At 34.3% G+C, this 144,179-nt stretch overlaps 5 protein-coding genes across 5 annotated transcripts; all 5 read right to left on the reverse strand.

The window, feature by feature from the left end:
- Positions 1 to 428: 428 nt before the first annotated feature.
- On the reverse strand, positions 429 to 9,396 carry LOC142977477 (putative inorganic phosphate cotransporter). The gene is made up of 11 exons (XM_076121375.1): positions 9,263 to 9,396; positions 8,547 to 8,821; positions 7,193 to 7,372; positions 5,862 to 6,000; positions 4,114 to 4,328; positions 3,455 to 3,604; positions 2,992 to 3,124; positions 2,091 to 2,209; positions 1,649 to 1,768; positions 1,216 to 1,336; positions 429 to 518 (listed from the first exon to the last, which is right to left on the reverse strand). Exons 1-11 carry the CDS (start codon positions 9,336 to 9,338, stop codon positions 466 to 468), a joined length of 1,581 nt encoding a protein of 526 aa, XP_075977490.1. The 5' UTR covers positions 9,339 to 9,396; the 3' UTR covers positions 429 to 465.
- A 2,939-nt stretch (positions 9,397 to 12,335) lies between these two features.
- LOC142977476 (putative inorganic phosphate cotransporter) lies at positions 12,336 to 27,340 on the reverse strand. Its single transcript, XM_076121374.1, has 11 exons — positions 27,215 to 27,340; positions 26,644 to 26,909; positions 24,958 to 25,137; positions 23,749 to 23,887; positions 20,706 to 20,929; positions 19,608 to 19,757; positions 17,434 to 17,566; positions 16,837 to 16,955; positions 15,717 to 15,836; positions 13,846 to 13,972; positions 12,336 to 12,770 (listed from the first exon to the last, which is right to left on the reverse strand). The coding sequence occupies exons 1-11, from the start codon at positions 27,267 to 27,269 to the stop codon at positions 12,673 to 12,675; spliced, it is 1,611 nt and encodes a 536-aa protein (XP_075977489.1). The 5' UTR covers positions 27,270 to 27,340; the 3' UTR covers positions 12,336 to 12,672.
- Positions 27,341 to 39,291: 11,951 nt separating this feature from the next.
- LOC142977478 (putative inorganic phosphate cotransporter) lies at positions 39,292 to 51,904 on the reverse strand. The gene is made up of 11 exons (XM_076121376.1): positions 51,772 to 51,904; positions 49,355 to 49,494; positions 47,834 to 48,013; positions 47,164 to 47,302; positions 44,339 to 44,553; positions 43,884 to 44,033; positions 42,223 to 42,367; positions 41,583 to 41,704; positions 40,997 to 41,119; positions 40,532 to 40,685; positions 39,292 to 39,402 (listed from the first exon to the last, which is right to left on the reverse strand). The coding sequence occupies exons 1-11, from the start codon at positions 51,833 to 51,835 to the stop codon at positions 39,323 to 39,325; spliced, it is 1,512 nt and encodes a 503-aa protein (XP_075977491.1). The 5' UTR covers positions 51,836 to 51,904; the 3' UTR covers positions 39,292 to 39,322.
- Positions 51,905 to 55,001: 3,097 nt separating this feature from the next.
- LOC142977480 (putative inorganic phosphate cotransporter) lies at positions 55,002 to 70,056 on the reverse strand. Its single transcript, XM_076121378.1, has 11 exons — positions 69,924 to 70,056; positions 62,385 to 62,524; positions 60,182 to 60,361; positions 59,673 to 59,811; positions 59,087 to 59,304; positions 58,054 to 58,206; positions 57,507 to 57,639; positions 56,611 to 56,735; positions 56,009 to 56,131; positions 55,450 to 55,594; positions 55,002 to 55,125 (listed from the first exon to the last, which is right to left on the reverse strand). Exons 1-11 carry the CDS (start codon positions 69,982 to 69,984, stop codon positions 55,049 to 55,051), a joined length of 1,494 nt encoding a protein of 497 aa, XP_075977493.1. The 5' UTR covers positions 69,985 to 70,056; the 3' UTR covers positions 55,002 to 55,048.
- Positions 70,057 to 74,617: 4,561 nt separating this feature from the next.
- LOC142978006 (O-acyltransferase like protein-like) lies at positions 74,618 to 91,371 on the reverse strand. The gene is made up of 13 exons (XM_076122213.1): positions 91,198 to 91,371; positions 87,000 to 87,333; positions 85,970 to 86,158; positions 85,054 to 85,133; positions 83,337 to 83,536; positions 82,445 to 82,559; positions 80,507 to 80,721; positions 79,979 to 80,169; positions 79,556 to 79,691; positions 79,143 to 79,329; positions 76,077 to 76,219; positions 75,573 to 75,678; positions 74,618 to 75,303 (listed from the first exon to the last, which is right to left on the reverse strand). Exons 1-13 carry the CDS (start codon positions 91,358 to 91,360, stop codon positions 75,212 to 75,214), a joined length of 2,151 nt encoding a protein of 716 aa, XP_075978328.1. The 5' UTR covers positions 91,361 to 91,371; the 3' UTR covers positions 74,618 to 75,211.
- Between the last annotated feature and the right edge of the window lie 52,808 nt (positions 91,372 to 144,179).

A 144,179-nucleotide genomic window follows, 5' to 3' on the forward strand; every position in this document is an offset into this window, starting at 1 on the left:
CGTGCATGCCAAGGCTCTAAGTAGACCACTAGGTCGGACTATACCCGGTCGTCTTTAAGAACTATTTTATTTCAATTATTTTTTCTACATTCAAAATATCCTACCATTTTTCCATAGGGTATATGTACAGACCAAAGAACGCGATTGTTACGATTCTTAAAAACTTCTCTTGCTTTATTCATCCATACATCTTGCCAAACACTGACCGCCGGTTACGAGTACTACGCACCTGACAATTTTTTAAGACATCGCTGATATGATCTGTTCATGACTTGCAGGGGCGTCCCCACTCGGCGTTTTTCATTTACGTCCACACAGTAAATTTTATGATTCTACATTCATTCGTTTTCTTTACATAACCTAACCATCTAAGCAAACCTAGCTCAATCCTGGTCATTACATCTTCTATCACGTTAAATAAAACACACTTGAAATATAAAATATTTTATTTTTACAAAAACATTATCACCGTTTTTCTTTTTCTTCCGCCCCACCCACTTGCTCCTCAATGCACGTTTCTGTAAAACATTAGATACACAAATTAGCACTCAGTAATAAATTGGGGCGTGGAACATAAAGTTGCGCGGTAAAGCTGCACAAAAACGCAGTAAAGTAGTTACGTTATCTCGACAACGTATTGCACTTGTTCGTTGAATTCCTACTATAATTATTACTGCATGTCTAGTGCAATGGTTAATCGTGCATGCAGATTCACGTTATGTGTCTGTCGTGGTACAAAGCGCACATTTGCAACTAAATATGCTCGTGAATTGCAAGATTAGCGCGTGTGTAGCGCGTTCTAATTGTGGGGATTTTGTTGGACAAAAATGTTTCATTCGATTTTGCGGATTATAAGCACGACTTTTTACACTCGGTATTACAAACACTAAAATTCACATTTAATGATAAGATTTTACACAAAAAATAATGACTACTACTTTATTTTCTAGACTCTGTAGCGCGATTCTCTGCCAATATCGACTATTGGCAAGCAGCTAGCCATCGAAAAATTTTGTAAAAAAATGTGATCAGTGCCTTTAGCGGGCGTCGTAGAAACTATTTTACAGTACACTATAAGTGTCAAACTCTTGTTACTCGTATATATGTACATATGTACATATCGTATCACTTTCCGAATATTTATTGTTGTAAAGACTTCAAAATTAATTCCTTAAAAATACGCTAGGGGCGCTGATTGATTTTTCAAATACTTACCATCATCCATGTCATTCCAGGGTTGTGTATCAGCTGACATCAGGAACACAAATATAAAGTTACAGAAAACACATGCTCCTGCCACTATGAAGAATATTATACGCCACTGTGTGATATTCGTCTGTAAAGAAAACAATAAATTTGAAGCATGTACACATGAGTCATTTAAGGTGATAAAACATGTATCAAGTGGTTCCTGGATCGTACATTCTTAAACCAGCTAAATAAAATTTAAAACGGTTTTTCAATTATGAAAATTATTATAAAACGGCCCTTTCCCCTAGGTTCATCTTAAGCAGTAGAAAGGTAAATAATTTTTGAGTTACGTGACTGCGCCACGTTAATACCGTGTGATACAAGTTAAGATTTTTTTTGATCTTAAGTTATTTATGACTTAAGTGATGCATGCTGTGGTGATAAATGATATACTCACCAAATCAGTGACAACGTTGGAGACCAGAACAGGTAATAAAACAGTGCAGCCGGTCAGCAAAGAGTTGCCTATTGCCATCAGAGTACCGCTGAAGTTTGGAGCTAAATCAATGTGATTTACCTGAAATAAAAGTAGATGAGAAATCAAATATATTATATACATAGTTATTTCTAATTCATGTTTATCGTTGTATAATTAAACTCTAACTACACAAATTTTAAACTGTAAATCAATCAATCTCTCGATACGTTTGTTGAGACAATGCTTTGTGGAGAAAGTTGAGCTACAGTTTAATATTTATTTTTAACGAAATTAACTTGTTTCAGTAACAAAATAGTCCAAGTTGACACAAAAAAAATACTTTTCAGACTAAAAATTCCCTCACAATTCTTTTCCACGAGAAAATAAACAAGCTCAGTGAATTTCAAAATTAAAAGCTTACCATCCACCCGGTATGAACTCCCATGTGACATGCCATAGTGACGACGAGGCAGGTGACTGCGGCCGCTGCGCTGTTCGCGTACGACGCACACACTAGTGATATAGCCAGCCCTAGTTGCGCTAGAAAATATTTTAAACTTTAATATAAAATTCGATGTAAAAAGTGATAAATGAGAAAATCGCTTTCCTTAGGGATTGTAACGTGTAGTAAAATATTACTTTCTTAATTTAAAGTGAGTAATGAGATAGTTTTGATGATAATTTTTTTTCGTCGAAGGTGAAGGTATATTAAAGTTCATTCGCTTTTTGACATTTATATTGATGATCCCATGTAGGCCCGACTCCCATGTAGTGAGAGGTTAGGATATTGTCAAACACCAGGCACTTAATTAAACCAACTACTTGCGCAAGTATACATTTAAGTTCTATAGAGTTTAGAAATCAGTTTTCTGATTTGAACACCAAACCAAAGGCCTATAATGTCCTCCTAGCCGATACGGCTACGGCGGTCAGTTTAATTGAAACTGGCCATCTGTTCAGGACTTTGTTTATAGTGTCCAAGTGTGTGCACAATACACAGGTACACTCTCTATTCCATCACTCTCATAGTCTGGTGGGACGGATAACCGACACAACCAGTGAGAGGTCAGGCGCAGGACCGACGGCTTTACGTGCTCTCCGAGGCACGGAGTCTTCGACCTCAACTTCCCAACTCCGGGCAATCTCTAAGAAATTCTTAACAGAAAATCTCAGAAAGGACTTTTTGGCCCGACCCAGGATTCGAACCCGAGACCTCTCGGCACGGCAGCCGCATATACTACCGACCGCGCCACAGAGGCAGTTTAAAAAAAGGCCTATATATCTATATTGGAACAATGTTTAAATATAAAAATAATACTAACCGATAGTATTAGATATTCTTCTAGCATTTTTTACAGTAACAATGTTATGATTTGTGCAATAATCTGATATCCATCCAAAACCAAGGCTTGTGAAGAAACTGGCCACATATGGCAGTGACGAAAGAACACCACTCTGAAAACACCAAAATGACATTACAAACTTATTGAAAACAACAAAGAAAATGATGCATCTGGTCCTTGTGAGATTATTTATAGGATTCCAGAAATAAATTTGATAATTCATAACATTAACAAGCTTATTTTCTTAAGTGTTTATCATTTTACGGTCCGTTGGTTGCGTAGGTATTATGTCTCTCTTTCGTTAGAATGCAATCCAAAGGTTGCTGACCTTTATATAATAATCAAAATAGTCAAAGTCACCATAGTTAAAAACTTTATTAACGTAAAATTTTAAACTCTGTTTAGTTGAATTATCATTATTTTATAAGGTTGTAATACTCACGTTCTTAACATTGATGCCAAGGATATAGTGAATGTAGGAAGGTACTTGATTGAAGAAGAACACGAAGGAGACACCGCTGGCGATGTGTGTGGCGTGAGCACCCCAGAGTGGTTTCGATGTAAAGATCGCTTTCCATGGCGTTTTTGGTTTCTGTAATAAATTGGGATAAAATGTTAATAGCAAACATAACGGGCAATGTAATGAAAAATAATTTATTTAAAAACGAAACTCTTTTTATTTTTGAGCTACATAGTAGTTATAGATTTTTATGGTATGCACATATAGGGATATATTCAATCGTCGCTGTCGGACAATATTTCATTATCTAATTGATATGTCCCAATGTTTGTTGGGATAATTTCAATAGTAGTTCAAAGTTTGGTTACGTATCCAGCGACAGAATTTTCCCATATAACATCAAATCAACATTGTAAATCTAATCAGTGCCTCGATTCTCTACTACTGTCGTCTACCGACAACCGAACTGTCATCGAGAAATTTTGAATGAAAATCTGATCAGCGCCTCTGACGGGTGTCGTAGGAAACGTTTTGGCAGTACATTCTAAATGTCAAAATTTCGATAGCTAGCCGGTCGTCGGTAGTCGATAGTGGTAGAGAATCGGGGTACAGGTATAACATAAATTATTTTATGTTCTTACCCGAACACTTTCTTTAGTGCCTCCTAAGATAAAGTTTTTCTCCTCTTCACTGATCGTCTTATGCTCCATCGGTGTGGCTGCTCCGAAAACAGTGAGTAAGGCACAAGCAACAAGCGATATTACTCCAACAGCATAGAACGCAGACGGCCAGCCCCAAGAACTGGCTCCAAGGAAACCACCTAGTTGGAAACCTATGACGGTTCCTAATGTTGTTCCTGTAAAGGTATAAAAAAATTTCTTTACTTATTCCCATAGGGGAAGACAGAGAACAGAGAACTCAGACCACTTGTTACAATCCTTAAAACTACCTTTACTTCATTCACATCCATACATCATAAAAGACCACCGGTTACAAGTGCTACTCTCATGACCTTTTAAGAGGTCATGCATGTCTTATTCTCTTCTAGAGAGTCACCTCCCAATGTTTTGACTTTTATACATAACTAGCTGCCCCGCGCAACTTCGCTTGTGTCACATAAGAGAGAATGGTTAAAATTTTCCCCGTTTTTGTAACATTTTTCGTTGCTACTCTGCTCCTAATGGCCGTAGCGTGAAGTTATATAGCCTATAGCCTTCCTCGATAAATGGGCTATCTAACAGTGAAATATTTTTTCAAATCGGACCAGTAGTTCCTGAGATTAGCGCGTTCAAACAAACAAACTCTTCAGCTTTATAATATTAGTATAGATAATTTATTTAAACACATATATTGTTTGGATTTTATTTATATTTCTCCTTTTTTGGTCACAATACTGCCCATAGGTATCTTTCCAAACTAAGAGGAAAGATACCTTTGCTTTTAATTTTTACGAAACGAGAATTGTCAATATTTGTAAACGGGCTTAAAACTCTCAAGCGCAAAGTATATCTAAAATTATTTGCGAGATCTTTATGGCAAGAATATATGATAATTCCAGCTCAAGTAAAAGAAACAAATACTTTAAGACATTAATATATTCGAACAGTTTTAGACTGTGTCAAAATTTAAATTTACAGACCTTTAAAACATTAATCAAAATTTTAAAAGCATTTTCTAGCTATTAACGTCATTTCAGTCAGTTGTACAAGCAGTTAATCTTGAAGAGGTGTGTCTATCTTATCTCACTATTAATATGTCAGAACTTGACGCAGAGCAATTACTTTACATTCAGGATTATTTTGTGCGTGTGGAGATGAAATATCGCGTATCTTATTTATTGTTTGATGAATAAATATAGGAGTGGGAGATAAGGAGCGTTATATAATTGTGTCATGTGTTATTACAGTAGCCAAAAGGCTTTAGTCTAGCTAATGAATGGTACATTGACCTCACGCGTATTGGCAAGAAATGATAATTGTTATTTGGATGGTAAGACAAATAAACAACGACATAGAATATCTAAATGTTTTTTTTTTATGAGAGCTATTTGAAATCTTATCATTACCCTAATCACATCAAGCTGTAAAAAAGAAACGGTTTATATGTAGAGCTAAATGAATGGCTAACCATGTATGAGTAAACGGCAAGACTTAAATAATCATTTAAAAAAGACATTAAAACCAATTAGATTTATTATTCATAAAAAAGACACCAAAAATACATAATTTACAAAGAACTAACAAACTTCTTACTGACTTGGGAAAGTTGATAGCTAGCTGCAGAAATAACTGAATATTTGCATCATTTTGATTCAAGATTTCTCCATGGTTGCAGCAAAAGCTTCTTTACAAAATTTACAATCATATCTGTCATGAAGATCATCACTTACCTATATACACATAACTGCTCATCATCGCTCGTTCACTGACTGCCACCCATTTTGCCACTAGACTCTGAATGCTTGGGTACGTTCCCGCTTGAGCTAGTCCTTGGAGGATGCGACAGCCACATGCTGCCTTCCATCCACCCTGGAAAAGTGTACATAATTTATTATTAACAATACAATTAACTTTACGGAATTCGCATTTGACTCGCGTTCTCAACTTGAGTTCGGACTCGTTGCTTAGCAGTGGAACAGTAAAGAGTTATATGCTTTTTTTATTTTATCTTTATCTTTTCTTTCTCCTTGGTCTTTGCTTAACCCTTTAGGAAAATGTGTGATTTAGACTATGTATATTTGCATTACCTATATAATTTTTCATTTAGTATCAATAATAATATGTTTACTTTAAAAGTGCCTTTCGCATTTATCATATTAGTTGGATATTGATTTCTATCTGTATGACACACCGATTTCGATAACGACCGCAACAAACGCAACGTTTGAATCGTTGTGACGCAGCGTGGCAGATGGTGCGTGTCGTTAGTGTCTTGCGATCTACAGTTGTGTGAGAAATTACTCTTTAATTGCTATTGGCTACGCATTTTTGTTGAAATTAATAAAGAAATATAACCAAACAATTCAGCGATGGCTGGTTTTAAATTTTTTTACAACTGAATTCGATTTTTAAGCTATAATAATATTATTTTATTGCAAAATGTGTACATAACATTTTATCTTTTACGCCGCACTAAGAAATAAAGAGAGCAGTGATAGCCGAGTGGTATAAGTTGACACCTCCCACGCAAGTGGTCGCAGGTTCGAACCCGAGGCAACACACCAATGACTTTTCGAAGTTATGTGTGTATTATAAATAATTATCACATGCTCCAACGGTGAAGGAAAACATCGTGAGGAAACCTTGCATGCCTAAAATTTGTTTAATACATTTATTGAAGGCATGCAAAGTCCCCAACCCGCACTTGGCCAGCGTGGTGGACTCAAGGCCTAATCCTTCCCTCATTACGGGAGGACACCCTTGCCCAGCAGTGGGACATTAATGGGTTAAATTTATTGTATTTATTTATTAAAAAATGCGTTTATGTCGCGGGGATTTTTACAAACATACAAGCAATGGACACAAAGAACAAACAATACCTTAATTGTCACAACACATTTAGATCAAATGACATCGGTCTTGGTTTTTTTACAAGATGTCAGAATTAAAGGAAATAAAAAACTTTTCAATTTACAAAAGATAAAATGTCTTTAAGGCTCTCTATTACAGGTCTAAAGTTAGAAATATTGTGACCCTGTCAATATCCCATTATCACACTTACCCAAGTAGTCAACCAAGGTGTCAATATAGAAGCGATCCCACTAAAGAACAAGCTGGCCTGCAGCGGCAGCTTCCCTCCCCAGCGCTGACAGATCATGCCGGTAGGGAACATCATGATGCAGTAGCCGACGAAGAAGGAACCTAGTACCATCTCTTGAGTTGACTTCGGCCAGTCGTATGTCTGAAATGAAGAGTTATTTATTGTGATTATTTTCTATCATATTGGGGTTCTTTTTAAGGGCCAGTTTCACAGCATGTTGACTATTTGGCGTATAAAGTACATCTTTATGAAACTAATTACAGAAGTGTGTAAGTATTAGATACCTGGTGGAAACTGACCAAAATATTGTTATAATTTGAATTATTCTAAGTAAATTTCATACATTTTACAGGCTTACCTGTAGGTAGAGGCTTCATAAAGAAGCAGCAGCAAAGGAAAATCTGAATAGTAATACTGGGATTGAAATAGTAATTTTTAAGAGCAGTTTTTTACTTGAATTGTGGCCTAAATATTTAACTGTATAATTTCAACTACAGTAATTCAGTAGCTTTGGTAGCTCTAAATAAAACTAAGCTACAAAACAGACTCACACTATTTCATCACTTGCACAACGAGATAGAAGGAACAACTCGATTGCAGAACTGTTATTCTTATGTTGAGTCAGAAAAGTCAACTTCAATCATAGAACAAATTTAGACCGAAAACTTAAAAGCAATTTCCTATTACCAGTTTGACTTCAGTTTCAAGTCGACATAGTCCAATATCTCTCAATCATAACTAAGGATATTGTATCACAATTCATGTAAACCACACCCACTAACTCTCCATTAGGGAACGTATTAATTTAGTATATTAGTCCAAGCCGTTATTAATACAAGTAGTGTTCCACTAATGAAGACGTAGCTGACTGCTAATGATAATATAACTTGTGTTGCGATATTGCACTGATATTGTGTGTTGGAGATTTGCATGTGTTAATGGTTTGATTTAGTTAGATTTGCTCAGATGGGGTTCAGATTGTACCAGATTTAAACAGCCTTGATATTCAAGTAGACCAGGATCTTGATACCCTTATTACACATAGGCATGGATGTTTGTAACATAAACTTCACAGAATTTCTGTACTGTGAGTGCAAACCATGCAGTATGGGGTTCGCTTTTATACTTTTTAAAAAGTATTTATTTCCGTAGTAGCATTACGACGTTAAACCCCCAACCCGCACTTTGCAAGCGTGGTGGACTCGAAGCCTAACCCCTCCCTCATTACGGGAGGAGACCCTTGCCCAGCGGTGGGACATTAATGGGTTTTAATTATTATTATTTATTAATGTAATTGTACTAGTTTCACACTCACCTCGTGACTTTTTTCTGACGTATGTAAAAAGGCTTCAAGAGTCTCATTTGTTATATTTCCTTTAACACCAATAGCTGCATCACCTTTATATCTTGTTAGGTAAATTGCAGTATTATTCAGTATTTCAGATTTGTCTACATGTGGACTCGTCATGGCTACTATGGTGACTCCTAGATGTCCTCTTGATATGAAGTTTACTGCAAGACTTAAGAAAAATAGGACTAGCTGGATGTGTCTGATGCCGTATCCATATTTTTTGGGGATTGTGGGTTTTTCTGAAATGATAAAGTAACAAGCATTATTTCCAGTTTCTCTCTATTTATTTTTACTGAAACCTGGATTTTAAAAACGTTTTGAGTCACAAAATGATTGATTGATTATTTATACAAGACATCAGATAAGAATACTTTAACTGCAAAAGTTGAATTGCTTATTAAAAGTCTCCGGTCTGAATGAGAGGAGTTTATAGTAAGATTTATCCTGCTTTTCACACTTCAAAGACATTTTGTTCAACCTTTTAAAAACTGCTTGAAAAACTCTTAGGGAAGCAAGCTTTTTTAGTCTCATTTTGACACTTTCGGTAGCATCCAATGCTAATATTTATTTTAATGCTAATCAGTCAGGAATTGAATCAAATCTTTAAAATCACTATTAACTAACAAACAATCGACCAAAACCTTTGTAAAACTATTTCCAGTACGTCAAAACTAACTTACCTTCAACATTTTCTTTGTAAGGAACTTCTTTATACTCATAATCAATTTTTTTCTCCCCATTTTGTATTGTCTTCATTTTGTTTCTAATTTGCCGTACAGTAGCTCATTGATATAAGTTTATTATGAACATGCTGTTATAAACGCTGTGTTTATGTAAGATTATGTGATTCAAAGAGTAATTATTTGATACAGATGTGCCGCTCCAGAGAAAGTAACTATAACATACACATACATTTTTACTTTTAAAAAAAAATTACTAATAAAAAAAATAGCGTTTATTTTTTTTTTTTTTGTGTCACGATTTGCAGGTGGGGTCTTTTAAAATAAACAAACAAAGGACTTCTGGTATTGTAGGCATCCAAAGGCTACATGCCTGTTTGCCACCTAGGTTAAAAAACCTATTTTCATATTTTACTATATTTTGTGTATACTAATGAAAAACAAGCCGGGTGTGTTATGTACCTACCACTATAACGTGCATAAGTAATACTGTTTTATTAAATGTTGAGGATGTCAACTAAAACAAACCAATAAATAAGCTTAGATACTTTAAAACATTATCCACTGTGAAATAAAAAGTTAAAAACAATAAAGTCAAAGTCAAAGTCAAAGTCAAATATTCTTTATTTCATAAACTTTAACAAGTATTTGAAATCGTCAAAATATTTTTTATCTACCACCGTTTCGGAAAAGCTGTTGCTCGTGAGAAGAAACGGCAAGAAACTCACGGCTTGCTCTTTTTAAATGTCAATATTTCCAAATTAATAACAATGTCATAATAATGAGATATAACAAATTAATAACAATGTCATAATAAATTAATAACAATGTCATAATATCAAATTGTAATACATTATTTTGAAATAGACTTGGTAGAAGCAGCACAGTCCCAAGCTTTGTTATCATCTAAATAATCTTTAATAGTATAATATCCCTTACGACATAAATTACTTTTAACTAATAACTTAAATTTATTGAGACTTAAATTTTGAATTTCACTCGGGATTTTATTGTAGAATCGCACACACTGACCTCTGAAGGATTTATTTATTATTATTATAATAAAAATAAAGAGTTAAAAATCTCCACGGAAAGGACTGTCATTCCCATTAAATTCTCGTTAAGCCAAACAGCTCGTTTAAGAGAATAAAATATGAAAATGCAAAGCAGGCAAGTTAGTATTTCACTAACTGACCGGCGCGGCTTCACTCGAACACTTTTTAACCTCAATAGTGTTCATTTTCTGTCTACAGCTTCATGCTAAATTTAATCGAAATCTTTTATGGATTTTCTCGGAGAAGTGTAACTGACAGACAGACAGACATTCACGTTTATAAATCTTGTTTCCGCTCGGGACTGCTACAGTATTGAAAGATTTCCTGGGGTAAAAAGTATAATCTATGAGTTAAACTAGATTACGATTGGTTTTGGCTAACGTACATCTAACCTCACAATTTTTTTATTTATAATATTTATTTTCTGTTAATTTCTTTAAAAAGTAACTCTCGCGCTTAGAATTGCTCTTGTGTCGTGGGGACTTTTAGAAACATTTAAACAATGGACACAAAGTACAACTAGACCTCCCGACGCAACGGTAGCAGTGTGGCGATTGCGCCACGGAGGCAGTTTTCACAATTTTGAAACTTTTGCGTTTTTATTATATAAAAATATAAAAATAATTAATTATTATTATATAATAATAATTAATTTTATATAATAATAATTAATTTTTATTAATACGGGAACTAACTCGAACACACATTTCATCTCGGAATACCTCTGACGTTTCGGCGCAGGTTACATTGGTCGTGGTCGCAGGCTGAACTTTACCTATAATATGCTTAAAGAAAACGATAGTTTTAGTTGTCGTTATTTATATATATAACTATATATTTAGAAGTATATAAGTTTGTTTATCAGTTGTATGGTTTCCATAGTACAAGCTCTGATAAGACATTAGGAATCACATGACAGTGTGTGAGTTTTCCAATGATATTTAAAAAAATAAGTTATAATATCCCATCTGTTTTGTCAGAATTTTTGATCTATATTCTTATCCTTATTTAAATATGTATTATGAATGCAAGTCAACGTTTATTTAATAATTTAGTAGTAGATAATAATTATTAAAATTAGTATGACTGTTTTAAATTTCATTACGGAAGTTTGGTATTTCATGATGGTTATTTTTGAAATTGATAAGAGCTACTTTTGTTACACAGAAAGTGCGTATATCAAAAAATCCTTGAAAAACTTGGGTTTCGGTAGTTATTGTTATTTTGTGCGGCAGATCAAACATTATACTGTTACTGCATGTAAATAAAACAAATTAATTTTAATGTGTTATGGTCCCGTTTAAATAGCATTGTCAAGGTTTTAACAATATAACATTCACCCAATACTAGCTGACCCGCGCAGCTCAGCCCTAGCGCCCCTCACGCTTTATTGTTTTTATTTAATACCGTGCATTTTCAAATTTATTCACTTTTAACACCTTTTCTGGACTTCCACAAATAATTCAAGACCAAAATTAGCAAAATCGGTCCAGCAGTTCACGAGTTTTAGCGAGAATAACGAACAGCAATTCATTTTTATATCATTTTATATTTGTACTAGCTGACCCGCGCAACTTCGCTTGCGTCACCTAAGAGAATGGGTCAAAATTTTCCCCAGTTTTGTTACATTTTTCGTTGCTACTCCGCTTCTAATTACCGTAGCGTGATGATATATAGCCTAAAGCCTTCCTCGATAAATAGACTATTGAACACTGAAAGAATTTTTCAAATCGGACTAGTAGTTCCTGAGATTAGCGCGTTCAAACAAACAAACAAACTCTTCAGCTTTATAATATTAGTATAGATAGTATAGATTCATTCTTGAAATCTATATAGATTTCAAGAATAATGGTTTGAACGCAATCAACTCTATATTATTATAGAATTTTATGACAATTTTTTAAGTTGATGACTAGCTTTGTGTGTGTTAACCATCAGAATAATGCATGATATTCTTTACATAAATAAGGAGCAAATCTGGATAGGGATGTCAGAACTAAATAAAGTTATTTTTGCTTAATACATTTATTTATTTACAATAAAAATATGTCACAATACTATTTACAATACTAAAATTTATAATAAATCTTTTGATGGTTCTAATGAAATAATATTTGTACATACGATCACTAAGACTAGATACATACATATTTATTATCCTAAACCTTTCCTTAGAAGTTCAATAGTAATAATTACTTCTCCAACCAAATATACAAGATACACTTGTCTAAACTGGAGTTATTAACTACACAACCTTTTTTGAACTCATTACTGTCCCACTTGTGGGTAAGGGTCTCCTCCCGAATAAAGGGAGGAATTAAGCCCTGGGTTTTTAATAATTATTTAAAAAAAAAATTATAGATTCTGTGTCTCTAGATTGTTTTCTTCTTTCTGCGACATTTCCTTCTCCTTAGCGACGTTCTTTTCTTCTATTAGAGCGAGTTCTTTTCCTTCTGAAAAAAAAGACGTAAGAAATCATATTATTATGAAAGCCCAATTTCACCACTTCAAATAACTATCAGATAAAATTTTGACAGTAAGTTGTTTTCAAACATTTGCTGCCATTTTATCTAGCAAATAAGTGATTGGACAATTATTCCTAAACTGTGAAATGAGTTGATTTTTTTTAATAATCTCAAAGCCGACAAAGTTTTTTTCACTAAGTAAATGGAAATGAGATCTGGAAATAGCAGGGTTCTTTACCACTATTGACTATTACAGCCTAGCTATCGATAAATTTTGAATGAAAATTGAACAGTGTCTCTAGCGAGCTCTATAAAAACTATTTCGGCTGTACATTTTAAATGTCAAACTCTCGATACCCAACAGTACCGACTATAGAGAATTGCGCATCAGCACCAACGACACAAAGTCAACTCTAAGTGTAGGAGTTGTATTGAAATAGACGAGGAATATAATTAGTTCATACCCGAAGCAACGTGAAAGTTCTTTAATTATTGTTGTTCCAGTAGCTAAAATATAATTGACCTATTTCATATTCGATTTGTTGCTTAATTCAGTACTCGATTTCAAATCAAATTACTAAAACGGCTGTATTGAAAATTTATGCAAAACGTTAATTATCCTGGTTCAATTATATACGGTATATGATTTGACACAATTATATTTCAATCTGCCCTTTCTGCAAAACAGTGAAAATACATTATACCTTATTCGAAAACTTGTAGTATCAAAAATTTACTGTAAAACAAAGAGTAACGTACAGAAAATTTACTTCGACCAAAAGGGCGATTTACTTATACCATCAAGAATGAACCAATTTTGTATGAACGACTGATCAACGCTTCTACGGGAAGCCGTAGAAACGGTTTTTGAGGTGTGTTTAAATGTCAATCTCGACACTTACAGACTGTACAATCGCGCTACAATTCTCTAGAGGATCTTTCTCACGGATTATTGCAAGCATAGTAGTATTACCTATAGAATTAGGTAGGAACAAGAAGTTATTTTATTTTATTTTCCTATGTATCACTATTATAGAGAAATTATAGTAGGTTGCTGGTATACCTTCCTCCTCGCCATAGAAGTTCCAGGGCTGAACCTCTCCCTTGGCAAAGATGACGAAGATCGCGTTAGTGAGGACCTGTAGCGCCACGAATATGCAAAACACAATCTGCCATTGACGGTGGTTTTTCTGAAAACATTAGACATTACTTTATTATAGGTAAAAATGTTACTGGGTACGATTAACCCTAGAAAGATAACCTACGCCTCAGAGGCGCCCGCGTCCGTTTGACATTGCTGTCTCTTTCTAATGAGCGCGCGTATCTACCTGTCCTTTTTAGTTAGCTTTTTAGTTAGTTGTAGTTAAGTTAGTTCATTAAAAAAAAAATATTAATATATCGTACGCCTCTAAAGCGCATGGTTATCTTTTGTGGCAGTCAAAATATAGTTATCTTTCTAGGGTTAAGGGACTAGTGATTTCCAAATTAATTATAAGAATTGAGGTTTTCATAGCCCGCTTCGCTCACCAGTCGGTGAACAATCAGTGGGTGAAGCAAACTTAGCGCGTACATGATTTGGATCGCATGCTTCAGAGGACTCGTAAAAACATTGATTCGGTTGTTGTCGTTTAATACAACAGTGCCACTAGTTCGACAACTAACAATGAATGAATCAATTAATTAATTCACCTTAGAACAAATGTTTTTTTTTTTCAAAGTACAAAAACTTTCAACAAATGTGATCAAACTTTCGACTTCCTTACGTTTAATTTGACCAACTTAACATTTTCACACATTTTCTTGAAAATTAGTTAGTTTTCATCATTCTACCGTAGAACAAATACACTTTACAATTTACTCCAAAGTCTAACAATATAATTATTATCACGTCAAGCTTATGTTATCTACTTGTACTTCAAGTTTTAAAGCTAACACAAGGCTCTCATTAGAAGTTGCGCTACAATACAATAGTGGGTTAAGCAACCTTAACGCGAGCAGTTAACAGATGGGTGGCCGCATAGTAGTAGCAAGTGGCGCGATTGGTAGCTTATGCGACTGATTTGCAGAAGTCTTGGGTTCGAATCCTGAGTCGGGACAATTTATTTTTTTCTGTTTTTTCCTGTTACGTGTTACATCACCTTGATAACACTATTGTGCGATAAAGTAAAATAAAATTTTAAAATTAGTTAATTTTCATTACTCTACCTTAGAACAAACACGCTTTATAATTTACACCAAACTTTAACAACATTATTATCACGTCAAGCTTATGTTATCTACTTGTACTTTAAGTTTATTAGCTAACTACCCGTAAGTTTGGCTTCATTAAAACTTGTTCGTTGATTCTAGGTGTTGTGAATACTAAAAGGAATAATTGCTAGTTAATATTTCCCTGAAGTGGAAGTAAGTGAGTAATTTTATTAAGTTATGTTATAAGTCATGTTGACAGAGGCAGTGTGTTTTGATTTCCAATTTAACTAAAATAGCAAGCATTCGTCACAATTTTTTTGTGGTTAGTGATTTGTGTCAAACTTGTTCAAGGTTTTCTAGGTGTGTGACATGGCTTAACAAAAGTTGTATTATTTTAGAATAGCCAAGACCGATTTTTAACAATATTTCATAGGGCAAGATATAAGGCTGATGATTACATCAGCATCAACACTATTTAACGAAGCCAAAGATGGTTTTACCTATAACCGTTAACCACTTTTATTGCAATTCGCTATTTATTTACTTTCGAGTTGCTTGTGAAATATTTATTAAAATTGTTATTAGGCACTTTTAAATTGATTTCTTCCTGTGTATATGCCTAATCTGTATGAAAAACTTGTGTCTAACTAACTAACACCAGTTTTCTAAGAGATTTCCCTCCCGTATCTTCCAAGATCACAACAACACAAGTACAATGTCTTATCTAAGTAATTTGGCACTCACAACATCGGTAACAATGCTGGACACCACCACGGGAACGAGGAGTCCCGTTAAATTGCCCATCATGTTCCCCAGGGCCATTATCGGCCCGGCGAAGTTCGGAGCCAAGTCTATTTGGTTTATCTGAAACAAAAGGAAAGTTGTACAGCGTTTTGAAGATTGTAGAAGAGAAAATTTCGTAATGCCAAACATTTTTGTAACCACCACGAGACATATTTTCTCTTTTTCATTTCACTAAGAAGTGAAAGAAATGAAACACTTTCAGGCAGCTCATTCATGTATCATATATCATGTATTGCACAGCTGCAGTGGTAAAAAAAAGTATTGAAGTAATGCAATGACTAACACAACTAGGTACATTGCGAAGTTTTTGTACATTAAAGACACTTAAAATATAGTTTTTTGTAAAAATATTCACGAAATCGGTTTGTTTAAGATTTTCTTTTAATTTTTTCAATAATTTTGTAAGATGACAGTTTTAGAATAATTTAGACCATTGTGTTTAACTCGATGCTTATAAACAGAAGATTATTTATTTTCTTAATAAATTTAGAAAATAATATTGTTGAATCAATTCTACAGCAGCTAAAGTCTACAACGTACAAAATACCATGTCTCATTTTTCGTTTTGAGCCAATCGCGTGCAATTCGATGTTACAGTTAAACTCCACCTGGCAGAGCTTGGCAATACCTCACAAGTGTACCAAGATACCAGTTTATGAGCAATTTACAGATTTATTGGTCAATTTAAGGCTTTACGGGCAATGATCTTGTATTTGACCATTTATATTTTTGTCGGTATACATCGTCGTTGAAGCTTTTTAAGGAAATAAAAAATGAATTTAAAGTCAAAGGATCTTGCCGGCTAATTAGAATCAATAGTATTAATACGCTCATCTTGACTGATACTAGATCACGGAAGCCCGTTGGCAAATAGAAATGTTATGCAATTTGAAACAGGGGTCGCCAAGTAAGTGGACAATGTTTCGGACCTATGTTTACTCGTTATAAAAGTAGTGTAACTGTTTGTTCTTTACCTTACCTATGTGCGAAAACCCCTTGTCTCATAAAGCAAAAAAAAAAACATTAAAACAATACATCAGCTCGAAATTAATGTACTTACAAGAAATCCAACATGAACTCCGGAGTGCATTCCTAGAGACAAAATAAGGAATGTTACAGCTAGAGCAGTGTTGTTCACCATACTGAATGCTAGTAAGAATCCTCCCGATACCACCATACCTGGAACGAAAAATCAACACAGTTATACTGTGGGTATACCAATCTTCAGAAACAAGAAAAATCAATATCTTCTTCATAATAATAGGAACAAATTGAAGCAGCAGCAGATGGGACGTTGAAAAACTATTGCTTTCTGTAGTTCTTTAAAGAATCCTCCGTAGCTAGAGACACGGTGTCTGATGCCGCTTTATTCAGCGGGCTTCTAGCTGGTACCTTTAAGATAACGCTTCAAAATGATTCGTATACCCTGAGAATTTAGATATGGACTGTCAATATATCATTACTAGCTAGTAGGGGAACAAATTTCGAAAACATAAAAGAGGCCTTAAGTTGGCAAAATCGCAATTAAAATGTAATAAGGTTCTGATTTCATAATCCGTGGTATCTTTCAAAAGACTAATGGAACTATTTTTGATGGCGAGTTATTAGTTGACTTCAGTATTAGTTTTATACTATTTATTTAAAGAAAGATAGTTACCAATAGTATTAGCAGTTCGTCTGATATTCACAAGCTTCATAAGTTTCCTGTTACTCGCGAAGTCTGCCAGGTAACCAAACGGCAACGCCATGAGGTACATCGCCAAGTATGGTAGCGAAGAATAAACACCATTCTGAAACATAATTTCATCACATTTGTTTTTTGAAAATTAAAGGTTAGGATACCTTGATTTGTTCACCCGACTTTCCGATCGAATTACATCGACCGTGGTCACTCGGTCAGATCGAAACGTCGGGTATATTATGTGTAGAAATCGCGAGAAAGAGAGCATTAAGATAGCTTGAGCAAATTTCTATTTAGCGGTTTTGTAGGTTCATGCCACTTGCAAGGTTTGGGCTCCGAGAGGGAAATAATTAGTGATTGGATTTAGTATTTCCGTCTTAAATACTTGCTACAATATGACTAGTCAGATGATAGACCTGACTCAAAAAATAATTAAGATTACACCCAGCATTTTCCTTTTTTTGGGTATTTCTAAACTGTTTAAATATTAATGAGAAACGCAAAGAATTCTAAAGAATGTTTGCATGACAGCTTTAATTTAACAGCAAATATTTATACTCTAGTATATTATGTAATACGCCGCAATGTATTACTATATAATATTTGGATTTCTTTATCTCCCAATCGTCTGGCGAGAGACCTGTTATTTTTACTACAAAACCACGTGTTTTTGGAATACGCTAGACGCTCATAGCTCACCTGTAGGGAAACGGTCAGTGGAGAAAGCAACCCTAAGAGCGGACACTTAATAGATGGGAAAACGTAACGAATTTGGGCTGAGCGTCTGTTTTGAAGGGCACGGAAAATTTCGATTCAAGTTCTTTTTTATTTTGATAACAGTCGTTAAGCCATGTCGAAAGTAAAAGTAGTTTCATATAAAATGTACCTAAATCCCGTTTAAGCTGCCTTAAAACCTTAAGACTTAGCGTAAAAATGATAGTCATAGTAAATAACTGTCACTTAGAAGTCGTTATTACGATTCATTTATATTTATTCTTTATCTAGACTTCAAGCGTATTTTCTTCTTTTGTATTCTTAGTGCTTATTAAATCTAGTTTATTAAAGTTATTTAAGCCTTTATTATAAAAGGTCTTTGGTAGATCAGAGACTAGTATTTTAATTAGCAATGAAATAGAGAATGATTTGAACGTAACCTCTAAAGCACGGAGGTACTACGTTACTATTTTGAACACCACGCAGCGGGCTCCCACCTTAATAATGTCCTCGCAAACAGTTGCTTAACCTTATGATAAACTAACTGACCGTGAAGTACGAGTGTTAGCTGCACTGCTAAAGACCGCTTGCCTTAATGTATCGCTAATTAAAAGCGACGTACCAATTAAAATATTCTTCATCAAAATAATAAACAGGATAATTCAATTCAAAGTAATTGAAGAATACGTGGACTGTCCTTCAAATAAGCGGAGTTTTAATGAAAATCCACCTAAATTGGGGGATGATTAATTATAATTTGTACTTTGATCCCTTCATCTTTGAGTGTGATGAGCATTATGAGATGACTGATTCCAAAAGTTGGAAAATCGTCAAAGGTGAAATTGTTTTGAAAGTTTCCATCAAGGGGGTGAAAGAGGGTGGAAGGGGGTGAAAATGGATGGAATGTTGACTGATTAACGATCGATTCGGCACACATTACTGTGAAGGAATTTCCCGTTGAGTGTGACTTTAATTAATGTTCTTCTAAAATGTTTTCGAAGGCGCAATTATGACAAAAACTGTGGGAGTAAATCGAAAATAGGTTACAAAATTAAATATTATTATGACACACAATCCAAAAACAAAAGAATTGTTGTTAACAATGATTTCTAAATGTTTATAACATAATAAACATAAAATGTATGTATGTTTATAACATAAAAAACGTTACTTAATTATAGCAATCGTTTTCAATCATCAGATTGAAAACGATTGCTATAATTAAGTAACGTTTCTAGTTATATTTGTTCTGAGCCTGGTTGTCAATTTATTAATATAAGTATGTATTTTGAAGTATACAATATATAAGTATGTTTGTCAATTATTTGGTTACCATAGTACAAGCTCTGCTTAGTTTGGAATCAAATGACCGTGTGCGAGTTGTCCAATAATATTAATATTAAGAATCTAGCATTGTTTTTAAATGAATGTCTTACCCTTTTAATATCGACGCCAAGCACTCCACTCATGTAGAGAGGTATTTCAGTGAGGACGAGAAGGTATCCAGCTGCACTGCCAGAATGTGACACGATCTGACCCCACACCGCTGGGCATTTGAGGATCTCACGCCACGGTGTCTTGTGTTTCTGGTGATTGAAGAAATAGGATTAAAATAGTGCTTGGAAATATAAAAAGAAGTTGTTGAAAGATATGAAATATGGTATTATGTGATTTTGGTTATTTGTATTCGTTTGAGTATTTTATCTCTTGTTTTTTTAAACCTTGTAAGTGGGTATTCAAGCGTCCAGAAAACTTATTTGAAGTAGCTTCAGGAACACAAGAAAATAATAAATAAGAAATTATATAACTAACTTTAAGACTATTTCCTTCGAGTATTCCCTAGATAAACTAAAAATCTTATGTAAGTATATGGAGCCTTGACCTAAAAATAAATATCCCAAATCCGTCTTTGCTTATTAACAAAGTACTAACTTAATTATTATAAATAACGACACTTCCACAACTTTCAAACTTAGCGAAAATCTGCTTTGACAGGTCATTAAGAGCGGAAGAAATACCAGGAATTCAGGAATTAATGAATATCTTTAATTATAACTATTAGCGACGGCGCGGCGCCCGGTTAAGAACTTGAAGAAATATAAAGTTGTTCAGACTTCTCAACAGTTTTTAAATAAATGTTTAATGGATTATTATTGCGTTAAGCTTTAGGTAAACTTGCTATATGCTGTTCTATGATATCGTGAAAGACACAAGTCGAAAATGGACTAAATTATAATGGATTAAAAATAATCTAAAAGCTGAAAAGAAAACGTTTAAGAAAAATAAAATAATTTGTTTAATTTGAAACTTAATTTCGTTTGTAACACACTCAATAAAAAAATTAAAGTGTATAATTTGTCGTCATTTCTATCAATGTGCTCCAAAAATTTAATTCCATTTTTTTCCAACAGTGTAAGATTTTTCTTTTATTTAACTACAATGAAAATCTAACAGATCCCTAAAAATTGACGCAGTTTTAAAAGTTTACACAGAAATAACACAGTAAATAAAGAGATAAGTTCCTTCATACATACCTTAGGAACAACATCAGCACTGCCACCTTCCAGAATATGCACCAGTTCCTCAGTGGTGATCCTCGGATGCTCATGAGGGGATGCAGCTCCTAGCCAGCCGAGGAGTGCACAGGCCAGAAGACTAATGGAACCGAACAGCCAGAATGACGCTGGCCAGCCTAAAGTCGGACTGCCGGCAAACAGACCAGAGACTTGAAAGGATATGATGGTGCCTAATTGGGAACCTGTCAAAAGAAAAAAAATCAGAGTGGCAGAAGAAGTAAAACACATTTGAGATGCCTCTTGGTAATGGCAGGTTAGAAAGATTGGTGATCATATGATTTAAAAAGTTTTTCAGTTCCATTACTTCTTTCACAATGGGTCCGATGGTTATCGTCAGTACACAAATAAAAAATGTAGCATAAAACATACTTTTTATGGGATTTTAATTATCTTTCATTTAATTTTCTTACCGAGGCCGTAATTATATTGTTTTATCGCACCCATACATTTTATGTTAGACCCTTCTTGACTCTTAAATTCACATTTGCCATACAAATAAACTCCCAAACAATTGGGCGTACCATTAAAAACAAACCATTAAAATTCAACAAAAGAATAAAACCACATAAAGAGCAGATACGAGCTTAAATTATACAACACCATTTATTTGACAATAAAAAAACAAAAAAGTTAAAAAAGCACCTGCAGCAACATTTAGTAAGGTTTATCTTGTAACTAACTGTATTACGCGGAACAACTTGTGTACCAGGTTTCACCCCTTTTTTCCTTTCCGGGATGAATATTAAAAAGAAAATAGTGCAGATTGCCCTAATCGTTCTTCTTCAATCTTCTTCTTCTTTTTATCGTCAGTGATCAAACTAGTGTCAAAGTTGTTCAAGCCGCCCGAAGGCGTTTGACGTGGCTTAACGACTGTTATCTAAATTGATAACAACTGAGATCGACTTTCTACGTGCCTTCCAAAGCACGGAAATGCCCAATTTCAATACCACTGCGGTCACTATGGAATCCTCTATGGAGTCCATCTATGGAATCACTGCCCAAAGGACCACAGATCGTTTTTATCGACTGGTGAGCACAATTAAATTGGCTATGGGCGCCACAAAAATAAAAAGAATAACAAACAAAATTGTCCATATATAGCGTGCAGATAAATCAAGATTTGGGTTTAACCAAATCTTGATTTATCTGCACGCTAAATATTACCAATATCAGTTGAGTAGTTAAGTCGTAAAAGCGTCATATACAAACAGACATTCGCATTTATAATAATAGTAAGTAAAGTGTGCGTATGCAAATAAGCTCAATAATATTTATGTAGAGAGAAATACCTGGTTGCTTGTATTTTCTTTGTACAAATTGCAGGCAATAAACATAGGTGTAAACGTGCTTCCCACTCGTAACTGCTAGCTGAAAACATTTTACTGCCCACTGCGTTCTACAACAGGGAATTCTTTTATTTGAATTTATTTTTAACCGACTTTACAAAAAGGATGTAGTTGTAGTTTTTATGCTGGTAACTTTTTGACTGACCAATTTTGGTTAATCTTTACATGTGAATTCATTTATTTTTAAATTTGATCCAGATTTGGCGAATAGTATTGGAGATAATCATTAATTCGTTGCTGTTACCTTTTTAGTAATTTAACAGGATTTCTTTGCGTATCATCGGTGAAACTTACGCCCTGTAAATTTTGAGTTATAATTATGGCTTGTATCGTGACAGGTGCTATTTTTGTATCTGATTGGCTAAATGCTACTGAAACTACTACTACTACTACTACAAAGGTCTTACATACAAAAATTATAAAAAATTTAAAGCAAGATAATAAATAAATTAATAAAGTAAAACACGTCAAAAACATTACATCCAAGGTGTTTGCACGTCATAAAAGTTATGAAATTCCCACACGTGAGCCGTGCTTAGTTCGGATGAGGGGTGCTAAAGTGGTTGAAACATATGGGAACATATTTTAGACGGCACCTGTGAAAGAGGCATTGTAAATGGCAGAATCTGAAACTTTGGGAGTGCTATTTTTTATGATGTCAACTATAAGTTTAGGCTATTATTTCTCAATTATGTTTAGGAACTGGGGATTGGGGAACTGGATATTAATATTTAAGAACCCATTTTGATATTTAAAGTTGTTTTAAAATTTGACGCCGAGGTGTTTATCGGAAAACAAAAGAAGGTAAAATAAACTTATTGATGCTGCAAGTAAGCCAGAGCAGCATATTCTGACAAATTCTATCAAGATTTTATTTTTTTGTTATTTTTTCCACTCTTTCCTTTCCTTTGCTATTTTTGTACATTACGTACATATACAAAAAGTAACTATGTATCTGTTTTCAATTGCCACTTTTTCTTTTCAAATCTTCTCTACAAAACAGTAGACTCGATGCATCGTAATACAACATTTTCATATTCAATTCAAACTTTGAAAATCAGGTGTGAACAACCAAGTTCTAGACCATTACAAGTTATGAATACGTTTCTGTAAGTACACAACAGTTCTATCAAATCTGTTCATAGTAAAGTAAAGTTGGTAACTTGTACATTGTTCAGAACATTGCTTCCTTAACGTCGTAATTCATAATGCTTTAGCACGTGTCGTGTGATTTATGAGTAAAAGTTATGAAGTTAGTGATGGTTTTGATTGATTTTTATGAAAAAGAAGTTCTAACAAATATTGGGCAGAAATTGAATGAATCAATTTAACGTTGCAGTGGTGATATCGAGTTTTTTCAGTTAGTCCGTGGTTTGTTTGTATATCTGCCTTATTAACACATTCCTTAAATACCAGCCCCGAGAACGCTCACGTGCCTAGTGCATAAGAAATTGTTGGCCACCCGTGATAATAGACCAACAATATTAAGAGGCAATAACCTACAATATTTAGCTAACAATTTTAAATACCTCTGACTGCTCCTTCATGTATAGCAGGAGTGATGTCACAAAAGAATAATAATTAAAATTTGTTATACTCGTAAGTCACGAACACCAACAAAATGTCTAAGCCTCATTGAAAAGTGATAAACTTACCCGTATAAGCGTAAGTGCTGAGTCGTCCTCGTTCACTCAACGGCGCCCACTTGGCCAATATTGTGTGCATACTCGGGTAATAAGCAGCCTGCGTCATGCCTTGTAACAAACGGCTTGCTGATACGCCTACCCAGCCACCCTGAATAACAAAGTAAAGTTAGACATACAAGCACTAAACAAGAGATATCCATTTCTGGGAAAAATAGAGGTCAAACAAATACTAAAATATTTTTAAATGTTTTAAAAAGTTTTAATATATTTTTCACTATTTCTCATACTTGTTTCTAGGTATGTTCGACAAAACAGGTGTCTTGTCCATGTGGAATATTCCTTAACATATTCCTTAACATAAATTAAGTTTACCGTTTTAATTAAGATTGGGATAACATTTTTGATTTCTCTTTATTGAATCCTTTAACCGAACTTTCTGATAACTTTTGCTTTTTAATATACATACATACTATCACACGCATTCCGCAAAAGTTTATTGTAGTTAATCTTAAAGCCTTTAAAACATCTTGTTGTATTCTCTATGAATTTAACGTTTTGATCAACAAAATAGTAAATTTACATCAAAACCAGTTGAAGTCGTGATAGTGTATTTTTCTCTCACCTTTGTTTGTCGCACTGCAGCCTATAAGTTATCATTTTTTGTGCTTTTGAGCTCATATCTCACTTTGACACCTTAAATTTATTAAGTGCTATTAATTTCTCGGAATAAATCGCTGCAGGCGAATATCATTCATTTTGTTTATGTCCATTTCATATTTTTGCTGCATTTTATGTTATTTTATTTGTATCTTTGGTATTCTGCTTGTAAAGTATTTTCCCGGTTAATTTCATGTGATTTTCAGAAATTCTGTTAATTTCTGAAGAACTTACTGTTAATCTCAATCTCTACCGCGATATATTTTTAAAAAATTTCAGACATGTTAAAAAATCTTTTTATTCGGTGTGATATAAGATAGACTTTGCTTAAAACAAGTGCCGTTCAAAAACTGTTACAAATAAGAATAAAAATCAAAAAGTTTTTTGTATATTTTCATATGTCCTATAAGCATTTGAAGGCCTTAGACTGTTCTATAACTATTCTATAACTTATTTACTAGGTAACGTGTCTCTCAATTTCACATCAATATGGAACTTGTTTCAGTAAACTATTAAATAATTTCGCCGTTTTCAAGATGCTATGTAAAAATATGTACTTACAATTAAAGCAGTCCAAGGTGTACAAATTGACAAGACCCCATTAACGCCAAGAGCGACCATAATTGGTAGCTTCCCTCCAAACTTCTGCGCAATCAGTCCCATTGGTAACTGCATACTTGTATAACCCACGAAGAATGCAAACGTTATAATTTCTTGCGTCGATTTGTTCCAGTCGTAAGTCTGAAATAAGTTCACTTTTTTATTTTTTTGTAGTTCTTCAAGGACCAGTTTTAGGACCCACAATTTGATAAAGCAGATTTAAAACGCAGTGAGAAGACGCCTTAGAAAGACAGATCATATTGACAGATACACAGATCATATCGGCAATGTCTTGAAAAAAGGTCAGGTGCGTACTCGTAACCGGCGGTACTGTATGACAAGATATGGATGTGAATATGGTAAGTGAAGTTTCGTAAAGGATCGGCAAGTATCGTACCAAGTGGCGTCCTTTGATCTCTGCTTATCCTTATAGGGAAAATACTACTATCTATAAACCACACTAAATAAATTAATGTAATTAGATATCAATAATACAGCCAGTAACACAGTAGCATACGGCAAATTAACATGAAATATGTCCGCTTAACCATCCAATCATAGAACAACAGCATCATGTATAATCTACTTAGCGATGATTATCAGTAAGTCAACATCAATACTGAATCCATTATGTGGCACGGAGAGGTAATCGCATTAGACGTTACGTTACATAGGTCACTAGCTATCTATTCACTTGCTAAGCCGACGCTCGCACTTAATTGAATTGGTAGGCTACTGTTATTCGATAGACGGTGCTTTGAATTTGATTCAATATGCAGTAAAAGTTAGGACAAGGCAAAGAGTGGTCTTAGAAGCTAATTTATTTTATAGTTTTAAAAAGCTGATTGGCATGATTTGTAGAAAACAAGAAAACCGACAGATGATGTGTGAATTGTCTGACCCTATGTGTGTGTAAAAGTTGTAAAAGTGTTTTTGTTAAACAATGTTAAATCCGCTAGTTAATAATATACGTACCTACATATTTATGTCATCAACCCAACTTCGTATAAAAGAAGGCTAAGGAAATGATGATATAGTTTCAACAACTGTTTTCATTTTAAAAGCTTTTTTGTATGTTAAGTGTGTAAGAGTGCAAAATGAATATTTTTTGTATCAATAAAGAGATTGAAGAACAGAATATTTTCGTAACAACATTTCATAACCTTGCGCAGATGTTCTATATTTTATCATCAATATTTGAGTATAATAATAACTGCATTCATATGACATACATTTGCACTTGCATCATTGTTTCACTGTCACATTATCTATTCATCATGACTATGTAAAACAAACGAAGTACACAGCATATGTTGTTTCAACAGCAATATGTGGGACTGCTGATCACGAGCTTTCGTGTTCGATACAATAATCAATATGTGTGTCTAGAGATTTATTTTATGCGTTCCACTGCTGGGCAAAAATCTCCCTCTTTCCTTCAAAATCTGTCTTTCCTGAGCTATAGCCCACCACGATGGATCCGCAAGTGTCGTTAAATCATTATACACCTGAGACGTGATCGGCCTCGTTAACAATTTCCTAGTAAATCATACATTTTGATGACCGACATGGGGGTATTTCCTACATTTCTGCTTAAATTTTAGGTTATAAATATAAATATTAATAATACAAAAATCAAGAACTTACTCTGTAAACGCTCCAACTGCTAATATTCTTGTCACTGTGACAACTTTCATCAATCGTTCCATTATTTTCAATACCTTCGTTTATCGTAGTATTAGTACTGTTTCCACCAATGCTGTTACAGGATTCAAGGTTGGCATTAGCCATGGCGACCATGAGGACGCTGAGCTGTGCCCTCATGGTGAACCCGAGGGTGAGGCTGATGAAGAGGAGGAAAGTTTGAAGATGCCGTACCCCGAACCCCTTGGGGGGTATATGGGGAGAAGGTTCTGGAAGAAAAAATATGTGGGAGGTTATAAATAAAAAATAAATTTAACCCATTAATGTCCCACTGCTGGGCAAGGGTCTCCTCCCGTAATTAGGGAGGAGTTAGGCCTTGAGTCCACCACGCTGGTCAAGTGCAGGTTGGGGACTTTGCATGCCTTCAATTAATGTATTAAACAACTTTTAGGCATGCAAGGTTTCCTCACGATGTTAAAACGTGGGAGGTTCCTGTTTCAAAATTGTAGTATTTAATGTTAAGTTAAAGTATAAGAGGAAAATCATTTCTGTCATAGTGTTTTTTATTTCTTACCTGTAACCTTCTCATTTTTCGGCACAGATTGGTACACGACCTTATCTCCCGCCATAGCGTCACCCAATGAACTATTATTTCATCTCCCGATCTCAGGTATCAACAGTTTACATATAAATTATTTACTTTAAAGATAATAATTAGTATAGTCGAGTGAAAAGTGTACATTAAATTAAAAATAGCACTTGATAATAGCGCCTCTTGGCTTTGTGAGATTTTAATGTTCTCTAAATATAAGATGCCAATGAAGTAAGATAAAACTTTAGATTTTCCCTTTTTTTATATTACACTTTTGACCGCCGCGACTTTGTCCGTGTGGACTTCTGTTTCTCGTTTTCACAACATTTTATATTGCTGCTCCCCTTCCCTTCAGTCATAGCGTTAAGTTTCGCATAAAGTCTTACTCAATTAAATAGACTATTCAACATTAAAAGACTTTTCAATTCGAACCAATATTTCCTGGGATTGTCGCTTTGAAACATACAGACAAACTCTTCAGCTTTATACTATTAAGATGGGTTTGAAAAGTTGATGCTCTCATGAATATGTAACAATGAACGAAAATTTTTCAGAAAACATTGTAGAACGGTGGTTTTATACGAGCGAAGGTAAAATTATTATTTGTCAAAGGATTTAGTTATTTATGCGTATTGTGACTTGGTTATTCCGAGAAGACCTGCTACTGAGAATTTTCTTTCAGAATGAACACATTATTTGTCTAATTCCAAGCAATCTTTGTAACCGACGTCATATGTCAAATTGAAACACAAAGATGGTGTTAAATGACTTTCTAATAAACAAATCATTATCAAAATTGGTCGCGGTGTTTAGGAGAAACAAACACATAAACATATATTATATCAGCTTAGCCTTTCCTCCAACTATGTTGAAATTTTTCCAGCCACACTGGATTTAGCTGAGTACCAGTATATTACATAGAGCGACTGTCTATCGGACCTCCACAACGCAGGTACTTGGATGATACGATACCCCTCGGCAAGACTGGTTGTCAGACATTCAACCTTCTGACTACTGGTAACAACTGTGAAAGATCTTTGAAAATAACACGGAACAAACAAACATACAGACAGATAAATAAACTACTGAATAAATTGATTATTGTCAAGAAGTCAAAGTAATACATAACAGCTACTGTGCAGTATATAAACAGAATCATATTATTTACTCTTAACTAGATATCTCTTATCAAAACCTAAGGTGGCACCTGTGGAAATATACACGTTGATAAGGATTCCTCGGCATGTACATATATTATAAGCATTGTCTTTTTATATAGACTTAGATGATGAACTGTTTTTGATTGAAACTTTGTTACTCACTGAAAATTATTGACTGCATCTGTGGCGCAGTTGCGTATGTGACTGCTTCGGAGAGGTCTCAGGTTCCAATCCCGATTCGATAATAAAACAGTTGGCTAATTTGTGTGAAACTGGCCGTCGTAGCCTAATATCTTTCTATTTCTATATTTTAAATGCAAATCTGGAATCCGTCTTTGGCGCTTTTACGACAATGCTATTCAACCAATTAACACTGTTTTTGCTCAAAATAATATTCTTAAAAATACGTAATTTAAGCAAAACAGTTGTAGTAATAAAAAAAATATAAAATGTGCGACGATGTCAAAACATTGAATGCAGTTATGTTTATTTTCAAAAATAAAATTATATTTCCATTAAGTAAATTAAGGCATCTTCAATATTCAAAGTAGTATCCCTCCGTGGCCCATTTTTTTTCCACTCTGTGTAATAAAGGTGACATTATTTTCAAAAATTACTCAACTGGGTAACATTATAATAAGAAAATTACCTACATACTTTATAAATGACGTAGATTTTATAGCTGTTTCAAAATGTATGGTTCTGTTTAAGTGTATTAGGTATGTTAAACTAGTTCAATCTAAGTGCTCTTTTAGTTGTAGGAGTCGAAAGCATCTGCCGTAGAAGCCATTTGCGAGCCACGTGACGAAACTGCGGAATGATACTGAAAATTTCTTGAAAGTAAAATATTCAATAGCACTTCAGAACTGCATTTGAGCCTGCACTAAAATTTTACATGTAAAATAGCATAAAACCTGACTTTTGTGTAAATTATAATCATGACTGTTTTTTTCTGGCAATTTACAAAATCGAAGTTATTTATATTAATAATAACAAGCGTAAATAATCTTCGGGATACTATTGAGGAATAATCTATAAATTTAAAAAGGCATGAATACTTTGCCCGATCCGAATATCGAAATGATTATGAGGCCTCGGGTTTACTAGTCGGATACACTACCGATTTTATTACCTTAGGGAGTCTAATTATTTTAAGATATAATAACGTATATTATTATGTTAGACCAAAAACTTAGTATAGACCCTTGTAGACAAAATTCTCGGACAGCAGAAATGTAGAGTGTCCCGCAGACTTTGCAGCTGATGTCCTTTTTGACACAGCAACTTCATTTCGAAAATGCACAGATTTGCTAACTATAATCTAAATAAATTGTGCATGCCAAGGCTCTCTACTAAGTAGCCGAACTATAAATCTTTACATTCTTTCTCCATTTTCCTTTTCTCTCCCAATGTTTAACTACCAAGGTAAACTCGCAGTATAAATCTTGCACCTATCACTGGTTGCAATTTCTACACCAATAACTCACCGACTAATTTTATTTCTGAAGTCCCATAAATTTCACAAAGCTTTAGTAACGCCTGTTGAATGAGTTCTATTATGCAGAACGGACATTTTATGTAGGAAATTCTTTTACCTGCAGTGCAAGTTTTCGTTTCATATTTTACTAACATTTTAGATTAACGATGTCTTCTAAATGTGTCCTGTCTGTCTTGTTGTTATAGTTTAGTAAGGCATTATGTATGTATGCCTAAGGAAAAAAGTGTTACTGACGATACCTGTTGCATTGGTGATACATATAGTCCATTGAAATGTTACAATTTGAGGGCCGAATATTACATTTCTTAGAGGACGCAATTTTATTTTTGGAACATGTAGGGGGGGTCAATAGAAGCTTAACTTGAAGTTTGTGGGGTCACCACCCTTGTCCCCCGGCCGCCATCTTGGAAAAGGGGGAGGAAACACTTTTTCCGCTATATCTCGGAAACTATGCGTCTTACAATAAAATTGGAAAAGCATAATTTGTAGCAAATTATTTTGCCTACAAATATGTGTAATAACATTTTGCCCTAAATTGACAATTAAAGAAGTTATAAGCAAAAAAGTGCAATTTTTTTTATAAACGTTTTCTTTATTGCTATATAACTTTTTTTAACGACAGCCTCGCGGATGGATATCTGAAGTTAAGCCACGCATGCCGAGGTTGTTCTGTGGATGGGTGACCATCTTACACATATCGAATTCCTCCGTGTTTCGAAAGGCACGTTAAATTGTGGGTGCCGGCTGTCATTTTCGAAGATCTTTGGCAGTCGTTAACAGTACTCAGAAGCTTGAAAGTCTGACAACCAGTCTTAACCAGGGGTATCGTTTTATATCCCAAGTAACTGGGTTGTGGAGGTCAGATAGACAGTCGCTCCATGTAAAACTCTGGTATTCAGCTGCATCTGGTGAGACTGGAAGCCGACTCCAACATAGTTTGGAAAAAAGGCTAAGCTGATATGTATTTATACAAAAAAATACCTCAGACCAATCTTGTAGAGTATTTTTCGAGGAAATTTTTTCCCTAATTTCTTTTTCAATATCATTAATTAGAAACTCAGTAACAGCGTTTCGAAGTAGACCGGTTTTGGAAAGAATTTTTTTGTTAAAAAAAAACACTTATTTGCTTATAACTTATTTAATTGTTAATTTAGGGCAAAACATTATTCTACATATTTGTAGGCAAAATAATTTGCTACGAATTATGCTTTTTCAATTTTATTGTAAGACGCATAGTTTCCGAGATATAGCTAAAAAAGTGTTACCACCCCCTTTTCCAAGATGGCGGCCGGGGGACAAGAGTGGCGACCCCACAAACTTCAAGTTAAGCTTCTATTGACCCCCCCTACATGTTCCAAAAATAAAATTGCGTCCTCTAGGAAATGTAAATCTCATGTAACATTTCAATGGACTAATATGTATATTCAAAACTGATGAAAACGACGTGACACAGCACAAGGGCTTCTTATATGGCCGACAAATGCAGTTACTGACAATACGCAACGTCTTTTTATATTTGATTTAATGGCGTCAAGTTGATACTTTTCCTGTTAGTGACGACGGCTTCTGAAACTAAAAATGAAACTCAACTCACGACGGATACAATCAAAACAAGCGATATCAATTATAAAATACTGTTATTCTACGTAGCTTTCAGCGACAAGACGCGACATTTTTTTCTATTTTGAATGTAACAAACACACGTCACGTCGCATTCGCTAAGGCTGCCTTTTTAACACACGATAATCGACGAGTAATCGCGTAGCTGACTACATTCATTGCCCATAAGTTGTTTTATACGAGAAATTACAATCTTCTTTCCACAGTAAGGTAATAAAACGTTATGTCCCATAAATCAAACTAATCACAACGCGGGTCCTTATTCCAGTGAAGGAAAATTCTTCCAAAAACAAAGTACGTGACGATAGCAAGTTGCCGCTACACAAATCATTAAGATCTTGACTTTATTGAGGATTAAATATAAATCCCGAGGGACATACTACAGGCCTCGTAAAATATTGACCTTAAGACTAACCACAAGGAGAAACCAACCTTATGAAAATAACTATAGGGTTCATATTTCGTTGTGTGTTCAGGAAATTAGTTTCTAGGATTACAATAAGCTTATTCTGTCGAATACGAACTAAGATACTGAAATTAGGGGTGAAAGTGATATATATTTTTGTGATAAGTATTCCTTTATTGGGAATTGAAGCTGAGACGAAATCTGTAATGTTCTGGTAAGCCTCTTATTACAATTATATAATAGTAGGATTTGATGCTGATAATGTGCCGAAAGGTATTATAAATGTATTGTTCTGTAATTACATATGAAGTGAAGGTACTCAAGTTTATTACCTCAATTTTATTAAACACAATAGTACCTATTTGCAATACTTTGTGTGATCCAGAAATAAGATTTTTCAAGACGTCTAGTTGCACTTTGTATCTGATACAGTGTGTCTGTAAAATTTGTCGTGAAACAAAAACTAATTCTTAAAGTGAATGGTTTTTTCTTCAAAAGAAAGTGAATCACTTCCCTAACTGTTAATATATGTTTCTTATACAATTTAATTAAAAAAGCCTATCAAAAAGAAGCACCTCTTATAGTCACCCTTAAATGATATTACCTTCCCTAAAAATAAACATCTCCCGAATCAATATCGATTACGAATCTAATTAAGATTGTCTCCATAAGAGGATTTACTTCTTCTCAATAAAAACAGTTCTTATAATTAAATGAGCCGGAGTAATCTTGTATTTTTGTTACCATACTACCGTCCCCCGATGGTTCTGCTCGCGTATTTTTGGCTATTAAAAGTTAAATTACTGGCAGTAAATTTACCTACTGCATATGTCTATCAAAAATGTTTGTAGTTGACCTAAAATTATTTGATTTACATTTTTTAGAATAATTCTAAAATATTTTCGGGTATTAATATTTTTAGGATAACCAGAAGTGGAAGCAAATAAAAGAAAATACTAAACACATAGAACAGTTTTACTATAAGTCACAATCTTTAGCAAATTAACAAGCTCTTTACACATACAAACTGAATCACTTCAAAAATCAATTACAGACAAATAAATAATGAGAAAAATACAGCGTGACCATTCAAACGGGCAGAGGTACCCCTTAGCTAGTGAATCCTATGGAAAAGAGAGCTCAGAATGAGCTCGCAGCCCTTTTATGGACTCGGTCACGTGACCAACGTCACATTTCTTTTACTTCCTCTAATACATATGGCATTTCTTTTTCTTCCTCTAACACGGCCTCTCCTGACAGGAGGACGTTCTCGGACTCCTCTTAGATTCCGCAGGGGCACCGCAGGGGCTCCGCAGGGGCACCGCAGGGGCTCCGCAGGGGCTTCGCAGCTACGGAGGTGCTAGGCATAGGCCTAGTCAATCTCTCGTACGTGGCAGCTAGCCCAGACGTTGATTTCAGATCACCTTGACATCATCTGAGAACATAACACCAGTTGTAAAACAATGAAGACAAAATCTATTTTGTTTTAGACATATAGTTATACACAATAAAGTCGTACACAAAGTCGTACACAAAGTCGTACACAAAGTCGTACACAAAGCCGTACACAAAGCCGTACACAAAGTCAAACACAAAGCCAAACACAAAGCCACACAAAGCCAAACACAAAGCCACACAAAGCCAAACACAAAGCCAAACACAAAGTCATATACAAAGTCATAAAGTCATAAAGTCATACATAATAAAGTCAATAAAGTCACACACAATAAAGTCTATAAAGTCAAAACAAACCACAGAGAGGAAGCACTGCGCTTCGCTATCTCCGGTGTGAGAAATAGAGGCCACTCGCATATTTCCCACCAACACCAACTACTGGTTACCACCTCAGGTCATCACACCGAGGGAAGACATAGACAGAAGCACAACGTTCGCTTCACACAACAGCAGACGTAGACAGCAGCCAAACGCCAACATGCCGTGTCATCCGGGAAACCGCTTCGGCCAGCCACTCGCAACCACCAATGCGAGGAAAGCACTTCTCATCAGGTCATCTAGAACGCCGCATCGGCCATCCACTCGCAACCACCATTGCGAGACAAACACGTTGTCACTCCAGTCATCACGAGGCGAGCCAGTTGCGCTCACCGGTCGGTAAACGATCTGTAGGTTAAACAAAACCTTGGCGCAGTCATTCTATATATGATGAAATCCTACTCGTAGCACAGTAGGTATCAAACTAAGCTGTAGCCATAATTATTTACCATCATTACCAGAATACCTCATACCTAACCATACCTTACATTACCTCCGTTACCAGAAAATAATACACAAGTAGGAAAATGGCATTGACTCTTTACCAGATAAAACATGACTTTTATCATCTGTGGTGTTGACCAAAAAGTATAGCGTCGATCAGTCGCTCAATCAGGCTAACATCGTGAACAGTGACGACACTCACACAACTTCCGAACGAAGACAGAGCCGCATAACCGCAATTAGCCACTTCACCTCGGTTTGCACTGACCGCCTGAGCCACACAGGCAGCACGGTCCAGAAGGCCTGCAAGGACCGCAGGGGGCGCACAGCCCACACGGTGCCGCAAGGACATCCGCCACACGGACACCCATCTTTCTTACGCTGGATTGCCACGGTACGTGGTTCTCTGGATCACTCACAGCCGACGACCACGGACGGCAACGCACACAGACAGGGCTCTTTCAACGGTACGCGTTGGTCTGTGTAAATCTTCATTCCAAAATGAAAGTACATATCGTCGCAGCAACTGCGGCTGTAATAACAATTAACAATTACTAAACTATTATGCGTTCCAACAAAAGTAAAACGAAACCTTGTTTGATCACAGTAGATAACATTCTCTGTTCTGTGATCCTTCCAGTGGGATCATGGAGAAAGGTTCGGAAAATCTTATCATAATATGAGACACACTCGGATCCCGTCGCACCACACCTTTGAAGTTACTGCCTCGCGACGGATACCGGCGCACAGCCACAGACGATCTGCACTACCACGGACAAGACCCTTCCCATGGAGTGTCGTGCGCGAGCTGGTCCGCGTCCGTCCGTGATGGATATGAACGCGATGGACTAGTTATCCTACTGAGTTCTTTTTTAAAAGACAACTCCCGCATTAAGAATTACTCTTGTATCACGGGGACTTTTGCAATCATTCAAACAACGGTCACAAAGTATAACTGGACTCAAAACCACTAATCGTGCAAAGCACAAATAATTGCTCTGTGTGGGGATTGAACTCACAATCTCTCGTCACAATGATAGCGGCGTGGCGACCATAGCCACATCTGACAAATCGCACAATCGCAAAAATGCTTGTTTACCAAGCTTGCGTCTTAAGCATACTCTTGTACGAAGCTGAGACGTGGACATCATATGCTAAGCAGAAACGAAAGCTCAATAACTTTCACATGCGCTGTCTTCGCAAAATCTTGGGCATTAAATGGGAGGATAAGTTTACAAACGGCGAGATACTTGCTATCGCTAAGCTACCTAGTGTCATGGCTTTACTAAAACAAAGACGCCTTCGTTGGCTAGGACACGTGCATCGGATGGACGTTTCTCGTTTGCCTAGAAAAATATCGCTCGGTGAAATAGCTGACGCTAAAAGAACTGTCGGCCGTCCCATATTAACCATATTACGTTTTAAGGACAGCGCCAAGCGCGACATGGCATCATTTGGCATTGATCACTTGACCTGGAAGAGCCAAGCTAAGGAACCTAATGCATGGAAAAGGACACTAGCTGACGGCGTCACTACTCACGACAGCACCTGGCTCAACAAGTTAGCACATAAACGGACACTATAACATTTATGTGCCTCCAACCCACCGTCGACCTCGGTTGTCACTCCCGCATAGATCTTTTAAGTCACGAACGAAGATGTTCCCTCATTACTAATTCATTCCTCTATCTGACGCCACCTGAATCATCTGCAAAAGATGCACACAGGCCAATGATGACACATACTGCCCTATTTTTTAAACACTAATAACTCAATCCATAGTCAACGTTCATCATGGACCGTGGACAGCTAGCTCAAGTCTTTTGTCAACAAAACCTCATAACGAACCGCGTTGATCTCCATCGCACAGAAGGCTCGTCCGCCCCTCGTCCCACGACAGGCCGGGTATGGAGCCCGTCGCGTCATGTGATATTGCTGTAGGGTTCCTTACTATCATCGCAGTAGCTAAGGATCAACATGTCTGCCCATTCATCTCGACGATAATTACAATGTTTACGATCACGTTCAGTAACGTTCAACGACAACGTTCTACCTGCCTGTTTGAATGATGCATCTCCGGTATAATGACATATGAATCGTTACCTAACTCTGATACAAATTTCGAAAACACTGAACTCTGAAACATTCTACCACAGTCTGTTACTATTAATTCTGGCGTACCGAATAAAGAAACAACATTCGTAAAGAGTCGCTTTAACTCATTACTGTCTAGTGACCAAGCACAGGACACAAAGAATAATATTTTTAAAGAACCGGCTATATACAAGTCGGAATCGCGCAAGAAGGGTTCCGTACCACCATCCTACTAATATTATAAACGCGAAAGTTTGTGAGAATGCATGTATGTATGCATGAATTATTCTTTCACACAAATACCACTGATCTAATTACGAGATACTGCCTGGAGACAAATAGACAGCGCGGGCTTTGCAATAGGGTCCCGCTTTACCCTTTGGGTATAGAACCCTAAAAAGCATCAATTACAATCAGAACATATCGATAACCATTTGATTGAGGTAGAGGACCTAATACATCTGCATGAACTATGTATGTCTAAGAGACATAAGGTTTATACCAAGAGTGTATTGTTGTGAAGCACTCGGTACCTTTCTATGTGTTTAACAAATAAGACAATGATTTGTGTATTTCTGCTCAAATGATCTTAAACAAGGGAATCAAAAATGATTTCTAACAATCTCTAAAGTCCATATTCATCGTGGGAGACTCTAAGAAAACTAAACATTAACTGGATTACGACTAAAATAGTCTGCGCGCGACATTCATGTCCTTTACCCTTACGGTACTCCAGGGTTAAGTTAAAATCATGTAAATACATCCACTATCCGGCAACACGTAGCAATAGATTTATTTTTCTGTTGCGTGAACTTAAGTGCATTACAGTCAGTAACCACTTTGAAAAGAATACAGCCTAAATAATGTCTGTAGTGCTGCAAGATCTTAACAGCTGCTAGAGTCTCGAGCTAACACGAATGGTATCAAGACACCGCTCCCTAAATTCGCTTACTAAAATAGCCAACCACTCGCTTGAGTCCGTTTTCATGAACCTGAAGAAGCACCGCACCACACCCAACCGTGCTTGTGTCATGCACGCGCGCTGCTGCAGCCGCGGTGATTGCAACGATGGAGTTGCATGTGACACATTGGCAGCCGTCGGCTCGCAAGGCGTACGCTGTTGTTCCCCAACCATCATAGACATCGACAAACGATCTAGAACATGTTAAATTTGTTGAATTAGTAGGTGGATTAGAGAAACATATGGTCTGCCATTGAATTATTACAGCCGCAACACGTATCGCGACTTCTAGAACAGAACTCGCCATTTCTAGAGCGTAAATCACGCCAATGACAACGCATCTCGGGTCTTCCAGGGCGGCTCCTGCTTTCACAACCGCTATTGGGCATATTTACAACATTTTTCTTTATAACCATGCAAGCAAAAGTTTAGGACATTTAGCTTCAATAGCGATGTTGTGCACAAGAATAAGTTTGGAACACTCACCAGATCTCACGGAGGTACACGACGATACTTACATGTAAATCAATAACTCACGTAATCCGTATTTATAACAATAAAATACGCTTTTGTAAAATCTCATAACCGAAAATGTCAAAAGAAATGTCAAACTGCCGTATTCAATGGTCAGAGCGGAATAGAAGGCGTATGGTGTATCCCACTTCTGATTTTAGGATAACCAGAAGTGGAAGCAAATAAAAGAAAATACTAAACACATAGAACAGTTCTACTATAAGTCACAATCTTTAGCAAATTAACAAGCTCTTTACACATACAAACTGAATCACTTCAAAAATCAATTACAGACAAATAAATAATGAGAAAAATACAGCGTGACCATTCAAACGGGCAGAGGTACCCCTTAGCTAGTGAATCCTATGGAAAAGAGAGCTCAGAATGAGCTCGCAGCCCTTTTATGGACTCGGTCACGTGACCAACGTCACATTTCTTTTACTTCCTCTAATACATATGGCATTTCTTTTTCTTCCTCTAACAATATTATTTGGGGATTGAATTAAATTAAAACGAGCTTACGTCTGATCCTAAGTACTTTATATGAGCCAAAGTGCATCATCATTTTTTTATTTTAATTTATAACGACTTTCGCTAATCACGTAATGCTATCGATGATATTTATTTGATCATGATTGGCTGATGTTTTAAAATACATTTTGCCATCTAATGTTATACTAGTGTACCTGTGTAAAAGAGTACAAACTTGCAACAGCATAACAGATATATCCGTGCTGCAATTAGGACTAGAAAAATGGGACATAAAACATTATATGAATAAATGATCATGCATTTATTTTTGTTTTTGAGACTATAATAGCCAGTGAAAGTAGAAGCAACATTTCAAGCAAACCAAGGTTAAATACATCATCCTTGCAAATTCCCGTTTAATCTTAGATATTTCCAACAGATATTGGAAAACCGAACAAGACCTTGAAGGAGACTGAATCTCATCACCTCATATTCGCTTGCACTTCACCTCGGTTCACAGATCTCGTACATATTTAATATGAGATGAGCTCATAACATCCGTTCTCTCAACGACACATGCAGCGGAGATTAAACGTTAGATATCTACTGTGAAATATTGTACGTTCAGTATGGTTTTTAGAGCTTGCATTAATTTGTTAAGAAAACACGTATAATACGTAATGTTGAAATTTTAAGTATGGTAGCATTTTCCTTAGAAATGTGGTTTCTAGTATGCAATATAATAATACGGACTCGAATCCATTGCTGTTTAAAAGCAACGCTATTGTCTTAACTTTTCTTTTATTTTGTCTTCTTTTAGAACAATATAATTGTAACAACTTTTATCCTGTTACAATTAGCGCCAAGCTTTTAATATTTCACGAAAAATAACACCTAAACTAAACATGATAAACATCATCACTAACGAGTTTCCCTACAATCAGTACAATCGAGTGTCGAGAGAATAACAGTTAAACCATACTACAAAAATAGTTCCTACGAAGCCTGTTAGAGGCGCTGATAAAATTTTCATGCAAGATTTCCCGATAGCTAACCGTTGTCGATTGTCGATAGTGGTAGAGAATCGCGGTACACTTGTCAAGGATAATAAAGACTTATCAGAGAGTATAAAAATCAGTTTATTATAATATCATAGCGCCGTGTCGATTTCTTCTTTGTGTGAGATATACGTCTTGTGTCCAGCCTCTTCTAATTGTACTTGATTTACATCTGCAAAGAAAAATAAAACATTTTCAGTTGCAGCGGAATACTTGATATTACGTGTAGTGTGAGTCTGCAAACTCAACGCTTGCGTAAAACTGTGTAAAATTAGGTCTTAGAGACACAGGTTTGGGCATGTAGGGTTAGAAACTTGGCTCAACATAAGATCTGATTACTTTTTAACAGTGCCAGCTATATGTAACGGTTTAGGTAACATTTTACATGTTTTTTTTTGTGGGATAACACTATTCTGAAAAACATTTGCGTGTTTTATTGAGTAGATTGTACTATCGTGAGTATCAGAGCCCAGAGGTACTTTATCTTTTTAATATATTTGCTGTCATTTTATCTAGAAGATAGGTTACCTGACACCTGCTCATAATCTGTGAAAATATTCCTTAACGTAGTTCAAAATAACTATTTTCACACAACAATCAGACGTGAAGCTAATTCTCAAATATAAAAATTGTGTCGAAATTAAAATTTTAACCAAAAAATTGTATTATTATTGCAAATACTGTTTATAAAAAAAGTATACAATTTGAAGCGAGGGATAGCTTAGACTTTGATATGATTACGGTCGGACCCATGTGTGACCTTTACGTTGGGAATTTGTGGTACTTACATTTTTTATAAAATATTTCACTAACGGTTAACCTGTCTATAAAATAATTGGGCAAAGACTTTGGGCAAGGATTGGCGTATGAACGTCAGTGTTTTAGTAAACGATGGAGGTAAAAAAAATATTTTGCGAAAAATATGACTTATTTATGAAAATGGTCAGTTTAGTTGCAATTAATATCTGACTTTAAAATGAAACTTTTACAACTTTGTCAAAACACTAAACCATTTATTACATTGTGTAAATAACGCAAACATTTGTGCTTCCAATTAAAACCAAAGTTGCAATTTGTCTATCTATCGATTTCTTGAATGACACTAATGGACATTTTGTAAGGGAATCGAATGCACAGTCTTGGGGGTGAAATGACCTTCTAGTGCACCAGGATCGATCATACTAAGTTGATCATTACGCTTCAGTCAAGCACGGTTAATTTCACTAGATTGACGTGCGCATTAGCTAACACAAAGTAAATATTGTAAGTCAAATTTTAAGGCTCTTGAGGTATATGCTTACCTATAGCTCCATTAAAATGTCCCATAGACTTCTTGTCGTTCACATGATCCCAATACTGTCTCTCGCTACTGCCAAGTATGGTGTAAATGACTGTACAGACCACGTACAAACTTGCCAGGGTTATGAAGACAGCACGCCATCGGAATGGATCCATCTGGAATGGCATAAGCGAATGAGCTACTACTACGACGCTAAAACTACAGTCAATCTGGGTAACTATGATTCATTTCGGTAACATTGACAGTGGAAACATGAACCAGTTTCGATAATTTTCGTATGAAACCAACTAAAAAATATTATTTTATCAATTGTGTTGTCAAGTATTCAAATACTTTATTTTTGGCGAATAGGTTGCCATGAATTTTAAATAATTTTGTAAGACTTAGCCTTACGCTGGAGTTGAATTTGAAAGCACCAGTGATTACTCAGTAATTGGAAACAAATAATATTTAGTAACACACTCACCATGTTATCACCAAGTATAACTCCGTATACAAAGATCATGGATCCACCGAAAACGCTGCTAAATGTAGCAGACAACATCATCATCGTGCCGGAGAAGTTCTCTGACATGTCGTTGTAAGTACTCTGGAAAAGAAAGAAAGTTTCATGATTTATGAAAAAGAACGTGGAAAATATATTTTTTCCAATAAAATTATCCTTAAGACTTGACCCGAATTGCGGAAATAGTGAGTATAACTCTGCTTTATATTAGGGATTTTATTTACCGCTTTAAATTACTTTTGCATTAACCATATGGTTTTCTTAAATTAATATTGCACTTTAGTTAATTACACGATTTTTACATATCAAACCCTTAACTACTGTCTAAAAACTACTAACTACTACCTAAAAAACGGTCTTATAAATACTTTTAGATAAAAAGCTATCATACAAATTTTAGTGTCTCACCATTTGTGTCATTTTTGTATATTTACAGAATATACTCATTATTGTAAAAGCTATAAAATACACGTATTCATAAACCATTTTTCGTTGCAATAAAAAAACAATAACACAGTAAAACCAATTAATTGAATACGAAAGTTACCAGAAAGCCGCACAATTGGAAACCAAGCAGTGCCAATATTGCCGCTAACAGGATCACCGGTGGACAGCTCCATTCACGCGCGTTCGCCACCAATGTTAATCCTATTACGATGCCGAGAGCACCTGCGGAATTTAATTCCTACAGATTATATTTATATGGGTACTCGCTGTGAAGAGAGTTTATTTTAATGTTAAGTGAAGAAATATAATACGGATACTTCGGTTTATTCTTGAACTTGATGTACAAGCTTATATGGTATTATTTCTTAAGCTCATGCCCTATAGTTTGAGACTTACATTGTTAATGGCGAAACGAGAGTGTGTTTTTTACACTTTAACAATTATTGATTAATTTTATTAATTCTGAGTTGTGAAAACTGTAATTATTACGTAGTATGTGTGTATGTAATAATTATAATTTGCACAACTCAGAATTCTATCTTGAATCTATTATATTACTCGACATAAACATGTACAGGCCATATAAACTAAACATAAAGTATTTTAAAGCTTAACAACATAAACAAAAATAAAATATGCATGAATAAAAAGGAACGCGTATTTCCTGCTTAATATTATTTTATAGAGAATAATCATGCAATATGCATTATATAATTACCATTATTCGTTAAAACACTCACCTAGACCGTTAATAAATTTCTTCATGAAACTGCTACTGAATATGTAATGGAAGTATTTAATTCTGTACACCCACTCGATGATGGGTCCAACAACGAAATATACTGCTGCCATTGCTATGAATGGGAACATGCAATACCAGGCACTCTGAAAGTAATAAATGCATACATTTGTTATAACACTAGTTCAAAATAAATTATAATGTTCTTGTGTAATAATAATAAATTATAATGAATTGCAAATGACTGCAATGGCATCACATCCAAGGAATTTAGTGGGTCGGAATCAAGGTTCGCTATCAACAAATATATTTTTTTAGGTCTGGTTGATTTCTGGTATATAAATTAAATACATCCATGAGAACAGGAGGAGCTAAGCCTCGAGGGCTTAGTTAACAACAGCCGCGCGGATCGATCTCTAAGCCACGCTTGCCGAGGTTGATTTGTGGATGGGTGACCATCTTATACATATCGAGTTCCTCCGTGTTTCGGAAGGCACGTTAAATTGTGGGTCCCGGCTGTCATTTTCGAAGATCTTTGACAGTCGTTAACAGTAGTCAGAAGCTTGAAAGTCTGACAACCAGTCTTACCGAAGGGTATCGTGTTATCCCAGGTAACTGGGTTGCGGAGGTCAGATAGGCAGTCGCTTCATGTAAAACACTGATATTCAGCTGCATCCGGTAAGACTGGAAGCCGACTCCAACATAGCTTGGAAGAAAGGCTAAGCTAATATAATAATACATCCATGAGTACAGTATTGCAATAATAATACAGGTTACTATTGCTATCTACCTACTACTTTTCCACAGCAATGAAAATAGAATATATCACTTCAAAATTACAGCTTTATGAAATATTTTTTTATTCTTAACCAAAAATATTCCGGGTATTATTTTTGTATGGACCTAAAATAATATTTTTCGGCCTAAGGATAACGTAGAGCGATGAGCCGAAAACGACATAAACTTTTTTGACTTTAATAAATTAACAATTCTAATGAAGAACCCGAGGGCCCCGTGGGACAAAAGTCAATGAAAATAATAATTATAACGGTTAAGTAGGAATTAACTTATCTCGAGTTCTTTTAAATGTTTCGTATTTTACTTAATGTCTTTTGGATGAGATTTTAAGAGTAATGTCAAAGGAATTCTTATCTTGATGCTTTTTTATGAGTTCAGAATCTGAAATTGTGTTTAAAATAAGAAATCTGAAATACCATCCGAAAGTCGAACGCTTATGATAGTTTTAAGTTTGGTTCTTATGTTGGGCAAAGTTTAATTAGGTCATGATGCGGGAAATTCTCAATGGCTGTCCGGTGAGTTGCTACAACCCTTCTTTAAACTAAACCCAATTATTCTTGTTTTAGTCGGTCTCACCGGTCGGTAAACGATCTGTGGGCTAAGTGGTAATTCCCTAGATGAGTGATCGAATAGTGATTTGAACTAAGCTTCTCCGTGTTTCGTAATCCATGATAACAGTCACTAAGCTATATCAAAGGCCTTTTGGGCAGCTTGAATAACTTACTGTGACACTAAGTTGACTACTAACCATAGATAAGATAAAATAAAATAAAAATCCAATGGGAATATTTTTTAACTAACTACGATCTTTTATTCAATAGATCCTAATTAACATAAGTAAAGTAATGTTCTATAAATACTTACATCTTGTAAAGAAATGCCAAACGTCGTGACATAAGCCGGTGCATACACTATACAGAAGAGGAACAGAGCGTTGCTGGCCGCGTGCACGCAAGTGACCGCCCAGAACTGAGGCGATGTTAATATCTCACGATACGGTTTCCGTAGGTCTTTCTGAAAATTAACAAAAACATTAAATTAAAAATGATGATTGTCTAAACATTATATCGTTTTTGGGCATATTTTGGTGGATAACAGTATCCATTTCATCTCACAGTAAAAATAAACTGACCGCATCTTTAACATTAGGAATGGACTTTCTGAGACTCCTAATTCCAATATATTGATTTCAGCATTAACTTAAGTATGTTTAAAATCAATAAAAAGTCTGTCATTATTTAAATCTTGATATAATAATATCTAAACTATGTGCTCCTCTACAACTTTACTCAAAAGTCAAATATTTTCATCAAAATTACCTTTCTATAATAAGTCAAAGACTCTTTAATAAACTCAATCTCGACATCGCCAACAGCTTGATGGTCTTCAGGCGAGCTCGCAGTGAGGGTCGCTGATATGACTCCCAGAGATAATGACATCATGGCCAGAGCGTAGTAGATCAGCTCCCAGCCTAACGGCAGAGCTGATAGTATACCTGACACGTTAAGGCCCACGATGATGCCGATTTGAACGCCTGGGAACAATTTTGTTACAAATTAAAAATATCGTTTTCTGTAAACGATTTTTTATTAATAGTGAAGAATGTTTGGTCTATAATTTCTTTATTTCGTAAAATTTAAACATGCTTTTAAGATTATGTTGATGTTTTAATACCGTTTCCATTCGAACATTATTACTTACTGTTGAATATGTTAGTTACTTTCAAATTTGAGATCGTTTGCAGTGGAAAGCTTTGAAAGAGACCTTTGCCCAGCAGTAGGACGATATAGGCTCATAATAAAAATTTAATAGAGTAGATGATAGATATTTCTAAATGGAGACAGAAAATAAAAGCTTGGAAAAATAATGGTCCACGGCATAAATAGGCTAAAAATAGAACAACGATTTCTTAAAAGGCGAACACTAAGTATTTCTCTAAAGTACCCATGTTTTAAAGATATTTATTTGGCTCAAAGAAAGATATTGCAGCTCGGAGCATTTCGTATCACGCAAACTGCAGCTGCAATGTGTTGGCACTCAAAATCGGGCACAATTTATAGTGCCCCTCTGACTCGAACAGAACTACAAACGTTATATCACACCTGTTTTACCCGAAGGTGTAGGCAGAGGTGTATGAAATAGACCCGCGGTTTGCCATTTATAATATTTTTAGTCTAATGTTATATGTGGTGAGTCTATTGCCATATCCTGGGCACATTACAAATCGAAATGCTATTGAGAATAATCTAATACATGGTCTTTTCTTTATACAAAAGACTAATACGTAGCTCTTTGTTCGACCTGGCGGATTATTAAGAATCTCAGGTGACAACTTTTTAAAAGTTACTATGCTGTTTATTATTTTCTAAATCATAGTGATAATACTCTGTAGCACAGCAGCAATGTACTTAATGGTGTTTATCAATTAGTCGTATACTAGTTGTCAACTGAGATACCTATGTAATACGCATCGAATTCGGGAATTCTGGGAATTGAATTCAGGACCTAGTCGTCAACACTTTGATAAACAACCGACCGCGCAACAAAGGCAGTCTTCAAGGCAGACTTCTTCATCGGAACTTAAATGTAACAATATTTATCTAGCTTTTCTTGCTTGTTATAGACTTAATTTATAGTTCACGTCTAAGTGGCTTGTTTCATCAATCTTGAGACGTTTGAGCGCGATCTCAAAATAACCTATTGTTGCTTTTAATTGATTTCTCTAGACTTAACAAGGCCGCGTCTATGTTTTTGACTTTAGGTATATTGTTTTTAGTTTAATGGAAAATTTTGAGGCACCTAATTTTAATTCCTCATTTTGAGTCAGTTTTGATTAGATGGTTATTTTTTTTATGTCAATAACAAGGAAATATTATACAAAAATTTACTTGGGATCTTTGACGTATGAGTTAACAAATGTACAAAATACTATTACCACGACGAGTACAACCTGCGGAGAAAAGTGAACAAAAAAGCATTCTGAGGACAAATGCGTATTTGCATTAATTCCCGTATATAATACATGTAAATTTGTACATTGTACATATATAATAAACATATATGCATCGCGGAAGTAATAAAAAACACGGTAGTATCAGCAGTTACACAAAGCCCAAAAACCATAAAAAGAATGACCCTCCCGAATAGTATTCATATTTTCCTTGACCCAAATAAACCTTGGTACCGCTACCAAAAAACACCATTCTTATAAATAATTCAAAACCGTCTAAACGTTTAAGAAACAAAATTAATTACAATTTTTACGACTATTTTTAAAGCACTTTAAAAACATAAGGCGATAAAAGCTTGAAGATTATATTTTGAATATAAAAAGTGATATTGTTTATAGAACAAAGGAAGTAATGGAGTCTTAAGCTGGGGTCTTGAGTTCGGTGCTTACAATTATGTAAACAATAGACTGTGACATAAATAAACGTCAAGTTGAATCTATTGAAATATGTTTCTGTATCGAAATCGGCTGCTGGTAGTAAGCGATTTTGTTCTTTGGTTTCTGATTGGAAGTCAGGTCTCTGCCAGTCTGATTAATAACTGACGTAAACTAGCATAGAACAGTTACATTAGGTATTATCGACTTTTTGGAAACCTTTTTTCAAGATAAAATGATAAAATCTCTGCAAAATTATCTTTCAAAAATGATGATTTGTCATTAAAATAACGTTCTTTAAGCAAAAATGTTATGTAACAGAAGCAAAACGAAGTAGAGTTTGGATACGTATAATCATACATATACAAACTTTACTTAGTTATTAATATGTAAACCAATGACTTTCCGAAGCTATGTAAAGTAAGTAAACCGCACTTGGTCAGCGTAGTGGATTCAAGGCCTAACTTCTCCCTAATTGCTGGATGAGACCGACCCTTGCCAAGCATTGAGACAGTATAGGGTTAAATTATTAATTACTGAAAAATAAGGTTTCTGGGTCAAATATGGTCAGCCGAAAAATATGGCTTCATACTATTATTCCAAACACGAAATACATGACATAAATGTCGTATAACCTGTCAACTCTTCCAAAGAACTGCTAGTCGCTTAGTGTCGGTTAAGTGAAACATGCATAAGATTGGAATTGGCCATATTTTTTGGTACAAAGTAAACCTATTTTAAAAGAAGCGTTTATTTTACCTCCATAAATCAGGTAGTTGAATATCTTCCTCTCACTGGGTGGGAGCCAGACGTCAAGTAACTCGTGGTTCGCCGTGTAGAAACATGAGTGACTCATTCCCATTATCAGGTTAGCGTTGCAGGCTGCCACCCAACCACCCTGGTGATGAAGATTACAATTATTATAAAATTGATATAAAATGCGCATAAAAATGGTAAGAGTATGTCGTGTTTTAAAAGTGGTAGTAAGTTAAATATCTAAGTACAATGGAATTGAGTTCATCAATAATCCGTCGTTCGGAGTCAGATGAAAATAGGACTAAGTAAATAGTGTAAAAACTGAACATGGAAAATTTTATTCTCATATTCATCAGCAGTTTTAATGTCTTAAGAACCATGAAAATTGCATTTCGTAATACATACATAATATCATACTTGGAGGAACCCATTGCGGTAGGCAAAGACCAAAGGACGGCACTTGGTACAATCTTTACAAACTTCCCTTACCAAATTCACATCCATACCTTGTTATACAGAACGGCAAGTTACGAGTACTACACCTCTGACCATTTTTCGGTTTCATTCCATTTCATAATTATCACCAAACCCATTTGAAACAGATCCTTATTTCAATTCAACTCAAAAAAGACTATTTAATTCACAATCCATTTATCGAGTTTTAATCAATCACCTTGTTAATAATAGTAGGCATGGCCACACAGAGCGCGCCATTAACGATCAACATGACTGTGGTCAGCATCTTGCCTCCTATCCTCTTGAAGAACACCTCCGAAGGTACCAGCATAGCTGCATAGCCGATGAAGAAGGAGGAGAGAACTGCACCTTGGATCCGACCGTCCCAGGAGTGTATCTGGGGATTTGATATTGATTGACTTTCGCGACTTGTAGCACGATTCTGTACAGTCGGTACTTTGGAGTATCGAGAATTTGACTTTTGAAATGTACTGCAAAAATAGTTTCTATGACGCCCGGTAGAGGCGCTGAACCGATTGTCAAATAACATATTTTGACAGCTAGCTTGTCGTTAGTTGATAGTGGTAGAGAATCGAAGTATTGTACACATAATATTATAATGTAGGTCATAAACGCGATTGAAAATTAAAGGTACCTCATTTGTTTACCAGACGTTTTAATCGAATTGCATCGACCGTGGTTTAAGACCCGTTACATTATAATATTATGAATATTGATTAATTGACATTTGACGGGAAGAGTTTGCAGATTGTGTAGTGTGTAGAATAAAGATTGAAATAATAATTGAGAGAAAAATGTTTAAAACATTGCTATCACCTTATTAGGTCTGCTTTCTGGATTAAAAAGTGGAAGCCCTTGATTTCACGTTGTTTGGTTCGAGTAAGGAAGTTTACATTATTTTAATAAGTATGTACTTATTTAACTCTTTAATTCATTTCAATAAACTCTTAGGTACGCAACAGTTTCTGTTTATAGTTTCTGGTTTATAAAGTGCGTTTAGCTGTTGTTATTATTATTAGGTACATATAATAAACAAATGAGTAATTACAGCCGTATGCATGTTTTGTTATCTGTTGACTGTGAAACATTTTCATGAGAAAATTATACCAAAATATTTATTCTGTGTTAATCACTGCGTCGTAGAAACAAAAAAACAAAACTTTACAACTGCATGTATTTTCGTCAACACAATAATTTGTCCCGTGAAAAATGTTGACTAAAGAAGTCGTCAAAACAATTTACAAACTCAAATATGAATTCGTCTAAAACCTGTGCAAACATTGTTCTCATCATAATACTGTCTGTCACCACTTATAAAACTGATTAAATACGATTATAAAGTCACGCATTTTCGCATTCGACTCCTAACATTTGTTTTTTTGACATTCACATACATAAAAGATAAAAAAAAACAAAGAAAAACAATATTATCGGTAGAATTACACGATTAATATTTTTATCAAATTTTAGGTTAACTTTTCTCTATTAATAAAATATAAGGCGATTATCCTAAATAAGGTCTATGGCCGCTTATGTATGTAGAAGTGTGCGAGTACAATAGCTAATGCACGCACTTCTACATACACTGGCGGCACAAGAAGCGAGAAATTTAATAAATCGGTCTTATTCTAGGCCTATTTTGGGTTACCCACCTTACCTCCGGAAAGCTAACCAACAATAAATAACTTCTTTTCCTCGCAATAATACACCATCGTACCTGTATATAAGTATCATTGATTCTGCTCTGATCATTGGTAGCCAGCACAGCGACGCCCAAGCTGCCGCGCATGATGCCGACAGCGATGGAGCTTGCCAACATGTACATCATTTGTAAGTGACGCACGCCGATTTTTAAACCTGCAATATTAAAACAACTAGTATAGGATACTCTCTAAACATCGATATTTGCTTACTTTTATGAAATATGCGAAATTTTGTTCGATTTCCTTTTATATTACACCTGCACAATTAAGTTGCGGACCCAATTTCAAGACAGTTACCACGAAGATAGTTGGAGTCCCGGGATCAGCTTAGATTTTTTCTAATCTAATTTTCTTTTCTAAATCTTAGTTCAGTCAGTAATTACAAAAGTACTGACAACTATCAGCAATTAATTCTAAGATCAAAGATATTGGAAATTAAAAGGTTACTATGGCTTTTTCAAACTGGAAATTAAGGGCACCATACTTAAAAATACGTTAGTAAATACCACCCTAAAATTTATATTTTATAAACTCTAACGTCATCAGTTTCTATGTCACGTTCTATTCTTTATAATATTGAGCGCAACATTGTATAGATAAATAGTGTTAAAATAAGGAAGCGTAAAGCTTTGTTTACGATCGTAATTCAACGGCTTAAAGGACTTAAGCTAAGCCTTCCAGAGTTGTTTGTTAGTCTGTGTTGTTATCAGAGAGACTGAGAGTTTATTGACACTGTGATTCAGTTTCATACAAAGTAACAAAAAATGAGATGACGTTTTGAGCTGTTATAAAATTACGTAAAAGAAATAAAAATATGATTTTTATTTTTTGTTTAACCCGTGACTGTCCCACTGCTGGGCAAGCGTGTTTTCCAGAAAGAAAGGAAGGGTTGGGTTTTTAGTCCACCACTCTGGGCAAGTGTGGATTGGGGACTGTACATGGCCCTCAAAAATTAAAATCAAATCATTTATTCATTTAGGTCAAATATTGACACTTATGATAGTCGTTACAATTACTGAATCTACCACTAGCTCGGGAAGGTGGCAGAGTCTTCATAGAGCCTGCCTAAAAAGTGTCCTAAACAAATTTTAGGTAAGCGTTACATCTAATTAAAGATAAGAAATGTTTGAATTTAAAGTAAAAAGTTCCAGATTTATGGTAATGAGGTCACGGTTTGCAATTTCACTTTGACTTGAGTTTCTGGAATAGGGTTAAGGATGAAATTTAAAAACGTCGATATTTCTGATGGAAATCCGTCGAGCTAAGCTTGTAAATTCTCGTCGGTAGTGCGATGAGAACGAACGACGTAAATGAACCCTCAAGCATGATATCATAGCAATTGTACTCACACCGATTCGAATATCGAGATATTTTATTTTTCAAATACCATTCAAAGTTCCTTTTTGATTGATATTCGAAAACGATCGATATAAAAAAGTACATCAATAAACATACTATCACAGCAATTTCTTAAAAAAAACTTCGTCTTGTAATTTCTTGATTACGAAAAATTGTATTGTGATAACACAATACAAATCGTAACTGAATATATATTTATCTGTACCAAGCAAAACTACTGTTAAGCAAAAAGACGTTTAATGCATTATGTGCAATATGTTACAAAACCGAATGTATAGATGAACCCGGTCGGCACAAGCGGAACTAGAGGGTGGAGTCGGTTCTATTGTTCGATAAATATTGCCGAACCAAATAAGTGTTTAGCAAGGCTTACTTTTAAAATTAAATACTATATATTTCACCGTAACAGCGCTATACATTTCACCAACACCTTAAAACGTACCAAGAAATGTTTGAACAGGAATCCTTAATCAATTATGTTAATTTCCTCCGATTGGACCTCACGACTGCGCGGAGTGACTGGCGGCTTATTCAGTTTAAGTTCTCTCCCAACATTCTCGGGACAAATTTGAATTTCAATCTATTTTAGACCTTGCAATATGCAGGAGACAGCTTCGATGGTCAGTTAGTTTAAATCAAAACATAGGAATATTGGTAATACATTTCTTCAAAGCAAATTCCCATCAAAGCCAGTTGCAATGTAAGCAATGAATAGAAAATAGTAAAGCCGAAATGTAATAATATTTTTTTGGTTCTTAAACGAAAGTTAACCAACAATCTAAAGACAAAAAAAAATGTTACGGAAAGGTTTGAAAATGTGACGAAGCCATCGAGATATAAGTAATAACGTACGTTAGTACTTTATATTATTACGTCAATAATATACCTAGAAAATGTTGTTTAGTTAAGCACGTTTTGAAATTAAATTTGTTTGTTAACTTTGTTTGTACTGAAAGATTATATAGTCATTCTACACAAAGTCTATTTTGAAATCAAAATCTGCTAGTGTCTATTTTGATTCTGATTTGATTTTTTAAATTAATCTTTACGTAAAATATTTCAAAAACCTCACCATTCTTAGTAATAACGCCATAATGTCCATCTTCAAATTGATATCTAATAAATTCCACGTCCATTGTCAATATAACAAAAATATAAACATTACCGTAAGAACAATTGCATGCAGACTGTTACGAGAAAAAATATGTTGACACCAAACACTTTATCTTTCTTATCAAACCCACTATTACTAAAACAATGAACGGTTAACTTTGTGCAAATAACACTGATTTTCTATGTAAATATACCTATCTCTTAAAGTTAGTTTGGAATTAGACTTGCCAGACTAATTTGAAATTTAGCATGACCAAGATAGAGTTGGTTTTTGTGTGTAAACGTGAGTATACAAAGGTTTCGATTGAGAATGTCAAGTGTATTGTTGAATAGATTGTGTGTAACTTGTGATTTACTGCCAGACGTGATGTGTGACAAATAGCGAGGATTGACGTTGTTGCGAGGAAAAGTTTGTAATTGATCGTAAAATATATACAACAAAAACACTTATTATATCATACCTATTACTAACTTTTTTTACGTTTTACAAAAAAAAAACAATTAATTTACAGATTCAACTACTACCATATCCTTAAAATTATAAGTATTTGTAACGCAGCAATGGTTGTTCATACGATTAATTAATACAAAAATCACTTCTAGGTTCAATACATTTTACTGTTAAGCTTGTGTTTTGCTAAATCAATTAATTTATTTATTAAGGTCAAATATTGATTGTCGATCATAAAATTCCTGGTAAGTCTAAAACCGGGATCACTATTTCTAGACTACAACTGAATTCATTTAAATCAAACTCTGCCTCAATTTGTTAAAATTAAAATGTTAATGAAACAACCTATCAATGAAATCTCCTTTAAAATCACTTTATACTTTCCAAAGTTATTTGTGTATCAGAGATATCAAATTTACTATAACATACACACCTAAACTAGAACTTTAAAGTTTGAAGACATACAAAATGCAGCAAACCTTCATATTATATTCTAAAATCAATGCAAACCAATACTCTGGCAGCAACAAAGTATCGTGCAAGTTCTGAAGCCACATTAATCCATCTTGCAGATAACTTCCAGTTAGTGTAACAAGTGACGGGAATCTTAACTGCTTCCTTGTTTGTTCCTCTTTACTTGTTTATGAGTTTTAGTTTATCGTCCTTTAATACTTTGAACTAATTGTTGGTTGAGTTCTGTAAGATTTTGGTGTTAGGCTTATTAATGTTGTGGTGAAAATATCTTTTGTATTTATCAGTATTCATTTCAATTTAATGTTCATGTTTGGTAAATTTAATTACATGAATTATGTTTATTAATATCTTTATTTATAGACCTATTTAGAAGAAATTCTTGTATACACACGTCTCTGATATTTTGACTGCCTCCGTGGCACAGTGGCTTAGGTCGCCACGCCGCTACCATTGAGTCGGGAGGTCGTGGGTTCAATTCCCACACGGAACAATTATTTTTGCGATCCACAAATAATTCTTTCAGGTCTGGTTGTACTTTGTGTCCGTTGTTTGTATGTTTGTAAAAGTCCCCGCGACATAAGAGCAATTCATAGGGGGGGAGTTGTCTTTAAAAAAAAACATTTATGGGGCAGCAGTTGGTTACTATTATACCCTGACAAACATAGGTGGCATGGAAAGAACTCTACAAAATTAGTGAAATTAAACGCAAAAATTATTTATTTATAACTCACAGAATATCAGCTATACATTGGGGATTTAGTAGCACCAGTAGTTGCGAAGCCGTTGCAATGAGCACACAATGCAATGTTAAGGTCGCACAGTCAAATTCTCACTACTGATTGACAAGTGTACCAAATTGCATCAAACTTTAAAATTGTATGTAGAGTATGAGTAATATGGTTGGATATCTTTTAGGATTCCGTAGTGAAAAAAGCAGGCAAGGCTGCAGCAGGCACAGGCTAGGTCAAAAAAATCATTCTTAATTTCAGCCAGATACGAGCACACAATTTACATATCAGCTTATCTTAACCTCGATCTTCAACTATCTACATACCAAAATCAGCTCGAAATCAAACCGATTATATAAAAGCTTACAAAATAGAGTTTTTCCACACTAGTATGGATGGACAGAAATTAAAACAGTATTCTAGACTGAGTTTGAAAAAAATATACAAAATAAAAAAAAATACGTATTTTGTTTGTTTATATTCAGCCTAAGTCTAATCTTTCAGGAGATACACGATATTTCATAAACTGTAGTGTTGAACCCATTCCCATACGTTGCCCAATCGTACTTGTCAGTTCTTTTCACTTACGATTTTATTTCCATCTTATCTCCACGTATGTTTACGAAGCATTATTTTCATATTAAAACCATCAAGTGGTAATTATTATGGTTGGCTTGAACATCGTCACGTTTTACGAAAAATGTTCTGTTATATACAAAAATTATTATTATAATAATTTGAATTTATTATAGTGACTGACAAATCTTACATAAATACATGATTAACCTTGCTGATAATTTCCTGGTTAAAAAGAAATTCGGAACAAACAAAGATAATGAAAAATATATTTCACTATTGCAGAAAATGCTTTTGTTGCAAGTGAAACGTGTAATTTTAAGAGAGGAAAATATAAATTTTTTTCAATAGATTTTTTGCAATGGAGCTAAAATAGGGGAGTGCAGGAGCAAATGAATTTAAGTGTAAAAGCTAGGTCTTTGTATAGGTAATGTGAGAGCACGGAGACCGTAGAAACATTAACATAATTGAAGTGGGAATTAGAGAAATGGACAAAAATTGTGTTACACACCACGAGGAAGTTTAATATGGAAAAAAAGTTGAAATTAATAAAATTATGGAATGTTTTGAAATCCTTTTTTCAAAATTTGTTGAATGTTGTGGCCCAATTTTTTTTTATCCACATAATGGGACATAATTTTGTCGTCCTTTTGTGATTGCAGTTAAATCTTGGTCAGATTGATTAATATTTAGGGTTGGATTTATTCTAAACGATATACTATTATGCGTAGTTATGTAAAAAATGTTTTATTGCTATTCCAGAAAAATCTGATTCTTGAATCTTACATAAAAGAACTACCATATGGAATAAAAAGGCGAGATCAAATTCATGAAGAAATTTCTCAGATAATTTTTGACTTACATCTTTATTATTATCTACCAGAAAATTTAATAGGCAATTTGTTGAAGGATTTTGAGGAGTCCGGGAATTGTTATATGATATAAAAATATACGACACTGTTCAAATCACAGTTTATTATAAATAAAAATATAATCTCTACAAATGTTTATTTTGAATATTCTATACTGCTCTTTAATGCTTCTAGTTCTTTCAGCTCTTTCTTGTCTAGTGGTCTCATTTCTTCTGTAAACAAAACAAAAAAACAATTGTTAATATGTTACTTGGGGTTGTTATTTAGTTTGTGTTTAACGGGCATTTTATTTCATCACAAGAAGCATAGCTTACTTATTTTCGAAATATAGAAGAGTAGGTACAGTTTGCTTTCCAACAGTTAGTTTTAGACTTTAATATGGATCGAACCAAATAAATCTGCATTTGATAGGCGCTTTAGAGCTTTGTCATCAATCCAAAAGACGTATTATTTATTTATAAGACAAATTTATTGTAACTGTTTCGTACCGAAGGGACACTTATCTATAGAGAGAATAAACTAGTTGGTGATATTACCTGGATCAGCTTTCCTCCTGTCCTTGTAGTGTGGGTTGTCCCAAGCTTGTCGCTCGGAGCTGCCGAATATGATGTAGATGAGGTTGGAGCCCATGGCTATCCCGGCCACGAGCAGGAACACTATCCGCCAACGACTCACGTCTGACTGTAGAATTACAAATAATTAGAAAATATTAGGGTGGTAAGGATCAGAGGATGAGATAAATAGAATAAAAGTACGTAAAGAATCAAAGTTGTTTTGTCTGTATTATAGTTATGTGACTTTGAGCATAAAATCTCGGGAAAGACTAGAAACAATTGCACCAAATTGGATAATTCTCTTTTTAACGAGTTTGTGATGATCAATAAAAAATATAATAATTGTCAGGATCAGGTTTTTAAGGGATCGACGAGATCCAAATTTCAAAGGGTATTGGATAACATCCTATAACTAACCGGGGTCAACCCGTTAGTTTTGAGTAAAATGTAGTTATACCGTACTTATAGATTGGTGGTTCATAGCAAACTAGTATTTCCCAAATAATTTCGAGTACTGCTAAAGTAATAAGTAGAAACTTACGGAATCGTTCCTCAATATAAAACTAGTGACGACAGGTGTGACGACGCTGCCGAGCGTCGCGCAGAAGTTTGTGAGAGAGAGCATCACGCCGGCGAACTGCGGCGACAAGTCTAAGTGATTCACCTGTAACAAAGTGTGTTTTATTAGATACTACTTCTAGTTTAAGATGTATTGTATCTATGTCTGAGTTTTAAGAATTTAGTTCATGGTCATGATTCTAATCATTGTATCCATTTAAAATATATTTTGCTAGTGGAAGACAACAGATAAAGCTAAGAGTAATTTGTTATTTTAGAAGGTTTTTTTTAACCTTATTAACATTATTGAATATGTTAAGGATGACTTTTCTTGAGCATACAAAAGACACACTTCAAATGTTTGTGTTTCAAATTAATATTTTCAACATTTAAAACAATCAATGTAATTATCTGGTCTTATGGTTTGAGCTTAACTCAGTCAACTGAATTAAGCTCAAACCATTATCGGAAAATAGTAAAGGAAAGTAATAAAATTTATGTAATAGCATGATAGTACGGAGAAGTAAGTAGACGTAATTGTGCCTTCTAACATTGTGTAAATTCCTTGAACAAAAAGCCTCTTACCATAAATCCAGCTGAGATACAGCCGTAAGCAGTAAGTATGGTGACCAGCATCACGACAGCAATGAATCGGTCTTCAGGGCCGAGGAACGCTAGCACTATTGTACCGAGACCACCACCGAACATGGCTGGAAAGATATGAGCATTTTGCTTATCTATACTAATATTATAAAGCTGAAGAGTTTGTTTGTTTGTTTGAACGCGCTAATCTCAGGAACTACTAGTCCGATTTCAAAAATTCTTTCACTGTTAGATAGCCTATTTATCGAGGAAGGCTATGGGCTATATATCATCACGCTACAACCAATAAGAGCAGAGTAGCAATAAAAAATGTTACAAAAACGGGAAAAATTTTGACCCATTCTCTCTTATGTGCCGCAAGCGAAGTTGCGCGGGTCAGCTAGTGTATTTATCTATGTTTGTCGTATGGTTAGTGGTCAACCTAGTGTCAAAGTTGTTCAAGCTGCCCTAGAGGCCTTTGACATGGCTTAACGACTGTTATCTTAGTAGACAACTGCCGGAACCGACTTTTAACATGCCCTCCGAAGCAAGGAGACGCCCAGCTTAAACACCACTATGCAGTCACCCATCAATGGAATGACCGCACCAAGGGTTGCTTAACCCACAGATCGTTTATATTATAGCTATTTAATAAACATCTGGTCATATACTATGGCTATATGGTTATATATTTGAAGAGATTAGAGAGACATTTTTTCGTTATTTAACTAGCTTTCAAGGGTTTTAAATGGACTAACTGAGCTCTGCTGTCTCGCTTGTAATTTACTTTAGGCAAAAATAAATTTCCAATCGTCCACTAGTTCCAAGCCTACAAAAGTTTAGTATTGAGAGCATAAAAGACAGACAGACTTTCACATTTTTATATTGATCTAACATACCTATGGAATTAAATGTCTTTCTAGAAGCGGCAACGGATAGTAGTCCCTTGTTGTATAACCATTCACAAAGCGACGCCGATCCTATGTTGCCGGCAAACATTCCCACGTATGGCAACGCTGATAGTGTAGCACTCTGGAAAATAAAATGAAATTAGGTATAGTTTAATTACGTTGGAAAAGATACATAATAATATGTTAGCTCTTGTACCAATATTCTATTTGTGGGCTCAAGAAATTTGTATTTTTTGGAAAATGAATGATTCTAAGCTAAGCAGACGTCGTACTGTGTTAACCGAACAGCTAATAACTACTTCTAAAAACACACGTATGACGAAACATACGTCAATTAATTTACTTCACTACTTACATAATATAATGTATAATAGAATACGGGAATTAACGCGAACACGCATTTTTACATAATATACTCAAGCTCATCAGACAAACACTAATCTCTTTTAGTATTCGAACCTATTACACGACCTACACGCGACGCGGAAATCGTCAAATCTTCACACATCATCAAATAGTCTTAAGCATTACTTACATTTTTAAGCGATATATGCATAGCCCTTTCCAAATAAGTGGGTAGATCCACAAAGAACAGCATGTATAAAACAGAACCTCCAACATGAGCCGCCATGATCGCCCACAATGGACCTGTTTTCAGCATTTCTTTCCATGGAGTCGAGTTGTTTCCCTGAAGAATAAAAATTTAATTTACCAAAGATTTTAAGAGGAAACATTTTATAAATGACTTTTAGCTCTTTTTGGTTTATCTTGACAAACCTTATCTAACTATGAATTTATTAGATTGAAAATGTAGAAATAGTCAAAACATATTTTAAAAAATTTACCGCTTACTTCGCTTTATTCCATCCGGGAATTTAACTCAATCAACGTAACTGTATTCTAATTATACTATTGTATTTATAAAGTTTTCTAAAGTTCAATCAGTGGCAATCACCTCAAACTACAGTTCCTATAAAAATATAGCACGCCATTGTTATTCGTACAATCACCTTACGAAAGTAGATTTCCCAACTAATTAGATATCGCCAGTGGATATCAGAGACCTCAATATGGAAGTAATCAATGTGATGAAAAGGCTTCCAAAACAATCCTTCGGGAAATAATTGAATCCAATCTAAGCGGATAGATGTTCTTGTGTAAAGAAGTCGTGATCGGAAACGAATAAACATTGCCACTGATATTTTATTGAAGACGTAGTATCATTGTGTACATTTTGTCTTTATAAGACCAAATCAAAATTAATTAGAGTTTTCCAATTCTTCTTATTTTATTTTCCGTAGACGCGTTTTCTTAATATTTTCTTATTACTCGCATCGCTTTTATAAGAGTTGCAATTCATTTTCAATACATTTTCATACACATATTTATTTTATAGAAATTTGGTCAGCGCTCTAAGCGTGATGAAAAGTACACGTACAAAGCAGTAGGATAGTGTCGAAAATTGCGACAAATTTATCACTATTTTTGACTCTCTGATTTTAACAGTCATGAAAACCTAAGTTTTCTCGTCATTTAAGGTCTTAAAAAAATCATCTATCAGTTCCTACCTGTGGTTGAGCACTATTAAGTCCCATCTCAATATAAGTCATTTCTTCTTCAGTCATCATGGAGTGCTGTCCAGGAGAGCTGGCAGAGAACCAGTACCACATCGCCGCAGTCAGGAACATGATAGCTGATATGACGTAGAAGATCATCTTCCACCCTAGATAGGTTTCTGCTAAGTAGCCGGATAGAGGCATGGCTATAATTGTACCGATTTGTGGGCCTGGAAATTAAAACATATTTTATTAAAATAGCAGTAATAAGCAGCAGCATTGAAACGGAATGTGCATTCGCTCCCAATGAAAGTGGCCAGAGCTACAAGCCTCAGGAAACACACTTATAACTTTTCAAAGTTATGTGTTTACGAAAGACTGCCTTGGTAAAAATGGGGGAAAATATTTAGTCGAAACTTTTACTAACATCGGGTTCTATAAAACAGTTTTCAAAGAAGTTGGTGAACTTCCAGCCCGAGCTGGCTAAGAACCAAAAGGATTGATCCATTGACCCTTCCCCTCAATACGAGTGAAAACCCTTGCCCAGCAGAGGGACGGTAATGCCTAAAATACATGAACTATAATGATGTTTTCTTACCTGAATAAACGACACCACTATAAGTGGTTCTTTCGTTGGCAGGCAACCATCGCCCGAGGAGTGTGTGACTGGCGGGGAACAGGCAAGCCTGAGAGAGACCCATTGCGACACGAACTGCGCATACTACGGGCCATCCTCCCTGCGAAAATAATAATCGAGTAAAGAATTAATATTAACCAAATCAATTCAAGCATTTCAGCTTTAAAGCCCTTATGCGATGATAAAGAAACAAAGGCATATCAAACGATTGGGTTAAATGCAAAATAAAATGTCTTCGTGGTTCAGCTGACTCATGCAGTCCATTTACTTTTAGGTAAAGAAGTAACAAAACAGTAGTATGTGTTTCGACAGCATGATCTTCAACTATCTCCATACAAAATTCTATGAAAATCAGTTCCTTGGATTAGAACGACGCGAAACAGACAAGACTGAACAACAAGAATAGAAAAGTGCTACTACTAGATAATAAGAATATTAGATTTTGAGACATTAAAGTAAATAATACTCACCACACTGGCCAAAGTCGGAAACAAGGCAGTTAGACACCCATTAACAAGTAACGCGACCAATAATATGGGTTTTCCTCCAAACCTCTTTGCTAATAACCCGGCAGGGATCTGCATCGACATGTAACCCCAGAAGAATGAGGATAAGATCAGACCTTGAGTCTTTTTGTCCCATTCGTAAACCTGCAAGAAAAAAAAAGTTGGTTACTGCAATATTAATGCGCAAGCAGTTATAAGTGTTGTTGGTTCAAACATTCGGTTTCCGTTCAAATCGAAGTTTAAAACTATAAAGTCATTTCCTGTACATATTCACTAACACTCACTACTTCGATTCTATGACGATGCAATTCACCAATTTAATGTCTACTTTAGCTACATTGCACCGTTTTTAAAAGACCCCACAACGCAAAAGAAAATCTTTCAAACGCCTAAGTATAAATTAAAAACTAATTGTCAATTTAATAAAACAAAAATATTGAGTCTTCTCTTGAAATACTATTCATTTGTTGCGTTATTCAGTCTTCAAGTTTGAAACCTAAAATCAATGTCAAGCCTTTGCTTTAAAAATCTTTCAAAAACAAACACTCACTCATATCAACGCACAAATAAAAATTTACTAGAAAGCACACGTCTAAAACACGAGACATTTCAACTCCTTTATCAGTATTCCAATGTTTGGAGATGTCACCACACAATGCACCGTTTAAATCAAATGTGAATACACAAATAAAAGTCACACGCACCTCAAGTTCATGGAAATTTTGCGACTAAATGTTTGAAGATAAGAATTAAGGTAAATATACATTTGAGAATGGTGCAATGTTACGGTAGTGTGTTCGTATGATTAAGCGTTGAAATAATATTTTAGTTGTTATTGGAGACGTAGTTTTTGTTTTGATTTGTGATAATTAGTTCATATTTAAAGTCCCACGTAACACACAATACAATATCCACTGTTTTAGATAATATTTTTATAATGTTCCACATCAAATACAATTTTAAGCCACGTTAAGCTGGCGCAATCTGAATAAAATGAATTTATCATGATATATTTTGTTAAAAAAAAGCAAGCTGATTCTACTTGATTAAGATCCAATATAATATAATCTATTAAGAAAAATCAACGATCTTATACAAGTAAAATTTTATGCATAAATAAAATACACCTTGTCGAACGCACTGCCGAGCATTCCCTAGAACAATTACAATTACAATCTCTAATGTGTATGTTATATTTAACATGGGCTTCTTTACAATTATTTATTTAATATCATACGACAAAATAACATCTTGTTTTTATCACATTACGTTAGTTATAAAACAAATAGACGGAGTATTTTTAGGTACATTACGTATTTTTATATGTGTAGGTCATAGGGACAAATATCGTGTGATTCAAAATAAAAATAGTTCATTAGTTTTTCAGTACTTCGATTCTCTACCACTATCGACTACCGACAACCGGCTAGCTATCGAAATTTTGACATTTAGAATGTACTGCCAAAATGTTTCCTACGACACCCGTCAGAGGCGCTGATCAGATTTTCGTACAAAATTTCTCGATGACAGTCCGGTTGTCGGTAGTCAATAGTAGTAGAGAATCGAGGCACAGAGAGCGTCTATTAGCGATTTTATCATTCGTATTGTTTATGTCACTTAACAACAAGTGTACGTCAAATTGACAGCCACTATGCAGTAGCCTGATTCTGTACAATCGGTATTGTCGAGTATCAAAATTTTGACATTTGAAATGTACTGCCAAAATATTTACTACGACACCCGTCAGAGGCGCTGATCAGATTTTCGTACAAAATTTCTCGATGACAGGTCGGTTGTCGGTAGTCGATAGTAGTAGAGAATCGAGCTACTTTACGTTGCAGCTTTGACTTAATGTATTAATTACTAACATAATAAAAAGAAGAAATGATCGGCATAATTATATTGACCCACAAATAGTTATCTACTGACATGTAACACAATGTATAATTATTTTTAGTCTAAGACAGAAGAGTTCGTGGTGTTCACGTTTTCAACATTTCATATCAACGATAAATAATAAAATACACAGAAATATGAATCCATACAAAAACCTCAGTAATTTAGGTAAAATGTTGTGATTCGAGATTTATACAGCTGCTGTAATAGAGACTTCTACTAGCTTGAAAGCTACAATTCGTTAGAAACGTAAGGGAAAACAGTGCCTTACCTCTACATTAGGGTTATTCCTGTTGGCAGAGTCAGTCATGGCCAGGATCGCGACGCCCAGACTGCTGCGCGCCATGAGTAACGCTATCATGCAGAAGAACATGCAGATCATTTGGACATGACGGATCCCGAAGCCATGGTCTGAAAAATAAATACATTTGTTTGAACTACTTCCACAGTTATTACGGCAATTCATTCAGATCATTTGGACATGACAGATCCCGAAGCCATGGTCTGCAAAATAAATATACATTTATTTGAACAAGTTCCACACTGATTACGGCAATTTTTTTTATGTGTGAGATTGTTTTTTTGTTGATATAGCTTTTGAAGGATTGTGGGACCAAGGAGGGCCAATTTGCTTGCGAAATAGTTGACGGTTTATTTGTTTTGGCTAATTTCTTGCGCCCATAGCCAGTTGCGCTCACCGGTCGGTAAATGATCGGTGGGTGAAGCAACCATTGGCGCGGTCAATCCATAGATGGGTGGCCGCATAGTGGGCGTCTCCGTGCTTCGGAGGGCACGTAAAAGTCGGTCCCGGTTGTTGTCAATTAAGATAACAGTCGTTAAGCCACGTCAAAAGCCCTTGGGCGGTTTAAACAGCTTTGACATTAGGTTGACCACTAACTATACGAATAGTAGTAGGAATCGCCTCTGCTTATTTTTAAAGAATTTATAGTTTTTTCTATTCCTAAATCCTGTTTTATGGGCAAATTCAGAGTTGTTTATTTTAGCATTCTCTACCGTAACGAAACGTCGTTGTATAAAGCACACATGAACAACAACAATTTTTTTCAAAGAAAACAGCAATGCAATTCCAGTTTGCAAGCAACACGTAAAACAACTGTATCAAACAAGACAGTATTGTTACAGCTTGTATTGTACAACGTTTCCAATTTAACACTACGCTGCATCACGTTAAGGAAGAGAATAGGAGGATCGAATAAGAACTGATCTATGAATGATTTGAGTTACAATTGGTTGTTGAAGTGAAAGATTTGCTGGATAATGATGATTAACATAGAATTAATTTTGCTTTCTGTTTGAATTAAAGAGTCAACGACGTGTACCTGTGGGTTTAGTGATCATTAGCTCGATGCTCTACTACTATCGACTACCAACAACCGGCTTGTCATTGAGAAATGTTGTATGAAAATCTGATCAGCGCCTCTGTTGGGCGTCGTAGCAAATATTTTGGCAGTACATTCTAAATGTCAAACTTTCGATACTCGACAGTACCGACTGTACAGAATCGCGCTGCAGTATGCGTGTCACATATGTCAGTTGACAACTAGATTACGTCAAATTGATGGTCACTATTCAGTAAATTGCTAATGTAACATCACTCGTCTACATATACATATATCACTATAATAACGGAGAAAACTATTTACAGCATAGCGGCTTTCATATAGTTGCCAACTGAGATTCGTTATAATCCACCATTATTCAAACTATTCTTTTAGTAATCTTTCAAGACAACGATTTTCTACCACTATCGTCAATTAAATACATAAATAAACAATTAGCGATAAGGTTTTACTTTTTCATAAATTTTTCCATTTGTAATTAGATTTTACCTTGAGTGTTATTATAATATAATCTTTAAGAAAATAATCGTAAGAGAACAAAAATATCTGCATACATAGTGGACACACACTGAGTTTGTTCCCGTGCAAAATATCTTTATATATGTAATTCTTCTGTAAGTGTGTCGGTCACTGAACTTCTCTTAAACGACTGGACCGATTTTGATGAATTTTTTTGTGTGTGTTCAAGGGGATCTGAGAATGGTTTAGATTCACAATTTTGTCCGCTAGACAATGTTTTTTTATTAAATTTTTATGGCAAAACAACGTTTGCCGGGTCAGCTAGTATTCATATATATAAAAAATAATATAAACATGCGTTCCCAAAAAAACAAAGTTATTCAGACCTCTTCCATATTGTAATACAAAGATACAATTTCTAGACCTTTGTAAATGAAGGTCTGAAGTAAAATATAAGGTTATTTCTGTAACAATGTAAAGATTTCAATTTCGCGGTTCAGTTACCTTTGCTTCATACGGAAGTATGGGGGCGTAATGTTACCAGCTTTTGTAGTAAGAAGATTATTTTTTAAGGTTATTTTTGGGAATATAATAAGATTATAAATGAACTACATGGAATATTGAGCATAAACTCTCGAAAAGATTTACCTGTTTATATAAAACTTGAATAAATATAATATTAATATCCATTTTGTATAGCATATACAAAAATATCATTGCGTATACAGTTTAAGACCCAATAGCAATTTTAATATATTAGTGTGAGACAATAAACTTGTAAGTAATTTTTATTTATTTTATAATGACTTTATCATATCCTCTCTCTATATCTGGGACCCACTCTCAGAAGTGGGTTTTATAGTATTTTATTTACACACTATGTAAAACGTAATATTATGTTCAAATTCTGGCAGATGACAAAATAATTAATCAATTAGTTCTAAAGTTTCACTACTAACCTTAGATCAAAAATTTCAAGCTGTTAATAATATTATGTCGTAACAAATATTAATTTAAATCAAAGTATCTTTCAAAGTATTCACAAACAACTTGTCTGAAGAAATAAATCGCAGTGTTGAGTAAAAAGTGAAGCTCAAATTAAACCCAGTTTTAGTAACAGCTTGCAAACTTTACACTTTTCCTTTTGTATTTCTGTCTTCTGATTAATTAAGTTTTAGTTTGTTGGGTGGCGAAGCTGTTCCGCTACTTCTCGAGAAAAAACATAATATCGTTCCTCGAAATAGGGTAAGTCTTGTTTATTAATTGTGGAAAATAAAAACCTCATTTTTTATCATTAAAACGCTAATATTATGAAGAATTAAATGTCGTATTGCTTAAGTAGGTACTATACCTAACCTGAATTGTGTTACTATCAAACGCAATCAAAGAAATGTAGTAAACCGATTCGAAAAACTTTCCTACGCGAACACGTGCTAGTTTTGGCATGTCATAAAAATATATACAATACAAGTTGATTCGTAGGAAAAGCTACTTAAAAGATACTTTCAATCACCTACCTGCTAATCAACAAAATAAAATTCAAATCGTTAAATCGAATATAAAATGTTCAAATCAAAACATTGCAGTAGAGCAATTTCCTGCCACTATTGACTGCCACATGTACCTGCATATATTATATAAACAACACATCCGGCTAGCAGTAAACAAATTTTATATGAAAACTTGATCAGCGCTCCTAGCGGGGGCCGTAGGAACTAGTTTTTAAGTACATTTTGAATGCCAGACTCTCCATAGTACCTACTGTAGAAAATCGCGCTACAGAAAACGAAGTTATTTCAACAGACAGTATTGGCTAGCGTTTATTAAACTTATACCACGAACATTGTACCAGACCAATAATCCTACAATTGTGAAGAAAAATACAATAATACAATTAAAATCGACTGGAGAGTAAATCTAATAAGAAAGACAAGTTAATGATATTAGTCTTTAATTACTTGATACTGTGAGATAGTCACGTACTTCAATTTATATGAAACTGGTGTTCTATTATGAGATTATATTGGAAATGTGATTTCAATTCTTTGTTATTAAGCGTGATAGCATTTTGAGATTTTATTGACCTAATTTTCTTTATAAGCTGGACATTTCGATATGTTTTAGATTTTTTGGGCTGTTAATTGGGTGGCTTTCAATGGTTTCTGAAGTCTTTGATTATACGAAATACTGTTTTCTTTTCGGGGTAGATAATAATCTAAATCTCAACCTTACTTTTGACTGACTTTAGCATTCTGAGATAAATTGCATTCATGTATCTTACAAATATCATAAATGCGAAAGTCTTTTATCAATTACACCAAAGTTACTATAGCGGATTTTGAAGACAATAGTTATAACGTGGATTAACATATTTAATATTTTTATACGGAGAAATCTTTACGCGGCAGGTAGAAGCTAGCTAATAAAATAATTCCATCTATCTCTATCGCGTACTACCTCATACCTGTCAGTTAGAACATAAATTATTTTATTTGATTTCATACCTTTCACATTTATCATTTCCATTTCTCGAATATCGTCACTTTACAGTCGTATATGAAAATTAAATCACCCTGATATCAAATCTCACATGGACTATCTTTGTGGTCAAGACATAAGTGTATGTAAGTTTAGGATTCAAATCCCGGGTCTAACAAAAGTGCGATTAGACTTTTCTAATATGTAGCTTAAAATGAATGTTCTCAATAGCAGCTGAACGTTTGATAATAGGCTCGCCCCATATTACATGGGACTAAAATTTCAAACATATGTTATACACCTCTACCTACATTCCAGGTTATAAAAGGCTTCTTATGATAAGTATGAATTACTCGTGTCATGCAACAGGTATCAGTTGTACAAACACCATTACATTTAAACTTCTTACAATTTTACCAATTGAACTTTGAAAGCATCAGCACACAAACCTACTCCTATACAAAACCGACCAGATATATACACATATAGGTTACACGTAGTACAGTCAGAAGCAAAAGTAGCTCGGTGGAGCATTTTCTAAATACTATCGAGTATTGAAAACCGTATAGCTGTTGAGAAATTATGTATGAAATCAGATTAGTAGGTCAGTCGGTACTATCGCGAGTTTAGCATTGAAAATGTTCCTTGGAAGGTAATTCCTGCGTTACCCGTCAGAGGCGCTGATTAGGTTGTCATACAAAATTTGTCGATTATTAGCCGGTTGTCGGTCAAAAGTGATATTAAGTTGCGTAACTTGTCTAAAAATTGAGCCTAGTTTGAAAACAAACTAGGCGCAGAGACAGTTTTTATCGTAACTTTAAATAAAAAACTGCGCGCTACTCGATAGTACCGAGTATAGGAAATTTCGCTACAGCACATTCAAAACCTCACCTCAACTATAATACAAATTTGCATTTTATAATGCTCTACTAACTCTTGTTTTATTTAATTTTTGTTTATATTTTTAGAAAGGTTACACATTTATTGGTTTTCTAACTATGAAGATTTTATTTTTGACTATTTATCCCATCCATATGTTTTTTTTATTATGCAAGGAGCTGCGAACTATGAGCGATATAGATTAAACGTCAAGTATCTGAAAGACTTATAAAAAAATATTCATTTTTTTACTTTACATTTTCTAAAGTTTGCTTTTTATTTCTCTACTCTAGTTAGGTTCACCAAACGGAACTACACAGCTTTACGAAACCAATTTGTTTAAGTATTTCGCAACTATGTAATAACCATGCAATACTTGCATTATGTAAAGTGCCCGTTTTGAGAAATGCCCTCTATCGTTACTACACCAATAGCAATATGCACTATAATATGTTTGAAATGCACTGTAAGATGGGAAACCTAAAATTTTCCATATAAGCTTTTCGCGAAGTGCATCTGCTGCATATTATTATATTAGATATACTATGAATTTTGTACTCAGTCTGTACAACATTTTATGGAAATAGAATCTTGTTAAAAGCAGGGTTCTGAAATTATTGTATTTTACACAGTTATCTACATTCTATAAATTTGCGAGGAATAAACTTCGAGATGTCTTGTCAATTGTATGATTTTATCATTATTATTTATTGTATGGTAATGTGTCACAAAAATGGATTTTATAATTTCATCAAACTCTTCAAAATTGGCTTTTGTAAAACAAAGATCAGATTGTACCTATTATTATTAACTAATTATTTTGCATTATAATCTTTAAATATAGGGATATTACGATAAAATTACTTCACTTGACCAGTTTCTTTCTTTTTAAAAGACAACTCCCGCACTAAGAATTGCTCTTGTGTCGCGGGGACTTTTACAAACATACAAACAACGGACACAAAGCACAACCAGACCCGAAACAATTCTTTGTGGATCGCACAAATAATTGCTCCGTGTAGAAATCGAACCCACGACCTCCCGACGCAGTGGTGTTGGCGTGGTGACCTAAACCACTGCGGCAGGGAGGCAGTCATATATTCAGTATGATGACTTCTAAAGTTTCATGTTGCAATACCATATTTACAATAACAATCGCTGCATAGAATGGTCACCCAAAATTTTAAAAGTCATTTTGCCTCCGTGGCGCATTGGTTTAGGTCACTGTGCCATTGCGTCGGGAGGTCGTGGGTTCGATTCCCACACGGAACAATTATTTATGCGATCCACAAATAGTTATTTCGGGTCTGGTTGTACTTTGTATCCGTTATTTGTTTGTTCCGACACAAGAGCAAGTCTTAATGCGGGAGCTGTAATTTTTTTAAAAAGAAAGATAAAAAAGTCAGTCTTCGCAGATTTTCGTTGTCGCCAGTACCTGTATCACACAAGTACGGTTCTATACTTTCATGGGATTATTTGACGCGGTAACGTTATTTACTTAGGATAGAATGTGTAATCGTTTTTCTCTGTTTATTCGGGTCTTTGCCATCGATTCCTTGCTCCCAGTTACATGAATATGGTAATAGTCGAAATGGAGGGGCAAATTATGATGTAACGGTACCAAATGCTAATAGGCCCGGAATTTTCGAGTTGATGCTAAAAATAAGTGGAAATTAGGGGTTTTGAAAGAAATTATAGTAATATAAAATTGGGCACGTTGACATGAATGTATTAAAATGGTCCTATATTATAAAATGTGGGTTTGTTATTACATAGTTAAGAAATAGTCTTCGCTATCGTACCTCGATTTAAAAATATGACACTATATTTTTTCTTATTAATTGCTTTATATACGACCTTATATCTGGAACTACAGTTAACATTGGACTTGGTAGTTACAGATACATTCAATAAAATTTTCAAACACATGGCTATTATAAACAACAATCTATTTTAATTTTATCTCTACTAAGATATTATGTTAAAATGATCTACTATGTAGATCTCGTACTTCAGATTTTTAGGAAAAACGGGTCTTAAATTAGTTATTTTTATAGGTTCTTTGTCGCCGATCTCCTAAATATATTTTTTACTAAAGTACAACTTTATTTCCCTGAAGGATTAAGTTTATTGTTTACTTCAACAGAAATAAAACTTTATGGAAGTCTGTCTGTGACGGAAATAATAAAAGTTTTCCTTACGGATTAAAAAAAAGTAATAACAATAACGTATTTTTGTCTCTTAAGATAATGAACAATTAGTTATTTTGGATTTTTAAGTAGAAAGTTAAAAACCTCTTGAGTTTCAAAGTATTTTTTCCGATTAAGGGTCTGATTAAGTAAACAGAGGGTTTTATTTTTTAATCTGAACTCCATTATTAAGACATCATACAATTTTTGACACAAAACCATCATAAATCTGTATGTATGATTGGTTTTAGGTTTTTTGTCTACAATAACGACAGTTCGTTGTTGTAGAAATAGAAAGTTTGAGGTATCACACAATTACAAGCTTCTACCAAATTTTTGTGAATTTAAACACTTATTGTAAAAAATTCCACATACCTTCTTTTCCACATTCATACATCACACTCACCATTAAGCAACAAGTAACAAAAAGAAAATAATATTTACATTTGGTCGACGATCCCTCGGAGGGCTTCATAGCAAATTTTGTGTTGTTTCCTTCAGTCATTTTTCGTTGTCAACAGTTCACATCACTCCTCGAAGAGAAGTGCTTCTCCAGACCGCTACACTTTATTAATATACTAATACATTAACTGTACAACAAAGGAAAATATACCTTATTATGTGAACAATACAGTTGGTATTCAAATGTTTGGTGTTGACCGTTTCAGGTAGCGATATCAAAAAGTCCACAATATGAGTTATTGTTTAGGTTCAAATTAACTTAGTGATATGTAATTGTTTTGTTTGATTTAGACTAGTGTTTTGCGTATGGTTTTACTCGTTAGCGTAGGAGAAATGGCTTATTATATTCAATAATATACTTACATGATGATGAGCTAGCGACAACTAAAGATTAATTCTTTCAAAAACAAATCAGAGACACCTTTCATTCAGCAGTGGGACACATACATTACTTATAAATCATACATTATCATAATATATTATATCGACCAGAGTCTCATACATTATCATATTATATCTGATTCTGGTCTCTGCTTATCCCTAATTATGGGAAAAAGGCGTAATTTAAAACGTGTAAGTATTGTGATATTAATATAAATAAACCCTTTAAATACTAATTACATATTGTACAAACGAAAAACATTAAAATATAAATATACTTAATTTAAATAAGGCATTATAACATATCTCCGCATCGCCACAATGGGGTAAATATTTTATATAAATCTTTTTTTAGTTATATTACAATAAGAAAGCAATAAAAACAACAATAATAACATTTATAATAATTCTTAATAAATAAAGACTTGCATTAAACTAAATTGCATCAAATACTATCAACCTGGAATCAGAATAAAAACTAGTGCGATACTTCTTCTTAAAGTTATTCTGTAAAATATTTTAATACTTCTAACACGTTCCAAAGAAAACTAAACACAGAAAATGAAACTATTTTTGAAACTCACTGTTTTAAAAATATTAAAGCTCTTTCCGTAAGTTTGAAAATGTACAAAAGTGTTCAAAATAAACCGTTGCGATACTGCCTCTAAGGCTATATTATTATTGTTATGTGGCAAGACTTTGTTCTAGATTTTATTATATCTAGCCAGACGAAGCCAATTATTAGGTGCCTAGATAAAAGCTTGGTCGTAAGTGAATATTATATTTTGAAAAGAATTAGGTCTTTCATTTAGAAGAAAACTAGAAAATTTTAGATACGATGTAGACATGAATTTGTACGACCAATGTATTGAATGTTTGTTCGATAGTAAAAGGAGAGATTCTTTGAAAGGAGATGAGTTATTTGATTTTATAATATTTAAAGATATAATCAAACATATTTGTTTTAAAAACTATAAATAAGTCAACTGACAGAAGGACGGGCTGAAAAAGTTCAACATAGTGACAATTGTTTCAAGTTTACGAAGCAAATCAAATATTTACTAATGAGTAATTATTTAAATATTATTGATTTATAATAGCGGACAAACCCACATTTTTATACAAAACTCGTACTTCTCCGCAATTCTGTCTAGATTATTGTTATATGGCTACTACTTTCATAAATCGTGTTCCAGTGGAACTTCTAGATAAAAACTATTCTAGGTCCTTTCTTAGGTTTCAAACATTTTTTTTTGTGCAAATTTTCCCCAAGGGGAAGAACAGACAGACAGACAGACAGACAGACAAACGGACAGGCAGACAGACAGACAAGCAGGCAGACAAACAGACGGACAGACAGACAGAGTTACTGTTACATTTATAACACAAGTATGGAAAAGAAATTATATCACTAAGATAAAAATCTATATTTATACCACTATCGCATAATTTCTGTGTACATTCGAGACCCTCCTTCTTATTTTCAGCGCAATCACAACTTTATCTGTACTTGTGTTTGTATGACGTAGTTATAAAGAATAAATAGGAATTAAATGGGCTTTCCCGGTGGCAGGTGAAGAGCCAAGTAATACGGATAAGATATCTTTGTGCGAATTGTGGATCTTAATATTGTAAATGATGCAATTTCTAAAACGGGTGGATACTATCTGGCCCTCGGATTTCATCGTTGTGCTTTTAATCAAGTTTCTAAAGGGTATATAAAACCTTCTGTAAGGCACATATATCCATATATGCGTATATAAAATCACACGAAAAAAACACAAGAAAAGAACTCCACTTGCTACGACGTCTACCAATAACGAAAAAAATACATTTTAGTAAGAAAAGAAAACATTTAATCAAGATTAAAGTAATTAGGGATTTGCAGGAATTAAATCGATGTATACTTGACAAAGGTTTACAATAAGTTAAAATCACAATATGGACGGAAGAAATCATTTTTGAAATTCTTAGGTATTGAAATTTTAATCGCATTGGTGGTAACGATACATTTTTGTTAAAATATAACAACCAGGGATTTTCATAAAAATCGTACCATACGTATTCTTAAATATTTAATTTCTGGAAATTTCTTAAGTTATCGTAGCATATTGTTATCAACCATCAGAATCTATTTACCATACATGTAGCATGGTGTGGTGAGCACGTGCGTGTGTGAACAACAAACGTTATGTTATTATCAAGTATGTTTTCATTAAATTTTCCACATTTGCTCATAAATACTGCGACAAGGCGTTACGCAGTCTGCTTGAATACGTCACGATTTCAGAAAACAGAAACTACCAGTAGCTCGATTCTTAGCTACTATCGACTACCGACAAAGCTATCGAGAAAATTTATTTGAAAATCTGATCACTAACGGGCGGCTGTAGGAACTATTTTGGCAGTACATTTTAATGTTGAACTCTCAATACTCAATGGTTTGATTTCTTGCACCAATCTTACTATGAATGCGAAAGTTTGTGATGTGAAGTATGTATGCATGGATGTTTGTTACTCTTTCTTGAAATTTGGTATTTAGGTAGCTGAAAACCAAGAATAACAGATAGGCTTTTTATCCCGGAGTTCCCGAGGGATCGGCATTTACACGGGAAGGATGTCCACGCGGACGAAGTCGCGGGCGGCCTCTAGTTGTTAGGTAATAAATGGGTGATCATTTGACCAATGAGTAGTAATTGAAGTAATTAGAACTCTCGCTAAGGCAGCTTTGTTAAGCTACCTACTGAATTGATGTATTGCACAATAAATGCAGTCTTAAGCCTAATGTTAAAAACAACATTTATTTCGTCCCCAAAGCCATAAGTCATCAGATAACTGCATTGTTTATTTCTCGTGAGACAAATCATATTTTATCACTGGTTGCTATCTTACTTCTAAACATGAAGATGTGTACTTTTATCACCCAATGTATCTGGTTTGAACTGGATTCTCCATTTTAGCAAAAACGCTGTGTAAAGTGACAACGTCTGTTTTATGTATAACTAGCTGAACCGCGCTACTTTGCTTGCGTCACATAAGAGAGAATAGGTCAAAATTTTCCCCGCTTATGTAACATTTTTTACTGATACTCTGCTCCTATTAGTCGTAGCGTGATGATTTATAGCTAATAGCCTTCCTAGATAAATGGGCTTTCCAAATATGAAAGAATTCTTTAAATCGGACCTTCGTTCATGAGATTAACGCGTTCAAACAAACGAATCTTCAGCTTTATAAAATTAGTAAAGATAGATAGAATACGGGAATCCCGCTCCAGTCAGCCTGCGACCACGGCGAGTGCAACCTGCGCCGATACGTTGGGTATTTTAAGGTTAAATGTGTGTTCGCGTTAATTCCCGTATTTAATTATACATTTAACATGCAACGCGAGAGTTTAAAACGTCTGTTTTTTTTTACTCAACATTCTTGAAGTCTTAGGACCTTCGTACTAAAGGCTACACAAGTGTTTTATAATCACCGATTATAGACCACCTAGATTTGTATGACGGTCAGTGGCAGATTTGCAGTCCTAGCCGCTATAGGCCCCATGCCCTGTGCCGCCCCTTTTTCAGAACCTTGAATTATTCACATACGGGAATAGCAACCTACACGCGGGTGGAACTGCAGGCTGCAGCTGATATTATATACTATGCATTTGAGTTATTTGTTATTAATCTTGTTATAATCAGTGATTATTAGTAGTTTTAATAGATTCGTCATGTCTGTCAGTCTGTCCGTCCGTATGTCACAGTCATTTTATTGAGACTATGCAAACTATAAGGTTATTTGGAAGGTAGTTGTATCCAATGAACCGCTATAAAGGTGTAGTATAATTTTGAAAAACAGTAAGGTTGACACTCCATACATGTTACTGAGAGATGATTTTTTAAAAATACATCGTGTGTTGTCCGCCTGTCGGAATTGCCTCATTGCTCTATACATTATTTCTAAATCTGGTGGGTTTCTCCGTTTCTCCGAACCCGTCGCGCGTTCATCGTGCGCGAGTCCGACTCGCAGTTGCCCGATTGTTTGTCACGAAGTGCCGTCCTTAATATCTAGCCGCCCTAGGCCTGGGCCTACTGGGCCTTAGGGCAAATCCGCCACTGATGACGGTAGTCTCTTGAACTCTAAAATCTTTGAGCATCGGAATAAATTTCCGTAGCCTTGTGTATCTTAAAAGACAGACTTCTTTCAGAACGTATCATATATTTTGGCCTAATGTTGTTTTTTCATCCAAATCACCGTTTTGGAAAGCAAAGAAAACTACAGAATACATAATATTTATTTTATTTACAATTAATACTAAATCTTAAAATAATCTTCTAATAAATTACCTAAACTATGTACAAGATCTATTTACCCAACCACAAATATGTACAGATTTCATACATTTTTCAATCACTCTTACTCACAATTACAACTAATAGGCTTCATTGGAAAGATCACAATTCCTTTACCTACACTTAACAATTTTATCACAAAATATCCACTTCTCCCTTCACATTAAAATAATAGTTTAAAATCCCTTTAAATCAGAAAATGTACTTGGCTTCAAAAATATAAGATTAACAATTCTACAAACTCATATTTTCAATCACAGTTTTTTTGAATGAAAATAGCAATTTAATTCGAACAACGAACAATACGAAGTGATTGTAAAATTACTTTGAAGTTAACAAACATTAGTAATTATACTACTTTCGTGGCCAAACTTGCCAAATACGAATTTTTGACTCTGACCCATTTTTCCCATAAATCTTCAAGTTCACGTACACCCACAATGTTCTTTTCCCCAAAACTACCATTTCTCCTTGCCTTGCACCCCTGTTTACGTTAGTTCTATAACCTAATTTCTATAATACGAGTATTCGGATATAAGTATCCTAGTTCTTCTATAAGGCGGTCTTCACAAATTTGCCATCTTCCACCGTGTTGCGCGGAGTTGGTGGTTCCACCATTGTCTTTGGTGGTCTTTTAGCGCCACCTGAAATAATAATAGTCCGTTAGAGATCTTATTTCATTGTCTACTTACTTTTATTTGTGTTTGTATTCATACCGAAACATTCCAAAAGTAATCTAGTATAGGAACATTATTGAAATAATTTATGAGAAATTTCAGATTAGCGTATAAAACAATCTAATCAAGAATTAAAACTTCAGACAATCATAATAGCTACCAACGGTTTTATAAAAAATTCTTTCAAAATAAAAATTCGGGTAAATAAAAATGGCTGGCTTTATATTAGGACTTACCACCCATGAGCAACTTTTGTAGCGTCGAACAAGGAGCGTCGATAGTAACGCTTAGGATGAACGATGCTATAAACGTGATAGTTACATCCCCCATGAATTTGTAGAACTGTGGACAAGAACAATAATATAAAAAATAAAAATATGAATAAAGTTATTTAAGGTATCGCTATAATTTTAATTGGTAGTTTCGAGATCGAAGCCCGGGGCAGACAACATCGCCATCGTGGTAAAGTTGACTCTATTTCTTGTGGTTTCGGATACCGTCCCGTCGGGCTATGAGAATGATGGCATAGAGTATGTACTGTTGTATTGTTCACACTATGACACTTAATTTACCAGTTGGCAAGTCATAATCTACCTAGTCACTTTAGCCTAATAGTCGGCTAGTAAGTCAAGAAATAACCAAACAATTTAAGAGTTTAAGAAATAGCGGGGGAGGCCTTTGCCCAGCAGTGGCACACCGACGCAGGCTGAATAAAAAAATACAGTAAATAACGAACTTACATTAGAAGCATCACTGAAGTAGTAAGTCTTGACCCAGCTGCCGTTGGCAATCATGATGACTGGCAGGTGGACGAGGTACATGGCATACGACATACGAGCTGGCAGCTTCCACATCGACAGCGAGAGAAACCAGTTGATTGGACCTGAGGAGTAACAAGCTATTTGTTAATTGGTATAATTACCTTTGAGACGTTTCAAGGATAGCTAAGCAGGTGCTTGCAGGTGGTAAGTGATTGGTGTAGACCTCTACAATCACTTAGTATATCCTGAGGCCAAAGCTTACTCCTAATTAAAGTTTTTTTAAAGCAATAAATTCTGCTTTATGTGTTCCTACTTTCGTAAAAGTTTTTATAATATTATTATTTAACATTATTTCGAATACACCGTCACATGGCTATTGCGTATGAATCAAAAGAGCATTTTTAATAAAAGGATATGGAAATAAATATACGCAAACACCCAAACTAAGATAACAAAAAGGTTTGAATAACAACTGCTTACGGACAAAATCAATTTTAATCTCCTAACACATAAATTTTATAATTTTCTTCGAAGGCACGCTTAAGCCCTAACATACGTTACGGTTTATTAAAATTTCTACCTACTTAGTACACAGGATAGCTCACATCAAAGCCTTTTAATCCTTACTACGCATCTCGTTCAATTAACTGAGAAAATGTTTGCAGATAATGAAGAAATAATTTATTTAATACGAGGCTGTACCTACTCTTAACTCATGTAAACTGATTCTGAGGTGTGTATAAAGCTATAGAAAACGCGAATACAAAATAAAAATTTTCATACTAATTCATTAAGATTCATTAAATCAATATTATTATAATTTAGATAGTAGATAATAGGTATAGAACTTCCTAAATCACGTGCATCCTGTACCCATCATTTTGTTTTTTAAATGTAAAACTTTAATTAGGTACTTGCGACGTCAATTCATGTTTTCACACTCATACGACTACACTCTGTTGATACGTTTATTTGCTAATCTTAAACTAATAGACAACATTTTGTAAAGTAGTGAATATCTTAGCGAAGGACATGTTTTAGCTACTATTTCCAAAAAAAATCTAACCAACCGGAGCGCAAATGAAGCTTATAATAACTAAATGAAGAAATAGTGTTACGTGCCATGATACCATTATTTTATTTAAAACAACCCGCGCTAACAAACGTGACCACTTAAACTTTGAATGAGAACTAACAAGAATGAGAAATAGCCTTAATTAAAAACTTCCTGCAGCACTGTCTTGGAAATTAACAGCTCAACTTAAAGTGTTATTTTTCCTTTATATTCCACTAGTTTTGCAACCATTCATTATGGAAATAATAGGGAAGAGTGCAACGGTATATTTAAATACTTGTGCGGCTTGTTTATTGCTATGCTGATAAATCCACGCCAATAGAGCGTGATACTAATATTAAGTAACCGATGAGCGTAAACCCTTCATCATATGACTAAAACATTTAATTCAAATTTTATTAGTATCTCCAACCAACTCGTTCCAAAAATGAGTCTAAACCAGTTCAAACAAACAACCATTTTTTTTATGGTTAGCTATAGCTTTAAAAAAAAATTGAAAGCGCAACTTTTATCATACACGTTCGTCTAAGACATCGACCTCATAGAATAGATTCTCATAGATTTTTCGGAATTAAAAAATACCGACTTTTAGGTTATCCAGGCTACTCATAAGTATTTACAAACTATACCTCCACACTCACAAACTTTGCATTAATAATATATTTTGCAATTAATACGAATAAATATGCATTTAACACGCGAAAAATTACAGCAAAGTCAGAAAAAGTAAGTTGTATCAACAATATTAATCATTCGCTGCCTTCGTGGCTGTATCTTAGCAAGAAATCAAGCATTAATTGTGCCTTTTTGCATTTTATATGACGTTAAAAGGATGCGGTTTTCTTTTCATAATGGCTTCTATGTCGCGTGGGAAAGAAAATGTTTTATGGTTCTTAAGTTTTATGTTCTTTTCATCACCTTGAAATATATTTTTAAAGTAAACTTGTAAATAATTGAATGTTTGTCATCAACTTTAAATTTAATAAAATATTTTGATATACGATTTCACTATGATACATTTACAAACGCTTGTGGCACAAGATTTTGGATTAGTTGCGATTGATAAAATGACAGCGGATGTACGTGAAACCGCCAAAATTCCTCCTGATAAGTTAACTGATACTTATTTAGAAGTCGTTAACCCGCGCTAAGGGTTGTTCACACCTGTCCGAGAGATCCGCATAGACCGCTCGATTGAGTTTTTTAAGGACACATACTTGAGGTACTAAAACATCGTTTTACGGTAAAGGAGATGGATTCCTACACAATCTTTTTAAAAAGTTGGTGCAAGGGTTTCTTGGACAGGTGTGAAACTAGCCTAACTCTTTTGCAGACATGTCTTCAAATACGATAATCTTATTAATACATTATGTTGACGATATAATTCATAGACACAGGAAAATGTTAGTGTATGCACAAAACATGCAATATTTCATGATTGGGGCTCAAAATTAAGTTTTTAGGTCATGTTGTAGAGTAACATTTACTTACAAATTATTGTCGTATGGCGTGGTGGTGTTTTGTATGAATTATAAGGGCTTAATTGTAATTTATTGCTTTCCACTAAATTTTATTTAAAAATTTGCCAACTGAATTATTACTGATTTTACTCTACACTCCACGTGTAGTCATATTTTCAGTAAAGCTTTCATAGAACGCAACTCCTTTTCCTTCATGACATAATTAGTTTTCATGACTACTAAGATGTTAAGGTTAAACGTGATTTTCAAAGTACAGAAAAAACAGTGTAATAATAATATGTATATTATGAAGCCTGTATTTTTACTTCACTTTTGGATTGCATATGGAATTTATGATGCGAATCAAAGCTTTTTTCATTGAGGGTGAACCAAATTATTTCTGCAAAACATTTTTCTTTACCAGTTCGCTCTAATAAACCGACACTTTTCTGCCCACTACTACAATCAAACAATTATTTTTCATTGCAACTATTTTTTTTTAGTTCTTACCTCCATAACCTTGCACGCAAGCGAAGATCAGCCAGCCAAGTCCGACCCCCCAGATGCCTCTCATGTAGGCGTTGAGGAAATTGTCAAAGAACTGCACGTCGTGGTCCACTTGCATCACTGGGTGGATGGAGAAGATGCAAAACGCCATCATTGCGAAGGATAGCAGCCAGAGGATGATGATGTTTACCTGTTAGATAAAGAGTCGGTTAGTTGTGTTCGGTGATGACCATGTCTGGATTTCGATTGTATCACAAATGGGTAACGACTTCGACCTTTAGTTACAGTATTTATATACATAAAGGAGTAATTTAATGTTTTATTTTTCGTTCTAATTCAAATCGAAATATCCTTTATTCTATACTTTATTATTAAATTAAGTTTCTCAAATGTTAAATGTATCCTGAGAGCCTTACTTTGGAAATCCTGAGTTTTTTTCCTCTGCACAGATGTAGAATGTATCCGTACACCATGCCGACGAAGAACGGAGGAGCCCTGGTCAGTGTGTTGAAGTAATAGTACTGTATGTACTCGTTGAACTGCATGATACGACTGAAAATATAGAAAAGTATAAGAAGTCTGTTCCAACGAGTAAAGTAAAAAATATGTATACTGCATCAATATAAAACATCTTTTTTTAAAGTAACAGAGATTGAGCACATTGTTGAGATGTACCCGTAAGTTAAGTAAAAATTTCTTAAATAATTTTCTTTGCTGTAGAAAATAAAACCACGTATTATGAAAAAATCGCTTAAACCGTTTAGTTGTCACTATTTTAATGTAAATAAGCCCGCATTTTAAACTACCTATATTTTAACACAATATTCTGTTTAATTTACCTTGGATTAGCAAGAGCAGCAGACCAGTTATTCAAGAAGCTGTACAGTGAAGAAGACACAAGAGACAGAAGCAAGAAGACGGTGAGGGCTATCCACGCGAAGCTCTCCCGACCGAAGAGGAAGAACAGCACGATGGGACAGATTATGTATAGCTGAGTGTCCACTGAGAGGTACCAGGAGTGAGCTAGGCACTGGAGAAAAGAAAAATAGTTAAGTCTTTATAGAAGATAAAAAATAGCTTTTTATTTTGTAAATAGTAAGAAAGTTAAGCTACTAACTAAGATTATGTTTGTATGGCGTTGGCGTGAAAGTTTCCTATAGGAACAACTATCAGAAACACTTTTACAAAAATAGTAAATAGGAACAAGACATAAAGCAAAATAGACAGACATATTGTAGGCAATAGTATATTTAGCATCTCTACATCGATCAGTGAATTGCGGGAAATTTACTTTCATAGATTTAGCATTTAAAAAGTGTTGTAACACGTGATAAAAAAAAAATCTATAAAAATGATGAAGTACTTACAATTCTCAAAGGATTAACATAATTCTGCACATGCAGCAACGCGGTCCACCAGCTCTCTCTACAGTTCTCAGCAGCATGAGCCACATTCAGCCAGAACGGTCCATCAGACACGTGGTTAAACACTGAAGCTTGGAGTAAGACTACTGCAGCCAGCAGCGGGAAGATTCGCAGAAGACGGTTGAGGTAGAACAAGTGGATTGTTCGAATGAAGCGACCTGAAAAGAAAAGAGGATATTAAATTTTTGTTTTTGTGGTGGAGTGATTCAGATTTTTATTTAAGCAATACTAATAAGATGACGTGGAAGGCCCAAACGGAGATGGCGGGACCATGTCCAGACGCAGCAAGCGACCAACGGGACTGGAAATCCATGGAAGAAAGGCGATGGCACGGTAACGGGACACATGAAAAGGCTAATTGAAGAAAAAGAAACATTAGTCTTAGAGCCCTGCCTCATTAGGACGCCACGGCGGCGTCGCTGGCTAGTATTGAAATGTCACGTTGCCACATCGTTGCCACGTGAGTACGGTGACATACATTTCAATATCAACTGCTTGGATACGTAGCCAGCTACGCCGCCATGGCGTCCTAGTGAAGCAGGGCTCGTAACTACTAACTTTGTTTCTAAGACACTGGATATTAAACATGAATCTCTTAGTTACCAATTCTTAAACTATAGGCACTTGAAGTACATTTACTCTGACAAGCTAACGAGACATACATACAAATATTTGTGTGATCTACAAGTATCTATAGGATACATCGGTTTCGGGTTTTTGCACTCCTTGTCAGTGATCTATTAATAAATATAGAAGGCAAATAACCTTAGTAACACAAAAATTATAAGTCATTATGATAGAGATCACAAAATTGCTATCATATTACTTTGTACTGTATTTCTAATCGCGTTGATCTATTAATAAAAGTAAATCAGATTTCCTGAATACAAGGTTACTTTTGACATTCCTTTGTCTGGCATTAAAAATATTTGTACACTATCTATGTACCTATGTATTGTGTTGTTACTACCTTTATGTACTTTTGTATTCTAAGGTTCGAATTTTAATACACTCATCATATTTTTGTTATATTTGGTACTCTGAACAGTCTGTACAATTGAATTAGGAGTTTATATTTAAAATAAACTGAAAAATAGTGTCTACGGCGCCCGTTAGAGGCACTAATAAAATTTGCATACAACATTTCTCAATAGCTGGCTCTATTAAATCCTTTACGAGCAACACATAATTGTTTATCATTATTTTGCTAAATTATATTGAAATTGATCCCCAGAGTTTGCAGTATAAAGTTCATTAGCAAATAATATATTGATAGTAAAATGTAATACTGAATATGTATTTAAACGCGTTCAATGTTATTGAACAATACACTGAACTAAGCAAACGTGTAAGTACTTTACACCCTTGGGGGATGAAGGTATTGAACGTATAAGCACACTAAGAGGTACTATCGAACTTGAATAATATTTGGGTGGAATATTGATTTTGTATACGAAGAGTTTATAGATATTTGCATTTGTAATTGAAAGCGTCATTTGAATTATTAATGTGAGTGTAAAATACAGTTATATTAAAATGTAAAATTTTGTAGTGCAATAGTAAATGAACATATTATTTCGTACAACTCTGCATACCGTCGGGTAATACTGGTGTGATATTATTTATGTTGTTAAGAAACTTTTAAGCTACAATTTTTAAGTGCAGTGGTATGGTTGTCATTATTTCCAAACAGAGCTCATATTAGTTGCTGATTCACAAAACAACAACTAGACTCAAAACAAGTCACAAATTCGTTGTTTCGGGTCTGATAATGCTTCGATTGCTTTTTCTGGGTTTTATAAAAGTCTTTTAGGCATAAGAATTTTTACATAAAATGGGTTTTTGCTTGTTCAAAATAATATACATTCAAATGACACTCACCCTTGCTAATTTTGCCAATAGTAGCATAGACAGCAAGAATACCGCTGAGTAAGAAGAATGTGTCCACCACAATAGGAGCTGATGTGATCCATACGCTTGTTATTTTAGACATCCACTGTGGAAAAACATAATTGGTTAATATTTAGCCAAAAACATAAGATGGAACGAAAAATACGTGTTATTTGAGACCCTTGAAACCCTGCACTTTGACAAACCGAAATCAATTATTAAGTGTTATTTGACAAAAGGAAAACCAAATAGCAGCTGCAGAATTTATCATAGCAAATACGGGTAAATGACCAAGGTTACGCGCTTTTTATAAGAAACTAGCTGACCCGCGCAACTTCGCTTGCGTCACATAAGATAATCATAACTTTCCCTGTTTTTGTAACATTTTTCACTGGTACTCTGCTCCTATTGGTCGTAGCTTGATGATTTATAGTCTATAGCCTATCTCAATAAATGGGCTATCTAGCACTGAAATAATTTTTCAAATCGGACCAGTTGTTCCCGAGATTAGCGCGTTCAAACAAACAAACAAACAATCAAACAAAAAACTCTTCAGCTTTATAATATTAGTATAGATACTATTATTTTGGAAGGAAACGAACTCACTGCTCTGCTTTATACTGCAGTTAATTTAAAAATTAACAATAACTGTCTAACTGCATGCAAAAAAAAACATACTGATAAAGTAATTTAATTTGTCCGCATTGGAGTAGCTAAGGGTGTACGGGGTTTGATTCTCAATAAAAAATGTGTGATAAACAAATATGTAGGGTAAGGTTAGCCTATATCTACTTGTATTTTGTAAGTAAAAGTCTTTACGAGATAAGATTTCTTCAAGGTACGAGAACTTCCTTTAACGGAAAAACAAAGAAACTCCACTTACTTGAATAGTATACCCCATATTATGAATAAAACCGAGCAGTGTCATGCAGTACGTGTGTCCTACAACGACCCACAACATGGATATCGCCCGGATACCGTCGATGCACTCCAGTGCTCCTGGTGAAGACTTGAAGGTGAGGAACCGGCGCGTGTTCGTGTAGATTGAGAAGGAAGTGTACAGTGGACTGACTCTTGAAGCGTCTGGAACAAATATGCACGGATAAATAAATAATACATTTTTTAAATAGACCTCATTAGAAGGATATACAAGAGGCATACGTTCAGCAGTGGACACAGATATGCTGAGAAGAAGAAGAAGAAGATTTCATGTTTTGATTGCTACCTAGGTGGCACAACTGTGTATGACCACCAGTAGCGGGTTTCTCCAAAATCGGTACTGTCGAGTATTGAAAGTTTGTTAAATAATTTAAAAACTGTACTGCCAAAATAGTTCCTGCAATGCCCGCTAGAGGCATTGATCAGATTTTCATACAAAATTTCTTGGTAGCTAGCCGGTCGTCGCTAGTTTCTTGTGATCAAGAATCGAGCTACACGTTTCGTGTTAGATTTTCGGGTCAAGCAAAGTGCTATATGTTACTTTTTTAATTTTTTCTCAAAAGTTGCTCGGAGCTTTTTTACCGTGCCCAGTATATGCCAATTATTTTGCGTTTTATTACATGCAACTTGTTTTATAAATTCTGAGACATGTGTGAATTTTATGCATAACGGCCTGCGCCCTACATCTTCGCGTATAACATCTATACTTATATTATAAAGCTAAAGAGTTTGTTTGTTTGTTTGATTGTTTGTTTGTTTGTTTGTTTGAACGCGCTAATCTCAGGAACTACTGGTCCGATTTGAAAAATTCTTTCAGTGTTAGATAGTCCATTTATCGAGGAAGTCTATACTAATATTATAAAGCTAAAGAGTTTGTTTGTTTGTTTGATTGTTTGTTTGTTTGTTTGTTTGAACGCGCTAATCTCAGGAACTACTGGTCCGATTTGAAAAATTCTTTCAGTGTTAGATAGTCCATTTATCGAGGAAGGTTATAGGCTATATATCATTACGCTACTACCAATAGGAACAGAGTACCAGTGAAAATGTTACAAAAACGGGGAAAATTTTGACCCATTCTCTCTTATATGACGCAAGCGAAGTTGCGCGGGTCAGCTAGTGCTTATAATAAAAAGTAAATTAAATTAAAAATAGTTTAAAACAAATAATGCACAATATCGTGTTTAAAAGCTATAAATAATAACACAAAGCGATTCATAAACGTCATAGTAGTAGACATAAGTTTATTTAAGCTTATAATACTACTTGAAATTTTGCATTATAACTGACAGTTCGTGACTGCAGTGCAAATAAACGTTAACAAATGAGGGCAAAGCGTTCGTGTAATAATTCATCTTTGAGACGTTTCTATGCTTTAAATATCATGAAATTATTTTGCAAATAATAATGTTATTATCATCAATCGCTAATACTAATATTATAAATGTAAAAGATTGTCTTTTTGTTTTGTTTTCCGTTTGTCGAAGCGACTTCTATTGATTTCGGCATTTAAATATTTGAAGATTCGAACTAACCCTTCGCAGTCAAAATGAGAAAATGTTTTAAAGAAAAGGTAACAAAGACATAGTGTATACATATACTTTATATTACATATAGTATAGTATAGTATATTATACATATAAAGGCAATCAACAAGTACATACCTCTTTTAGCGACAAAGTGTTGATAAAGATCATAGCAGGTACTAATGAGGCACAGTAGACCAATGAAGCCCAATATGCCACTGAAACAAAAAAAATATTTTCATAAGAAAGATATTCATTAAAAAATGCGTTAAATAAATGCAAATAATTGTCTTTTCATCTGCCGATATCTCATAGTCTAGATGTATTTATAACCTAGAAAAACATAGTTTTACTTTTTGTCCCGGGAAATGATTTAACTTTAACAACAACAAAATCACGGGTAAAAACTAGTTGTAATGTTGATATTGATGATCGATGAGCGGTTATCGATAATATAATTTAATGCAGAACAAAACAGAATGTAAAATCAATTGAGGTTAAGCCGACGATGACTTGCTGAATTAAATTATATCAAGGAAGGTCGATGTTCGAGCATTGACTTCTGCGATTCTTTTGTTGACTTTCATCAACGTTAATGTTCTAAGTTTGTCATTTTTGTTTAAGTAAGACTTTACTTCTATAAAAATATAGCCTTGGTCATGCTATATAGGCTTTACATTTTGATTTTCGAGCTATGGCAAAGTATTTCAGTCTAGATTTTTTTACAAAAAACATCACTCGTATTATATAAGATCCAGGGACACACTATTGCTAAGATATCAGCTTAAAGTCGGCTTCCAGTCTAACCGGATGCAGCTGAATACCAGTGTTTTACATAAAGTAACTGCCTATCTGACCTCCACAGCCCAGAACCTGGGTTATGTAAGACTGGTTGTCAGACGTTCAAGCTTCTGACTACTTTTAACGACTGTCAAAGATCTTCAAAAATGACACAGACCGAAAAATTACAGGGGCCCACAATTTAACGTGCTAAGAACACTTAGTTAATCCTAAAATATACCTACTAAGTTAATTAAATTTTTCAGAAACTTACATAGCAGTATAATCAGCAGGCACCAAAGGTTTGTCATTCGGCAATCGGCAGAAGTACGGCCGGTAACTGATGTTTAACGCCGGGATCTTATCTTCAATAAATGATATAGTTTCATCTATAGAACATACTCGTGGAATACACATAGCTAAGGCCATTGCACGACGCGCTGCGACGAACACGGGGAAAATCCTGGGAAGAAAATTGGTACGTTAATAATATATTATATTATATTTATTCTTCAATCCATACTTAATATCATAAATATATAAGTGGGTTTGTTTGTCCTTTTCCGTACAAAAATAGGTCACAAAATTAATAAGAAATTTGAAAGGATTAAACATACAATTTCTGACTCTGAAAGTTTTATAGGCTAATCTTGAAAATTAGGTATCCCTTAAGTATCTAAAATAGAGAATTAAATATAAAACGCGGGCGGAGCCAGGCAAGTCGGTAAGTTTAACTTTACTTTAATACAATATGTAGTTATTCCTATTTTCTTCCATTTTACGTCGTTCTTATGAATAAAATGTAAACAATACCTTATCAAAGGTTACCTACAAATGCAAAAATAGAGCGATTGATATATCCTATCAATTGGATTAGACGTAAGACAAAATCGTACCTACATCGAATCCTTGATATCTATTAAATACATCTTTAAGTAAGTATTCTTTAATCCTTTATTTCCTTGGACGATATTTGCTTTCTTAAATTCGTTTAATTTTTTATCATAACACCGAGGTATTATTCTTGAATAAATGATTAAAGACAGAAACAACATTTTAATCAATCATTTGATTCTGACGAAAAAGTTATACGTATGACGTCATCACCACAGCATGTTTAAACTAAAAGAAGCGTCTTTGACGTTTAATGAAGAGAACTGATATGAATTAGACACATGTCCTCAATAGAATTCGTTTAAATCTGTTTATCAGATGTACATAGTACTACTAATGTACCAGTTGATATTATACCCAAATGAATACAAAAAAAATCATCTACGATTTAAAAAGGAACTCCAACTTACCGGCTCTCAACAGGCTCGCCAAGTCCAGTGATCTGATGAATATAATTCTTCATCGCCATAAATTGCTCTGCCACTTCAACCGTCTCGTTCCCAGGAGGAAACGGAAAGTCAGGTAGATCGGGGAAATCTGGCCATCCAGGCCAGTCAGGCCAGGAGGGGACATCCGGCACTTGTATGGGGTTATGGTCCATGGGTACTTGCACCATACAGTATTTGCCTTTAATATCCATGTCTTCAATCTCTCTGCTTATGCTTAAACATTGGAAGTAGTCACCCATGTCGTTCCAGTTGCCTTCTCCGATACCGCTTGGAATTCTCGCGCTGGCATCTATGACTGTAGAAGAAGTTATAGAATAAATGTTTTGAACTTATTTCTGTTTCTTTGCTGGACAAGGATCTTTGCCTTAAATAAGGGAAATGAACAACATGTTCGTCTGGTGCAGATTGTGTGAGACTTTGCAAGCCTTTAGAAACAGTTTATAAAGAACACTAAGGTATGTAACAGGTGGTAATTATTTCCTATACACTTTAAAAACCAATTGATGTTTTGTGTTATGTTCAAACTATTGATCACAAGCGTGAGTAGCAAATGCTTATATCTCGCAACTGTAACTTTTTTTCATGCCAAATGAAGTATGGAATTCAATGTCTGACTGTTGTTTATTATTTTCATTAATCTTTTAATCGATGGATAGATTTAACACCTGCATATAACGCTGATAGTGTGAAACAAGGTGGTTTGTTTACGCAAAAATAATCTAACGATCACATCATCACCGTGAAATTTAGTTTTTACTAATCTTTATTTTGATTATTTCTTTATTTATTTGGATGAATGTTGTTTTATTTATGCATCTAAAATTTTAAAATACAAAACTTAATTTTCGGTAAAAAGCCATTGTTCGCTTCACTTTTTGTATCATGTCAACGCCAAGTCTCTATATTTGTCCCTTTTTATATGTACGATCCGATATGTCGCGGAGACTTTTACAAACATACAGACAACGGACACAAATTACAACCAGACTCGAAACAATAATTGTTTGTGGATCGCACAAATTATTGTCCCGTGTGGGAATCGAACCCACGACCTCCCGACGCAATGGTAGCGGCGTGGTGACCTAGACCACTGCGCCACGGAGGCAGTCTTAAAAAGCTGCTTAGAAACGATTTCTTATGAACATTTGATTGCATTAGGCCAGCTTGGTGGACTGTAGACCCAGCATGTTCCCTCTCTTCATTCCGAGAGGAGACCCTTGCCCAGCAAAAAAAAATGCTATTACTAATTAAAGTTAGTTCATTTTCACGTGGTACCTACAATATTTTCAATGCAACAAGATAGATAGCAGCCTAATTTAATTTGTACATGAAACGTGATAAATTATATCAACGATAAACACATAAAAATGTGTACGCATTAATCTAATCGACATTCAGTATTCAACAATATAACTACTGATTATAATTATGAATCATTTAATTCGTCAAAATATACAATATCTTTATTGATAAAAAAGGAAAATCACGTCTGAAACTACAATTGAGTGATGATGATAATGTTTTAATGTATAAAGAAAAAAATTGCTGTGTAATGATTATTGTATAATGGCTCAAAATATTTCAGTGCTGTAATGATTTTATTTAGCGTAGATGAATTTGTTAGAATTATAATTTGTGGCATGACTAAATTGATGTAAATATACATTACATACTAAAAATTCAAAATATGTTCAAATTATAAAAGTCTACGAGTAGCTTCTGTTTCTTTCTACAGAAATTGGAGTCTCAATTTGCAAACCGAGAACTGAACTAGTGTTTTCTTGACGCTATAGAGCCAAGACATGCATAGTTTAATTAATTTAGTTAATTAATTATACACTAAATCTAGTTAATAAAATGCGTTTATTTCTATGTTGACCATTGATTGTTGAAAACTTAATTAATAAGTAGTTTTCAAAGATAATCTTTCAATATTATATTTCCACGTATTAGTTAAAGCTTCATTTAATATCATACCTAATTGGTTTTTTACCAAGCTTCGGCGAAGTAATTAATTCTTTTAATTAGTAGATATTTAATAAGATATTCTATACCTTTACACTTTATTATATTTTATTAAAGAGATTAATTATCAGCTGTCAAGCTTTTGACACTGAAATCGTCACATAACTAGTACTAGCCGATATAATAGCCGATATATGATTGAGTAACAAATATCTATGCCTCCAAACTTTAGCATTTTTAATATTAGTATAATGTATGTTCGGAAATAAAAGCCATTCCACATTGCACATTGCGGCATCGCCACGGTACCTAAACGACGTCACTGCAGTTACATGTAAACTGCACCCAGATGCTACTCCGCAAATCTATTAGTAATACGGCCAAAATATCGCAGTGCGGTGCCGCAGGCTATCGTGTGATGTAGCCGTTTATTTTGTAGTTAACTACATTTTGATCATGTTCTATTGTGTTACTAAAGTACCAATAAGTTAGCTTGTAATAGGTTTAGCTTGGTTTGAACGGTAGTGTACGTAATGGCTGCTTATCATCAGCACGGTAGTACAACTGCTAATTACACGATCTGGGGTTCGACATACGGTATGATCAGAGACTAATAAATAACCTAGCTATATTAATTTAACTTAATTGACGTTTAGTCTATATCGCTGATTGTTGGCAGCTCCTCGCATGATCAATTATTGTATCAACCACATTGTAAAACTTTTGGCGATTGAAAAGAGTGGCCGTGAGTTTCTCGCTAGCTCTTCTCATAAGGCTCTACCCCCTTTCCGAGCTAGTGGTAGATTCAGTAATTGTAACGACTATCATAAGTCATAACTTTTAAACTCTCGCGTTGCATGTTTAATGTATAATAGAATACGGGAATTAACGCGAACACGCATTTTACCTTAAAATGCCTAAAAAGGCATTTTAAGGTAAAATGCGTGTTCGCGTTAATTCCCGTATTCTATTATACATTAGACTATCATAAGTGTCAATATTTGACCTAAATGAATAAATGATTTGATTTTGATTTTTGATTTTGATTTCCAGGTCAATCAACGTTCTATTGGGGTTTTCTCATTTCTTTCAGAATGCTCTTAATTATGAGTCCGAAGTTTAATAACATGTCCGGTAGATGGCAATTAAATAGTCCATCCTCTTCTTACATGGGACTAACATTTTCAATTACAAAAACTGACTGTTTTAAATACACCTTCGTATACGACAGGCTAGATATTATAAATAAAATACCTAATACTAGTTTTAAATTGCACGGAAGGAACTGAAATCTATATTGTTATCATAATCAACGTTACGTGTAAAAACCACTGACGAATATCGATTCAAAATAGTAATTAATTGTCGTCACCCGATAACGATGTATAAAGCATAAAGATTATCATAGTACAGTAATCTTTACTTTGTAAATATATTGAACTAGCTGACCCGCGCAACTTCACTTGCGTCACCTAAGAGAATGGGTCAAAATTTTCCCCGTTTTTGTAACATTTTTCGTTGCTACTCCGCTCCTAATAACCGTAACGTGATGTTATATAGCCTATAGCCTTCCTCGATAAATGGGCTATCTAACACTGAAAGAATTTTTCTAATCGGACCAGTAGTTCCTGAGATTAGCGCGTTCAAACAAACAAACAAACAAACAAACAATCAAACAAACTAACTCTTCAGCTTTATAATATTAGTATAGATGAATACGGATTGTAAAATTATAAAATCTGATTGTGAATTATAATCATAGTTTTATGTACACTGTATTACTATGATATACTATTATAAATGCGGAAATTTATCTGTCTGGTGTATTTTTATGACTAAACGGCTGAATCAATTATGATAAAATGTGACTTGGAGCTATAAGCTCCTAAAAACTATAAACTTTTTATAGGTATAAGCCTATTTTTATAAAATCAATATCTAAAGCATCAAGAGTGATCACGGACTAAAAATACTTAGGATATTTCAAATAAACTTTGCATTCATTAAAGCGATAAAATTAGACAAAATGTTTAAGATTTTCAAACTATTAAAAACAAAAAAGTTACTTTAAAAAACAATTGTTGTAATCAACATTCCACCCTATTTTTCATCAAAAATGTTTGAAAAATGCCTAAGAATAAAAAATTTAAAGTATTAAAAAATAGTAGTATTTATAATATAAAAATACACTTACAAGTCAAACCCAATCGATCAGAAGACAAAAAGTTCAACTGTTTACTACACTCCTCTGAATCCAGAACATTTTCATACAATTCTCTGTCAAAAGCACTTCGACAATCCACAAAAATCACTCCACTTAAAACTACAGCGAACAAAATGTATTCTTTCCCACCCATCTCGACCACGCACGAAATCACAATGGCGAATTTTTAATTGCACTCTTCATATAAGGATAATGTAAGCCTGATAATAATATATTAGGATAACTGATTTCGTACTGATCGATAAGCTAATCTTGTTCATTTATCTTTGTTTTTGTTAACACGTGCAAAAGTTTTCGTTCATGGTAAGGTATTAAATAAATTATTTTTTTACTTAACAGAGAGACAGTCAAATATAAAGGTCCTGTTTTTTATTTCAGGTATAGACTCTAAAAGACCCGGAGCAATTACACGGCAAAACATTTTTAAAATCATATGTATATTAAAAAAAATATCACTTGTTTTAATATTGAAGTAAAACAGTGTGAGGAAATGAATCCTTGATGGGACTCAGAGTCTCTCAGCCCACACATGATCAGCGTGGTGGATTCAAAGCCCAGCCCTATCTTATTCTCGGGTGAGACTTCGAAATTAGCGTAGATTATCAGGAATTTAACTATATTTATTATAATAAAAAAAAATAACTTAGTAAGCGAAACCGACTTTTTCAGTTGTTATGTCGGAATGGTAGTATGGATTAGCATTTAAACGGTTAGTCATACACATACTTTTACTGCGCGCGTGTTACCTAATATGCTTTATTTATAAATTAAAGTCATTATGACGAAGTAAAACACTGATATTATTGTAATCTTAGTTCCGGGTTGCCTATGATTTATAAAGGGTATGAATGAAAAACCTAAAGTTTAAGTAATTAAGGACAAAACACTTTAAACTAAGTTATTCCTATTAAGTAATGCACATCTTGGAAATTAATCAATTCAAAATGAATTAAAAACTTCGTCATCTTTGAAGTTGGTTAAAAATAGCAATGCATTAAGAAAATAAGAAAAAAATATTTAAAAAATAATTTAACACATCGCTGAAATAAAGTGAATAAATGTCACCTGGTAAATAATTACTACTGAAATACTAAAATAAATATTGGATGAATACTGATTCAAATTATCTTCAATCTCCTGAATTTATAAAATAAATGCTATCAAAATAATAATCAAATCTCCCACAAGCATTGCATTATACAATCAAAATAATTAAGTATCAAATACTGTATTAAGTAGTACATACGTCATTCCATTATATAATATCTTGAATAATGATTTAAATCTAAATCAATCAAACAAATCAAATGTAACTTAAAGTGCAATTGCGTGTGTGTGTGTGTGTATGTGTGTGTGTATCCGAGGGCGCGCGCGCGCGTGTGTGTGTGTGTGTGTGTGTGTGTGTATGTATGTGGGTGTGTGTGTGTGTGTGTTTGTGTGATTGTGTGACCATAAAGCCCTGCTTATAAAAAAATATAAGTAATATAATTATACTACAACTACTCTATTTTCGTTTTATTCTTATCAATTTTAAATCCGTAGTTCCTTTGATGAGAAATCCGTCGGTCAGCCTGCAATCAACTGAAAGGATTTTAAAACTTTTTCATAAAAGTGATGAGTCTTTATGTAATCTATAGGACCTCCAGAAACTTAATATGACTGAAGTAGACTCGAGGATAATCACTCTGAGGTTAAATTGAAAGAAGTGCATACAGAAGCAGATAACCTTCAATGGAAATGTTAAATGTAATCCTTTATTAATTACAAAGGAAGAATTCAAAAATGCAATTTGACTTGCAACTTTATGATTGTGAGTTGCAATTAAACTGGGTAGAGTTTAGTACAAACTGTTATGGAATTCTATAATTTCAAAACGAGCATAACTTGTTTACAAAAAAGGAGACATGTGCCTTTTTCAAAATTTGGAAGGAGTGTAGGGTGAGTCGATATTTAGCTAGCGACAATTGTTGTCAAAAAAACTGATTAGCACCCGTAGTGTTTCTTAAAAGAACACATTTTGAAGACATACGAGTAGTACAGATTACGTCTATAGTAAAATTCATGATGACACGTTTATTGATTGACACTTGAAATTTGATCGAAAATTGTTTAGTATTTGTACATGAACAAGTCTGGGTGAATTTTAAAGTAAACCAAGCCAGTAAAATGGAATATTTTTTATACTCTTAAGCTGTTTTTTAAAGCCAGCAGACTGGTTTGATATATTGGCATTCATTTATATTTTTCAGTTCTCAGTAATCGTATCCAATACACAGACGATAGGGATAAAATCAATTTATTATCATCATTCATCAATAACTTATCAAAGAATAATTTATGCATATTATTGAAGGGATTTAGAACAATTCTGCCAAATAAGTAAAGAATTTAAGCCTTATTTGATTTATTAGATTGAAATCATTTTAATATGCAATTACAGATTAGAGCTTAAAATGGTGTATATTTTGATCCTATTTTCATATATTATATTTTATCCCACAGTTCTACGTTGAGTGAAAAACGCGACGACTCTATCGCGACGCGACGCGTCTGCCGTGAAGCGAGGCAACACACAACGTCGCGTTGCGTACAGCGTCGCGTCTTGTCGTAGATCAAGGATTGCAACTAAGACCGGCCGCTGTTCTGATTCAATTGGCTACGTTCATAGCGGTACGTTTTTCCGCGTCGCATTTTTGACTCTCGTAAAATGATACTTTAGGTACGTCGCGTCGCGTCTCCTGCGTCACTTACATAAGACCACGCTTTATAAAAAGCAACGTGACTAATAGAATTCCAAAAAACCACGCATACTTACATCACGGCTTTTACTATCAATGCATTATGAGCATTAAAAGTAATCTATATTGTACTAAACCTACCGCGCGACTACACTCACATATAACTTGAAACTTTTGCCTTTATTCCCTAAGCCCAATTTCATGAAAAACTAACTGACCTACGTGGTTCGACCTGTATGTATATCACGTATCTCAGTTGACCACTAGTGTAAGCCAAATTGATGGTCATTTTTAAGTATATTGCTGCTTTGAGGTAACGTGTTAATTGCAATGTTAAGCATGGTCGCTTTCACGTAGTCAGCTGAGATACAATATGATAGGCCCTCTGGTGAAAAATGCCTTATGTTTCTTTTCATCTTAATCGGTTCAGACGCTTTCATTTGCAACAAGGACAAACAAAAATATACTTTAACTTTCATAATTTTATTAGAATAGGTTTGAATGAATTCCTCTAATATCAATTACTTTTCTATCATTCGGTAATGTCGTGATATTAAACTACGACATACAGCTGTTTACTTATCGTGTCGTTTACTAATCTGTACCAGACGTGATTAATATAACGTAACGATTAAAACATATTGGCAAACGTTATTTTAGCTGTTATGTACTTTGAAACGTCAAATTAGTGGATTTTTTTTCAGAATAAGGGAACCGTTTCAATAGTTTGGGCGGTAGTCTAGTCAATTACTGATTGCGAGGTAGGTTGTTTATATCTTGGAGTTAATACTGTAAATGCGAGCGCGTATTTAATACACGTTTGGCGAAAGGTATCAGGAACAACAGACTAAAGTAAAAAAAAAAAAAATCACAATTATATACAAGATTTTACATTTCAGCTATAAACCTACACTTTGGAAACGTATGTAAATACGAAATCATTTCCCAATAACTGAAAAATTACGTCAATTAACAATTAACCAAGGAACCAAAATTAATTCAAATCGAATTTAAATGCACTGTACAATAGTAGGAATACGAACTAACTTGTACAATGCGCGAACTACAATGCTTATTGTAGACCACATTACTACTAAGGCTTCATTCCTACTATAACGAGTATACTTCGAAGTGCATGGTGGATTTCCTCAAAGCTATTCAGAATATACATACCTGTACGCATGGAAGGAAATAACCTCAAGATTTGTAGCGCACAAAAACTACTATGTAGATTATACTGTTATGTAGATTAACTAGAGAGGAACACAGTACACGTAAATCGTACTACTGGGCTGGTCACATCTGCCGCATGTCGAATGATCGTTAAACAAAAACAAGCACTGTGTGGGTGCCAGTTGATAGAAAGCGACAACGTGGAAAACTCAACAAGAGATGGCAAGAGGTGTCGAACTGTCATACTAAAGATTGGCAACAAATCTTAAAACAGAGATTGGTGGAAAGAGGGAAGGGAGGCATTTGCCCTGCAGAAGGACAAAAGAGGCTGATAATAATGATAATAAAATCTCTTTTGGCTAAGACTTTAGCTAGCTTTTATTTTACGACCAGGGCCAGTTTCATAGCTTAAAAAAAACCACTATCAAAATTCCATCTGATTAGCTATCTGAGAGATCGTTTAAACCTGGATTCAGTTCAAGAATATATACAGCAGTTAAGTACGAACCGGTCCTTACTCTTCATCCATCCAAGTAATTCATGTAACGACGCTTAATAGATGCAATTAAGCTTCGACATTCAATTTACTGGGATTGTTCCCATCTTGCAGCTAGAACTTGGAGCCTCAATACTGGTTGCAATGGTTATTATACATGCTTGCGGAAACTTGCACTGGGTATGTTAATCATGTAGGTTTGAGTGCGATGCATTCATGTAGCAAGCGTTTGAAGTTTAAATTGTTTGAATAAAATAGTTCTTTTGGAATACGTTAGGAACGCTGATCAAATCTTCATGTAAAATTTGTCAACAATTAATTGTGGTGAGAAATTGCCGCTTTGGAATGGTAGCATAAAAAAAACGAAGCGATTATATAAAACGTTATTCGCTTTTTTTATTCATATCTTAAACGGCTTAAATATGTACACCGACGGGTCTACTAACTTACTAAAATTTCGGTAATGTTTGAATAAAATAGTTTCTTACGGAATACGTTAGAAGCGCTGATCAAATCTACATGTAATGTTTGTCAACAGTTAATAGTAGTGAGAAATTGCCGCTTTGGAGTGGTAGCATAAAGACAAAGAAGCGATTATACGTTATTCGCTTTTTTTATTCATATATTAAACGGCTAAAACACGTCCACCGACGGGTCTATTACCGCACCCAAATATCGCTAAAAATTCAGTATTCATACCGTAGAGAAACCTGAAGTCACAACACTAAATCACGTTCTTTCATTTTATTAGTATTCCTATCCTTCCACCGGACACACCAAAAACGATATTTGTCCGAAAAAACGGCCCTAAATCTCCCATTCCTGGAATTCCGATACCAACGTCCACTCTTTCGAATGGGATGGTTCCGAAAAACAATAAGTGAACTGACAGACAATCAGATTTTTCATGTTTGTTTTTTTATGATGCATTGCAACTATAAAACGTCAGTGTCTAACGAAATGAGGACTGTATATTTGTTTATAATTGAATTTGAATGATACTCATGTACTTTTGGTCTTTCTTTATGTCAAAATCCAGCAAAATTTTTAAATACTTTTCTTGAGGGCATGCAAAGTCCTTAACATGCACTTGGTCAACGTGGTGAACTCAAGACCTTTGCCCAGCAGTGGGACAGAAATTGGTCAAAAATAAATTTCTGCATCGCTAAAACAAGAGATTATTTCTAAACTACGCATATAAGTATTCTTAAAAACAACTCAGTAATTTTTAAGAACTGTGTTTCATTATCATTTAACAAATGGTTTTCAAATATATTTTCTTTCTGATTTTGTTTCTGAAAATTGCTATCGTTTCATTTTTGTTAAACACATTTATTGACTTAAAAATAACACGATGAGTTGTCAAAGAATTGTGATACCTGTAAAGATACATCACAAACACATTCCCTAGTACAAACTGTGTTGTCACGAACGCAATACAAAGGATGGCTTGATTTTTATGTCGAATATTTTCGCTTTGTACCGTCACAGTTTAAAAAACATTGGTTAAGTCAGATACTGCAAAGTTTGGAGGGGTTCTTAACATCTAAAATTTTGATTGCATGTAATTGTTATTTGTTAAATTGGACGGATTTGGAATATGCGTAAAGAATTTCCTGTAACCAATAAATTTACTTTACAATTTAAAATGTTTTCAAAGCTTCAAAATGTATATTTTCAGTTATTATTATGAGCCGAGCTATGATATCTAAAATGTACCAGCATTGACTCTCGGTTTCACCTGAGCGGAATTGGTAATGAAAAAACAATGAATTTTTAAAACTCATGTCAAACTTCACACTTATTTTGACACAAAAACCAAGCAAAATTTCAAAACTCTAAGGTTAGCAGTATCAGCTGCACGTTGATGTATAGTCCAATCAATCAAAGCGTTCGCCACGACCTACCATTTTCATTCGTCCGGGGTTTTTCATCAAATCGCCGGAACACTGAAAAGTAGAATCTCCCGGGTGACGGAATTGCAGCGGTATTGTTTTGTGTGGACGGTAACTCCGTTATATTTGTGGATAAAAGAATAAAAGATGTCAACTATTGTTCTGACAAATTCTATTTTGCTGTTCTGCGGAACGGTTTGTTTAGTAACCTCTGAGGTGTTCAGCAAAATGTGACTGTTATTGTGGGAAATATACATCGAAAGCACTTTATCACATATTCATGCAAGTCACAAAAAGCTGCGATTTTCTTCTGTATTAAAATACCATTGCCATATTTGATCAGTGACAAACATTAAAGAAAACAAACATTTAACACAAAAAAGTAGTATTTTGGAATCCATTTTGGTTTAAACAAAGTAAATAATAAAAGTAGCTGGATTCAGGCATTACACAAACAAATTCTTTGCTCCAAAGGTCAGGTATGTGAGGTATTCTCGCATTACCCCGACAATGTTGAGGCTAGTAAAAATGCTAAATAGTATGTTGGACACTACATATTTTATAGTACAAACTAAAGCTAGATAAAAGTGAATTCATTCCGAAAATTACTTATAAATGTTATAACTATATTAATTGCAGTTATCTAAATGTGAGATATCCTGTAGGACTGTCTAGTTAATTCTAGTCTAAACCATTTATGATTTATTTGGATTCTTAAATTACCATAGTTTCTGAACTGCAAGAATTCCAGATAACTTACAAAATGTATTTTACTACTACTATCTTTACATACGTTTTTTATATCTGGCTATAACAATAATTACTTAACGCTTATAATTATGACGAAAATCCTATCGAAACCTACGTATACACGATTTGAATTTCAAATCCTTATCAAATTACACTTCGCACCTATTACTCATTTTCTCACAATCTTTGAGTAACAAACAATTTTATAATACCTTTATCATTTACGTGTAACTGATTGATATCATTATTGAGTAATTAATTTGAATTGTTCATATTATTAAGAAAAATATCTCTGACGTAATTTTCAACGCTGATATTCTACTGTGGCCAATTTCATTGAAAACATCTAATTGTGTAGGACTTTGTAGTGTCCAAGTGTGAGCAGAATACACAGGCCGGCACACTCTCTAGTCCTTAAAATTCTCATAGCCCAGTGAAATGGGTACACCAACACGACCAGTGAGAGATCAGGCGCAGGACCGACGGCTTTATTTGTTCTCTGAGAAATTGTTAACAGAAAAACTCAGAAAAGAGTTTTTGGCCCAGCCCAGGATTCAAACCCGAGAAATCTGCCCGACGGCAGTAGCATACACAACCGAAATCGCCACAGAGGCAGTATTCTTACTATGCCTTGTATACAAGTCTGTCACAAAGTAGTACTCTGGGACCACTTCAATTAGAACACATTATAAGCTTTACTGAATGTCAACATTTACGTTATTCCTAGTAACATTTTATTATCATAGTTATCTTGTTTGATTTCCCCGAAGCTATATGCGGATGTGTAATAATACACCCACACTATGCCAAATATACTTTACGCATATGTTGCGTATGAAAAAAACTACTATTGTAGTTTTATCTGTGTACTGCTAAATTAACTTTGATGGAGGTAATTTTCATAGAAAAGCCAAGCCTATATATTAGACTGGTAAATAGTCCGTGTGAATATATTTTCATTTCATTAAAATCCGTTGAGTAGTTTTTGCATGAAATACTAACAAAGATAGGTACTTACATGCAAATAATCTAATGTCTTTATAATATTAGTAGGTAAAAATAGTATAGATAAACTAGAATTATGGAAAACTTTATATCTCGCATATTGCTGATAGAATTATAAACAAAATTATTATAAACAAAAAATTGTTTGCTTGCAATCTTATTTCATAAAATCTAGTATCATACAATATTTTTACTTTTAATAGGTTTGAATCCAACCAAATAGTAAACCAAAATTTAGCAGTCGTAGCAGTCTCCTAATTCTATTGGCTTCCAACTAATCAGAACTTAGCACTAGTTTTATCAAACAACAAATTTGTCATCATTAGTTCTTTATTTGCAATCAACTAAGTATGGTTTTATCACTGATACAGATTTATATCTATTATAATCCGAATATTAAATTTGAAATCAGTAGTTTTACAAGTTCTAAAATATTTATTAATACCGACATTTGGACTTTCCTAAATAAACTACTATTTTTCCTGTAACAATAACTGCACTTTTCAATTTCGATTGAAAATAAAATTACTTTATGAGAGTAAATACCGAATATGGTTGAGCTTGTCAACTGTTTTTTAATTGGCAATCAATCATCGTTGTGCAAATTGACTGTAGAAAATATTCCGATTGAACTCTCATTATGATGACACTTTCATTCATCAACATTACAATTATATTGAATACATAATTATCATCAGTTTTTAATGATTGTATCGAGTGCCGTTCTCTAGTAAAGATCATGCAGAAGCCTATCACCATAAGGTTTTGCAGCCATTTATGTACATTATGTACATCATTACCAAAAGGAAGGGAGTAAAAGATTGTTTATTTCATATGAAAAATAGTACTTTATTCTTATCATGTTTGTGGCTGTTCATAGAATGTTCTAGTGTTATTTCTTTTTTTTTTAAATAAGACAACTACCTTATTAAGAATCTCGCTTAGGTCGCGGGGATATTTACAAACATGGAAACAATGGACACAAAGTACAACCAGACCCGAAACAACTATGTGTGGATCGCACAAGTAATTATTCCGTGTGGAAATTGAACCCACGACCTCCCGACGCAATGGTAGCAGCGTGGCAATCTTTACCCTTGAATCATGGAGACAGTACAAAAGTATAAAAACATATTATACATAAAATGTACTCCTATTTATTTCTCAACAAAAAGAGCCAACAATACCCTAAAATGTTCTAAGAAAGGCACACAAAAAACCAATACATCAACATTTTAATCCTGAAACATGACAACTCGTTCTTCAAGCCCGCTAAATGGTAACAGAAGAGAATTCACAACATAATATACAGTGACGCGCCGACAGACTCAAATTGACTGTGAACGTACGAACAGTCGGAAATTCTTAATACGTAACTGGAAAATGTTACGAGGTTTTTACATTGTGCTATAAAGAAGCAACGATAGAACGGCATATTATCACTCGATTTAAAATTAGTTCACTGTCAGAGACATAGTTATATACATAGACAATCTTCTTCCAGCAGTGCAATTCTGTACACTATGTACTATCGAGTATGACATTAAAAATGAACTGCAAAAATAGTTCTAATGAGGGCCGGTGGAGGCGCTAAACAGATTTTCGTATAACATTTATCAATAGCTAACCGGTTGTCAGTAGTCGATAAATTCCCGTTACATGAATTTTTAGTTCTACTGAAATAAGAGTTTCCTAAACAGGTTTTAGACGCGCTATATAATTATGTACATTAATCTTCGAACTCGGTTAAAGTTGTATATTATAGACCGTGATTTTTCCGTATGTGTAATACTCCTAAAACGTATCCAGCAGATATTAAGAGAACACGGCCCTGTCTCGCGTGCCCCCCTTTTCCCTACTTATATGTAACCATGACGTTGAAAAAGTACTTACACTCATCATGTTTTCATTTTTCCGGCAAGAATGGGCAATCAACGCACAATTTCATCTTTTGTGTTTCAAACTACGAATATTCAAGTATTAGTGACAGACGGTTGGCTCGCTAAAGAATGATCTAGGTCCTTTTGTCAGATAAAAGAAGCTAAGCTTCGTTGAAGATAAAAAATGAAGATTGCGAGCAATAAGAAATGTTTTTAGTGTGACAGAATTGAACAAAATGAACTAGTAGTTTTAAAGCACAAACTACGATAAATTTCATCTGTTTCGAAGAACTTTTTGAGTTAAATTAATTAATTTTTTTAATCCTTGTGTCCATGTGTAACTTAGAAAATAGTTTGTTTTAGTCCTTTAAAAAACGGGATTTTAATATTTATTTTACTGTTGTATATCAAGATGTATATTTAAATTATATGTAAAAAAATCCCAAAAAGTTTGTACCAGAAAAGGCGTGATTTTAAATTTCAGGCTAGGTAATGATGAATGAATGAATTAGAATCATACACAAAATCCTAATAAATAAATATTGTTATTATCGAAAAATGTGTTATGAATGAATGATAATTCTAATTTAAGCCGATATTTGTTTCCTTATTAGAAAATGAGTCAACTATTGAGTCATGGCATAATCCTATAATGATATGTATAACTGATTTTTTATCAGACTGGATTGTATTCAGCTAATACTTTAACACTACTTCTGGCCATATTATTCGAATAGCTTTCTTTGCCTTTTCTTATTGAGTCATAGATAATAAATGGCGGATATAATTACGAAATACATAATTATTTTTTGTTGATGCAGTTAGAACGGTGATATTCTTTCATTCTGACTAAGTATTTATCCACAAATTTGTATAAAAAAAACTGATCAGCACTATTTTGCAAGAATTATTATTCAAAGTAATTTGAACTTTGTGATATTTAGGTGCATTGCTGATTGTAGAAATCGTGTGGAAATCAATTAAGTAATAAAAAAAACAACTACCTTATAAATCTGCAAAAATAGTCGTAGTTTAGTAATCCTACTTATTACAGTGTTAGTTTACCTCGAAATCCTTCCAAATAAATTCCCAAGCAAATGTTTTAAATAACACTCTTTACTCGAGGGAAAGAGCCCTAACTATGAAGGCAAAAACCTCCCGTCTAGTTTCATTAATTCAGTGCACAAGTTAAATTTTAATCACGTAAGTGTTAAGAGCGGCCATAGACACGGGTCTCTCCCCGAGGATCGCCTTGCTCCTTCAATTTGAAAATTATGTAGGATTTTATGATTACCTCCAAATGTGTTTATTTGGAATATGCGGGAAATATTTTATGTAGTATTTAGGCATATTTATTTATCTTACCTTACATGTATGTACAAACATACGTACATACAGACAAACATACAAAATATATGTACAGACACACATAAATAATACGCTTGTTGTACCCGAAGATGTATGAAATGTATGAATCGAGCTATAAATCAATCGAGTTTGACTTAAATTGACGTCATTTTCGTTGATTCCCGAACATAAACTAGCGCTAAAACCAAATCGCCCTAATCGTTTGTGCATTTTGAGTCTGACTATTATGTCAATACATGGTTAATACTACAAAAATTATCTGTCTTATAATATTTTGGAAAAAGAAAATAATAGTCGTTGGACATAACTTTTTCCTACTTTCATCAATTTACAGGATAACTTTATAAATAAATAGGTTGATACATATTCTATAGGGGTAGACAGAGATCAAGGAACGCCACTTGGTACGATCCTTACAACGTACTTCCTTTGTCTCATTCTCATCCAAACATCTTACATTTTGTATATATCGATACAATAAAAAGAAAAAGTAGAGTTGTTTTTTTTATAGAAAACACAAGCCATCCATCTTTCTATTCTAAAACAAAACAATTATATTTATTTCAGCAGTAAACTTACAATAAGAAACTTTGTAACGAGAAACAAAGTCTATTTGATTGAAAGATTTGGTAACAAAGTAAAAGTTTTTATTGGGCCAAGTGTCCTGAGCCTGCGCTAATTGATTGAGTGTTCAATTATGTCAAGAGTTATAGCCAACGATGGGAATTGAGGGAATTGAGTGGATTTGCTTTTTTCTTTGCTATTTGTGGAACTAGTTTTGTAGAGGGAATTGCTCTGGTAAGGATTTGGGGTCATGATATATCTTTTACAATCTTTAAGTATCTTTTATTATTGCTTAGAGTCTTAACTACTACTACCAGTACTACTAATGTTGTTACTTTACTAGTTTCTGCACTGAAACTGTTGATAGAAGTGACTAATCCTCAAAAGTTACATTAAATCTTAATTTAGTCGAACAGCTATATTTTGTATGATTATAGCTTAGCTCGTATCGCAGGGACTTTTACAAACATACAAACAACGAATACAAAGTACAACCAGGCCCGAAACAACTGTTTGTAGATAGCACAAATAATTGTTCCGTGTGGGAACCGAACCCATGGCCTCCAGACACGGGTAGTGACGTAGTGACCGTTTTAACCACTGCGCCATAAAGGCAGTCAAAAATAAAAAAAAATAGATATATTAAACAACATTACCATCTTAATACCGGGTGTAAGAGTATTTTCAAGAGGTTAATACTTAAGTTTTATAACACTAACCAAGAATGGAACGGGGATTTAAATTCCTTGAACATTTTAAACTTTTAAATGAAGTTTGGAATAGTTTTACACTGAAAGTTTTTAGTTCACTAATGAGATTCTTTAGATTAGATTAAGAAAATTAAAGTAGGGTACAAGCCAAGATTTTAAAGTCAAAACTCTAGAGATAAAAGAATAAGCACTTTTTTACATACATAGAAGTGTATGGAAATATACCCGAGTATCGCCATTTACGATTATAATCCCCAGGGAAAGGGGCAAGCCCTAAGCCTAAATTAAATTAGAAAAGACCAAGAGAATAGGAGCCTAGGAATCGAACTTAAACCTCGTGATCAGCAGTCGGATACACTACCGAACGCGCTACGGTAGCAGTAAGAAAGAAAAATAATACCTTTGTTAAATTATCTTCTGAAACTAATTATACTGTATAATTAGTTGAATTTTCTAAGCTTTTTAAATACTTTTCTTCTAGAGTATCATTATTGGAATTAATTAGGTAATGTGAAAGTCAACCTTCTCTTGACACCTTTATGTTAAGTAGTATCGTTAACTAAAATGCTTAATTATAAAATCTGGTCTAGTAATAGTGGTATGATTTTTTACTATATTAGTTTCATTTAATTTTGGCCTGGGGTCGAATTTTCTAAATTCACATTGAGTTTTGTCTTTTAAGTTGATTTTATTTTGTATTCACTAACTAATTTCTTCTATTAGTCACCGTCCCTATTATAAACGGGACATAAACTCATGATGATGATGCAGTCAAATAATCGATTTCCAATCAGAAATGTAATCATTATTTGGAGAAAATCATATTGGTCATGTCATTTCAATTCATAATTACTCATAGCAATTATAGTTTCAAGTATTTCATGATATTTATTCTATAACCATTATTAAATTGTGAAAGGACCAACTAAAGATAGATCCAACTCTTATAATAAACCCCAGTCTAAAAATAAAACTCTCAGTAAAATGCGAACAATGAAAAATCAAACACGACAATGTCTCTCAGAATCGACAAAAGCCTTCGATTCCATTTGATTCGTCCCAAAAGCAAGTAACTCAATTACTTATAGGCACAAAACCGCTTGACAAGACCACTTTATGATGCTAATACCCAGATTATTATAATGGCCTGTTTTACATAATAAAAGACGACTAGAAGTTGTCTTGGGAATGCTTATTGGCTCTCGTAAACTTTTTTGGTGTTCTCCAAGGTAGATGCGTGGACCGAATTTGTGATAAGATTTCCGTTTTTAATGTATTCGGTCCAGAATTCTAGGTGTTTTAGTGTTGTTTTAATTGTGTAGTGGATAACATATTGTAGGTGAGGGAGGGAAGTTTTTGCACTGTAATTGGACAATACGGGCTGATAATGAATAATAAAATGTTGGATTTTTTATTGAAAATTCGGGTCGATTTTTCTTGTACTAAAAAAAAAGGGACCAATATGTATGTGATCGTAGCAAGTAGATAGTGTGTAGCATTAGTTTCTTGAAAACAATGAGTGGTGTTTTCAGTTTCGACGCTATATTATAACTTACATTACGCTACATATTAACCCCTCATTTCGAGTAGAGACACTTGTTCAGCAGTGGGACAGTAATGTGTTAAAAAACAAAACGTTATATTTTGGGTTAATTGTTCACCTAACCTCACCGAATTAAGTAAGTAGCCAACATACTGACCAATTTAACAATAATAAAATTTATACAGATTTATGACTTCAAAAATTGTTGACAAACAAACAAAAAAGATAGCCCACAATTAAAACCAATATTCTCTTCAAATAAAATATGAATTGTCAACTGTTTAATCCGTGTCAATAAATCCCTCTGAATCATTTTTACATTCACACCCAATATTGTTTTACGGCTTAGATAAACGGATTACGAATATATAAATACACGAGTCATGTCAATATCAATATTTATTTACGTTTTTATGATAGCACTCCCGATTTAAATGAATGTTGAAGCGTATTTTCTGTATGACATACGCAACTAACCACTTACTAGACTTACTATCATACTTTGAAGAACTATAATTTATGATTAGTTAGAATTTGTATATTGATGAAACCTCCCGTTTTGTTTGGCAGATAAAAAGTAGACTGTATTTTAAGTTTATACAGGATGTCCCAAAACTCAACGATAATCCGAGACAGGATGAAAGGCCAAGTCATACTGGTTCTAGGCAAAAAAAAAAATTCATATCACTTAGTTCAGCAATAATAGACACTTTTCAAAAAAGTTGAAATTCCACACCCCTGGTCGAATTTTCAAGTCCTGTGATCACCAATGTCACAATTTCGCTGTGTTTTTTTGAATTTCGTGATCTTCATTAAATATGCTATTACTCGTAAAACAAATTATTGCACAAAACATTGTTAATTTAATAAAAAAAGTTAAGTTTTTGTGAGTCATGGTTCACAAAAATATCGTTAGTTAACTTTGACGCTTCATATTGAAAAATAAATGTACTACACTACCCTTGGCAAGTTATTTCAAAAGTTGGCGCATTTCATCAGGATTTCAAAATGGTATAACACTTGCCACTTTTTTTGCTATTAAAAATGTTATTTTTATTTGAACGAAGAGGAATACAGGCTCTGCAACGGCGTACAAAAGATTTTTTCACCAGTCAAGCAAAATTCCTTGCATTTATTTCTTCTGACGCTGTGTCAATTTTCTGGCGAAGTTCTGATAGATTTTGTATTGATTTTGAATAGACTTTTCCTTTTATGCATTCCCAGTAAAAAATATCTACTAGATTTAGATCGGGGGAACGAGGATGCCATAAAATTGTACCGCTGCGTCCGATTCATCTGCGAGGATACTCTTCGTTCAAATAAAAATAATATTTTTAATGGCAAGAAAACTGGCAAGTGTTATACCATTTTGAAATCTTGATTAAATGCGCCAACTTTTGAAATAACTTGCCAAGGGTAGTGTAGTACATTTATTTTTCAATATGAAGCGTCAAAGTTAACTAACGATATTTTTGTAAACCATGACTCACTAAAACTTAACTTTTTTTATTAAATTAACAATGTTTTGTGCATTAATTTGTTTTACGGTTAATATCATATTTATTGAAGATTACGAAATTAAAAAAACACAGCGAAATTGTGACATTGGTGATCACATGTCTTGAAAATGCGACCAAGGTTGTGGAATTTCAACTTTTTTGAAAAGTGTCTATTATTGCTGAACTAAGTGATATGGATTTTTTTTTATTTTTCCTAGAACCAGTATGACTTGGCCTTTCATCCTGTCTCGGATTATCGTTGAGTTTTGGGACACCCTGTATACAATACTCAACTTGCCTACTGTCATTTAATAAAATAGTTTTACATTATTGTCTATATGACGTTATTCCTTTTGTTTTTAGTATATAATACGAAGTCTCTTGGGTAAAGAAATGATCTATAGGCAAATTACTATACTTTGCATTACTAAAATTATTTATTATTAACTGTTTATTGTTATGCTGAACTGGAATCAGTTTTCCATTATTAGCAGAACAGCAGTGTTATTTTCGTAATTTTTAAATGTCAAACTGTTGATAATATGATAACGGCGCTCTAGTTCCTCAAACGGTTAGCATTTAAGTTGAAGTATCACGTGTAATCCAGAAGTGGCATCCAAAAAACTTCTTAGAAATAAAAGTACTTCAAAACAAACAAGGACATGTCGAATGAAATCAATTTCAGGTCCAGTGGACTTCCGTTTGACCTTCGAGACATATCTTTACGCTCTGTTTCATTTCTAGGGTGGGCAGCGTTCCAAGAAGCGTCAAAGAGCTTTTTAACGTTTCAATGTTTTGATTGTATTGAAATGTGATCGAGTGTGACATGTTTTATTACGTCTTTTATGAAGAATTGTTTTTTTTTAAACGTAATTTTCTTTCCATTATTAAATGTCTTTCCGTTATTAAATCGTGTTTAATTTTATAATTAGATATATTTTGAAACATTACACTGTTTTATAAAAGGTTTTTAGCAATGCTCGTTGACAGTTTAACTAATTGAGCCGCTCCGGTCTGTACGCGATTTCATCCGCGTGGAAAGATTTTTGGGTCGTATTTGTCTGGGTATTAACTTTTTTATTATTCTTGCATAAGACATCCATACGTCTACCTAATCCAATTATCTTCTGCATATAATTAAACAATTTATAGCTCCGTACAGTCATTATTTATCACTCACGTCAACACCACTAATCTAGGTTCCAAATTATGATCAAAATCATAAATTGAGCCGTGATATATGAAGTGTCATGACTCCCAATATCAGCTGACACGAAGTAATATTCATTTCTCTCGAGGCCTGCGGTTCTAGCCTGAATTTAGGTCGTCAATTTAGCTATATTGTTACCAGATTGAAATCAATATTGGGATCATATTTTGACGGCGTTATTAATATCATAGTTATATTAGTAGTCGTAGTCGACGGTCCCGTATGATAGGATATTGTATGGATGATAATAAGTCAAGAAAGTTTGTAAGGAGATCGTACCAAGTGGCGTTCTTTGGTCACTGCCAATCCCTATGGAAAATAGGCGTGATATTACGTATGAATGTACTATGTATTTTAGGTACTTATGTTTCTAGTATATTGCACTCAGTTTTTTTTGTGAGTTGGGCAGGGGTGCGAGAATATCGTATAAGTAAGTAACCAACCTAAATATATTAGCTATTGTTCAAGCTACTGTCAACTTGTCGGTCATAATACTTTTCGCGTGTGACTGCATTTTATACAAATCACGAATAGAACTCGAGACCACGTAGCTAATTCGCATACCTAAGCGAGAGAGTTACATCCAGCCAGTCAACGTAAATTATGTGCTCACTGCTCTATTTTAATACAGCGTTAAAGTGTAATTTATATTTAATTAGCTGACCCGCGCAACTTCGCTTGCGTCACATAAGAGAGTCATAATTTTCCCCGTTTTTGTAACATTTTTCACTGGTACTCTGCTCCTATTGGTCGTAGCGTGATGATATAGAATTTTTCAAATCGGACCGGTAGTTCCTAAGATTAGCGCGTTCAAACAAACAAACAAACTCTTCAGCTTTACAATATTAGTATAGATAATTAACTCTGTGAATTTTCGAAATAAATTAGCTGTATCAGACACCATCACCGACATGGACAAGCGGGTAACTGATGTCCTTAACCCTAAACCTACCTCCACTAACCGCGAAAATTGCATTCAAGGCTTCTACTAAGTTGTTGAACAAGCAGCATTGTACGGCAAACGTCAAGCAAAAGCCATTCCTTTTCCAATGTAACATTGCACCGACCTGTCAGCGTCGTGAGAAATTCTCTTCTATCCGCAACATACCCGACACTTGACTGACAGATACTTGATTGAAAACATAACGTAGTTTATTTCATGGTTTTTTACTGCATTTGTGTTTGACAAGCAAAGGGGTAGTGACTAGGGAGTGTCAATACTGTTCTTTATTGATTGACGTTGTAGTGATTTTTATGGGAAATGGAAGGATGCGGCCCGTTGCGTATTTTATGTAGGAATTTTCTTTAGAGTATTAGTAGCTTTTTATTGTGAATCATCTGTAATTTAGTCTATAACGCATTGTTAATTGAAAATACACGTCCATAATAGTCCGGCAACTCAAAAGAGAGCCATAAAACGTGTGATTTGCAATTCTATACAGACAATCGACGGTTTCGTCGGTCAACGTTTGACTGGTGTTCAAAATTCTAGTTTTTGATCACAAGGTTTGCTACTAAGTTGTCTGACTATAGTTCCGACTTCAAATACCCTTAAATGCTTTATAAATTATTATTGAAAAATGATTTGAAACGAGGTTTTGATCGTAATGATAACAAGACTGCAACTTTAAATAGTTTAACGAACTCGATGTCGATGTCGAAACTGAAACTGACTGTAACTTTTAATTTTTAATTTATTGTTGATCATCATTCTTTTCAGTTATATTATAGTAAGAAATCTCAACAATATGCAATAATCTTTCATAGCACACCAATAAATCACATCAAATCTACATTGATTCATCAATGCGAATACTCACCTACATTAGGCAGGTTTCACACGAATTACCGAGGCACGCTGATTGGGAGACAACTGACAATTGAGTCGCAGCGGTAGAGGGAGATTGGTTGACCAAATTGATTGACCAAAATCGATATTACTAATGCTAATCGTTGAGTGGCCAGTAATGATTGGAATGACTTAATGAATGTATGGATTTAATATTAAGGTATTGTACTTTTAAAGCCTCAAGTTTCTTCCGTTTTCTAGACTCTAGATTGTGCAAATATGCTGACTAATGGGATGAAAAGTTGTCAGTGATTTGTAGCACATGTAAGTGTATAATATATACTGTTGATTTTGTTCAGTTCCATAATCTTCATTGAAACTCGAGATATATTTCCTAAATTAAACTAAAATTCGTGGAATGTTCCTGTGTGTATTTTGTTTCCGTGTGAAATGTTCTCGGTGGTGTAGTGTGTCTGAGATAATAGTTTTAAAATACGATGAGAGCAATAGTTTAAAAATGTATTTTGAATATATTGTAGCTATTTTTAAAAAGAACTGGCCTGCTTAGTTTTTAGTTATCTAATAATCATTATGTTTTTTAACTTAAACACCTAATCGAATTTTTGACCAAATTATATTTTCAGTTGATAATATAAATCTACCTAACCTCAAAGAGACCATAAAAATGCTTTATTTGCCGTTTTATACTTTAGAAGTATAATTTATATGCCTTTTATATTTCAGTATTCTCGGAATTTTTCATTTTCTGCATAAAAATATTTCTATTCTGCTAAAAGAGGTCTAGGAATTTAGAATTAAAAAGCTTTTCTGCATTAAGTAGCCGTTTAGTGGTAGTCGTAAATTGTGGACCCACTTTGCTTAAGTCCAGATAAATAACTGAACACGTATAAAATGCACATAAGCATGCTGCACATAACATGCCCCATATTTAATAACTGTCTCTGTGGCAACGTCGTTAATGGGACTGCCGCGCAGTGGTTTTGGTTTCGATTTTTCGGTCGGGCCAGTTTTTCTATTAAAAATTTCTACGGACGTAGGCCTCCGTGCCTCAGAGCGCACGTAAAGCCACCGGTTTTGGGTGATCTCTCACTGTGTGTGTCAGTTATCCGTCCCACCAGACTATGAGAATCAAAGAATAGAGAGTGTACCTGTGTATTGTGCACACATGGACACTATAAAAATAGTCCTGCACCGTCGTCTGGTTTCAATATAAGAAGCCGCTGCTGCCGGATATTGGCCAAAAATATTTGTCTATTCCACATCTATCCTCCAGCTACTAGGCTCAATATTTCATCGTAAAACTTCAAAAACTCAGGCTATATTCACTGGACACGTCAAATTATCCAGAGCAGAACCTCTCTGTCCTCCAATATGTAGAGTGTACGTTATAAAGCATAAACCTGTAAGTACCGTCAGTAAACAATGTCGAACGTCTACACCACTTTGTGTAATAGAAGAAGTTATACTACATATTATTATAAGATCATTAATCTGTAATACACCTGTTATTACTGTTTAGGCAGCTATAGTCAATTTACGTATAAAAAAATCTTAATCAAATAATTTAGGGAGGTCAAATAATAATGGTTTCTACACAATTTATGATTTTCAAGGTCAAGCAATGAATTTACTGACAGTTTGGCAGAACTCATGAAAAAAGCAAACCAAATCTTAAGTACTAGTTGTTTATTAAAAATTTTAGAGAGCTGATTGCCAAGTAATTTACAACGTTAGACGCGTAAAACAAAGGCGTTTCGTTAGTTTGGAATTACACTACCAAAACTAAGGGCATTTTAAAATATTTTCGGAAATATTCCACGTAGTTTCTGGTACCAAAAATACTTCATGTATTTGGTTGGTATCAGTACAAAGCACGGAACTGTAAGCCGGACTACGGATCGTAACAGGTCGCTTTGTTTCAACAGGAACACAAAGCAACCCCTTACAAAGATACTCTGAAAACGGGTTGTACGCAGATTTTTGACGTTGGATATGACATATTTTTAGGAGGGTGGTGTGATTTTGAAGCAATCATTACTGTAGTTTTATTTCTATTTTGTGTAAGGTATTTGAAATTACGAATAAATTAATTCAAAATATCCTTTATTACGTAAAGTTCGTAGAAATTATGTGAGATACCCATTAATTTAAAAAAAAACTAAATTTTGTGCCTGAAAAATGCGTTTCGATTTCGTGTAAATTATTTAACCAGCTTCTTGATACTTGATTGTAATGTCGAATAAAAAGTTTTGTGTAGAGTTCTCTTAAGAGTAAAATAAATGTTTATCTTTACAACGTATTAAAATATTTCAACTCAATAATAATAAAGTATCGATATATTAATTTCTACTTTGCTTTCCCCAGGCACTACAGGTACGACGCCTGTAATGCAAATAAAACTATAAGCACCCCAAATATTTCCGATTTCAATAAATAATAATTTCGTGTGTAATTGACAGGAACAATAAAATAGCACTATAAAACAACTGACCCGCTATTTGTGTCACCTGCACACAAAGATAACGACCAAAACGATTATATTTAATGGCCAATTTTAAATATTTACGTTCAATTTGATCATAACCACTTTTATGTGAAGCCACATTAGTGCGATGCGTCGCGTCATCGCAATAGATCAACGTAATGTATGCAACATGACGTCACAGCGTACGATGATGACGTTTTGATTTTCTAGCAGCGAACTGTCTGCCGTCGAACTGAAGCTCTAATAACTTTTTCTTTAAAGACAACTTCCTTTAATAATTCTATTTCTGTTGCAGTGGCACATAAAACTATGGATGCAAGGTCAAACCAGAGTCAAAATCACTGTTTGTAGAACAAAATGTTTCCTCCATCTAGCAGTAAAACGAATAACTTACACAGTAGTAGTAACCACATCGCACATACTGTACACAGTAACCACTAGTGCAACCTCTAAGCCACGGCTATAATTGATTTGTTGGCGCTGTTGTATTACAAGTTTGATGTTTCTTATCCACCGTCACAAATCCAAGGAAACCATTAGTTGTGGAGTAACGTTACAAAGAGATATTCCTAATGATTCAGGTGAAAGCTAACATTTCACGTTGTTGTATTATAAATGTGAAAAATGTATTGAACCGGAAAGACAATATTCAGATATTCATTCATTCTTGTTGAGTTTCGGTTGTGTTTTGTGCCATCGTTAGTGAAGATTTTTCTAAAAAATCCTAACGATAATAGAGGTATATTATCGTATCATATTGCTAACCATCTTTTTTTTGTTATGTTATGACTTTTATATTAACCAGTATAATATTTGTGTGTTAACTTACATCTTATTTTTGTTTCTAGGAAACTGTTTCTGTGGCCTGACTTTGAAATTTCAAGCTAAATATTTTGGCCAGTACCTCGAAAATTGGTAATGTTTCAGTATATGGCAAATTTCATTAAATTAATTTTGTAATAGACAAAACGTGCGTGCATTTTTTTCCCCCGTCTACACTTTCAAGTATACTAATAGGTACGACATAGGAGAGTACTTATATAAAATCTGTGTGCAAAATTTAACCTTGACTAGCCTTGCATATTAACCTTTGGACCTTCAATTCGCCAATTCATTTACGGCGAACTCAGACAAAATGACACAATTATGTGCAAGACACAGATAAGAACGAATAAAGACGTTTAGTCATACTTAATGATTAAAGTTATCTATATACCTATGTACAGGATTTAAAGAATAATATACGATTACCGGAATATACGCTCACGGATATTCTTTGTTAAATCATTTGTAGTATTTTTGGAAAGGCATGAGTCATTAAATTGAAATGACTATTGGATTAGGTAGTATTTATATGGAAAAATATCTCGGATTTTTGTCTGATAAACGAATTTTGATCGGTTTGTTTCAGTAAATACTTCCATAATAATATTACGCCTGTTTGTTATGCCTGAAAGTTAAGGCAGAGGTATATGAAATACACCAACGCTTCGCATGCACCAACGAAATACACAATCGATTGTCGATGTTAGTCCCATTTAATTTGGGGCGGGCCTATCACCATATTCCGGGCACCTTATTAAGCTGCTATTGGGGAATATTCTTATATAAATTAGAGAAAAAATTCCTTGCGGAAAATAAAACCTAATAATTATCTTCGAAAAGTTTCTAGTACCACATTTTGAATTTCCCCACGCATTTCCGTGTCTAGACCACAAAAACTAATTTAAGTTTATTCAAGAACTTAAACTCATTTCATTTCTTGTTAGTTAGCATATAAACCCTTGAAAGTTACGATAAAACTATATTTCTAAAACTCTAATTATAATTAGTAAACTACTAACAAAAACTTAACTTTAGGTTATACAATTTCCTGTTGTTTTGATAACTTAGCTACATAATTAGAAGTAGTTTGTTATAAGAATTTTCTGTAACAATTTTACTAATTAATGTAATTTGGCTTTCGAAAATCAGACATTTTATGCTACTGACCAATTTTGAACAAAATATTCGATTTATGCTTTTTTAAGGCAGCTAACGGCAGCCAATTACATTGCAGTTGTCACACACACTCGATGTCTAATAATACAAATCTAACAAAAAAATTGATACATTGCCGTGTCGTGCTGATGACATGGCTATTAAATGAGTTCACGTCCAGCAATGTATTACTTGCGCTTCGTACTTATTGATGGGCGATATAAATTGGTTCTAGATAGAAAAAAAAAAATAGTTTCTTTCAAATGCAGTCTATTATTGATCAATTAGTTCTGTGATATAAATAGAATAAGAAATTGTGTTTAATAGTATTAAATCTTATTGATAAATAAAAACAGCGCGTTGTGGGTATAGCCAACTATTCACTGTCTCAGACAATACAACAAATGCCAAATGCCTATCAATATCCTACTAATATAACAAATAAGAAAGTTATTGAGTACGATTGTTGCTCTTTCACGCAAAACCTTCGGATAAGATCCGAAGCACCAGCAATAGCTAGTTAACTATAAAAATAATCATTATATCATTATATTAGTGTATCTTATTGGTTTATTATTAAAACGCAAAATACTTGTATTTTCTTTTCGACAAATAATATCCTGACTAATAAAATATTTACTTCATATTGCTACAGATGCTGTGTAGGCTTAAGTAGAAAGTGTTGTAAGACAAAAATATTCTATAAGTAACATACGTCAATGCGTATGTAATCCTATTTATAGTAAAGAAGTAAAATGTTGCCTGCCAGTCTGTAATGTTATTATACAAAGTAGAGAACTGTGATGGAAAGTCGGACTGCAACTAAGACAAAGACTAAATTTCTAGGGCCAAAACGTCAAGCCAAATACAAAGTAACATGTATGTTTTTAATACGCCTCTTTCACCACCATTTTCCTTTTCATTTATTATTCTATCTTATAGTGACTACTACTAACTACTATCTGACCCGCGCAACTTCGCTTGCGTCACATAAGACAGAATGGGTGAAATTTTTCCCCGTTTTTGTAACATTTTTGCTGGTACTCTGCTCCTATTGATCGCAGCGTGATGATATATATCCTATAACCTTCCTCGATAAATGGGCTATCTAACAATGAAAGATTTTTTTAAATCGACCCGTATTTCCTGAAAGTAACGTTCAAACAAACAAACAAACAAACAAACAAACTCTTCAAATTCCAAATCTTTTTAAATTCCAAATCCGTGAAAAATGAAATAAGCACTGCATGATTATTATTTTGATATTAATAAACCATGAAACAGTTCGGAAAGACGTTTCTTAACATCTGGATAAATTGTTCTACGTACAGCTTTAGTTGGCTTTTTAGAAATCATACGAAAGTACATAATCTTTTACATAAACGAAGTCTGCAGGCGAATTCAGTTGCTCTTATTATTTATAACTCTATATTAGTTTCAAGTAATAAAATATGCATATTCTCATCATTTACATCGTCAAAGTTACTTTGAATATTATTAGCACAGAACTAAGTTTTTATTACAATCATAAAAAGTTTGGCTAACAAATTATAACATAAATTATATTTTTATGAAAGACTAGCGAACAGGCCTGACGTCTTCTGGGTATAGTAGAATTTCATCCCTACGATCACATACAATCCTTGTCCCGTCGGTTATAAACATATTTAGAAAAATATCCAATTTAATTTAGTTGCTATGCGCGTAGGTACGCGTGTATTTAATGATTCATTTTTATGACATTATTAACATTTGACAGATTTTTAGGGTTCCGTACTCAAAGGGTAAAACGGGACCCTATTACTAAGCTTCCGCTGCTTGTATGTCTGTCTCCAAGCTGTATCTCAGAAACCGTGACAGCTAAGAAGCTGAAATTTTCACAAATGATGTATTTCTGTTGCCGCTATACTAAATACTAAAAATAAAAAAATATATATATTAAGAGGGGTCCACATAGAATAAACGTGTTTATTTTATATTCGAAACTACTAGATAGCCTACGCAACTAAGCTCCGGTATCAGACATAGAGTGGTCCTTTCCTACGTCTCTTCTTTTGTTTCACCTTCCTAACAGTAGCTTGTTGCTATGTTCAGATTCACAAAGTTAAATAGTGCGTAATACACAGATTGCTTCTGTTGAGTATATAATGCTTATTTACTCTTGAACCTCATGACTAAAATATTTGCCTCAGAAGGCGTGAACGTCATATTATTATCATATAATAACAAACAATAACAAATTAACGTCACTACTTTACAGTAAATTTGCGTTAATACTGTATTATTTGTTGAATGCGTAGTAAATACAGGATTTTTTTCTGTTCGGTACCTAAATGAAAATAGGTAAAACTGTTCTTTGTAATGTAAGTAAAGTATCTGTTACCTAGCTACCTGAATACCTAGCGAGGAATTCCTCATTAAATCTTTTCAGCACCCCTAGCTAATCTATGAAACAATTTTTTACAATTTATTTGAAATATTATACGTTTTGTAATCAATTGCACCAAGCCACGATCGCGCTACTGATATGACCAAAGGCTAATAAGTCTATGTATTGTTATAATTGTAAGCCATCTTTACACACACACTCTATCGCACGTTCTTAGGAGCGTGTAGGATTACGCGCGGGAAAACCTGCGCGCTCTTCGCTCGCAGGCTTTCATGCTTCGCGGGGCGCTTGGTTTTTCCTTTCTCCTTGCATACCCTTTATACGCGCGCTCTTTTACGCGCGATTGTTGTATCATGCGCGATAGAGTGTGTGTGTAAAGGTGGCTATTTGTCGGTCTGGTCTGTTGACATAACTGAAATCGTTGCGGAACCCGAGGTAACAATAATATTAGGTCGGGGAAAAAGACTTTTCGCATTATAGTATGTATGAACTTGTAATAAAATCTTTTCTCTACACAAAAAAGTTCGATATTTGGGTACCTCACAAGCATACTGAAAGAAACTTTATGAACCGTGTACTCATTTGTGACTCTTGAAGCCAAAGAGATTTTATTACAAGTTCATACATACTATAATGCGAAAAGACTTTCTCCCCAACCTAATGCAATTTTCGAAGGAAATTAGAGAAACTTCAAGATCAGCAGCAACATTGGCCACAAAGTATTTAAGTATTGAACATAATTTTGACTTTAAGTAATAAATTAAACTATAAAGATACAAATCACGGTTTTGACATTAAATGTCGTGTAGTTATCACTATGTCTACATTACTATCTGAACCGTTGTTTAGATAGCAATATACGGTAGTTGATAACGGTGATTTATTTGATTATGCATGTATTTGATATTTATTTAATGGCGTTGTTTATATATTAGTGTTCAGTAATTTTTCGCTTAGTTCAGCAAAATATGAACAAAAAATACATACATCATATTTATAATTATAATTTTGGGACACAGATACCTACATATTTTACAGGGGTATGCAGAGACCAAAAAACGCCACTTGGAACTATCCTTACAAATTTCCCTTGCCTCATTTACCTTCACACGTATAATTGTCATGTGGTTAATACACAAATTAAAAAAAAAGCGTTTTCAACTCCATTTGTAAAAACAACTGCAAAACATTAATCTTACTAAAATATGAAATACAGCTATACTTCAAAACGCTTGACCACATTCACGAACCACATAAATAAAACAGAAATAGAGCATCTAGAGCCTTTTTGGCTCATAATGAATGCACAAATGCATCCACAGTTAAGCGCATAATTCAAATGCTTTACAAAGATCTGCCACAAAAGCATACCGAAGTAAATCCTTCATACTAAGTGGCCTATAAAAGTGTCACTTGAAATAAATGTTACGCCGGTATTTCAAATATAACTGAGGGACAAATAGAATAGCTAATGGCTGATGCAATGCATGGACGTTGGTACGTGAAATGTTAAAACACGGAATTGAAACAGAATTTATGTATGTTTGTTAGAATTTATTGTGGTACTCAAAAATCATTTTATTTCTACCTAAAAAGATATTCTGCTCGATTTTAAGGATTGTAGCAAGCTGTGTACCTTCACAGAAAAAAGGCTTCCTTTGTTCGAATAAGTATTATGATTATAAGTAACACTATACCAGCAATTTAGTTAAGCCCATCAGCTAAACTCGCTGTAAGTACAAAAAGAAGGTTTATGTCGATATAGTGACAGGTGATATTCGACCCTACGACTACTATGTTATATGTCCAATGTCTCCGTTATCGCCTTAAGAACAAATACATAAAATTACGACTCATACTAATAGAGTAGCATAATAAAAGATCAAATATATATATAATATTTACAAGAGAATTTTGCTTTATTCTCATTTAAACATTTTGCCAGACAGGAACGAGTCCTATCTTAGCACCTGACCTTTGTGGAAAATACCATCGAATTACTGCAATAAACTGCATTAAAATATTTTCTCGTTCTACCTATTAATCAATATTTTCACCCACACAAAACCACGGGTACAGCATTAGTTTGTATTTTTATAACATCTAAAGGGAATTATTTTAATATTCATTCAACATGTCAAGCGCATCTAGCTTCATTTTACAAAGACTAATAGTTAAACCAGCAGTTAAATAACAAAGTAGTTAAGTAAGGATTTAATAAACGTCAAAAACAAGAGCTTGTTAATTAATTAAAGAAGTTATTTATTTACGTAGTATGTAATGTATTATCCTACTAATATAGAACAAAGTTTGTAAAGAAAGATGTGAACTATTGAACCCATTTTGTTACAATTTAAAATGGTGGTTATATTAAAGATCTTAGGATTAATTAGGGGAGTAATTGTTTTTTAAAGTAAGTGTTTATTTTACCAAAGGACATACAAAAACAGAAGCACCGACTAGCTTCAGGAATATTAATAAAAAAAATCTAGAAGTCTTGAATTTGGACAAAGCAACTTTAACGAAATGAACTTATTTAGTCCTGTATATCGCTCGTCTGATAAAAACATAATTGTAATTATTTAAAGGGCATGGCTTTATGTATGTATGTATTATCCTTGATTACATTCACCTTTTCGCATTGTGTAACTAAATTAAGTCAGAACCAAGTTTCAAAAGTTTAAACTAAATATCTAATCTCATGTTTCAAATTACTTTTATGCAAATTAAAACTGTATTTGTAATAGTTTGAAACTAAGATTTTGTTTGCTAAAGTTTAGGCAACAAAATGTCAATACTATTTATTAAAATTTAAATTGTGCTTTTGAGATAGAATTAAAAGTACTGCTAATTAAAAACCAAAACAAAATTCTCTTTCCAGTTCTAGCTCGTCTCATATTACATAGGAACAATATGACGCAACTCATATAGTGGTGGACAAATCTTCAGATGTGGTTAATAGTAATCCTTAAAAAATACTCGTTACTAGTAGTATTGTAGGTAATAAACAGCCCTGTGCGATTCAATAAAATCGGATTTACGAGCTGATTCCCTACTACTATAGATAACCAAGTGGTATTGCGAAATGTATCACGAAAACTTGATCAGCGCCCTTAGTGAGTGTCGTGGCAACTAATTTTACAGTTCATTTTGAATGTCCAACTTTCGATACTTGGTAGTACCGACTGTAGAAAGTAGCGCTACAGTACAATCAACAATGCATTCAATTCGGTCCTTAAAAATTTATAAAAAATACAAAATTCTATAACCTTTCCTTTCATAGTACACAGGTAACGCGGTAGTATTAAAGTTGCAGCTGTACAGTGAGCTCGTTTCGCGAAGCCTTTGACATCCTTCCCTCGGGAACTACCGCCTGATTGCCCTCGCTTCACATCGCTACTGTCTAGAGTAAAAGTTCAGAACGGAAAATATTAATAATTTCCTGCTGAGTACCTTTACATTGTTGCACTTTATTATAGTCAACCTTCCTGCAACATATATTATTAGGTCGGGGAAAAAGTCATTTCGCATTATAGTATGTATGAACTTGTAATAAAATCTTTTCTCTATACAACAAAGCTCGATATTTGGGTACCTCACGAGCTCACTGAAAGAAACCTAATGGACCGTGTACTCATTTGTGATTATTGAAGCCAAAGAGATTTTATGTTATTTGTTTATTTGTTTTATGTTTTTTTTATTTTATGTTACAGATAGGTTGACTAATTTCGGTCCATTGCATATTGCATACATTTTCGAGTATAATATGCAGGGATGATTTACGAAAACAATACTTCTTGTGTCTCTGTCTAGGTCTCGGGTTCAAATCCTGGGTTGGGCCCAAAATTTTCTATGGATTTTTTTGTTAAGAATTCTTAAGAGATTGCTCAGAGGTAGGAAGAAGAGGTCGTTAACTTCCCTATCTCGGATACCACATAAAGCCATTGGTCCTGCGCCTGATTTCTCACTGGTTGTGTCGGTTTAGCCGTTCCAGCAGGCTATGAGAGTAAGGGCATTGAGAGAGTACCAATATAATGTGTACACACTTCAACACTATAAACAAAATCCTGCACATTAGCTGGTTTTAATAAAGGCCATTTTAATAATAACCGACCGATTTTCGGCTACGGCGAAAATCGGTCGGTTATTATTCGTTACCAATGCGTAAATAAAATAAAAAACAACACAAAAATAGCCACGTCTACTCTGTACTTACTCACTCTTTGGCATCTCATAGTATTAAATAGCTCAGTGTAATAGGTGTAATACGGCACAGAGGAGCCTTACCACTGAAAGATCGACGCTTTCACTCTGCTCGCGTAATTTCAGCCGTGGACGCTAATCAAAGTTTCTATCATATTCTAGTTTGGTGTTTTATAAACGGGCAACTTGTTGGTGCAGAGGTCGACTACTTTTTGTTTTAAATACACATATTTAACGTTGAAACGATCATGTAGCGTTGCTTTGTGATCTTTGTCTATACTTGGATCTAGTGTCAGCCCCATATGGCCTGTACTCACATCCAGAGGTTTGTAGGTTCAATTTCTAAATAGAAAAATATAATAGCATCTTGATAAGACTATACGTATCTTTTAAGAGTTAAAAGTTCTCAATCGTTAATTGATTTTTGACAACGTCTCATTCCCAAAAAAAAAAAAATTGGATCATTTATTTTGTAATATCAGCTGAAAACGTATTGCAGTTAGCTTCCGATAAAATGTCCGTAGTACCCATTATTAAACAAAACTATGTAATAGTTGGAGACCTGAGGTAAAACATAAATCAAGTAATTTTTTATTCAAAATCACAAAATTAAATATTAAATTGTTCGATATAAGCAACAAAAAGTTGCTCGTCTGCAAACATTTAAGTTGCTACAAGTGTAGGTGTACTTTAACATAAATTAACGACGTTTTGTGAACGGATGCCTAGTAGAGGTATGATTTATACCCCTTTTAGACGTTACACGGTATTCTGTCCTTTTTACGTAATACCTACTTTATTAAGGAACGAGTGCGTGGGTGTGTCGTTTGTATGGAGGTTTTTAAAGGTATTTTATTGCTTTGAATTGTCTGGGCTGTGTCTAGTGCGGTTAAGAGTGTTTCGTAGAATTCAGAAACATTACGGGAATCCATTTGAAATACTTAACATACATACATAGGTCTCTAAGTATTTTCCCTAAGTGATCTAAATAGAAGTATGTGATTGATTTCTGTGTTCGATTTCCAGGTCAGGTAAAGTGCGCTTCGATTTTTAACGAATTTCTGTATTGTAAGCAGAATGAAGTAATACTATCATGTGGTAGTCGGAAATAAACGAAATTTTTCAGAACATAGACGACGGACGTAGAATTCCTCTATTTGTTGCGTTTTGCTAATTCCTATGAAACAAATCTGACTATTTCCAAAAATGTTAAAGGAAATATAAAAAAAATATTGTTTATAACATTGTATCCATAATCGTATATGCAAAATGTTATTTCATCTCATTCGCTCAGATAACACGTCTACAAGATAAAATCTAAATACATAACAAAAGAAAATTTCACCTGAGATTTTCAGAACAATATGTTTAACCTTCAAACACAAAACTGCAAATAAGTGCGGTAGATATGAGACAAGGCGCTTTCTTTCTATTGTTTTAGTTCCAGAACATAATATGTGGCTCGTAAAAATGCCCAATGCAGGTGTATTTGTAAGTTATTACGATGCATAGGTAAATAACGACGACAGGTTATTGGTAGTATGAAAGGAACAATCTTGTTTTTGGGACATACAAATATTGTAGACGTCAGAAAGAACTGTTACTACTGGATTCTGATAAAGAATCACTTACTTGTCAGAGGCATTTAACAGGGGCGAAAAAAATACCATTTTGGACGTGCCACGGTTTATAAGGCTTGCAGCTTGCTATACACTTATTTGCTTCGGCATTTATCATGATGTCTGGAATGCGGGATGCGCAGATGAATGTCTGGAAAGAAAACCGCTCGACATCATCGATTTGGTTTTGTTCTTCGATTATACTGCCGAACCGAATATGTGTGTAAATAGCCTAATTCCCGCCGGATGCTGCATCTGCACTGCACTGCTCCATCTATATAGGTATGGAATCACGATATCACTTTAAATATTTAAACGATAATCACATGATAGATAGTTCTTGCGCCGTAAAAACGCGTGTTTTTGTGAGGGTTCATTGCATCGCAGTCTTCACCTTTATTTCGTTTTTCCAATTATTTTCACGAAGGTAACTTCAGTCAACTAACATCAAAGATTTTTTCAGGTTTTATTAAAATTTTCACGTAGGCTTTGATGGTGAAATTTTATTAATTTTAGTTTCGTTTGAGCAAAGTTTTGTGTTCCGAGAAACGGCATCAATATGAAGGATTTTTAGAGTAGGTGTAAAATTGGTAAAATAAATTGTGGTATTTTATTTCTTTACCTAAATATGTAAACCTTGATGCGAAGTGTTGCATTATCTCTACGCATTATAAACAAATTATCTTTGTGTCCGTCTGTATGTCTATTCACGATAAACTTAGAGCCTACTGAACTGTTAATTAGGTAGCCGTGCAGTGTTCGCACATAAATAGAGCGACTTATTATTGTTATAGAAAACCCGATATAACCCGAGCGAAGCCGGGGCAAACCACTAGTACCACATAAAACAGAATCATCCAATAGTTTATAAGTTAGCACCTACATAAAGCTGCAAACTTAAAGTAAAATAACCAAAATTCATGATTTTAAAGAGACTAGAATGCCTCTCCTTATACTTTTCACTCACGCCACATTCACCAATGTAATTAGTAACGCGCTACATCCTACACTCAAACTCAAAGCAATTACTTAATGACATTAATTAGAACATACTTGTACCGCGGAGTTTGAACCCGCTCTCTTACATATTGTTAATCCATTAATCCGCTAATTTTGTATACGGTAGCTAAGTTAAGTAGACGGAGCGATAAGCGAAGCGGGCGCGGTTGGATACAAAACATTTTTTTTTTTTAAAAGACAACACCCGCACTAAGAATTGCTCATGTGTCGCGGGGACTTTTTACAAACATACAAACAACAGACACAAAGCACAACCAGACCCGAAACAATTATTTGTGGATCGCACAAATAATTGTCCCGTGTGGGAATCGAACCCACGACCTCCCGTTGCAGTGGTATCGGCGTGGCGACCTAAACCACTGCGCCACGGAGGTAGTCAAACTTATTATTTTTTTCTATTTTCTAAAAGCACTTAGAACTGCTCTTGTGTCGTGGTGACTTTTATAGACATTACAATCAACGGACACAAAATACGAGCAGACCTTAAGCAATTATTTGTGGATAGAATTGCTTTTGTGTCGTGGGGACTTTTATCGACATTACATTCAACGGACACAAAGTACGATCAGACCTTCAGCAATTATTTGTGGATCGCACAAATACTTGTTCCGAGTAGAAATCAAACCCACGGTCTTAACTACCAATTGTCTTAGTGTGCAATCGTTGCTGTTTTCAACCTAGTGAAACTTTTAATTTAAAAAATTATGTTAAAAGTATTGACCGGCCTGACAAGCTTCATTTCATAAAGTTTTTTACAAGTATTTGAAACAGTCAAATTGTGTACACATACCATTTATGTAAAATGGTCATAAGAAATAGCAGCAAATACAAACAAAAAACTACAAATAAGGGAGTACTTTTTTATCATCAGCAGTAATATTTTATCACACAGCCGAACAAAATCAAAAAGACATTACAATTCAAACTGATCTCAAATCCTTTTATGCAGTAGAACACGAACATTAAAGAGCGAACTTTAAAGTGTGACTGCAGTTTGATAAATTCTCTAAAGACGCGTACAGACAGTGCGAGACATTTACCACAGATTGCTCCTCACACGTGATTCTACCTGACGAATGCAACATTTATGCTTTTATACCGAACGACATGCTCATGCTTAACACGCCAACATCAACGCATGCGGTAAGGCAACACGCGTAAAAAAAATAAACATCCATCTAAATTGCACCACACAGCTCTCATGAGGGGCGTTCGCAATGATTGTGTAAAGCAAATCCATGGATAGTATTGTATTGTAAATATTGGATACTATACTATCGATGGACGCTTAAACTATAATAATATCAAATGACAAAAAATTACGGTATATTCTAACACTGTCCTCGGGGTGACTAATGGGAATGAACTAATGGTGAAAAAAGTAGGAAGAAAATTCTTAGTTGTCACCCCAGAGTAGGGTTTCTCATCGAGAAGTCTCGATCCGGGAATTCCCGGGAAATTTGGTCTATGTCGAGACGGGAAAAAAATTGTCGAGTACCCGGGAAGTCGAGAAATATAAAACAGGGCCATAAAATTAGTAGTTTCGAGCTGATTCCTGGTTTTATTATTACAAAAATTATTTTTTCGTCAACAACGAAGATAATAATTAGTATGCTAATAGAACAATTTTACTGTTATATCCAGTGGATCTGAATTATATACTACCCAAAAAACCCCAGGTATACCTCAAATACAAAAAAAAAATGTGCTACGACTTTTGACAATTCGGTTCTTTAAAACCCGGTATCGTATTAAAGTAATTATATTTAAATTGTAAATTTTAAAAATGAATGTTTGATGGTTTGCTAATTTAAATTTCGTTCTTATATTTTATTCTAGTTTCCAAACTCCTAAAAAAAATTAAAGTCTGTGTGAGTGTGATTGTTTTATCTCTAACTTGTGTACGTCATGAAATGTACCCCTTGTCCAAATTTCATGTTTCTAACTTTTATGGTTTAGGCTGTGCGATGCTTATTATCAGTCATTCAATCAGTCAGCCAATACAGATAATTTCATATGTAGATAGACAGTAAAAATTATATTTTTTGAGCTGTTTGACTAAGACTCATTTACATTCATAAATTGTTGTTTGCGAAAATGTGATTTAATCAATTTTATAATTTTTTCAATCTGTTTTTAATCGTTTTTTTCTAATTCTCGACTTCCCGGGAATTCCCGGGAATAGGGGCTCGAGAAGTCTCGGTATCCGGGAACGAAAATTAGTCGAGAAATGAGAAACCCTACCCCAGAGTGACAACGTAGAGGGGACAACTGGGAATATACCAAAATTACATGATGAACCAATCGCGAAGCATACTTTGCATTGTCTGTACGCGCCTTAACATTGGACATTTAACATTGGACCAGCACCTGATGAAGTTGTGAATCAAGGTAGATAACAAGGCGATTTGATTCGACAGTTAGCGCAACTGAGCAGATCGTGGCCAGTGTAAACTATCGAATAAACTATGATTGTAGGAATTTAATAGTACTGTAGTAAATCAAGCCAAGTAGAGTTATATTGTTGTAGTTTATTGCACCACTTTAATGGGTTTATAACTTAGCAGTATAACTACGAGTATTTTTGGGTCAGAACGGTTAAATCAGCGATAGAGGATGTGGGAGACTTAGCGGCCGTGTCTCGATACCCTTCAGTAAGGCTGGTTGTCAGACTTTCAGGCTTCTGACTACTGTTAACGACTGTCATAGATCTTTGAAATGACAGCCGGAACCCACAAATTAACATGCCTTTAGAAATATGGAAGGACTCAATATGTATAAGAAGGCCACAAGATGATCAGAAAACCTCAGCAAGCGTAGCTTAACCTCAAACATCGATCCGCGCAACTGTTGTTAACTAAGCCACTTAGACTTAATCTAATGTGATGATAGTTTAATGTCGACCGGTATATTAATTAACTAAAATATTAATTTTGCACAATTTTAATAAAAACAATTCCGCCCGCTATTAATTCCTCTAAGTCCTCTTTCTAAATTTCAAAGAGGAAAAACTTGTTAATACAATTGTTTTTGACATCGTGTTTCAATCATGGTATAAGAGGATTAAAATAAGGATATACCGAGTAAAAGTTACTTGAAATTTGAAGCGTATGAGTTAATTATGTCAAGTGATTGTGGTTTGAAATAGAGGTCTTGTTTTATTCGCTTTATTTTTGAATGAAAGGATTGAATGTGGGATGTTTAGTTTATACGATGCTGATGGAAAATTAATACTTTTTTAAAGAAAAGGTAGGTTTTGCTCATGATTAGATAAGGATCTGGGTGACTGCTGTACAACAATAAAAATAGGGAACAATGTTTTTTCTTGGTGGGATATGAGATCGCAATACTCTAAGGTACCTCCACTTTTCGGGTTTGGTGTAATCTGATAATACAGTTTATCTATCACACCTACAATGATATAAGTTACTTCTAAATGGCTTTAAATGTACCTGACAATGATCTATAACATAAAGCTTATATTGTATCTTTATTTCGACGTAAAGTACAATATTTCAGACGGAACACGTCGAGAATGACAAAGTTACAAGTAACAGCAGTTTCAAGAACGTTTCCGCTATCAATACAACCATTTCTTACTCAGAACATCTCTTGGATGTACACATTTCTAATATAAAGCAAGCTCGTGACCAAACTACTATACACCTATTTCAAATATGATAGCTTTATATAACACTTCAAAATTCCACAAGAATAATCGCTTTCAAAAGTAATTTATAAGCTGCTTGTTTCAGATAATACTTTAAAGTAACGAACAATTTTTAAAGAACATTCTTCTAATATAGGGTTGTCGAAGTACAACGGATGTAATGCGGATTTGGAACTTGATATACTAGTTCCTTCCTACGTTTTGGTCTTAAAAATATCCCTCGGAAGAAATGGCAATAAACATTTCGACACCTTGCGTTAGACTTCAGACACTAAATAGCCGCGTCCAGAGTAAGCGAGCAGCGTCGCGAGGCAATATCTCAGTCTCTTTTCTATAAAATCGAAATGAGAGAGACTGAGATATTGCCTCGCGAGGCTGCCCGCTTAGTCTGGACGCGGCTATTCACACAGAAATTTGACAGCTGCAGATGTGGACGTTATGCAGAGTTTCTGTTGACAATATTCTTGAGAGCTTAAGCTTTTAGCCTGTTAAGGGTCAGTAGTTCACATCTAACGAAACATACATCGCGTATTATCAGACGTTTAACGGCAGAACACACAAATGTATAGAAAAACTCGACCGTTCACATTCAACTGATGATGGGTCGGTGCAAAGGTGTCCGTCAAAATGGCGGGTGGAAAGTCATGAAATCGAATGAAACGTGCTCTATTATTTTGTAGTGTTTTGGTAGTATTTAGTAGCTAAGCAAAAATATTTAGTAGTATTACCAATACGATATGAAACGAAAAACAAAATCCGCCGCCAAGCTGATGTCTGGTTGGCGGGTGGTAATTGAACGGCGTGAAATGCTTTACATTTTTATATGTCAGATTTTAGTAGTCTATTGGTAGGTAAATAAAATAACATTAATCTTATCTACGTGCTAATAGTTTACAAATTAAAGGCATCACACACACTACATCGAGTACGCCTACGCATATTATCACAGCAATGTTACTTACGAGTGTCATTGTTATTAGTCTGGAGGAGTTTTTTTTATAATTTATGTTACCGTTGTTTTACACTAATAAAAAACGAATATATTAAATTATATAATAATGTTAAATAAAAAAAATAGTACCTACATTGAATGAACGAGCTTTAAATTTGAAATCTCTTATAAACCTGTTAAGTAAACATTGCTGTGATAATATGCGTAGGCGTACTCGATGTAGTGTGTGTGATGCCTTTAATTTGTAAACTATTAGCACGTAGATAAGATTAATGTTATTTTATTTACCTACCAATAGACTACTAAAATCTGACATATAAAAATGTAAAGCATTTCACGCCGTTCAATTACCACCCGCCAACCAGACATCAGCTTGGCGGCGGATTTTGTTTTTCGTTTCATATCGTATTGGTAATACTACTAAATATTTTTGCTTAGCTACTAAATACTACCAAAACACTACAAAATAATAGAGCACGTTTCATTCGATTTCATGACTTTCCACCCGCCATTTTGACGGACACGGTGCAAAGCCCATTTAATTTTAAGCTACGCCATCCGTCAGAAGTGAACCAATCCGAAAAGGTCTATGAGATGTGAGAAAGAAATTTAACGTAACATTTTACGGTCTTGCAAGTGTACAGCTTTCATAGTTCTGCGGATGCGGAAGCAGGCCACGTCTTGCAACACTACAGTACAACGTCAAATGTGATAAATGAGTGTTATAGATCAATAGGTGCTTTCTGCAGTATTGGGCTATAAATATTTAATAGCAACAACGTTCGTTCTCGTAAAATATGAGATACTATGCCATTTGAAAGTTTGAAGAGCTGCGACCGTGTTCTATAAAAGTGTATGCATTTTCAAAATAGTGTACTTTGCGGTAGCTCGGAAATAGACCTTGCGTACAAAAGCAAAAGCCATTATTTTATTATTTATCTAAATGAGTTGCAATGGTTGAAGTTCGCACAGTACCGAGAGGTTTGGAGAAGCGTATAGCCCCTATTAAAAATGCTTATAACATAGAGGAAAAGGGTATTTTTACTACATAGACTTTTTTACTGCAAGGTTTACAGGTAAAGATCATCATATGATACTCGTGGTACAATCACGTGGTTATATTTGATGACAACCTGAGCGAGGTAATAGCCCCTTTGCACACACACCCTCACGCATGAAACACTCAAAACAATCGCACGTGTAAGGGGAAAGGAAAGACCACTCGCCGCGCCCATTAGTCAAGTCATCGAAGAAAATCGCAAGCGAAGCCCGCGCTGCTTTCCCGCGTGTAATCCTGTACGCTCCTAGGAACGTGCGATAGAGTGTGTGTGTAAAGGCGGCTAATTGGCGTGGCGGCTTTTAGTCAAAAGTCACTTTTATGATTATTGCTTTATTAGTGCACAAGTATATTTCTAAAAGTACCAAGTTCTTTGGTCCCTGCCGACTGTGGACATTTTTTAATATTGAATGAAAAATATATTGTCTTCTATTCTATTTTATTTGAATTTTACAATTTGACGGACATGACAGGGTACCTTACGCTTACAGTTTCCTTGTAAAAATCACTTTGTATAGAAAGAAGGTTTAAAAAAATTTGCTTATTCGGCATTCTTCTTCAGAAAATCTCGGGACTGAAATGAAAAAAAAAGTATATTTAAAATCTCAACCAATCTCAAAACTCTGTTAAAAATAATGAAAATCTAATAATTTATTCATTTAAATCAAATACTGACTCTTATTTTTCTTTCAAAAATTTTATTTGGATTTAGCACCAGTTTGGGAGGTAGGGCCAACTACAAGTACTGGCAAGGAACTCCTAATCACTGTCTTTAATAGCTTTATTTTATAATTTATCTGTATTTTTTGAGTAACAAAAAAGTCCCGCCTCTTAAACAAAATTATCCAATAGTAGTTGTAGTATCTAGAGTCAGTCTTTACTAAGTTCTGCGCTTAGCTCAAAGTAATAAAATTCTGATATCTATTGCCAAGTCAAGCTTTATATTTCGATTATAATTCACTTGGTTAGTGGCACAACATAATAACGTTCAGGTCTAGCGGTAACCCGAGCACAAATGTTTCAACGCGTTTACTGTGCGGTCTCATTAGCATTCAGCGGTTACAACTACTAGCCACAGCTTACGAACGAACGCGTTACTTGTCATACTGAGGTTTATTCATCGTTAGTCAATCTAGTGACAAAGTTGTTCAAGCCGCTCGAAGGCATTTGATATGGCTTAAAGACTGCTATCTTGGTAGACCACAATCGACTCTTTGCGTGCTCTCCTATGCGGCCACACGTCTATATAATGTCCGCGCTGTTTGTTGTTTAACACTCTGATTGTTTGCCGACCGGTAAGCGTAACAAGCTATGAACCTAATGTGAAACTGCTTAACAATATGCACTATTACTCGCGTGTACGAACTATTTGCAAGAAACACAATCAAGCTTTGATTATAATTATTACTCTAGGTATTGATATGATCGAGGGAAACGTTTTACGATGCTCATCTTCGATCACAACACTTAATAATGATAATATTGAAAATACTAGTGTACGTATTGTTTGTTGATCCAAAGTAACAATTAGATTGATAGTTTCATACAAAAATACGACTGAAAATGTGACAATTGTTGAGACTGACCAAACATTGATTTTTACTTACTACAAAAACTAGCAATTATTAGCGGAGTATAATAATAGCTTACCTAGTAAATCTATTGGCCAATAGAACAACCTTGGCGGCGGTATATTTCATGGCATATTTCATAGCAGGTCGGAAGTTCTTCCTTGCTCTGTAGTACATCGACATGATTATATCACGGGGGTGCTGGAATTAAAACAGTTTTATTTTATAATAACCATATTGTTCTTGATCAATTTTCAAGCTCCCGCTTGTGTTTTCGATGTGTAGGATGCTTGATGTGTATGAAATAATAATAATTTAAAATTCTGTTTTAATGTTACAACAATATGCTGCTCGACTGACTGACTGACTGACTGTCTCTCTGGCGCGGCCAGTAGTATACCCGAATGCTGATCATGAGTTTTGGCTCCAAAGTTGGGCATAGTGCTAATTAGTCCATTGAAATGTTACATGAGTTTTACATTTGTTAGAGGACGCAATTTTATTTTTGGAACGTGTAGGGGGGGTCAATAGAAGCTTAACTTGAAGTTTGTGGGGTTGCCACTCTTGTCCCCCGGCCGCCATCTTGGAAAAGGGGGTGGAAACACTTTTTTCACTATATCTCAGAAACTATGCGTCTTGCAATAAAGCTGTAAAAGCATAATTTGTAGCAAATTATTTTGCCTACAAATATGTTACATAACTTTTTGCCCTAAATTAACAATTACCGTACATTGTGGGTGTCTTTGTCTACGCCATTGAGGATGACAGGCGTGATTCTCTATGCATATATGTATGTATGTACTACCGCTACGTCAGAAATAAATAGTATACTCACTTTAAAAGTAAAGACAGGTTTGATATTGATTGAAATAGTTATTTTGGAAGCGGTATTCCTGATCCCCATGATATCTGCTTTACGAGTTTATATTTGTTATAGTCGGAACATTATTTGTTTGGGGTTTTTATTGAAGTCAGATTTGAACTAAAGTCGTGAGTTCTGTCATTACAGAAATGACAGAAGGCAAATTCTATTTTCAATTGAAAGTCTTTGAGGGTGTTAAGAGGTTTTATTGCAAAAAATAATCTCATCTAAAATATTTTTATTTCACTATTCAGCACGCACACAGACTTACGTAGCGGATGGTTGCCTGTTTACTACACAAACGTTTTTTTCAGAAATTATGCCTAAATCCCATTTTTTTTAACCTTTTACTATACCGCTGCTGGGCAAGGGGTCTCCTCCTAAACGAGGAAAGAACTTGAGTCTACCACGCTGGCCATGTGCGGGTTAGGGACTTTGCACGCCCGCAAAAAACGTATTCAACTAAGTTTAGGCATGCAAAGTTTCATCATGATGGTTTTCCTTCACCGTAAGAGCAAGTGATAATTATTTTTTATACACACACATAACTTCGAAAACACTTACACACTTACACACACATAACGCTAATCCCAAATAACATAGATAAATCTTGCATTTCAAAGATCTCTGCTAAGTTTTGTAACTATAGCTCAGTATGACAATGGCCACAGTATCTAATGTATTCTAAGTCTGTTTTGATACCGGTACAGTGTGGCAAAACAAGCGTGATTTTTGCATCGAAGACAGCTGCAGACATTCCTTGCATACAAAACCTTCTCTTGCAGCTTAAAAGGCAACTAAGGCTTGAATCACAGCAGAACAGCAAACTGCAGGTAATAATTCCTTATCTTATATATAAAATTTCCATGTCACAATGTTAGTTACCGAAAATACTAGTAGTACTACAATCCTTCAAAATGATTCTCAGGAAATTTTGTGAGCATATTGAGTAGGTCTTGGTTAAAAAGTATCTTAATATGTGTTAATCAAATCAAGATAATTATCTATCTGTGTACTAAATGCCATCAAAATCTCTTAATTTTTTTTTTGCTTTAAAGAGTAACAAATGTACATCCATGCTTTCACATGCTTATGCATCATGCTACTATCAGTAAAAACATTAATTTTCAAAATAATACAAAATTTTACCTCCCTTTTAAAATTCTCTACCATTAAAATTGTCGTGTACAATTTTTATCAGCGTCAACACGGCACACATTTCCGGGAGTCCGTTGTTTGGCCGATGTGAATACAGAGTGGGATATGGTAAGAATAATAAAATGGACCGTTGATGGAATTAAACCAGGGAGACCCTCTGTGCATTGATAATATGTCGACCCTAGCATGGGTTTAAAGCAGGTTGTTTTGTCACGACTGATACAAGGTATATTTTTTTATCTCTTGATTTTACTTTAATTTGAGACTTCGCTAACACATCATGATTTCAAGCAACACTGCGCTGGCTATTTAATGGCTATCACATTAAGAACTTTTAAGTTAGCGTGAATGATTTTTGCATTTTTATAATTAAAAGAGCCCAAAAGTCTCCAGTTGATTAGCAAACCCTGAAAGCTTACCATCATTTCTTTGATTACACTGCAGTCTTAATTGGTGCAAAAAACGTGAACTATGAAAATAGCTCCACTTACAATTCAACATTACACTTTTATGGCAAAAAGTCATACAGAAGGAATAGACTCTTGTCTTGTCACTTGTGATAAAACAAGATCTTAGCACCCATGCTGTAGCTACTCTGGCGATGTAAGGTCACGTTCTGTAAACCTTTCTGATTTTGCAATTTGTGTGTGTTTTATCGAAGTGGAATTTTAATGACAGGCTGAGTACAGGAACGATGGATGCAATGTTATTGAATATTTTACGAATATTATTGTTGTTATATTATAAAGCGATATGAGCTATTTTTTAGAAGTGTATCTATACTACTGATGACTTGAAGTAATATTTCTTTAAAATGAAACAAATCGGTGGCCAAGTCATGTAAGGAATGTATGGATTTAACAGTTACACTATACAATAATGACAATCTATTAGTTTTGCTCTACGAAAGAAAGTTGTAATTTTTTTTTTCATAAGGCGATATGTTGTGTGCGTAGCGTTTGTGGTAGAAGTACAAATATTATCAAAATAAGTATAGTACCACGTAGATAAGGTAGTAAGTAGGTTCACTTTATCATTCGAAAAAACAAAAAATAATACATACCTATAGCTTTTATAAAGCTCCATGCCATTACTTCGTTTAAACCCATTCACTTTTTTTACCTGTAAAAATACAGGATGTTTCACTACGATATAATTCAAAGGGAACGTTTTTATACAGGGCGCTGCTGTTTATTATTTTATTTTTTGTATATAAAAACAGGGGTCTGTCCGTCCGCTCGTTAAGGGATTTAACGTAATTGAGATAGCGTGGCGTTATAAATTAACTTAATATAACGGTTTATGAGAAAAATGTGTTAGATGTTGGCTACAGTTTAAAGGTATTTTGTTTGTTTTTATTGAGTAGGAGCTCGTGGCTTAGTTTACAACAGCCGCACGGATCGATCTCTGAGTTTAAGCTACGCTTGCCGAGGTTGTTCCGTGGATGGGTGACCATCTTATACATATCGAGTTCCTCCGTGTTTCGGAAGGCACGTTAAATTGTGGGTCCCGGCTGTCATTTTCGAAGATCTTTGACAGTCGTTAACAGTAGTCAGAAGCTTGAAAGTCTGACAACCAGTCTTACCGAAGGGTATCGTGTTAATACCCAAGTAACTGGGTTGTGGAGGTCAGATAGGCAGTCGCTCCATGTAAAACACTGGTATCCAGCTGCATCCGGTGAGACTGGAAGCCGACTCCAACATAGTTTGGAACAAAGGCTAAGCGAATATATATATTTGTTTTTATTGAGTCTAGGTGTGAAAATAGCGAAAAAGTAATATTTAAGTTGGTAGTTTATTTGTATATATTAAAGGATAAACAATGAAATGTTAAATGTAGTAATACAAAATTACTATTTGCTAAATGAAACATAGAAAAAAATACGTTGATTGTTAAGTTTATAATGTAAATGTTTCAAAGGTCTCAAGCTTAGAAAGTTGTTCAATGATTGGCAAACACGCTGTTGTAGTGTACCACTTGAAAGGAAATCTATATTAAACTTGAATTTACTTTATGCGTTGTTAGTTACAATGTTTATAACAATAGTATTACTTACCTAAGAAGTTTTTTTTAACGATCTAATTGTTTACGACCTAATACTTAAATGCCCAATGGGCCTTCTGTATGTTGGCATTTAAAATATCACATGTTTTCACCACGCATGCTCGTTGTGCATCTTTATATAAACCGCGATAGTTTACAACATTAATTATTAACAATCTATACCCTTGTTTCCTTCAATTTTGAATGTACTCCTAAAGTACGTTCCAAATTGTAGAAACCTCGAAATATAAACGCTTATTCACTCAAACACATAATGCAAGTTGTTCCCAAACAAATGTTCCTGAAACCACTGGATATATTTTTTTTGTATCTAATAGTGTGTGAGGCAAAGCTGTCGCCATTACGTCGACGGAAGTTGGCTCAATATCCGGTCATTAGGGAAAGGTTAGGGGAACTTAATTGGGCTGTTCTTTTCCCTTTCCGTGAGGTTTTTGGTTGATGGTGTTTTTTTACAAGGGACCATGATGCGTGAGTGGAAAGGTTTATGGGATCGCTGTGAATTACAACTAGAGTAGAGGTTGTTGTGAGTATTTTTGAGCCTTCACCCTCAAGTCCAGGTAATCACAAAAATATTCAGACGTAACTTTTTAATCAGACCTGGGTTTGGAACCTGAGACCTGTGCATGGCAGTTGAATACGTTTGCGTATTTTGACGTCTACAAGGCTTTACAGAGGCAAGCAAGAGGTATTTTAGTATCAACAATCTTGTAACGAAAGTATATTTTTTGATTTTATTTATTGTTATTCTATAAACATTGTTGTAAAGGAATGTTATTACAGTATCAAATGAGTATAATTTATCAATAAATAAATTTCAGTTCGGAAATTTAAACTTTTACATTGTTTTTCTTATGAAAAGATGAACATTTTTCACAGATACGTTCCAATATTAATATTTCTTGAAAATTATGAAATTCACTCTGAGATCTCGTTTACTTAGTTATTTCTGAGAAATTATTCGACGGGACTACGTTTCCTTGTATCTCGAGTACAACTTTGTAGACATTCGTAGAGTTTTGTAGACCTTCGTAGCGCTTCGTAGACGTTTCGTAGAACTTATTGAATCACTCGTGCTTTGTTGGTAGCTTCTTTACTTTCTTATATTATTATTTGTGTCTATAAAAGCTGTGTCGATAACGCCAAATCAAATAGTTTTGTATATAAAGGAGCAAAGAGACACTAAACAAAGAATGATTAATAGTATCTTTTCTAATTGTTTTGATAAGATTTGTTTGAATTAGATCTTTTAATTGAAATCTTACAATTTAGTAGACTGTACTCAGATTTTAAAATTTTAGAACTTATGAAAATAACAAAAACTTTTGACTTAAAGTGTACACCAGCTTGTACTAACAATATTTAACAATTAATTTAAAAACTCGAAACTTATCCGTCAATTTATCTTAAAGATTTGCCTTAATTTAAACTTTTATAATTACTTTGATTTAGATTTTAAAGTAGTATTTTCAAAACTAGTTATTATTAAAAATTAGATGAGATTCAAAGTGTAATTAGAAACAATAGAAATTAGTAATACGATATTGTCGAATTTAATATTTACTTAGAATTCACAAATTTTAATTGTATATTGTTTTATGAATCACTCGCTTATCCACGCAGTTCCTCTCGTGCTTTACGTTTTAACCCCTAGCATAAATCATAAATGTTAATTATTTAAAATAAAAGTAACCTGTTTGATTTTTTGATTTCCAACTTATTTAATTATGCTAATTTACACAAGAATTGGTTTAGTGGCTTTGGCTGTGAAAATGTAACAGTCGGACAAAATTCGTATGAATTATTTTTATTCATACGTTCACGTTAGTTACACATTTTAATGAAAAGTTAAGCAAATACATGTTTTAGTAAAAAACAAGTTTATTTTTCAAATAAAACGGTTCTAATTAATTTTTCTACGAAAATTAAGAATTTGTGTGACTTTGCTGATTAACTAAATAAGAACATACACTATGACTGCCTCTGTGTCTTAGTTATTAGTATATTCGACTACTGGGTAGGGTAAAGTGCTGTTAAAATAGGATAATCTCAGGTTTCCCTTCCTACAATACTGATGTTTGTCGAGCGTACGAATCTACATGATGTTCTATAAGAAACCGCACAGCGACGTTTATGTTTTTCTATGTAACTAGCTGACACGGCAAACGTTGCTTTGCCATGTAAAAAAAAAAAATGTGTCACTTAGGGGTATGAAAAATAGATGTTGGCCGATTCTCAGACCTAGTCAATATGCTCACAAATTTTCATGAGGATCGGTCAAGCCGTTTCGGAGGAGTATGACAACGAAAGCTGTGACGCGAAAATTTTACATATTAGATTTGCAAACCACAATGCGGTCGACAGATACACGCGATAAGCCATATGCACAAGGGAGGGAGGCCTTGGGGAGCACTTAAAGCTATCGGTGGTACACTTGCAACCAGTCTGCGTGGTATCCCGGTAGAGTATGAAATTGATGTCATGTCCTACGGTTAGCCTCTCACTGATCGTGTCGGTTTCGTATGACTGTTTAAACCTGTATATTGTGCATACACTTGAACACTCTAATCCAACTTCCACAAACTGTCTTACGTAGTTCAAATATTGGAGAACATTTTAATATTATTTTAAGTATTTCACAAATATTCAACTATTTAAGTATAGACTTCAAGCCAGTTAACCGACGACTAAATAAATTACTACTGTCTCAATACAAACTTTACTTAAAATAAAGGAGAACACAAGAATTGATTATCTTTGCAAACATCCTATTGTAACGACTGCACACAAAATGGTTAATTTCCGCTTTCGTTTTAAGTTTCGTGCTTAAAAGGCGTAAGTGATAAGCGAGTGAAGCAATATATACTTTTATTATTTATTTTATTTTTTATTCTCCGACCTTCTAATCTTTATTATGTAGCAGTGTATTAAAATATGCTAATGTTATTATCATTTTGCAAAGTTAAAACTGATCGGTATTAGTTTCATGTCACCTCATGAAAATTTAATTTCATCATAAATTTACAGTAGAGTGTATCTCATTAAATATTCTACCTTCGGAAAATACCAACTGCATTGTTCTTGACCTCCGAATCGCATTCGAAACCTCGTAGCAGCAGGTGTATTCGAAACCGTCTATACTACAGTGGCAATTCTCACACAACCATATAATTTTAAAAAGACACAAAAGTGGTCCAACGCTTGTAACTTAAACCCTTTTTCTACTGATAACTATCTTCGAGATAAAATTCGTAAACAAACATCTTGTAAGCAACTTTTAGTACAAGTTGTTTAACCTGTTTGTATAAAGAGAACTCGTTACACATTTGTATTCAAATATTCAGTATTATTTCGTAAGGATATCGTAAGGGTAAGGCTTTTAGTAGAATTGTATGGAGGCGGTATTGCTGGAATAGGAAAAAAATCTGTGGTAGTTGTTGAGAAGAAATAATATATAATTATTGTTATGTCGAATTAATGTCCTTAGGCGGCTTGAACAATGCTGGCTAATAGTAATAGTTAAATGAACAGTGTTTAAGAACTTTTAAATTATTATTGGGGTATAACCAGAAGGCGTATTATCTGAATACAAAACATTTTTTCATTGAATTTTTACTATTACTCTAGTTTTCGTCTCCTTCATTCTTGCTAAAACAAAGATAGATAGGGAATTATAGCCCTATCTGCTGGTCAAAATTCGCTTAGTACATTATGAGTTGGTCACGAACACACAGACAAACGCGGTAAATGGACTTTTAAGTAGACAGTATTGATTTTTTGCCAATAAAATTACTAATTTATGATTCCCTTGAATTAATATCACAAGTATGACGATAATGATAGAATTTGTATCCATCCAAATCGCTTAAATACCGTTTCAGCATCATATTCTCGTAATTCAAATTCCCTACTAATATCCCAATAGATTTGATCAAAGATAAACTGTAGGAATGTTATTAATCTCCGGCGGGACCGTTTGTCCGGCGTTAGTTTCTTGTTGATCCCAATACTACTACCATTGGTGTGTGTTACTTAACTATAACGAATATAGTTTGAGGCAATGCCATGCAATGTGTATATAATTTTGTTGTCGTTTTGTTTAACCTACAGAAAAAACGTAGGAGATTTTAAAAGCAACGAGTTTCATTTATTTGTTATTGCAGCTTTGTGATCAATACTTTTTAACGATTGCGTTAAAAAAAAACATTAAAAACAATAATTAACAGGAAATCTTCTGACCGTATACGTAAAATTGTTATTTCGTAAAATTAATCTAAAAGTTTTTTTGTCTGATAGACATACATATTAATGAACGGCAGTCCATAAGATATCCCTTGTGAGATATATAATACATATTTGTGGAAGGCAGTTTCTCAAATTACATAACCTATCCCTATCTAAGATAGTCTACATTTCCTTAACAAAATGTACGTAGAAAAGCCTAAAAATTGCAGAAAAGATAAGATTTTCAAAGAAAAATATGACCCCATTGTGTAAATTCTCGTCTAATATTTGTTCAACTACCCGCAATAGCCGCTAGCTATCACATAACAGATATTTCTTATGAGTTATATCTCACGTACGATTCTATGATTTATTTCCTACAAGGTAGTTTAAATTCAGCTCTTTGCTCTAGAATACCACTAAGCGACCGTTTCAGATATCGCTTGCGTTTAGAAATCCTTTTCTAGTTTTAACGGTCTGCATTTTATTTGTTTTTGAGAGTGAAATATCGTCAGACGCCTTCGGATTGTGTAAATAGGATTTTCACTGTTTTGACATGAACATTGTACCTCTTAATGTGTACTTTTTGTCAAAAAACTCTTTATTTGTTATATTTATAACTGACTCTAAAAATATTTTATTTTTCACAAGTGATTTAGCCAAGTTAGAAGCTCAAAGACTAATCATCTTTCTCCTTATTGTCTCATATTATCATAATTTGTATAGAATCATCGCCATTCCTTAACTCAGAGCATTTGTGTCATTACTATACTACAGTCCTTATAGAAAAACAACAGCAGACTCATAGTTACGAGTAGTGATCAAACGTTAGCCAGCGAGACGACAATCTTCCATCGCTATAGTCCGAACACTCAGTACAGACGCTGGGAATGCACGATATATCTAGATTACAAACAAGAATTGTACATATTTCTAAAATAAAGAAGCAGTATCAAACAGATCACCGTCAGTTGCAAAAGCCTGAATAATAAAATCTGAATTTAATTCTTCCAGCAGCCGCAAACCTAGCATACAAGGCTCTATACTAAGCTGTCGGCCCATAGTTCACACTAATGACCGATGGGAATGCGAGCGAAGCGGGCTCGCTTGTAAATCGCTCACGGATCTCTGTTCTGTAAATGGGTTTTGGATGTCACGAGGAATTAGAACTTGGGAAGGATGTAGCTGAGTGAAATTTAGATATTTATTTACTAGATTATTTATATATAAAGTTTATTATATTATAACCATTTGTTCTTAAAAAGGTGTGATTGATTGCTCTTTTTCTTCTTCTTCCTAGCTGTCCACCTGGCAAGCTGGACGAGGGTCTCCTCGAGTACGAAGAAGGGGTTCGGTAAATATGTATGTAAAAATTGAGACAAAATAAATATTACTTGTTATGTACATAATAGTATACGGTAATTTACTTAACCTTACATTATACCTTTGGAATGCTAGTAATTTTGGCGAAAGTTACACTTGCAAAAGTCGCAGGCTAACTGTTGAATTATAAATCAAGACGTACGTATTTATATGTCATATCAAAATAAAACAAACGATTTGGAAACATTCTTTAAAACTATATCCCAAGGTTTTCCTTCTCACTAGATAGCTTATTTCAAAATTAACACATAAGAATTCTGTTCTACACTTACTACATCTTAAATTCCTCACGTCATTAGTTATAAGAACTAAAGCAGTCTACAACTTTAACAAAGATTCTTCAAACTGTAGTAAATCATGAAACTTTGTGAACGTTAAGACTTTATCACTTTAAAGGTGTGTCCAGATATTCGCACAGTAAGTGCACAGTGCATTTTTTCTTTAAAAATGCGGCACTTGTAATACTAGTTGCAAATTGAGGTGAACTGTTTCAAGGAGTGCACGTAATTATAGTCTCTTTTAATAGTTAAAATGACAATAAATGCATAAAATCATTTTTTAACATTATTCAAACTAAGCCTACTTATTTTATCTCCCTCTACATTTGAAGAAAAAGTTTGCAAATGTATTTACACGACTGACTGGTAAAATATCATGATGGTGATAGTATGTCTCTCTCTAAGGGAAGCACACTAGCTTCTTTATGCTTCGTCAACTGGCGAATTCCTGATCGCCGCGATGTTGTATCGCGTTTTGGTAATTGCCCGCGTTCTGTCGCGGCTGCGGAATCCCGCGTTTTAGATAGTGCAACTGTCTAAAACGCGCGATTCCGCAGCCTGCATGTTTTGACCATTAACTGAACAGATACCGCTGTACCTCAATATAAAAGTTGAAAGTATAGCTTCGCTAAAAATCTTCGCCTATCTATTACACAAAATAAATGATGACTTATTTTAATACGTCTTTAAATAATAGTGACCACGATAGGCGATATTTGTACACACCTTTACAAATCCAGCGATTAATACTTCTACATCAGCAAAGGGAACAGTTTTATTGAGAAAAATTACTCAATTAGGTGACTTTCCGGTCATAAAGTTGAATGGATTGCTTCATTGGTACAAATGTAACGACTTCTTCCAATTTTATAGGTTTAAGCTCTGATTTCCAGAGTTTTATTCTATTGGGTACAGTAATACTGATTTAGTTCTTTTTAGTTAATCTGTTTGGAATGTAAATTACGTAGATTTTAATTGAATGCTTTTTTTAGAGCATTATTTTTAACTGACTATTACAAAGATCTTTTTTTCTCTTAATAGAGCCAATTCATCATTTCAAGGATAGTCTACGACCTTTCTCAGGCCTACCAAATATAGCTTTATGAAAAAGAACAAAACAATTGGTCAAGCCATTTTGTAGAATTCGATCGCAAATATTGTGACATGACATTTATATATTATTATAGTTCATAATAACAATATCTTTTCAGAATATCTTTAAATTTAAGATGTTTGTGATTACCATTTAATCCAAGACCTTTTTTCAGTCTCAATACTGGTTAAGGGTAAGCTTTAACTCCACCACGCTAGCCAAATGTAGCCAAATGTAGTTGCAAAGTTAATTGCATGCCTTCAAGAACTTTACATTAACTTAATTCATAGACACAGACAACCAACTCACGGTATTTTCACTTTGAAGCAAGCATAAACGCCCCTAAATCCCGTGTTAAATCCCGCATTTCCGGGTGAAAGCACAGCCATTCTCCCCTCTTCAAGTATTTATGTGGCAAGTGGAAAAGTAGGGGAACAATTTAAATTAAACAGCAAACTTTAAATAGTGTTAACAATTAAAGTCGGAGTTAACAAGCGTTTGTTGGAACTAGTGTTGGGACATGACAGTTTAGTTTTGCCGGGATTTATTGCGCTGGAATATTGTTGAATGTTTAAAATGGTTTTTGTTACTGTGAAATTGTTTTGTGTGTAACAATGCGTGGGACGAAATAACGTTTTATTGTTGTGTTAGATTGAGATTTATTATAGTTTAAAGCAAAATTTATATGTTAAGTCTTCTTAACATTAAACTGAAACGGTTTAAAGGTTTAGTTTTATTTGAAAAAGATTTTTCGTTTCAACAAGTAAAGTGTATATTAACAGGAAATGTGCGAAAATTAATTACTTCCTAGCTTTTATTTGGTCACAAAAAAATAGTAATTTATTACAGCACATAATTCATAAACATCACAAAAGCCCTTAATCATATTAACACCTCGGACGACAAAGGCAACAATCCGTAAAACACGATAGCAAAAATAAAAATATTCCGGAAACAAACTGACAAGTTACAAAAAAGAAAATACAACGGAACAATATCTCTCAAACTACAAACGACAATCCGAATACAAATACAAAAAGAAATAACAAAAACCGGGAAATACAAAATAGAAAAGGACATCACTACTGAACAATTTATATCACAATGGTCGTTTTACACCTTCAGGTGCTTGACGTAATTCTAAGTTATAGTTAAGTGCTAGTACTTACTTAATAAACATTGCGTTTAAATGCGAACTAAGGGAAAATATTGTTGAGTTTTAGGGCCATCGTGTGTATTGTAGTAATAATAGCCGAGTGGTCTAAGTTTGCATCTCTCGCGTGAATGGTTCACGGCTCTAACCCGAGGCAACTCACCAATGACTTTACAAAGCTATGTGTATTAGAAACAATGATCACTGGTTCCAACGGTGAAGAAAAACATCATGATAAAACCTTGTAGGTATGTATGTCCAAAAAGTTCGTTAACAAACTTCTTGAAGATATATGTAAAGTCTCCAATCAACATTTGGCCAGCGAAACTCGAAACTTTTACCTCCTGCGTTCGGGAGGAGACCTTTGCCTAGGAGTAGAGTAGGTTAAGGTAGTTGTATTAGAGCTTACACGTCAAGGTTTTGCATGCATTGCCCTTGTAAGTAAAACCCTTGTAAAGTAATGTTTCAGTATGCAATCGTAAAGTGTATAACTTGTGCTATGTAGAAGAAACACGCAATGTCGAGCTGAATTCTAGTATTGCAGTGAAACACAAATAAAAATGATAAGTATTTTATAGTTAATAAATAAGTACAATAAAACCTACTCTATGTGCAAAAATCACGCAACAATACATTTATGTTATGACTTTTGAAACTAATGTAATAGCACTTTAGATAAGAAAATTATGTTATGGATGCAGTCGATGGTATGATTGTCTTCTTTTGGAAGGCACGTTAAATGTTGATCCCAGCTGTGCCAATTAAAATAACACCTCTACATAAAAAAGCTCAACATTACTAAAAATCATTTCATTTTACAAAACAGACCACGAATAAACAAATCACATTTCAAAAATATATGCTTTTAATAACACAAAACAGAGTGAAGTGTAATTTAAACCGAGTTGAAACGATGTCGGGGCTGTCACGTCGCCGTCGGCCACTACCGGTCGTTCCCGTCTCGTCCCCGTCCCGGCCACGTCCGCTTGTCGTCTCAATATTTTCCCTAGCACATTTTTATTAAATATAATTTCATTTTCTCAGCCAATCATTTCCTTAATTTCAACGCTATGTAACATAATTGAATTTTCTTCCTTTCGAACTCACTTGATGATTTTGTCGAATTTTCGGAGTTTTAACAAGCTTCTTTTAA

This window comes from Anticarsia gemmatalis, chromosome 13 (assembly GCF_050436995.1).
Source record: "Anticarsia gemmatalis isolate Benzon Research Colony breed Stoneville strain chromosome 13, ilAntGemm2 primary, whole genome shotgun sequence".
NCBI classification, from domain to species: Eukaryota; Metazoa; Arthropoda; class Insecta; order Lepidoptera; family Erebidae; genus Anticarsia; species Anticarsia gemmatalis.

Bases quoted from the DNA above. Each gene is read 5' to 3' on its own strand.
- LOC142977477 (XM_076121375.1), bottom strand. From the start codon at position 9,338: ATGAAGACAATACAAAATGGGGAGAAAAAAATTGATTATGAGTATAAA. The intron at 4,329-5,861 runs GTAAGTGATGAT...ATACCTTTACAG, and splicing joins GAGCAGTTATGTGTATATAG to GAACAACATTAGGAACCGTC. The intron at 3,125-3,454 runs GTGAGTATTACA...TGGTGTTTTCAG, and splicing joins TTGGCATCAATGTTAAGAAC to AGTGGTGTTCTTTCGTCACT.
- LOC142977476 (XM_076121374.1), bottom strand. From the start codon at position 27,269: ATGGCGGGAGATAAGGTCGTGTACCAATCTGTGCCGAAAAATGAGAAG. The intron at 20,930-23,748 runs GTAAGTTTATCA...TTCTTTTGACAG, and splicing joins CAGCACTTACGCTTATACGG to GTTCCCAATTAGGCACCATC. The intron at 17,567-19,607 runs GTAAGACATTCA...ATTATGTTTCAG, and splicing joins TTGGCGTCGATATTAAAAGG to AATGGTGTTTATTCTTCGCT.
- LOC142977478 (XM_076121376.1), bottom strand. From the start codon at position 51,835: ATGGACGTGGAATTTATTAGATATCAATTTGAAGATGGACATTATGGC. The intron at 44,034-44,338 runs GTAATTTTGATG...GTTAATTTTCAG, and splicing joins CTTTGACTTATTATAGAAAG to AAAGACCTACGGAAACCGTA. The intron at 42,368-43,883 runs GTAAGTATTTAT...TATTACTTTCAG, and splicing joins TTGGCATTTCTTTACAAGAT to AGTGCCTGGTATTGCATGTT.
- LOC142977480 (XM_076121378.1), bottom strand. From the start codon at position 69,984: ATGACTGAAGGAAACAACACAAAATTTGCTATGAAGCCCTCCGAGGGA. The intron at 62,525-69,923 runs GTAAATATTATT...TTTATTTTTCAG, and splicing joins CGAGGGATCGTCGACCAAAT to ACCATGGCTTCGGGATCCGT. The intron at 59,812-60,181 runs GTGAGTATTATT...TTATTTTCGCAG, and splicing joins TTCCGACTTTGGCCAGTGTG to GGAGGATGGCCCGTAGTATG.
- LOC142978006 (XM_076122213.1), bottom strand. From the start codon at position 91,360: ATGGGTGGGAAAGAATACATTTTGTTCGCTGTAGTTTTAAGTGGAGTG. The intron at 86,159-86,999 runs GTAAGTTGGAGT...TTTTCTTCCCAG, and splicing joins GGCGAGCCTGTTGAGAGCCG to GATTTTCCCCGTGTTCGTCG. The intron at 79,330-79,555 runs GTAAGGCTCTCA...TTTATCTAACAG, and splicing joins AAAAACTCAGGATTTCCAAA to GTAAACATCATCATCCTCTG.